Source organism: Pseudopodoces humilis, chromosome 21 (assembly GCF_049639895.1).
Source record: "Pseudopodoces humilis isolate 2021_Gansu_Grassland_sample_001 chromosome 21, ASM4963989v1, whole genome shotgun sequence".
NCBI lineage: Eukaryota > Metazoa > Chordata > Aves > Passeriformes > Paridae > Pseudopodoces > Pseudopodoces humilis.
This window is the reverse complement of record NC_142220.1, coordinates 8,200,350-8,341,366: the sequence shown is the minus strand read 5'-3', so window position 1 is coordinate 8,341,366 and position 141,017 is coordinate 8,200,350. Positions and strand designations below refer to the sequence as shown.

Here is a 141,017-nt window from a genome sequence, read left to right as displayed (position 1 = left end):
CCAGAGCTTCAGGGAAAAAAGGTTGGGATCTCTCCACTGCTTGTTGTGGCTCCCCACTCTGCATGGAAGGGTTTTTCTGTGGTACCTGTAGCACCTTCTGTATTAACTGATGAAACATGAGATAAGGGAACAAATGTTAATGAGGATAATTTCATTTAATTCAGGCCTGAGGTCTGCCTCCCTGTTGCCTTGGAGACAACACAGCCCTTTTCTGGAGGGATGTGAATGGGATTTGCCTGAAAAGTACACTTGAGTTTGTTCTGCACCTTTCCGGCAGCTTGTGCAGCTTCTGGTTTAGAACCAGAGCAGGGGCTCTCTCTGTTCTTCCCACATCATAAATATGGACATGTTTGCCAATAACTGAGCTTTCTGTTCATGTTGGACTAAAATCTGAGGCCAAAAAGCTCAGGCTTATGGTACCCACTTAGCAGGAGAGATGGTTTAGGTTGAAAAAGTGTTTTTACCAGCACTGGGGGCAGATGGGTGCTTGGGACAGAGCCCACCTTGGTGCAGAGCACTCATACCCAAAACCACCTTGTGTCCCTGAGCAGGCTGGTGGGATCCTGCAGCCCTTCCTGGGAGGGTCAGCAGCTGCAGTGATTAACATCTGAGCAGTGGGAATTGTGGTTATTCTCTGTGTTGCTGTCAGAAGGATGACTCCGTGTGATGACAGACTCTGGCTTTTTTGTGCGTTCTGTTTGAGCACTCCTGCAGAACGCGCTGCTGGGCAGCCTGAGCACTCAAGGATTAGAAAGGATTAATTCATGTGAGCTTTCTAACCAGTATTCACCAAAATTGGCAACAGTTTCCCATCATTACCTAAAATTAATATAATTTGTTCCTCATTCCCATTGCCAGGGAATGAACTGATCATCCCTTCTGGCTGCCAGTCGCTTGATTTCCCCCATTTTTCTGATCAAGTGAAACTGCCAAGATCCAGCACCTTCCTTCTTGGCTGATTTAATAACTTTCCTTTTGCTCTTGAATGTTTGTCCCAGCTTTCCTTTTTGCTGCCCAGTACAGCTGCAAAGTCTCCCCAGGTTTCCTCCTCTGAGGAGGTTGTTGTCCTCATCTCCTATAGATGTTGGAGATGGAAGTTTTCCATTTCCCCTCTGTGCTCCAGCAGCACCAACAGCAAGTCTGCTGTTCCCAGCCCCCAGGAGCAGGTAGGAGCAGTTTCCTAATGGATGCACACTAATATCTCTCCCTTTGGAGCACAATCTCTTTTGTAACATTATGAGCTACGATTGTTCAGGCCTGTGCTTGCCATTGTACACGTTGTACTTATTGTGCTTTCAGTCTGTGCAATCAGCAGGACATGGGAAGGATTCTTTGGCACCTTTGCTTAGTGATTAGTGTTTGTACAGCACTTGAAAGCTTAAAATGCCTTAAGGGGAGTAAGTAGTATTATTAATAATGGCATGCTTTACTATGCAGAATGGAGCTAATGCATATTTGTGGTGATAATCCCCAGTCTTCTCTTTATCAAACAATGTTGTCTTTCTGATCTGCTTCCAGCTTATCTTCCTCACACCTGTCAAAGCACTTTTCAAACAGCTTTTCTTCTTCCTCTGATTAAAGGCACACACACAAGGATTCCTCTTAACACAGAATTCAGCCTTCAGGTTTCAGTGACCATGCCCAGATGTGGTGGTCTCTGAGCCGTGTTCAGAGACTTTGATATAATCAGGTTTCCACTAATCTCTCTATTGCTGACCTAAGATCTGCCATTCATTTAAACCCATTTTGTTTTCAGCAGCATTTGGGGTTTGATCTTCCTGGAGGAGTGTTTTCCTGTGTCCAGGTAACGTTTGATCTGTGCTTTTTACAAACCAATTTGTTTTTATGTCACTCCCTGCAGCTTCTTGTTGGAAAATCAGCTTTGTGGCTGAGGAGGAAATAAATAGAGACACAGAGAACATTTTCCTTAATGGCTGAGGCAGTTAAGGCAGAGTTTCCCCCTTCTATCTCAAGTTGAAAAAGTTGAATTTTATGTACTTCTCTGCTTGAATTTTGAAGAGATTAGGGCACAAAGGATGTCTGGAAGAGATCAATTTTAATAGAGATGGAGGAGTCTTTGTTTTTTACGTGACCACTGTTGTCCTTTGGCAGGGCCCCTTTCAGCCCCAAAATAACTTTGTGCTCAGTAGCGCTCTGCCATCAGCAGCCTTCAAAGTGTTTTAAAATGTACAGGAGCCAACAGAGGTTCACTGCCAGCAACTGACCTTGGGTGTTTTTGTAGAACCTGCTCAGGTTTCCAGCGCTGGTAGCAAAATATTGGTGTAATCACAACCTTTCTGCTGCTTCTCCAGGAGACAAGAAAGAAAAGAGCATTTCCTGGAGAAAGGGAGGCACAAAATATCTAATCTGGGTAGAGTTATCAGCATGACACAGAGGAAGGGTTAATTCACAGACAGCTGAGCAGAAATGAAATTACTTGGCTCCTCCTCCTCCTCCATCCTGAGTTATTCTGTGCTCGAGACCCCCAAATTTTCATGGAGCAGAGTCCTGAGCACGTGGCCTGGGAAGCAGAATGGAGATGTGGGGCTGGTGTCAGAGCTAGATCAGAAACCAGAGCTAGATCAGAAACCAGAGCTAGATCAGAAACCAGAGCTAGATCAGAAACCAGAGCTAGATCAGAAACCAGAGCTAGATCAGAAACCAGAGCCATCAGTCCTTGTTGTGGGATGGAGTTTCTACTTTTAATCACATCTTGCTTCTCTCTGTGTCCATTTTATAAATATTTTGCCCTGATGGACAGAGTTGTTGAGCATTTCTTTTTCTTCTGTACTCAAATGGATACTGAGAACATTCAGATCTTGCAAAATTTGATTTTGTGATTTTTTCTTTTGCAATTGCAAGAATTGATTGCCTCCAGTTGATTATCCAAAGTGACTTTTCAAACCCTGTGCCTCTCTCCCATTCTGACTGACATATCCTGGGGTACATACACCTGGCCTGGTGCTCTGAAACCCAGAAAACACTTTTCCCTCCTGAAATTAGAAATTTTTTTTCTTATATAATCTCATTTTTGACCTGATTCTCTTAGAACTTCCAGGATTCAGTGCATCAAAGCCCCTAGAAATGTGAAAATACCTTAATGGAATGTACTGCAGGGGAGATTTGGGCCTTCGGAGAAAATTAATTTTTTATTCTTAGAACTATGATGACCAAAATCAAATTATCAAAGCCTTGCCAATAAGAAACTCAGCAATATTGGGTTGATGCTTCTCTTTCAATTACCTGCAGCATTTTCAGAGACTTGAGAGTAAACAGCAATTCAAGCTGCCTACTGCTCAGAGGTTTTAATTAACTCTAATGATAATTGCAGAGCGTGTGTTGCCATTTTGGGCAGCAATTACACAGCTTATGTGGGGATTCTTGTGTGGGTGAAAAGTGGTGTGGGGAAAAAGCCCCTGGTATCTGAATATATATTTATAAACTTGTTGCTAAACTTGGGTTTTATTAGAGAGAGGAATCTGCTTTCAGCTCTGAGAGCACTGAACACCACGAGGTCCAGGCCAAACAGAGCCTGGTTTGGTGTTTGGTTTTATTCTGAAAAATCAGAACTGCTCTCTCTGCCCAGCATTTCAAGAATCTTTCCAAAAGGGAACAAAAATCTTGAATTTTCCTTGCAAACACGTGAGCCTAGAGCGGATATGTGTTGTTTTAAGAAGCACAGACTATTTCCAGCTAATAAAGGTGGGATTTAGGCTCCAAGATTCCTTCAGCTGTCCTGAAAAGCCCAGCTGAAACAGAGCTGGGTTTGGGAACACAAACAGCCTCATTCTGTGGATGTTCTCACACAGGCCTGTCTTTATTAGTTTTGGAAGTTTTCTTGGATGTTTAGTGAACAAACATCAATCCACTGACAACCAACCTCAAGTGACCTTAGAAGTTTTCTTTAAATGTTTAAATTTCTTCTGCCTTCCCCTCTGACTGCATCAGAATTAAAATAATTCAAGGCTTGTGGTGTGTTAATCTCACCCTAAAAATGGAGTTTCAGCTCCTTGGGGCTCCTGTTATCTCTGTTTTAGAAAAGTTCTCACAAGTTTCCTGTTCGAAAGAATCCCTTAAAAAGGGAGAATTTGTTTTATTTCAAGAGGTTGGGAATGGTTCCCCATTTCTCAGTGGGAAAACTTGCTCAGAGTTAATTTTCCTCTTGTTTTTTCTTTTCCTGAACATATTTGATAGATTTTCTTTGAGTGCTCTGTTTTTGTAGCACAGACTGTGAAATCATCTGTAAATATTGTAGGCCACATCTGCCAGCAATCAAAAGCATCAAAAAGCAGATGAAAGCTGGATTCTTTTGCTTTTGACTAGAAGAGGTTGAAAAAGAGCTAGTGCCGTGGAGACACAAAAGAACCCTCCTCATAAAGGGTTGTTGTGAAGGTAAAAACATGGATATTTTGAAAACCAAGCTAATGGCCTTATTTCAAAAGTCAAAGCAACACAACCAAAACATTTCTGTTTGGGTTTTTTTTTTTTTTCTGCTTTTTGATGTTAGAAATCATATCAGATGGGCAAAATTTTTGCCAGGGAAATTTGAGGAAATGGGATAGTTGCATTAATTATTCATAAAACCTGAGTGGCATTTCTTGCTTGGAAATGATGAAAACAAAAAAAAATTAAGATAATATTTTAAAAAAATTGCTAGAGGTTCTGTATCTGGCAGAAATATTTCATTAACCTGCAGAGACCATGAGGTGATTTAATAAATATTTTCACATCTATGCTGTTCCTGGTCTTAGATAGAATAAAGCTGATGCAAGCTGAGGGGTGAATTTTTTTTATTTCATTCATATCTCACTTTTCAGTTTAGCCTTATTCTTTCAGCCTTAGGACTCTTGCACAGGTGACTTCTATTTGAACTATGAGTATCATTTGATCTGATTCCCTTTGGGGACATCCTGATGAGCTTTTACAATAATTTGGGTGTGAGATGAGGGAGAATCAAATAGAGCAGACTCTGAACCAATTACTATGCTACCATAGCTCTCATTTTTGTCATTTCGAGTTCAAAGGAAGATAAGGACCCTTTTGGACACAGATTGCAGTTGCTGGGTGTCATTATGAATACATTTCTTGGTGACTGTTTCATGCTGAGGCTTGAAGGGTTGCTGAGTCCTATTCTGCATCAACTTCAACCAGGCACCACTTGTCCAATAAAAGGCCTGGAGATGATTCTGAGAGCATTTTCCCCCCACGTGGTGCCTGCTGAGTGTGTCCACCCAAGAGAAAACCCCCACACTCAAAGCTGTGCTTTGTCATCACCACTCATGAATTCTCCAACAGTGCCCATTTTTCTAGAGTTTTGGGAGAAAGCTCTTGCCTCTTACCATGACATAAAATCGTATCTAATCATGAAGAAGGCCAAACTTGAAAGATGAAATTAGCTTTTAAATGCTGCTGGTAGTGCTGGAGCAGTGTGTTAAAGTCGCACAGCAAGGTGAGTGTACACCAAGGTTATAATAAATGTGGGAACTTGGTAATTATTCCTGGCTATTGGATGGTAATTAGAAGTGCAGACTTGCAAATGACTGTGCCACTGCTGTGCTATAGCTATTGTTTTTCCTCTCTGGAGCTCTGCCAGGAAAAGACCATTAATTAAAGCTTCAATGCTGCAATGACCCTCCACTCCAGTCTCAGAAGTTGTATTTTCTTCTCTCTCTTTCCTTCTTTGTTCCTCTCCCTGAGTTCACTCACTTTCAGGACTGTACAATTGTCACCTTGGAGCAGTTCAGACTCCAGCAACTCCTCGAAGCTTGTGTGACCCCACAACTTCCAGGAAAGTCCCTGTTCACATGCCCTGCTGACTTTAAGTGGTAAAATATTTTCACTGCACTCTCTTTTTTTTTCACTATCAAATAACTGGGTGAAGCTTGAAGCATCAGTGGAGCTGTTACATGAATAGTTTTTGTCATGCTGAGCCTCAAAATGACGGTGGATGTTGGAGGTGTGTTCTGGATTGTGTTGCAATGGAAAGGGTTTGACTTTGGGGACTTCTTTCACATCAAATCTGAAACAAGGAATCTCTTTTTCCTGGATTTTTAGGTTGGTGGTCTTGCCAAACAACGTGTCAAAACGACATAATGAAGTTTATCAGTAAAGGAAAAATAAGGAGGAATTGTATTTCTAGTCTTAAAGCAATTAATTTTATTACACCTTTTTCCTTCTTTGTCTCAGGCTTTATCTGCCAGATCCTCAGGCCTCAGGCAGGGTGCAATATATCTATACTTATAACATTTTCTGTTTGGTATTTTTTCTTGGTGCAATAAGTCCTCTTTGGGTTACGTGTTTGTCCTCAGTTTGCCCAGGAAAACTGGATGCAAAACAGCCCAATAAATTTCCCAGAACAAGGTCCTGTGTTTGTGACATAAAAAAAAAAATAAAAATAAATACAGACTGTGAGAGAAATGAAGGGAAACAGATTGGATGGGAGTCGATTAGGAGCCTTTATTGTCAGCTGCTGATGAGCACAGGAGGAGGATGGTGTCAGATCTCTCTACAAGCCCATCAATGGGGATGCCTGGGGATAACTTGTCACTGCTCGTGCTGATGGTGAAGTATGGGCACATTCAGAGCTGGAGGGTGACTGAGAGAGCTGATGGAGAGATGGGGACTTCAGATGGCTTTTCTTTATAATTCTGTTTATTCCACAGGCTGGGTTACAGCAGTTGGGGCAGTCCTACAGCTGCTGGCTATAGACAAGCCCTGTGTCCTGAAGCCCATTTAATTCTGGTTACAATACATTATATCTCTTCTTACATAACAACCAATCAGCATCATACACAATACCTTTACATTTCCATATATCCTATCACAACTGCTAAAATTACCATACTGTGTTAGTGACTAACCAATCATCTGAGTTAGTAATTACATGTTAAACTTTGAAACTTGTTTTGCAGTGGAAAATTCTTTTTGCTTTGGTAAAAAACTTTCTCTGCCTGTGCTTTTTTTACTTGGTAGCAAACATGCTTTGTTTGAAGACCACTTAACCTGCTGGACTTTAGCTATAAAACCTCCTTCTATCTAATTAAACTTTTGTTCTAAACCTTCCAACTAGACTAAACCTTTGTTCTCTCAGCTGTTTCAGCAACAACTGGACATCTTTTTATGTATCAAAGCTTGCTTTAATTTCTAGAGAACATTCTGCTAAGCATTCACCTCTGTGAAACTTTTCTGTTAAATTCTCACCCTTCCCAACAGGTGACAGTGGCACGTCACCAGTTTAGCTGAGGAGTTTGGGGTGTGCAGGTGAGCTCTGGGACTGTTCTCCCCTGCCCTGCTGATCTGTCCTTGCTCACAGAGCCCTTCAGCACTTCCCACCCTGTCCTTGCTCCAGGGTCTTTGAGGGTTTTAATTGATGCTTCTGGCAGAGCTGGCAACCAGGTTAACCTGAGGCTTCTTTTGCCCAGCCTGGCTGTGCTGGAGTTTATCTGAGCTGCTTTTTGTGGTGCACAATGAACTCCCCAGAGCAAGCTGTTGACTGCAAGCAACTTCTGAGAAATCTCACATGGCTGCTCTGTGAGAGGGCTGTGTGATGCTAATTGCTCTGACTCAAGGGCAAAGCAAACTTTAATTTATAAATTCATTTTTGTGCTGTAGCGATGCTCTTTATTGGCTTCTCGCAGGTAATTGTACTGCTGGAAACTCCTCTGATCAGGAACAAAATTATTTATTAGCAGAGAGTCAAAACCAATGAAGCATTAACTCTGCCCATATTAGCAAGTGAATAATTCATCCAAGCTCCAAAATACTGATTTATTGGTATGGTGTCCTGTAACATCAGATATGGAGGCAGTTGTGGGTCCAGAGGGAAACAGATTGGATGCACATCTGGAAATAGGAAATATTGCCCTTTGGCAGAGGTTTCCTGGCCTGTTGTGAACCCAGACCCATCCCCATGTAGAGAATCAGAGGTTTCAGGGCTGGGAGGTTCATCCCTCTTTGCTGGCTCACTGAAAGGTTCCTGGGCTGGAACACGTGGAGTCCTCAATAACTTGATGAGTGTACTGGAACAATTGAGGGATGTCACTGGCAAGAGGTTACACTGCCCCAGCTGCCCAGCCAAGTTCTTTGGGATTTTAAATAGGGTGTAACTGAGCTACCTGGGCTATACCAATACAGAAATAACAACAGCTTCTGGTTCAGAAAGAAAAATACCGAAATTTTTTTGAGGGCTTGAGGATCTGGGACACAATTTCCTTCTGAAATTTCTGACATGATTTTGAAAGGAGTTACACTTTCCTATGAAATGCACTTTCATGTCTTTTTGACTAGCATTTATTTTACAATTATATTGTGTGAAAATCACATTTAGAGACCCTAATGAGAATTTAAGATCCCATTAGTCAGGCTGATCTAATGACAATGAGACATTTGATACTGATGAGACAGTGGAAAGAAAACATTTCTTATTAAGTAGCTAATTTATGTTTTCCAAATGATCAAAAAACCTTGAGTAAATATTCCCCTGGATCTCCTTTGAGGAAAATAATTATGGGTTAAGTACTGGGTGTTATTATTTGTCCCTTCCTGTCTGTGGGAAGAGCTCACAGGCTGACATCACAACTAATGTGATGGAGCACAACACCTAGGACTGCTTCTGTTGTTTTTGTGGAGAGGATTTACATGCAAATCTTTAATACTACAAGCAAAAAAACAAGGAAAAAGCAGGATACTTATTTTGATTAACAGTTTTAATGTCCTAGGGACAAGCAGGTTAATCAGAAAAGGGAAGTTTTAAGTTTTTGGGTAACTCCTAATGGGAAATGCGAGGGGTTGCTGAGGCACCAAGCTGACTTGAGGCCTGTTATAAATGCAAAGGCAGATTTGGGTTAAATAAAAACAATTTATTATAAAACAATTTCTATAAAAAAATAAACAATGAGGGAAAACCACAATAAAACAAACAGCGCAGCGCTGGGTGGACAGGGGTCTATACTCAAAGGTATAGGTGTTCCCAAATCCACGCAGGAGGGTAAACTGTCCGGGGTTTTTATAGGGATTTTTAGCCTTGAGGCCAAATTCCAGGCAGGCACCATTCATCAAACAGTCCTTGATTGTCGTATGAATTGATTTCCTGGCATTGGAGAATAGAGTCGACATGGACGTCCGGTCCGAGTCTCCTCATATGTAAGGAAATTCTGAGTGGCTCTTGTGGTTCAGGCCATCCGGATGGGATGGCTGGATCCGGGTTGGAGCCGATGGATATTTCGGCTGGATTTTTCCTTTTGTTTACTTGATGGCTTCCCCAACGGTAGCCCGCAAGGCGAGGTGTTCGGGTCCGGTGATGAATATCTCGTCGGTGCCTCTCCGTTTTGGCTTGATGTTTCGTGTCCTGCCTATTCTTCCCCGTTGATGGTCACCGAGCCTGTCCTTGTCAGTTTGAGGAGTTTTTTTTTTTTTTTTCCTGTCAGCTTGATGGGCCGTGTCCTGTCTATTCTTTTGTTGATGGGCGCCGGCTAGGATCGTTATCCTTTGAGTGGGAATTCGTGGCTAGATCTGGGAAGGGCTTGTGTGTCATACTGTACTTTATATTTTATTTCGTTATTGTTATATACATTTATTTAGATTTTTACGAATTTTTACAAGTTCATTTCTCACAGTCCCCGCCTAATAATTCATTACATTAAAAATTCGTGTTATTTCATCCAATTCTGCAGGGGAGGACTATAATTTTTTTACTCACATTCATCTTTTTCTCAGTCTGTTAACGAATTCTCACTATATGCTTGTGCCAGGTTATATTTATTTTCAAACTTCTTTAAGGCTTTAATCACATTTTCGTTTTCTTTTTCCTCCTCTAATTTCATTAGTTTAGAGAGAGGAGTAGGTCTCCCTTGCGCTTTCTCAGGATCAATTGGAAGTGTGGCAATCTGCATTCCTTGCACAAACAGAGTGAATTAGTCTGATGAAGCAAGGAATTAAGCAGGGAAGGAAAAAAATGATTCTGGCAACTGAACAAGTGATGAAAAATACTAGCTTCTTCCACCAAGCCCCTTGCCCGAATATCTGGTCCACCAGGAGGCTTGTAGGATTGAATTCCATTTTTGGACTGGCACATGAGCTACCTTTTTAATTTCAGCAGCCAATCTTTTTATTCTTTCTCCGTAATCGTCTATTTCTATACAAACACTCGGATTCGTTGTATCTGCCACACACTCCTCCCTCCTCGGTTAGCAAATAATCGAGAGCTAGTCTGTTTTGGTACACAAAAGCTCTCATTTGTGAATGTTGTTTGGCTAGGAGTTTCTAGGGCTTCTGAAGTGTGGTTGGAAACTATCTTTACCACGCTTGCAACTTGATAAGTCTGTTGAGGAGATAAATGGGGGTTCTGTAACCCCAGCTGCCATCATTTGCCTAAGTAGCGGCCCGTAATATTGAATGATCCTTTTGGCAGGTCATTCTTCCTCGTTCTACTTCTGGTTGCCTCCCGCTATTGGTAGTTTCCGTGTTAATTCCCTCCTTTGTTTTGTTTAATGTCTCAAAGAGAGGGGCTCAATGATTTACTCTCTGTTTTAGGTAGAGTAAAGAGAAAAAGGACCGAATTATTCCAAGTGTGCAGGATCTTTTTCCATTTTCTGGGTAGCTCGCTGTATGCCTTTTTCCACATATTCAATGTATACTATTAGGAGCTTCCAACCCTTGTTCAACTTTGCCGGATCATCTCAATATTCCTTCAATTCTATTAGCTCATGGAAGGGATTGGCCCCCAGAGTTTTTGTACCAGTAAAGTTCAATTATTTCCATCTATTCACAGTTATTCCCTCGGGAGCGACTCCAATAGCCCGCGGGTGGTTCAGGTTGCTAGGTTTTTGTTTTGCTTTCCGAATTCACCGTGAGTGTGCTTACACACGGGGTATAGGCCTACTAAATCAGTGAATTCTTTTCTCTCCGGTCTTGTTTTTGATATTTTAGAGCCTTCTCATTTTTAGAAGTTACTCTGGGGTTAGTCCCTCTCCCTTCCAAGGCCATCTTTCAGCTGATTTTAAACCGCCACAGATCTAACTGTTAGATCTGTGGCTATTTCTTGCATTAGATCTATGAAAAGATTCTGGTTGGGGTTTGGCAACCCCCAATTGCTGTATTGTTTCTCTAATTGCTCATAATGTTCACTAAGAGAGTTAAGCTTCTCCTGTTCTAACTTCTTTTTCCGAGCTTCTGCTTCTCGCCTCTTTAACTCTAGGGTTAGTTGTTTTATATTTTGTTTTCAGGGGTCCACCCCTTCCTCATCCCTGGAGAAGCAGAATACTTGGTTGAATTGCAAAACATACCCGGTCATCACTACTTTTTAACAAATCAAGGATTATCGTTCATTATTAAAAAAAAAGCCTTTTTTTTCATGTTTTAAATTTCTACTTTCCCAATATATTTTCCCTTCCCTGGTACGCATTTTCAAATTCGCTTTATTGTAACATAAAGGGTTAAACCGCATAATATGCCAAAAAGGTGGATTGTCTTTTCCCTCCTATCTAGACCGTTTTGTTACATTGACTGCAGATTGGAATTGGGGGAATCATTTCCACTTCTCTCTTATACCTGAAATGGGAATTTTCAGTCTTTCTTTTCATAGGAGTTTTAGACTGCCCGTTCTTAAGCCTTGCCCCTGAGTGGTAACACTGGACCTTCCCCTTTAATTCACAAAGATTATACTGAGTGCCGTTAGACAAACAACGTTCCGGAGGACAGTAGTTAACTATTCGTCTGTATCTGTGGCAGTCTGACACTGCTCACACTTCCCCAGGAGACGCTCCCCCGGAGGTACTTCGGGAATCATTCTCTCGGCTAAGCACACGGCTAGACTCAGGACAGTCAGGATTCCCCACCGGTGTATCCCTCTGCCTTGCCCTTCGCCCGTATAGAAATATACGGCGGGGATTACCATCTTCTCGGCAGCAAGGATATTCTTCAGGGGCCCTTGTAGTCCTTATGGCGTATCTCCTTTTAAAGGTAGCCCACCGAGACGACTTAATCGTGTCTGTCCTGCACGGTACTTTTACTGTCTTTCCGCACCCAATTTTCCAAAGCCTCTGCCTTGGAGTCTATTTCCCCTCTTATCCCCTTTTGAAAAAGTAGGAACCACTCAGGAGAGCCGAGTTCCAACATTCCCACCCTGGTGGCAAGTATTAAGAAACGGCTAGTCAGCTCCTGTTTCTTTAGTCAGACAATTGGTACACAGTCTCTTAGGTTTGTACTCTCCCTAACAGTGGGTTACTCAAATTTGTTTACAACAAGCACATTTAAAATGTATAAATGGAAAAACAATCACAGTTTGCGTTGATGTAACTTATCTGGTCTGCAGCTCTACGATTTTAGAACAATCATGTACTAATTTTTCTGAATAGAAACTGAGCAGGATTTTTTTGTGCAGTGGTTTTCAAATTCTAAACCGGGAGACCTGATTAAGATGGCTTCATATTTTAGAAGCCTGGTATCAGTCAGCCACTTCTCTGCTTTTTGCTGCAATATGTTTTTCACATCGTGGGGAGTGTTAAACTACCAGGGGAGGAAAAAGTTATTTTCCTTGCTTCTCTTATTAACAGAGCCACTGTTTACAATTGCTTGTAAAACACGTAGGCTAACCCCGACTGATTGGATCTAAGATCTTTGAAGCCTATAGGCTTTCCTTTGTCTGCCCATTCCTGAGTCAGGACTCCCTGTGTTGTTTGTTTACTCACATTCACAAACAACTGGAATTCTTTATTCGTATCTGGTAGAGTTAGTACCGGGGCAGTCATAAGAACAGTTTTTAATTTCTGGAAATTAGACTCATTCTGTTCAGTCTACTTCAGCTTGTCAGTGTTTAATCTTTCATACAAAAACTTCACTTTTTCACTGAAACTTTCAATTCACTGCCTGCAATATCTTAAGAGCCCTAGAATTTGTCTAATTTGCCTTTTTGTTTTTGGTGCAAAGGCAATGCAAGGATGCCTGCTACCCTCTCCGGGTCTAATTTTTTCTTTGAGATATCTAATGTCTGAGGTATTTTATTTTTTATTTCAGGCTCTGTGAATTGCAGCTTGGATTTTGATACTTTCAAACTTTTCTTTCTTAGAAAGTTTAACAAGGCAATCGTGCTTTTCTTCACACTCTCTTCAGTCGGTCCAGCTATTAGCAAGTCATCTACATACTGTGAAAGCTTTGTCCTGTCTTCAAGAGCAAATTGGGTTAACATTTGTTCTAAGGCTTGTCCGAAAAGGTTCGGGGACTTTACAAACTCCTGGGGGAGGACCGTTCACTTTAGCTGTTGCTTACGGTTTGTATCTGGGTCCTCCCACTGAAATGCAAAATAATCTCTACTCCTTTCATTCAGAGGGCAAGTCTAAAAAGCATCTTTCAAATTAATCACACTATACCACATATCTTCTGGTGTGAGTCTATTTAGTAAAGTATAGGGGTTGGCCACCACCGGGAATTTAGTCCGGGTCTTAGCGTTTACCGCTCGTAGGTCCTGGATTAATCGGACGCTACTATCCGTCTTTTTACAGCTAGGATGGGGGTGTTGTGTTGAGACATGCAAGGCTCTAAAGTACCCTCGTTTAGGAGGTCATTAATTATTTGTTTCAACTCCCTTCTCTCTTTGAATGCTATACTTCAGGGTTTATTTTCTCTTCATTTTTAGGAGTCAACTTAAATATTTTCACCACTAATTCAGAATTTTTAATCAAGATATTAATTCTTAAAGTAACAATCATGTCCCTTCCCAGTAAATTGTAATTTGCTTCTTCTACTAATAGCAAATTCCCTAAGCAAATTTTATTTTCAGATTCTATTTCCACATCTTTTATTATAGGTACTTCAAAGGGGTCTCCCTTTGCACTGATTACAAAAACTTTTTCTCTGCTAGCCACACATCCGTATGGCAATTTCTGCAGGGTACTTTTCTATGCCCCAGTATCTACAAGAAAACTTACTTCTTGTCGTTTAGGGGCCCACTTTTAATTTTATCAAGGGCTTCTTGGATGTTCTGGTCTCTAAATTAAAGAGCCCCTGACACTCGTATCCTTCTTGAAAGATTTTCTCATCTTTTATTCTTTGTTTTCAATTCCGCTGAACGTGACTTGCCTTATTACAGTAGCTGCACTCCGGGCTCTCACTCCGTGGGGCCGGGGCTGCCCAGTGAGAACCTCGACTTTTTCCGGGTAGTGTTTTAAACTTACCCTGCATCTGTTCTTGTTTCTGGACCTTCTTTTACCGCTGTTACTAAAATTCTAGCTTGCGATTTCTGCTTCTCATCTTCTCTTCTCATGTACACTTTTTGAGCTTCCCTTAGGAGCTCTTGAAGACTTTTATCTTGCCACCCCTCAATCTTTTCTAATTTCCTCCTAATATCTTCCTAAGATTTAGCAACAAATTGTGTTTTTAACAGAACCTCCCCCACAGGAGAGTTCGGGTCAGTCTCAGAGTAAATCTGTAAACTTCGCCGTAATCTCTCGATCTATTCAGTGGGTGGTTCCTTTTTTCCTTGACACTCTTTGAAAACTTTGCTAATGTTCTGGCCCCTAGGGACCACTTCTCTTATACCTTGTACAATCATGCTCCTTAAATCCATTATGTTCCGTCTGCCTTCCTCTGTCTGTGCATTCCAGCTCGGGCTTGCGCTAGGCCATTTCTGGTTACCTGGCATCCCCTGTGGATTGCGTCTGTCCCAGTCTCTGATCCCGGCTTGTTTAATCATTTCTCTTTCCTCCGGATTAAACAGTGATCTCAGGATTGCCATAAGATCGTCAAAGGTATAAATGTTACTCCTTAAAAATTCATCTAACTTCTCAGCCACTCCGAGAGGGTCATCTAACAACCGCCCCATCTCTTTTTTAAATGTTCTTACATTTCCAGAGTTAAGGGGGACATTCACAAAACCGATCACTCCCGGGGCCGTCGGTACTTCTTTAAGAGGGAGCAACCGGTGCCCCTCTTCACTCTCTCCCCATTCATTATCTATCATTCTCGCTCTTAAACGGGGTCTACTTGCGGGAGGGGGAATTGGTGATTGTGTGTTGCCTCCCTGGTATTAATTGTGGGGATTTTGCCGCCACCCGGTTGAAGGGAGGAGTCCCCTCCGTTGTATGGGAGGGTCCCGGTTGTGGCGGCTGGACCGCAGGGATGGATAGGGTGTTCCCCAGCCTTGCGCAGAAAAAAACTTCCGAGGAGGTTGCTGTGGTTACGGTGTTTTACAGGCGGGGAAAGGGGAAGGGCTGCCGGCATCGCTGCTGGCCCCGAGTCTCCTGCTTGAGACACACGTATCTCAGTGGGTTGGTCTCGGGGGCCCAAGGGTGCTGTGGGCATTTCTTGATCTACAGAGGAAGGTCCCGCTGGCCCTCGATACGGGGGGTGGTAAGTGATCGAGGGGTTCCCAGGACCTCAGTTTTCGACTCACGTTTTTCTTTTTGCTTTATTGGAAATAGCCCTACTCTGACATTATACCCAGAGCTTGGCGTATTCCCTCTCCTCAGGATCTGAGGGGACTTTGTTCTCCACATAGGGAGAACAACTTGTTACACGTCTATTTTTCAAATGTGCCTAACACTGGCCAAGTGAGGTGACTTCTCAACTCCTGTCCTCCCCAAACCTCTATACAATAATGTATTAATTTCCTCCTTTGATTTCCCCTTCCTCTGGGGACAATCTTCCCAGTGTTTTAGCATCCACCCAAGGGACTTTCCAGTGGGATGTCTGGTGATTCCTCCCCCTGATCGGAGGAATCTTCTCCTGTGCTTCTTCCTTGAAGCTTACTCTTTTTCTGCCCTATACTTCGCAAATATATTCTTACCTTTCTTCGACTTCTCCGTGAGTCGATATCAGTTTCTGCGTTGTGTACTTAGGAATCAAAATTTGCCGATACTCACCTTTCAGCGAGCTGAGCTGAGGTCTCTTGTAATCGGAACTTTTGATTCTTCCCTGGACCTCTCCCTGGGTCCGTTACTAAGAGGGTTTACCAGCCTCGAGCTCGACAAGACGTCCCTTCCCCTCTTAGTACCTTGCGATCAGTTCCCGAGACACCCTTTGGTCTCAGGTTTTACCAGTGTGTGTCGAGGGAAAAAAAAAAAAACTTTCACTCTGTATCGCTTCCTTCGCGGCCGGCCAATTCCCTCGCGGGAGGATGGAAACGCGACCTTGAAGTCCGCACTCGCTTCGTGATCAGATCACGTCTCACACACTCGCCCGATCGCCCGCTCAACCAGCAGTACTTACAGCTATTTTCCTGCGTGGGTGTCCCTTGTGCGCACTAGACGTTTTACGAGCAAAGTAAGCCGCGGCTCCCGAAGGCTCCGTGCCTTCCGAGCTCTCCGATCCGGATTTATCCTTTTTATTGTGGTTTTTACCTCCGCCTAAATTTGGTTCGGATATCGGAACGAACTACGGGGGTTCTCAACTCACCAGGCCGCCAAAATCAGCGGGGGTACCCGTCCTGGGGGCAGCGAGATTCCCCGCAGTTTCTCCGATCCGAGTCACGGCACCAATCTGTTATAAATGCAAAGGCAGATTTGGGTTAAATAAAAACAATTTATTATAAAACAATTTCTATAAAAAAATAAACAATGAGGGGAAAACCACAATAAAACAAACAGTCGCAGCGCTGGGTGGACAGGGGTCTATACTCAAAGGTATAGGTGTTCCCAAATCCACGCAGGAGGGTAAACTGTCCGGGGTTTTTATAGGGTTTTTTAGCCTTGAGGCCAAATTCCAGGCAGGCACCATTCATCAACAGTCCTTGATTGTCGTATGAATTGATTTCCTGGCATTGGAGAATAGAGTCGAATGGACGTCCGGACCGAGTCTCCTCATATGTAAAGAAATTCTGAGTGGCTCTTGTGGTTCAGGCCATCCGGATGGGATGGCTGGATCCGGGTTGGAGCCGATGGATATTTCGGCTGGATTTTTCCTTTTGTTTACTTGATGGCTTCCCCCAACGGTGTAGCCGCAAGGCGAGGTGTTCGGGTCCGGTGATGAATATCTCGTCGGTGCCTCTCCGTTTTGGCTTGATGTTTCGTGTCCTGCCTATTCTTCCCCGTTGATGGTCACCGAGCCTGTCCTTGTCAGTTTGAGGAGTTTTTTTTTTTTTTCCTGTCAGCTTGATGGGCCGTGTCCTGTCTATTCTTTTGTTGATGGGCGCCGGCTAGGATCGTTATCCTTTGAGTGGGAATTCGTGGCTAGATCTGGGAAGGGCTTGTGTGTCATACTGTACTTTATATTTTATTTCGTTATTGTTATATACATTTATTTAGATTTTTACGAATTTTTACAAGTTCATTTCTCACAGGCCCTTCAGTGAGGGGAGAAGAGCACACGTTTTATGGGGTAGGTGCCAGGATCAGAGGCTGAGAATCCTGCTTTTCTTGTCCCAGGAATAAGCAACTATAATGCAAATCAATAAAAACAATTGCAGAGAAAGGACACGGCTGTCCCAAGGGTCTGGGGGATGTGAACCCCAAGATGTGGATCAAATCTAATCTCAATATACAGGAAAGTGAGGATTGGCTTAAATGTTCCTCTCTTGGAGGAATTTAGAACATCCAGGCTCTTTGGAAATTCACATCCAGAACTAGAGTGCACTCCAGGAGTCACAGTTTCAGAATATTTTGGTTAGAAAACACATTGCAGATGATGCAAGTCCCTTTAATAGTGATGGTAATGTCTTGCAGTGGCCCACGGTTCCTTTCAAAATAAATTCAGGGCCAGCCTGAATCTTGGCTGGTCCTTTTCTCACTTTGAGCTGTGAACTGCTCTTTGCCCTTTAAACTAGACTTGGTCTGCAAGAAGTTATCTGGGGAAATGCTGGCAAGTGCAAGCCATTAATAAAACTGTGTTCCAAACAAACAGAAGCAAATTTCCTTTCCTTCTCTAATGAATCCCTAGAGGCAATTGTGGATTCTGCATATAAATGGGCTTTGCTCAGATTATCTGTTTTTAAGTGTTTTGTTTTGTCTCTCTCCCTGCTCAGCTCAGCAGGGTAAACTCTTTACCTGCTTCCCAAGCTTCTGTATTGTCTGTGTGACATTACCAGCCAAGCACAAGATGCTCCAAGGCATTTAAAAGTGAGCAAACAGCCCAATTAAAATCAGCTGGCCTGGGGGTCCCAGCTGTAAAATCTTCTGGCTGGATTTCACTGTGGGCAGGGGTTTGTCTGCTCCCACCAAAGTCACTCACCCACATTCAGCTTTTTTCATCCCTGTTTCATCCTCCTCTTGCTGGCACCCCAGGGCTGTGAGGTTGGGGAAGATTTTGGGGTGTCTCCTTGTCCCTTTTGGAAGGGGAGCCAGCTTCCTCAGTGTTGGGGTCAGAGGTACAGAAAATAAGCCCTTACCTGTGATGCCTGGCTCTGGCACCCAAGAGAGCACTGAATTTCACATAACACCATGCAGACAGCTTTTAAAGTGGAGAAACTGGGAATGTGAGTGTGTAGGTTAGATAGAGTTTTCTTAAGTCACTGGGTGAGAAAGTTATAGTTGAAAGTCTGAGCTATTTTAGAAAATAAGAGACAAGATGGAAAACTTAGGGCATTGTCTCCTTCTCCTTCTTCTTCCTTCATCATCTTCTAAAAGTTTTTGGGTAATAATGAGTGACTGGATAGAGAATTCTGCAGTGCAGCACACAGGTGTCAGGGCACTGGGTCACTAAGAAAAATAACATACTTGGCATTTGATTATTGGACAAATAAACATAGCTTTAAAAGCAGCATCCCATTTTCTTGAGTTCAACACCTTCAGTGTGTGACCAAGCCCTTGTGGATGCCCAGCTCCTTCATGAGTGCAGTAAAAATCATCCCAGCAGACCCCACACCGTGTGGTTCCTTCGTGCACTGGCCCTGATAATGTGCTGACAAACAGCAGGTGCAACTGGATGGAAAATCAGAGATCTGTGAAGCGTTCCTCCCACCAGCTGGACACACAAATATTTCAGTTCTTAAATGGCTTTTGCAGCGTGGTTTTCTGAACTGCAGAATGGTTCAGATGAGAGTTTGTGATACCGTCTGAGGTTAAGAAACAAGTAGGTTGTTTTTTCTTTTATTTGAGTCTGATTCACTCTTAAACTTTGGCAAAGAGCTCAGCCTGTTGATTGTATTTAGTGAATGTGTCTAGAATTTATCTGACCCAGCATGATGATTTATCTGATCCCAGTGATGACTGGCACATCAGACTGAGAGGCTGAGGTGCTGAGGCTGGAGTTTTGTGTTTTCTTTCCCCTTGAAGTGAATTATCTAAGCTCCTGTTCTGCTGGTTATTTAGCCAGGCAAGGCAGAGGCATTGAGATAATTCACTGTCCAAGCAGAGGAGGGCCATTATGTCTGATAACAGCTGCTAACACTGAGCTGCAGCAGCTTATTGCCATCTTAGTCATTTGTGGTGCTCATTCATCACCCCCACCAAGGCAAAATTAAAGAATAGAATTTATCAGTGATTGAACTCAGAAAGAGCCAGGGAGTGCATTAATGAGTCTATCATAATGGATGTTTTTACAATGCAGACACAATATGGTTTAATATTGAGAGGGGAGAAATCAAATGTCAGATATCAGTTTTGACTGCACAAATAAGAGATCTCCTGAGAAAGCTGATGTGATCTCCCAGAGCCTAAGCTGTTTTCATCTATCATCCTCCTTTACATGTGCAGCAATTCTTTTCAGGATGAGTGTCACAATCTCACTTCTGGTGTGGTGCTGTAGAGCTGGGGAAAAAAAATCACATGAAAAGAGACCCTGAGCAGCAAGCTGGTGTTGCTGAAGATCTGCCTGCAGGGAAAAGCTGGGAAGTGTTTCATTCAATATATAGTATATATTGACACTATATACAGTGTCAAACCTTGTAACATCAAGGTTTTATGTGCTGTGTTTGGGGTTTTTATGGTATGTTTTATGGTAAGATAATTTTAAGTTTGGCAGCATTAACAATAAGACAGAAGCCCTGTCCTGAGCTAGACATCATTCCCTTGCCTTCTGCACAGCCTCCTGTGCATTAGAGCCATGAAACACTGTGTGGCCATTCTGCCACACAGAAACCATGGAAGAACAAAAGATCTTTGAGTTTTGGATTGGGTCTATTTCCAGTCAGTGAGAAGTTCAATAACTCGCTTCTGCCATTTTGCTTCACTTCTGCTGAGGACCTGAGCTGGTTACATCCAATCTCAGTAAACTGTTCTAAGAGGAACTGGCATAAAATCCTGTGTGCAGAAAACTGGGCCAGTTTGACGAGGCTGGCATCCCCTCACATCTGCACAGACACTGTAAGATGTCCTCAGGCAGGTGTGTTTGTCCCAGTTTGAATGAACACAACCCTCCTGTCCTCCTTGGCACTGGGAGGTGACACTTCAGCCCTGCTCCCAGACCTTTCCCAACCCTCCAGGGCAGGGGACACCTGGCAGCTCTGGATCTGCCTCTGCAGTCCCTGTCCCTCACCAGCTTAGTTGTCCATCTCCAGCTTTCTTATTGTCCTTTGTAATTGTCTTTTCCCTAATTCCTTTGGTTATCTCTTGGAGTATGTTAAATGAGAAATGTGAAGGTGACTTGGCATAATTATTCTCTGGTGAATTAACAGGAATCTTCAACATGAACTGAGTGATTATAAACATTAAGTTCAATTAGGAACGTGGATAACTGCTCTGTAGAGAAATAGACATACATTTTCTGAGTTGTGATGGATTTCCTCTCTTGCAGAGCTCAGTGAGTTTAGTTTTTCTGTATTTGTGCACCTCCTTGGAGGAAAAAAATGCTCATAAATACTGGGAACCATCCATAGTACTGAAAGGAAAAGGGTGTGTTTTGACTTTTTCAATCACTATCCCTGTGAATGGCAACAGGAGGAGGGAGGGAAATAAATCAACCTCCAGGGGAAGTGAGATGGAAAAAAAAAAAAACCCAAAAAAAGAGGAATAGAGAAACTTGCAGACCTGAAAAAGGGCAAAGGCATGAATAATGGAAGGCTCTGGAGGGGATGTAAGCAGCTGGTTCACGAGTGCAGGAGGCTGAAATTTGCTCTGAAGCAGGTCAGGTCCAGCAAATCAAGAGGAGAGGGTCACATGGGCTTTGGCTCAGGAGGTTTTGGGGAAGACACAAAACACAAAGAAGGTCAGAACAGACTTTTAAGTGCTGATGTAGTGTTAACATTCATGAGCCACCTGGATTTTGGGAGCTGCGTGGGATCTGAGCTGTATAACCTATGGATTTACTGAGGATCCCTGGAGCTGGGGAGTCACCAGGGAAAGCCCCACTGCACGGAGGGGAGGACAGAAGGGGACTCCAGCTGTGCTCCTGTGGTGGCAGATTGCTGTGCTTTGCTTGACAGTCTGTTTAATGTAGCATTTAATAACAAACCTCTTCATGCAGCCTCACAACACAGGGGCTTCTCAGGCCCTGAAAATCTCCAAGCCCCTGTTTTGGTTTTAATGGCCCCAGCCATAAAAGCCTGCTATGTATTGCTGGCTCCTGAAGTGCTTGGCATCCATGGGCAAAAAGCAGCAGACAGGAATAGACTGGAAAATCTGCTCCATACTTTATTTGCAGTGTTTGCCAAGAAATGGGCTATGAAAGTGATTATTTGCTTCAGATGGTGCAGCCTGCTATCGATGCAAAGGATGAGCTGTCAACATCAAATATTGCAAAAAGTATAAATCTCACAAACCACGAGTCTTTTAGATGTAAATGAGAAAAAAAGGTCAGGAATGGGAAGTGCACAGGGTCGTGTTCTGATAATTTTTCACAGAGCAGATGCTTCTGACAGTAAGGGAGGCAAGACAGAGCTGTAAGATGGAACTGATTTGCCTGCCAGCTGTTTGCTACCAAGGAAAATACTCATTTCTCTGCCAGGCTGCCCCTGCTGAGGACATGGCTCCAGTTATTTGGTTAAACACTCTCCTGCATAGCTGGCTTGTGACACTTGAGCAGGAAGGAGCGAGAAAGTGCTGTGAGCTGTGATGGGTCAGCTCACGGTGCTGACCACAACATTTACTAAGTGAACTGCTCAACTGAGCAGAACATGTGAAGAGGGGTCCCAAGCTGGGCTCTGGGAGGTGAAACAACAGACATCAGCTCATCTGGGCAGGGAGAATGCCAGGCTCTTAAATGGTCTGCTAGAAATACCTTCTTGGGGCAGGGATTTGCAAAAATAAGCCTGGGCTCCAAAGCAAACAGACTGAGGGAAAGGCTGAGGCTGTGCCTGCAGCTGTGGGGAGAGGCAGGAGGAAGGTGCAGGGCTCCTGCCAGAGCCCTCCCTGCTCTCCTCGGGAGGGGTGGAGGTGCTGATTGTGCTGGTGCGAGGAAGGGGTGGAATCCTGAGCAGGAAAGGGAAGGAGGAGAGGGTCTGTGGGTGTGGAGCAGCTGCTGTGGACAGGCTGTGCAGGCCAAATCCATCCAAGGCGGATGAGCATGGAAAAGTCGTGCTGGTCTGAGGCCACCCCTCTGTGACGTGGTGTTGAAGGTCAGAGGTGTACAAAGATGAAGGGTGACTCCAGGGCTGGTGAGGGATGGCTACAAACTCTCAGCTTTGATGCTGAGGACAATTCAATAGCGGCATCTCTGTGGTGAGGGCTCTTCTGTCTGCGAGGCATCGACAGAGAGCAGTGCCGTGGGGAGAGACAGGAGCAGCAGCACTAAATCTGAGCCACAGTTTGGACCCAAAGAGGCACTTGATGAGTCACTCGAAGATAAAGGAAGAGCAAGGCAAGAAGCAGAGAGCAGAAAATGTGGACAGTAACAGGTAGGTAGAAGATGGAAGCGAAATACTCAGGAAATGTTCCTTGTCAGCCTCTGTCCCTGTAGGGGATCTTCACTTGACTTCCTCACCGAAGCTACTGCAGTGAAAATGAAATTCCCTCTCCATCAATTCCCCTTGTAATTAAAAGAGGAAAGAATCCACATGAAATCCCCAAACCACATTGCTACATTCTGCCTGCTCCCCTCCTGCACTGGTGACATGTCAGAGGGGCTTTGGGAGTTGGCTGTGATTTGTCTCTGATTCATCAGACCTTGGCCAGAAGAGGCTGAGTCCGAGCCCAAACCACTAGCACTCCATTGGAGATTGGTTTGGAAGGCTGTGCTTAATCAGAGCTTGGGCACAGGTGGTTGTAGTTTAGCCAGTCTCCAGAATAATTATCTTTTATTTGTGTTGTCTTTGGTGTCAGCGCCCTGTACCTAAGTTGTTGTGCAGGAATGCAAATATGGTTTGGCTTGGCTGGAGCTTCCCTCTCCACCTGAAATGTTCTGGGTTAATGCATCCCACTCTGGTTTCCTTTTGATTTCCTGCCTTACTCTGCAGCCCACTCTGCTGTGTCCATCTCAGCCTGGAGTGTCACCTGAACGTGCTGTGCCCATGTCCTGGTGTCCCACAGCGGGGGAAGCTCTGGGTCTGCCCAGGCTCCTCCAGCACCATTTCCCTCTGCACTTTTGGGCAGTGGCTGAACTATTTCCATGGATTAGCCCTGTAACTCCACGTTCACACAAAGTGTCTACAAAACTACAGTCTGAGATGGAGGGCCCTGGCTCTGTCCTGGTTTTGAATGTGTGTGGTACAGGAAAAGGACAAGGCTTTTCTGCCCTGAGGAAAACCCATCATTAATTTCAGATGTGATTCATTTCCCAGCATGATAAATCCCCTGTGGGGTTTGCACTGTAATCACAGAGCTGAGAAGATACCTGGGATCTGGTCCAATGTCACATTTTATCTTTGCACTCTGTCTCCTTGTTTTCTGGGAATGCTCCCTCTGCTGAGACAGAAGAGGCTGTGGCTGCCAGCCTGGGGCTGTGCAGTCTCAGGGGTGGTGAGCACAGGCTGCTCTTCCCTGGCACCTCCAGCCTGTGTCACATCAGGGCTTGTTAGAGAAGAGGTTTAATTTGAGCTTGCAGGGAGCTAATTCTGTCCTGTCTGGAGTTTTGGTTATGTCATGAGTTATGGCACTGTTCATCCCCACTCTTCAAAGTGCCACCAAAGTGTTTTTCAGCCTTTTCTATTTTTTCATCTGGCTAGTCTTAAATGGTTTTACTTTGTTTTTTTTACACCACTTCCCAGGCTGGTTTGATTCCTTGGATCTTGGTGATGTTACATCAGGGCACAGAATAGCAACTGTGTTCAGAGTAACCAAAATAAAAGTGACAGAGGCTGTTAATCAAGAGAAGTCAGCTGGGGTCAGGAAGAGTTTCCAGCCATTTTGCATGAGCCAGAGGTGAGGTTTGAATCGTGCTGCTAAACAAGATGAAATGTGCCTGTGGCCTCCTCCACCGTTCCTGTGTGAAAATGTTGAAAAGCTGGGGCTTTTTTTATCTGAACTTTGTGAAATGTGGCTGCCAGAGTCACTGAGCAGAAGGTGCTGGATCCATTTTACCTGGGATCCAAGTGCCCACGGCAGCCTGGGCTTACTCTGTGTAGTTCCAGCATCTGAAACTCCTGCTTGGTGTCTGGGCAAGGAAAGGAGAGACAAGCCCTTTCAGATGATAAATCACCCTAGGGTTTGACTTGTCCCTGATCAGCACTGAATTTCTTGAGTCCCAGTGGCTGTGATCCAAAGCTCAGTGCTGTAGCTTGGATCTCAGAGCTGGCCAGGGTGAATGCAGACCTGCTCAGCACACAGGCAGAACCCAGAACTGAGGTGTAGTAACTAAAATAGTGGGTTTTAACTCATCTAGAACTGGAGCTTCAGCCTGAGCTATCATGTCCCTTCAGACAGAAATTCAAGGGGAAAAATATTGGAGGAAATGAGAAAAAAAAAAAAGGATTTTTAAAATGTTAGATATTGCCTCGTGTTGTGCACATCCACCCAGTGAAAGGAAAATGAAGATGCTCTGTAGGCTCTTTGGAAAACTGGATTTTGAAAATGGGCAGTTGTGTCAGCCAGAAGTGGTGTCTTGGTGGCAAAACACCAGCAGCACCTGTGCTGTGTGTGGGAGTGTGGGCCTGGCTGTAAAACATGGAGAACTGAGTGCTTTCCTTGGTGACAGAGAAGTGTCAAAGGGATAGAGCTGCTAGGGAATGCTGTTGGTGTTTACGGGGAGGTGAGGGGAAAAAGATGTCATTGGGAAACAAAAATGTAATTTCCTGACTCAGCTACAGAGCTCATGGGAGAACACGGTTCCCTGAAATATTTATATTTATATTTATATTTATATTTATATTTATATTTATATTTATATTTATATTTATATTTATATTTATATTTATATTTATATTTATATTTTTTAAATTAGAAAAGCTTTACTGAGCAATGGCTGAAGAGACTTTGGTGTGTTTCTTCAGTGCAGAGGGAGACTGGTTTTATGGGATAGCAAGGAAAGAGCAGACTGTGATGCAGGAAGCCCCACCAAGGGCTGACCAGCCAGAATGGCTTTGGGAAAACCCCAATGGCAATGAAATTTCCTGGGCCTGAAGCCCTGCTTTGTGCTGTGGCCTGGATGTGGGGTCACATACCCTAAATTATTGCGTTTCCTCCTGGCCTTTGGGGCCACTGGGCTGGGCCAGGGCACTTCACTGGATGTGTCTTTGTTTCTCCAGAGCTCCCAGAGCTCTGCACATCTCTGAGCACATTCAGACCTCTCTCCCCTCCTCCAGTGTTTCCCTTGGCACTTCTGCTACTGATCACAGCCGTATCTTGTTTGACTGAATTGTTCCTTCTCTGCTTCCCTCAGCTCTCCTCTCTCCGCCAAGTCATAAATCTGGGTTTGTAGCTGATGTTGTTCCCAGGGAAGCAAACAGGGAAAGTGCAGACAGAAGGTTATGACTTCCCTGAGGGATGTGACTGAGTGGAAGAATTGGTCTATCAGGTGGAATGGATCCAAAGTAGTAGTCTGAAAAATGGGACTAGTGACCCAATTTGGAAGGAAACCACCCCTGTTCTAAGAACTGTCTTCAGGAGAAAGCTTTTAATCTCTGCATTCCTCCCCTCTGAGGTCTCATGCTGGTTTGGGTGTTTGTCATGTCAGTTGTTTCATCATTTGCATTGTTTGTTTTGTTTGTCTTTCATCAGATATTTTTCCTTTACCAAGTTGTTTATGAGACTGAATTACAAAAAGTGATTTCCCTGGGGCTGTCCCCACCTGAGCTCTAAGTGGCCTCACACACAGCTCAGAGAGCTCTCAGAAATCCCACAGAGCCAGGGCAGGAGACTTGTGACAAACAAAAGCAAGAACATGGATTTCTGGTGCCCCATGTGGGTTTGTTTGGGGTCAGGGATGCTGTTTGGCTCTGCTGTGCTGTTGGAGAGGAGCAGCCCGAGGGATCAGTGGGGAAGGGATTATTTCCATCCTGCTCTAGGGTTATCCTGCCCCACCTCTGTGCTTTAGAAAAGGCTGGCTTGGGGAGCTTTGGGGGGGAATTAAGGCAGTTCAATCACAGCAGGAGGCTGTTTGCACTCTTTTTAACAAACATTGAAAAAACCTTCCAACGTGGCGTATTGGAAGATCAAAATTCCTCACTGCATTTGGCTTTTCACTTGCATGTGTCATATTCATAGTGACAGTGGCATTTCATATTCAGTAGTGGAGGATCTCTAGGTTGGGGAAGTATTTCCTAGAGGCTCAGAATGGTTTGTGTTGGAAGGGACCTGAAAGAACCTCTTGTTCCAATCTCCCCTCCATGTGCAGGGCACCTTCCCCTAGACCAGGCTGCTCAAAACCCCATCCAGCCTTGCCTTGAACACTTGCAGGGGTGGGATCCTGGTCAGTCATGACAAGGGAGAATGGGAGAGCTTCACCTCTTGACCTGCCACAAAGTCCTTTGTCGCTGCAAGTGGCAGTGCTGCCCTTCCCCACCTGGGCACACCTCAGCTCCCTTTCTCCTCCTCTCGAATCAGGAATTCTCTTAGGGCAGCCACTGTCCCCATCCCAGCCTAACTGAGCAGGGCCTGAGCACAGGGACTCCTCACAACTCTGGTTGTTACACAAATGGCCACAATAAATGCTTTTATGCACAATATGGATTCCTGTGCTTGGCACAGACAAACTGCAGATCACTGGGATCCTGTACTGAGCAGTGAAGTCATGATTAGGACCAGTTTGGCTGGGCAGTATCTTCCACTGCAGGGATAAAATAGCTGGAGGAAGAGGATGGTTAGATTTGCTTAATGAATCCTTCAAAACCCTTGGGTGTGATGCTATTCAGTAAAAGGATCTTTTGACACTCCTTGCAGCTGTAGAAACATTTGTTTGCTGTTTAGGGGCTGTTCTGTCAGCAGCAGAGTGCTCAGAGTCTATGAAATAAAACCTGGCAGCACCTTTAAAGATGGTTTGGTGCTCAAGATCTCAGGGAACAGCCACAGCACACAGACTCTGAGTTAGTGTCCCAAAGGAGCAGAGAGAGGAGTCCCAGAGCTCTTTCCTGGGGAGCAGACCTGGGGTCTCCACTCTGCATCGGGTGGGCATGAGCTAAAGAATTCTATCCTGCAGCCCGGTGAGGAATTTAAGAGATTGCATGGATGGGCTGGATTTACCACAGACATAATGAAATGTCTTTTTAAATAATAAATGGCTTTTAAATAACTTTTGCTCCAGTTGTACTGAGCAATGTCTTTGTCCCTTTTCCTTCAAGTAAATGTAGATCATGACCCGTTGTCCTCAAGCAGCGAGCTGGGCTCGGGTGTGGCTGCAGGGATTCCTTCCATTGCTCCTGCCCTGATTCCTCAGGAGGTGACAGGATTTTACCTGTAAAAACCCTTCAAGCCCTGCTTCCTTAAAACTCTACAGCCTCAGGAGGGCTGGAGATGGGAATTTGTTGTGTCAGCAGCTGTGAGGTTGGAGGAGTCTCTGGGTGTATGCAAAGAGCAATCAATGCAAATTCAGAAATCCAAGCTGGCAAACTGCTCAGTAGTCACAGATCAAACCCGCTGCTGGAGTGTTGTTTATTAGCTACAGCATTTTGATAATGATTATCATCCTACACTGAAGCCTTGGCTTCATCCCAATTTTCCTCCCCACAAATTAGGAGCAGTTGCATCAAGGGCTGGCCTAGTGGCAAATAGCAGACTGGGAGGGGCGAAGGGGGTGATGTTAAATGAAGGTGGTGAGGAGCCCCAGGAAGAAAGGAGATCCAGCAAACCTCGGTACCCTGCACTGGGAGTGAGCACCAAACCCCACCAGCAGCCACTGCAAGAGACCAACAGCTCATCTTACCCTGATTTCAAGGAGGAAAGAGCTTTTCTGGTAGAAACAAATGGTTTCCAAGCTGTTGACCCCAAGTGGTTTTGGACATTGTGGAAAGGGAGCTGCAGAGCTGCCTGGTGCTTGATCTGTGACAGCTTCTGGGGGTAGTTCTCCAGCCAGAAGTGTTTGGGTGTTCACTGCCCTTCATGTTTTATATAAGAGGTTCCCATTGCTGTAGCCACAGCCAATACTATGGGTGAGGCTGGAACTAACCCAGAGTGCAAATTTGCCCCATATTTGCTAACTTTCTTCACTTCTGATATGTTAACAAAGCCATGGAAGCAATTACTTTGGCCAAACATTGATATGGTGAGTTTTTCCCAATTGCAGTGAGCAGTTTAAAGTTTGATGACACACATATATAATTTAAAGTAGTTCTGACACTTACAGAGATAATTTAAAGGAGTTCACAAAATAATTTCTGGTTTGTAAATTGCAGCGACTGGTGCAGGAGCACATATGGAAAAGCTGAGCTTGGATCCCTGCTGATTTGTGCTGGCACTGCAGACACAGCCTGTTCTTTGAGAAGTTTGGAGTGTGACCAGCTCAAACTTTTTGCAGCAGAAAGAGTTTTCTAGAGCAGCTTTAAAGTGAATGTCAAAAGATCATTAGTTGATATGCAAATAAAGAAATTATCTCTCATAGAAAGGACTTCTCCTTCCCCTCTGAGGAATTGAATCTTGTTTTGCCACTTTGAACAATCTCGTCTCCAAGCCCTGCTTGTGTTACTTGGCAAGTGCTGCCCAAATCTGATAACCTTGGCAGTGTGTGGCTTTGAGATTCTCTCTTTTGTGAGATGGCATTTGCAGAGCTGCTGCTGAAATCCCAGCTGAAGGAAGGAACAGTCTCATCACTCCACTGCCCACTAAAACATCTCAATGAGAGGAGGAAAACAGCTGCCAGACTGAGATGAAGCCTGATTACTTCAGCCCGTCCTCCTGGCCTGCAAAGCAGCTTTCCAAAGCAGGAGGGATTTTGAATGGGGTTAGTGGGAACTGGGAGCATGAGCTTTGGATGTGCCTGATGAAGATTTTCATGGCAGCTGTGTCCCATCTGGCAGGGCCACACGTGGGATGGTGGTGGCCACGAAAGCTGCAGAGAGGTACAGGAGCTGTAGGACCAGACCAGAGAGTGTTTTTTCAGCAGCCTCAGCTAAGAATGGCTTTTACTGCCTCTTCTGCAGTATTGGGTCCTTTGAGAGCCCATGGCAGAGGAAAGCAGGACTGTGTCATGCTCTGGGTGTCTCTGACCAGTTGTCTCTGGACTTGCTTGTGGCTCTCCTGTCCTTCCCAGCCACAGGGTATCAGCAGTGTCTGCTCTGCTGAGAGCTGAGGGGAGATTGTCCCCACCTAATCCAGCACTGTGAGGCCAGGGGCAGTCAGTGAGACACCTGAGCCTGAGAAGAGAGGCTGCCTTCTTTCCCTGCATTCCTAACTCAGGGCTGGGTGTCTCACACTGGAGGGGGCACTGGAGACTGCACTCCCTTTTAAGGTGGCTGAAAAATGATGACCATTACAAATGTGGCCATTGCCTCAGAGGTAGCACTCAGCCAGCACTGAGGCTGCTGTCCCCTGTTCCTGCTGTCCCCAGTTAGGGTGACCAAGCAATGTGTGCTGATGAACATTTACTGGCTCATTTCAGCCTCAATTTCTTTACAGGCAAGGCAAAAGATTTAGCCCCCAGGTTTGTTTTTGGACTCAGCCCAGGTGAAAGCCAAAGCCTTCCCTGTGCTCAGCAGTGGTTCTGTTGAAGCAGACCTGGGCACTTTGAGACCTTGCTGGCCTGTGGTTTACTCTCTGCCTTGGTTCCTCATGAGGGTTCTGCAGCTCCAGAAATGCAAACCAGCTCTACAGTCCCCTGTTCCCTGCTGAAGTGTTCATGGGGATGGAGAACCTTCTCCTGGGGGAGTGTGGGTCTGTCCTGGGGGAGACTTCACTACAATTGATATTGAGTCCAAAACCTGGTAGAAGAAACTATTGGTAAAGAAATTCTTCAGGCACCCCTCTGCTCATGCTGCTCTTGCCTGCTGTATCCCGCTGCTCAAAGTCAGCTTGAGTGGAAATTCCAGCTCTGTTGTATTTGCTTTCCACTGCTCCATGGCTGTTTATCTCCACACAGCTGCTGCTGAGGTTTAAGAACTTTGTTTAGTCCCTGAGTCTGTCCTCAGTTCTGACAATGTCATGGATTTTTTGTGCAGTTTGTGAAATTGCCCATTCATATAAATGTGTCTGAATTGTTTCCATGGGAACACCTGCTCCACACAGGGAAATGTGATTTGCCTTTATGAATAAATATGGAATCTTGATAACTTGGGGAGCTTGGGCTAGGAAAGGGGTGGCTGCTGGCTAAGAAATGAGAGGCCAGCACAAGCCCTGGGTCAACAGCAAGACCAATGCTTGGGGGAGAAAAGATTCAGAAATTAGCTCAGGCTGAACCCTCAGGTGTAGCTTGGTGCTATGAGAAGATTTGGACTTTACTGAGGGTCCCCAAGGTGTCACAGGTCTTGCTGTCCCTGCAGTGTTACCTGGGCTGGGTTTTTGGGAGCAGCACAAAGGCCTGAGGTGAAGGTTTTTCAATTATGTGGCATTTCATAAAACCAGCCTGTGACTCGAGGGAGCTGTGCTTTTACAGCAGCTCTGGAGACTGAGGGGAAAAAGGGCTGGATGTCCTTTTAGAATGGAGGGAGGCAGGTGAGGAGCTTCCCCTGGAGCTAGAGCCCGTGCTGGCAGTAAAGCAACTTTTAAATTATTTTGCTTAAGCTTTATGTTGGAGAAAATAAAACAAAGAAGTGAATGCTTCAGGAAGGTCTTGTTTTCTCCTTTAGAGGATAAAGAAGACCTCTCCTCAACCATCCCACTGGAGGGCACATGAGCATTTAAATTCAAATAATCATCATCCACGTGCCAACCAGGCTGGCTGTTCAGCTGGTCCCCTCTGCAGCCAACTGCATCTGTGACCTGGGATAGGTACAACTAGCCACAATGATAAACTGAGAGTTTAATTTTGTCAGTTCATTTCTGTTTGCAGGTGTTTAGCCATAACCTGAATGAATCACAAAGCAGCCAATAAAGGATGGGATTAACCTCAAGGTTTTGTCTGTTTGTTTGCATTTTTCCTTTTTTATTATTCTGAATATTAGCATGTTGCAGGGACTTGTCTCAGTTCAGACTGGCAGTTCAGAGCTGTGCCTGTGGAGATCTCTGCAGCAGAAGTTCAATATACAGCACAGCTGTGATCTTTAGAGTCCCCTTGGGATTAGTGGAATTAGAAAACTGGAAATATGAAGTACGAGGCAGCTGTAAATGTACAGGATCAGCTCCATTCCTGCTGTATCCCTTCAGGCAGGGCTGCAGCAGCCTCTGAGAGTTGGTCATGGGGTAAGGAACCCTTATTTTCTGGTCACTTTTGAGGGCATTTTCTTCTTTATATTTTCCTTGCCCTTTGATTGTCACGTTTTCTCCATTTTAATCTTCTTTTTCTCTCTCATCTCAGTGTTTGTGCTGTAGCTCTACCTCAGCCTCTGTGTTTGTCCTGTTATTTGTCACATCGATTCCACGGTGCTTGGCACCTTCTGAGAGAAGTCAGCTAATCCTGCTCCCAGCCCTCAGCCAGAACCCGTGAGGAGTGACATTTTTCAGACTTTACTAATTCCAGAGAGTATTAAACTTGGAGATGAGGGCAGAAAACAGAGCTGAGGACAGCAGCACATGACAATTACAGCACATTTGTTACTGAGCATCCACGTTATAGCAGGATAAATGATTACATACTGCCTGCTGCTTTTAATGAAGCCTGAATTTCCAAAGGGGATGCTCATTTGAGCAGGAGGGATGTGCAGAGGAGCACACCGTGGTAGGTCTAAGCAGCAGAGGCCAGCAGAGGGATCCCTGGACTGCTGCTTTCCTTCTTCTGGCTTTGCTGAGGAATTCCAGGTATGACAGAAGTACAAATGTGAAGTGATGGGACAGCATCTGGTGTCTGCTGGTGCATCCTGGCTCTGGGAAGCAGTCTGTGTCTGATCTCCTGTCTGGCCTCACCCCACCCTCGGTGCTCCGTGTGTTTGTGCCTGCTCACTGCTCCTAGCAGGTCAAGCTGGATGGATTTACCAGGAGGAGGGAAAGGCTCCCAAAGTCAGTGTCTGCATCCATCCTCAGCGCTGCTGGAGCTGGTGTGGTGCCCACATGCCACGGATACCGTGCAAGTATGGAGGGTGAGGATCATTCCAGAAAAATGGAGTTTTATTTTCCATCTCTTCTCAACGCAGAAGAATTACAGTAACATGAGTCCTTCCCAGTGCCAGCAGAGCCCTCTAATGTGCTTGTGGGCTGGCTACCAAGTTCCTGCTCTGGAGCTGTGGAAGGGCTGGAATTAGCGGGTGAAGGCACGGACTGTTCCCTCAGCTCTGTCTGCATCACAATTTTCACAAAGGTCAGCGCTGTGATGCCAGCCCAGCTCCCTTTCTCAGCTGCAATCACAGCTGACGGCTCAGGGGAGAGGTGCAGCGCCTCTGCCTCTCTTCCTGGAAGGTTGACTCACTGGTGTTCTTTGAAGCTGGATCCTGCTGCTTATGGATGCTGACTGTGAGCAAAAGCGGGGAGCACAGCGCCTGTGGAAAAGCAGGCCACGTAACTCTCTCAGTCTGGCCTGAGAAAGTGGCCTGGGAAATCATAAGGAGGAATTAAAACAATCCTCAGAGACAGAAGACAGCCCTGCAGGTGCTGTTTGTCTGTTCCTTGTTTTCTTACAAGAGAAGGTGGAGGGGTGGTGTACCCCACTGACCAGTGATGGTGATGTGTTAATTCACTGATCAGTAAGAGTTTTACCTTTCTGTACTTTCACATATTGGTCTATAAAAGAACTGAGGTAATAAACTTTGCTCTCCTGTTCAACTCACAAGAGAGTTTGTGTCGTGCTTCTCGCCGTTCCCAATAGAGTGACAGCTGCTTTCCTTGGAATTATCTTCCAGATGAGAACTTCCCCACGCTCCTTTCCCTTCTGTGGGTCCAGAGCGGCCACGTGTGACCACGCTGTGCCCAGGTGGGGTGACACTGGTGACACGTGGCCTGTGCACTGCCTGTCACACTTGGTGATGGCTTTCCCGTGGTGCCACCCTGGCTGTGCTGCACCTTTACACTCATGAGGGGAAAGGGTTTGATTTGGTGCCCTGAGGACCAGCTCAAAGCCACTCTCTGCTGTTTATCTCAAGGTGTGGGGATGTCCCCACTGCGCTCCTCATGGCCACATGTCCCTGAGTCCATGACACCACCTCCCTTCTCTGCTTTCCTTGCCTGAGGAGCTGGCTCTCAGCCCAGAGATGCTGAGTCTTTAATCCCAACATGCTGATTTTCACCATTATCTCCCTTTTTCACTGTGGCTCCTGCTGACATCCCTTGTCCCCGTGAGGAGAGGTCTGGGCAGCAGCTGAAGCCACCTTCTGCTTCGTGCAGCCTTTTGTTTGTAACACATTAACAACTCTGAATGTTTTACACCACTTTCCACCCTTTCCACAGCCATCTCAGAGGGAGTTTCATAAAATGGCTCCACAAACTGTGATCTCTAATAACCAAGGGCTGTTTTCCTTTTGCGGCAGGATGACTTTGTCAGGAATGGCCTGCAAACCCCCAAAATATCTCTTGAAAAGCCATCATCAACCAGCCTGTCTCACCCTGACATCCTGAAGATCACAGGCTGCTTAACATTTGATGCATTTTGGCACCCTGACTGGTTTGTGGCCATTTTTTCACGTGTTATTTAAGATGTGTTTTGGCAATGTGACTATTTTGTGGCTGGTTTTCTGTGTGTTTTTTGAACTTGGGTATGAAAATGTCTGTGATCTCTTACCAGCCAAGGCCAGAGACAGACCAATAGCATGATTTATTGTCTCCTAGAACTAGAAAACAGCTTCTATCTCTGTACAGGCTTATCTCCCATCCAGTATCTTAAATTCTTCCATCTAATAACAATTAAATAGATCTTTAAGAGTATCTTTTATCTTGAAGCTTGGTGGGGTTTAAGCCCTGGAGAATAGTTTAATACTTAAAGCTGCATAGCTCTAAAACAAAAAAAAAACAAACTCTGTGTTATTCAGAAGGGGAGATTTTTAATGTTAGAGAACATTTTCAGGTTTCTCTGTGATTAAAGCACATTCATTTGCAAGCAGAGAATTTTCTACCCATCTGAAATAGTTTTAAATTCATTTACATGAGGTAAAAAGATAATCTGGGCCATCATTATATTAGGAGGCATTTAAAATCTTGTCAGACCAACTAAAGTGAGTGTAGGTACAGCCAGTAAATGATTTGACACAGGTTTTTGCAACAGCTTTGGAATAGCCAAGGTTTTGCTGTTCCATTTTTCTTCTGTATCTCACAGAGGCTCTGAGTCACTTTATCAATGACTTGCAGCAATCTGCTCTTGGCAGGGTGAAAAAAAATAATGTCCCAGTGGAATTTCTTGGCTGTTTTTGATCCTGAGGCCAAATCTTCAAATGCAAATGCTTCTGTGCTTGCTGAACTAGGAAGGCAAAGGTGGTGGGCAGGGATGCAGCCCTGTGAAGGATGATTTACAGCGGGCCAGGGTGTGCCCTGCCACCGTATTTTGGGGGAATTTGGCTTATTTTGCCCTGCCCTGCTGGTGAAGTGCTTTCTTGACTGGAGGAATGCTTCTGTTGAGCTGCTGCTGGGATGAATAATTCACAGGGAAATCAGCCATGGAAGAAACTTGCAACATTCAATCAGATTTTATTTTATTTTTCTTTTTAGATTCAGACTGCTGCTGACCCAATTTACCTCGAGGATGAGTTTAGCTGATCTGGACAGACAGGGATTAATTTAACATCAGAAGTGGCGGGGAGTGATGTGATAATGAAATATTGAATCCTTTTGCCTCTCGATGCTCTTCCCCTCCCAGCCAGGGCACATCCTGTGCTGGCTGTTCCTGCTGCCATCTGGCATCTGCAGGGACACGTGGCTTTGTACCTGGATGTTGGACCAGAACTCAGGGCTTTGGGATTTGGTTTCAGCTTTGCCACTGCCCTGTTGAGTGTAAAGTTGCTTCCCATTCCCGTGCCACCACCTGCAGGGGATTGCTTTGGCAGTGGGAAAACACAACAAAGATTTGCTCTGGGAACACCAGAGACCTCTCCAACGTGGTTATTCCCAGGTGCTCTGGCTCTGGACACATCCTCAGTGTTGTTGGGAGCTACTGCAGCATCACTGGGGGAAAATATTTCTGCTGGTTTCATTGTTCTTTTTGCTGCCGCTGTTGTTTTCCAGCGTTTGGGTTTGTTTTCTTCCTCTGGTAGACTGGAATATGGAAAGCAGGCCTGATTTCAGAGCAGGAGGAGGGCCCTGAGGAATGAACATCAAGTCAGAGACAGCCAAAAAAAACCTGTGGTGTAGGATGACACAACACATCCTGAGACAGCAAGGCAGCCTCACTTCTGATTATTTTCAGGGTTTCCTGCAGTGTACCTTTCACTAGGTACTGTGTGATTAACAGCTTCAATACCACAGTATTATTTTCTTTAACTCCTCAATTGCTGCTGAATAAAACATCTCCCCTTTATAAGACATAAAAGAAGACAGTGTGTATGACTCAGGGAGCTGCTGGACCTTTTCATACTCCATAAAACCATGGAAGCATCACAAGTTCCAGCAGAAAGCTCAGCAATACCTGGAGCAATATCACACTGCCTTGTTTGTGGTGGGGGGTTGGCCTGGCAGCTTTGAAAATGAACATGCAATTTTGAATCAAGTAGAAGAAGCAGAATTACTAAAAAATATCCTTTTTTTTTTATATACAATTGGAACAAGGATTGAGATACAATCCCCTGCAGCTGGTGGTGTGATGTTTGCTGGTAATTTTAGGTCTCAAACATTAGTGCTGCTACTGATTGAGTGCAGTGGTTTGCTCAGGGGGGGCTTTCAGGCAGTGTTGACACTGCTGCTCACCCTGCTGCTGTGTGCCCTTACCTTGTGATTTGTCTGGAGGTACAGTGTATTTTCTTGCCTACTGTGGATGTCTGCTCTGCCATATCCTCCAGTGATCACTCAGGAGTCAGTGCTGGCTGTGGGAACAGCTTCACTGCCTCATCCCCTCCAAGAGGGGCGATTTGTGTGTGTCCTGCAGGTCACACACATCCTCCCTCAGAGCTTTACAGATGGTCAGAATTTTCTCAGGCTGGCACTGGTGTTTTTCCAGCCCCAGCTGTACCCAGAGTGCTGCCCTCCATCAACACTTCCCATTATCCTTGTGCTTCCCATTGTCCTGAGACACTCAGCAATTCTGTCTCCACTCATTAGGTATTCCTAAATAAGAGATGAAGTTCACAGGAGAACAAGTTCAGACTTTAGTTACCAAGACTAAAGCGTGAAGAACTTGATGCTTTTGCTGTAAACCTGGAAACAAGCAATTATAAGATCAGTCCTAGATAACTGGAGTTTTTAGTGGCTTTGCTCCATCCTCTCCAATTCAAGGCCTTCTGAGTTGTGCTGTGGGCTGGAGAGATTTTCATATGCTGTTTACCCTTGGCACAGAGCCTGGGAGCTGAGGCATTTTATTCTTCAGCGCTGTGTCTGGAGTTGAGAATGGAGTTCACATCTCCTGCCTGTAATTGTCTTTTAAATTGCTTCTGCCCTGATTTGACTGAGATGGCTTAATAGATACTCCTGAGCTCTCGAGAGAGTAACAGCTGTTTTTTTGCACAGTGTGGCAGGAAAGAAGAAGAGGTTAATTATAAATGTTTTCTGTGAAGCTTGGGAAGTGCAAGGCATTAATTACCAAAGCTCTGTGGAGACAGCCTGGGTCACCTTTTGGTCCATTATTGACACAGTTAACAAGGTGCTTTATCTGGATGTGTCTGTATGAGCAAATACACCCATCCCAGAGCCTGTGCTGGGATCCTGGGTGCTGCCAGCTCCCCAGTCCTGCAAGAACTGGCATTAAATGTGAGATGGTGTGTGCTGAAGGGTTTGGCTGGGAGCAGGAGGGCTGGGGATGGCTGCTGGGGCTGTGTCAGAGATGGCCTGGGGAGGCTGGTTATCTCCCAGTAGCTGAGAGAGAATGCAGTGGGTGAGGGAAGCAGGGATAGGATGTGAACAGCAGGAACAGGGTGTCCATCCCTGCTGGGCCTGGGGGCAGGATTGTCTGAGCTGTGTGTGTTACCCGTGCTCCTGCCTGGAAGCATGATCCCACAGGGAGTTATTTTTACAGTGGGAACAGTGCACAAAGGGTCACAGGACATTATACCCAGCCTTGCTAAGCCAATTTTAGTCTAATGATCGCAGTCATTGGCCTCCTCCCAAAATCATGGTGATCATCACACAGGAATCCCTCCCCTCAGGATAACCTTAGCAGACCTTTACTTCCAAGGATAGGTGAAGTTTAAGTGCCAGGTGAAGCCTCAGGTACCCAGTGCACCCTGAGGGAGTTTCCCAAGGCCTGCTGTGGCATTTGGGTGCTGTGGGGGAGCAGGGGCTGGCCCAGAGGTTCTGAGTGCTGCAGGCTGAGAAATGGGGGGTCCCAGGCTGTCCTGGCCAGGGACCCTGCTCAGGGGGCAGGCAGGAGGAGTTCCAGCCCACACTGTGTCTCCTCTGGGGTGGTCATGGTGAGAGTGAGAGTGGGTGTAACTCAGGGTAAGCTCCTGAGCCACCTCGCCTTTTTAATGAATTAGTTTGAGAATCCTTTCCCAGTTAGAAACCAGAATTAGCAGTAGAGATAACATTTGGCTCATGTCTCTCGCCATGTCAGAGGAGGAGGAAGACAAATACATGTGAGAAAATGCCTTGAGCTTTCATTTAAGTGACTTTGATTGTTCCATTGAGCTGACATCTCACTCTGATGCATTCCTACATTTGCACATTTGAGTCATGTTATGGCAGTTAATCAAAACTACCTCTACTACTAATGCTGTTCCCCTGAACAGGCTGATAAAATCTATGAGAAGCCCTAAGGCTGCTTATTTTACAGCACAAATTATTACTGTGCTCAGTTTTTATGACCTGTGCTGCTGTCTTGCTTTATTTTTGTGCTCCTTGCTGCTCAGTGCAACGCAGCTGCCAACTGAAGTACACCCCAAATCCCAGGAATTTAGCATGAATAGGGTTATGCCGAGTATAGCTGGACTCTTGGTGTGGAGCTACAGCATCCCAAAGCCTTCTGAAACCAATTTGGCTTCTCCTGATGCTGCTCTAATCCCATCTCTGCTCCCACACCTCACCCCAGCCCCTCTCCCTTTGCAGTCCTCAGCTGGGGGCTGGGAAGACCAATGGAGTCTGGGGAGAAAAACACTGAGGACATGCTCAAAAGCACCCTCGTGTTTTGTAATTCCTCCTTCTCCTTGGGGAGCTTTGGTGACACACTAGAGCTGCAACCAGACCTCTCTTCCACCGTGTGCAGCTGAGAACTTCTGCTCTGTGGAAGAACTCGAGCCTGTCCACAATTTGAGATGTCATTTTTTTATGCAAGTGTTACAAGCCAGGCTTGTTTCTGTGCTTTGGGGTTTCATTTCAATGAGGGATATTAAAAGTTAATTTCTGCAATGTCCTGGGAGTGGTAGTTGATGTCTTTTGGAGTGACCACAGCCAGATAAGACACCACAGAGTGGTTTTTTTTTAAAGCTTTTGGCACCAGAGCCCTGTGAATTGAACATATTCCTGTATGATCTGCCCAAGAAGTCTGTTTTGTTTTGTACTTTATCTTTTCTACATATCTACACATAGATGAGTGCAATTATTTATATAGAGGAGATCAAGCTTCTATTGCAGTTTTCCTAAAAAAGCTGTGAGCAACTCCTGTGCACTTCTGGTCAGTCATAAACTTTCCAGCTGAAATCCATCTTTGGTCACATCATTAAAATCCTTTTTAGTGGGTTACAACCTCCAGCTCAGCTGGAGGCAATTATTATCTGATATGTACCCTGGGTAGGACATAATTATACTTGTCACTAAGTGGCACTGTGTAAATTAGTCTTTAATTGCTGCACATCAAATGGGCAGCAACCCAGACATTTTTCTGTGAGATAAAGAGTTCCAGCATTAGCTTTATCACTCTGGCTTCTGCCTTCACCCAGTTTCTTATTTGCTCTCTTTGGTGCCTAAGATGCAATTTCATGTGATGAGACCTTCTTAACATATTTGGCTTTTGCCCTGTAAACCCTCTTTGGTCTTAAATATGGTGGTGGAGAGTTTGACACTAAAAACACAGGAGTAATGGAGAAGATGTGTCCTTCTAGTACTGCTGTTAAGATACAACTATTGCACATCATTTGCGACCAGAAGTCCCTTTCTGGCTGGTTTGTTGATAAAATGGGAGCCATCACATGAGGAATGTGACCTTTTAGCATGATTTAGTTGGGCTGTGCTTTGGGGGTTTTTGCTTTAATATGGGGTGGATGACTCTGAACCTCATTAATACGTGTGAACTTTACCCTCTCGATAAGATAGGAGTTAACAGAGGGGAGGGAAATCTGATTGCTGCGCTGCAAAGCTGTTTATCTTATCTGGGAACATCTGGACCTTGGAGCAGACTGCTCCCCTTGGCTGCATTCCCACGCCCTGGCTGCGTTTGGGATGGATTGACACGTATCCTGCTCGCTCCTGGGGCTGGGGTTGGGACGGGCACACTCGTGGTACACACACTGCCCTGCCCTCAGCTGCTGGAAAACCTTCCCCAAACCACCCAGAGTGGCACTTCTGAGCATTTCTCACCCAAAAAACTCCTCTCTTGCTTTCCACACCAGTGCTGGAGGATCAAGGAGCCGTTTCAAGCTGCTCAGTTCTACGGTATTGGGGCAAAATCCAGATGTGGGTGGAAACCTGAGGGGAGTGTAATTGCTGCAGGATGTGTTTTGTCCATGTGCTGGTTTTGGCTGCTGACAGTCCAAAATGTGGCTTCTATTCTCCCCTCTCTTGTGGCACAAAGCAAACAGTGCTGGTTAGCAGGATGGATGGCTGCTGGAGCCAGGTGTTTGCTTTTTTATGCTTCTGTCCCTCCTGCTGACACCAGAAACCCTTTGGCAGAGCGGCCTGGAGGAGCAGCCAGGGCACACAGCCAGCCCAGCCTGGGTTTACATTCCAGGCTGTAATTTCTAAAGCAGTTTATGCCATGAAGGGTGGACAGAGTGTTCAGAATAACAGAAGGAAGGTTTCCAGTCAGAGAAAACCTCAGCACTGTGCTGACGTGAAGCCATTCCTGTCCTCTGCCTCAGCGAGCAGGGTCTGTGGCCAGAGTGAGCCTTCCTGTCCTGGGAAGGGGCTGCTGCACTCAATTCAAAGAGTTTTTCATTCAAACATTTCTACAAATATGTCATCATCAACATATAAGTGCAGTCAAAAGCCAACTTCCCAAATTCCTCACAGCCTGTGAGCCTCCCATCTCAAGGTGTTGCTTTGGGTCCTTTCTCTAGAAACTCTGAGGATATGCTGCATCAGGAAGAACCCAAAAAGCCTTTTTAGTTTGTTCTTCTTCACTGCCTTTGTCCTGCCCTTGTCTGTGGCACAAGACTTTCCCAGGATGTGTGTGCCAGGTCAGGGCAGGGAACCCAGGGGTGCTGGGCAGCAGGAGCCCAGCCTTGAGCTGAGCCAGAATTCCAGCTGGGGCTGACTCAGGTAGCACAGGGCAGTATGAAAAAATCAGCCTGGGTTTCTCTTCATCTTCTTTGTCACACCTGTGAGCTAACCTGAGGGGCTAGAAAGTGAATTGTATGTATTTTTCTAAAGTAAGGCGATGTTTTCCAACAATCCAGGGATTTCAGGGACCAGAGTGTTTAAAAAAAAATCACTTTACATCTGGGACTTAATAGAAGAGCTGGTGGCACAATGTCCTTTTGTAAGCTTGATAGGGCAATGACAAATCTGGTTTGATTTTCATCTCTGTAGAGTCATCATTTCTGCCTTGTATGTGCACTGTAAAACATAGATGGGCTTGGAGATTTATTTTTCATATATTTGGTTCATTGAAATCTCATTCAGGGTGCCATTTAAGTGATGAATTTACTGTTACACAACACTGGGGAAATTCAGGGCTGTGGCAAAGACTCTTGTGGTTTAGACCTGTAGGTATTTACTCGAGACACCCTACCCCTAAATGAGACCTCAACACTCTGACTTTAGCACATTCCAGCCCTGAAAGTCTGACCACAGAGCTGAGCACCGCTAGTGAGAAGTGCTGGCACACCCAGTGCCCTCGATAATGAGCTGCTTCTCTCTGCCCCATGGAAATAAATCAAAATGTGGCTGCTGGATCCCAGCTCCAATGGCTTTTCCTGCTCACCAGGGTGGTTTGCTGCAGCGAGGCTCTTCTGCCACCTCTGTCTCCTCCAAGGGAGGCATTGCTGTGTTCCATCCTAACCAAACACTTTATTTACCCCGTGGGTGTTGATCCCACAATCTCCACCCAAAGACAATGTTACATTTATTTTTTTTTTTTTTTTGAGTGCTGAGATCCCCAGGATACAGTGAAACTTCTAGAACTGTAGCAGACATAAATCTCTTTAATTACATAAACCAATTTTCTCAGACTACCCTTTGAGAGGTTTCTCACTGTCATCTGTGACGAGTAAATCTGTGAGCTCCCTCAGCCTGGTGCCTTTCAAAACCTGCCCTGCTCTCCCTTCAGGCTCCTGCCAGGGACTTACTGATGGGTCAACATTTATTAAACACAGATTTCTGTAGCCTACAGCTGGCAAAATTTGTCCTTAAAGCCTGCCTGGGAGTTTGGCAGGGCTTTGGGCGGCTGGTTGCATAAGCTAGGTTTTACTCAAGGTAAATTTAGTTTCCCCCAAAGAATACTGATGATTTCCTTTCATTCAGGCTTTCTAAATTAAACAGGCAGTATAATTTCTGTGGGATGGCTGCCACAGGGGCTGGGTGCTGGGGTTTTTTTGGTAAATATTTGTCAAATTAAATGTTGCATTTGCTTCTGCTGGTTTTTGTACCCTTGTTTGTGGTGAAATCCCCAAATACCTGAGCTAATGCATTTGCTGGCAGGATTGCCTTTGGGAAAAGTCACTGTTAGGGATTTGCAGGAAGAAAGTGCATCAATTTGCAAGTGTGAAAATTTTCATCAGAAATCCAGGTCTGTAAGTCTGTTGAAATCTCATCTGACACTGGTGTCCAATCCAAACTGAGCAAAAATCAGAGCATTCTCTGAAGAAATACGTGCTGGAAATGAATCCAGATGAGTAAATGATAATGGGCTCATTTTTAAATCATGAGAGGAGAAGAAGGAAAATATAAGAAATTATTGTTTTTGCTTCATTCTGAGACATGGCTCTGACCTCCTTGCACTTGCAGATTACAGTTCTGTGGGCATCAAAGGAGTGTAAAGTGTCTCTTTCTACGAGATGCAAAGAAGCAAAGTCACAGGATGCACAACTGGGCTCAGGAACCATTTAATGGCATCAGGACAGGTACTTTCATGCTCTGTTTTATTATGGCAGATGAGGACCATCTCCATTGCATGAACCCTTGGAATTGTCACTTCTAATACACTGTTAATGCATCAGTTGTCCAGAGCATGAGGGTGATTGCTGTATCCCTAGTGGTGCCTGCAAACTGTTCCCATATTTGCCCTTTTCTTCTTCCCCATGCTCATTAACTGAGGGGCAAAAAGTTATGTGGGGCAAATACATTATGCTGGTAGTTTAATGAGTTTTTGGCTTCTGTTCCACAGTGCAGAAAACTGATTTAGAGAAGGCCATGAGAGGGAAAAGTGTACCTGTGGCTTTAGTGCTTCTGCATAAAGTACAATTCCTTTCATCTATCCAAGGGAAGTAAATCCTAAAGCCAGGCAGCTGAGATTATAGTGAGAAATACAGCTGCTGATTTCTGTTTTGATTATCTCCAGAGTTACTCATTCCTGTGAAACTGTTTGATCTGTTTCAACTGTGACCAGCAGAGGAAAAGCTGATCTTTAATAAATACCTGGGTAATAAATAAATATTAATAGAGAAAAACTGGATGAAAGAATATAGATGCTCCAGGTTGTATTTATGTACTGCATCTTGGGGGATGGTGTGTGTCCTTTCCAAGTCCTTCACACACATGGAGGGAATTACTTTGGAATGACCAAATGTCTGGGTTTGGCTGGGGCAGCCACAGAATATGGATCCCTGTCTTCCTGCCAAGGGTTTCTGAAGTATCTCTCATGATTTTGGTTTTGGCCACAGGATTTTCCCTGTTCCCCCTTCAGGTTTATCACTTTAGCAATTTATCTATTCCAAAACTGTGGCACTAGACTGACACCAGTGGCACACACTTTTAGGAAACCTGGCATGAGGTGTGTGCCTGTTGAATATCCCAGGACAAGTCACGGGCAGGATGGTGCAGAGCCCTGTCACCCTGAAAAATAAAACCTTCTGTTAATGTTTTCATAGTTTTAGTTACTTTCCCATGGAAGTTCTATTAACATAAGTTGTTTATCACATTCCTTCTAAGAAATGTCTTTTGGTGGACATTTCTCATGACCAGCGTGCTTGGGAAGGTGGTAACTTAATTATCCAATCCCTGGTCACTGTTGAGAATCTATAAATACTGGAGTCAGAGGATAAAGGGAGTTCTTTCCTGTTCTAACACTGAGAAGTGTTTATGTGAATCATTTTGTGTCCTTTAGTGACAGAGCCCTTTGCTCCAGGTTTAGTTTGCTCCACTTGCAGATGTGAATTTGTGATTCAGGTGCCTTTTCCCTGCTGTCAGCACAGGTTGAGTTTTACCTGCTGAGAATAACAAGGCTTATGCACTGGTAAAGCTGTAGAATAGCAGGAGTAGGAGTGCTCTTATCCTGCAGGATGCTCTCTCCCAGCACTCCCAGCCCTGTCAGAGGTCCCACTCCAATTAAAAGCAGCTTTCGTGGTGGAGAAAAGCAAAGGCAGGCTCTGCAGTGTGCCATCCTGCTGCAGCAGCAGTTCTGGCAGTGCTTTGTGCCAGGGCAGCGTGGTGCCTGTGTGCCCCATGGGCAGGGCTCCAGGCTGAGCTCCTGGCCCTGCTGGGGATCCTGCTCTGGACACCAGCCCTTCCCACAGCGGGAATTCTGCTGGGACTGCTCCTGCCCAGCTGCACTGGGCACTGCACGGGCTCAGGATGGGGTAATGACAGATGTCATGGCTCAGGATGGGGTAATGACTGATGTCATGGCTCAGGATGGGGTAATGACTGATGTCATGGCTCAGGATGGGGTAATGACTGATGTCATGGCTCAGGATGGGGTAATGACTGATGTCATGGCTCAGGATGGGGTAATGACTGATGTCATGGCTCAGGATGGGGTAATGACTGATGTCATGGCTCAAGACTGGTGTAGCCAGGTCCCTGCTGCCCAAGGGACGCCTGGCTCCATCCCTGATCTCTGCAGTGTATCCCTAATTCTGCTGGGGTGGGTTCTGACCCGTGAAGGTGAGGTAGGGACAGCATCTCCTAGTGCCACTTACTTCTGCCTTTTGATATTGTCATTTTCTGCTGGGCTTGGAGCACATCCCTGGCCTTCACTGGGGAGCTCAGACTTGCCAGCACCTCAGTGCTGACCATGCCCCTGAGGAAGGAGGGAACCTGAGTGAGCCCAAACCTCTGCAGAGACACAGAGGGTCCCATTCAGTGCCACCCCATGAAGTCCTGCCCCTCGATTCAGGTCATCCTCTGGGGAGGGGGACTGCCACATTCGAGCCAGTAAAGATGATTTTTAAATTGCCATAAAACAGCTGGGCCCCAGAAGTCGTGGGGGCTTTAACCATCCTGACCCTGAACCGTGAGATACAAACCAGAGTTTGTTCTACTTGTTGGGCACCTAGAGATCAGAATTCCTGGATGCAAATCATGCTGGAGTGTTTTGGATAGCTGCTGCTTCTGGGAGCAAATGATACTGAGACATTAAATTCTTTCAAAATGTCCATTCAGCGTGACATCAGTGCTGGCACAAAGATGTCTGTGTGTTCTCTCTCCCACCACTGTCTGCTTTTTCACTCTGCTTTTTGCAGTCCAAAAGCCACTAGAATTGCTGCTGAATGGAATAAACAAAATGCAGAGTCCCATCAGAGACTTAGGATTACTTAGAGGAAAAAGAGAAAAAAAAAAAAAAGAGAAAGAAAACAAAAACCTGGAATAAATTTCAATGCTTGTGGGAGATGAAACCGTGAGCCCTCTCCAGAGCAGGCACTGTGTGAGTATGGATTTCTCCCAGTCTCAGGGCTGGGCCAAGACCTCCTCCTCACACAGATTTCAGTCTGTGCTCTCTCTTGGACACAGAGAGAAATTAAAAACCCTGGTGATTTCATAAGGTGGAAAAGTGTCCACTTGTGAGAAAGTTTACACCACCAAGCCCTTCTGAAAAGGCCCCACATTGGATGGCAAGGTCACGTTTCTGTGGAATGTGGCATTGCAGGATGACTCCTAGCTAAAAAATCAGTGATAACATCCATTCCTCTCGGGAAGGATACAGATTCCTTCCTTGCCTGATGTGTATGGTCTTGATTTCTAAACATGTCTGCTTCATTTCTTGTCATTGCTGTAGTAGCACCAACAGCCAAAGCATTTGCTGTCCATCTCTTGATACCACACCTTGAAAGGGTCATTTGTTCCTCAGGCCTCAAAAAAGGCAGGAGCTGGATGCTTTCCTCATCCCAGTGTCCTGGACAGCCAGTCCTGCTGGCAGCAGGGAGGACTTCATCCCTCCTGTGTCCAGTGCTTTGGTGGGTACCTGAGCCTGCTGTCACAGCCCCAGCTCTGCAGGAAGGCTTTCCTCAAAGCCATTATAGAGTTTAACTGATTGGTGATAATTTTTAAGGTCACTCTTCAAGTCAGTGCAACTGCTCAAGGAAGTGGGAACAAATTCCCTTTCTTTCCCTTTGGGCCACGCTGGAAAAATTTGGAATTATCTTGCAGTTTGTAAAATTAGAAGTTGACTTCTCAGACTTGGGATGTGCTTCCATATCCTGAGCATGAAGTAGTTCTTTTTGCTATGCTTTGAGCCAAACTTGTGCAGGTAAATTTGCCCCAAGGTAATTTACCCCAAGGTTCAGTGAGAAGAGCAAAGGGCTGGGAATTAGGCAGGTGAGTGGATGTGTGTGGGGCTGCAAATAAAGAAGCACATTTATGGTGATGTACCCAGAATTTTTGCCCAAACTGAGGAAGAGGAAGAGGGTGGATAATGGGGTAAATACCTCTGCATCAAAATCCTCAGAAAAATGTGTTTTGCACCCAGCATGGCTAAAACCAAATATTTCTGTTGTGCCTGTGTGAGCAGAAAAGACTCTGTCAGTCCTGCCACTATTTATGTGCCATTATCTAAGTAGCTTCAGATACAGCATTGCTGTCTAATAATTGACTTTAAAGTCCTTATTTGAAAGCTTTGCACACCTGCTGTTTCTCCCTATAGCAGCTTCTTTAATTTCTCATGTACTGAATGCCACGAGGATGGTAACAGAAAACACCAGTAGTGAGGAGAGGGGAGAAGAAAAAGGAAAAATAAAGATTTTCTCCCTCCTGTGTGCTGTCTCCTGCTTTCCCTGCCTGTATCTGTGCCAGAACAGGCAGCATTCATTTCACCCCGTTGAGGTGGGGCTCTGAGAGAAGCATCCCTGTGCTGCAGGAGGTGGGCAAGGGCTGCAGGCAGCAGTGCTCAGCCCCAGGGGAGGTCAGCAGGGTGCTCGTGCCCCTCTGCAGCAGCTTTGAACTGCTGCTGTGTTTGTAGAACTTTAAATAACAGTGATTTGCTCTGGGGCCTCGGAGCACTCAGCTGCAGAGCTGTGTGAAGCTCTTTGATCCAGGTTTGGTCCAGCAAGGTACCATTTTCTGCAGGGTAACCACGTGCCTTACAATGCCAATTACACTGATTTTCTGCTGCTGTCACACATCCAGACCCCACCAGCTCCAGAGGGTGTGGGAGCTCCTGCAGTGCTGGTCTGCAGAGCCAGCCTCATCTTCTGGGGCTCCTGTGCCAGCCACAAAATTATGGATCAAGTGGAAGGCTCAGGTGTGCTGATGTTCAGGTGTGATGCAGATCTAGCCCAGAGCTCTGTGTGGGGATTCCCATTAGGCCCAGCTCTGCTGAGAGGGAAATCCTCCAGGATGGAGAGGCATGTGGAGGCTGTGGGAGGGGATGGACACTGAGATCACCTGCTTGAAGCTGGGATGGAGTGTCTGCTGTTAAGAGATTGAGCTTCTGGGCCACATTGGATCTGTCTTTATGTCCATTTGTGCATTTTAAAGGTGTAATAAAGTGCTTACAAGTGCTGCTTTCCCCCCTTGGTGTGTGCAGAACCCAGGCCTTGTCCCCTTCTTGCTCAAGCTGAGTTTGCTGGCTGTAATGTGCTCCTGACAAACTGCTGCTGTTGAGGTTTTTCCAATCAAATGGGAGCCAAGAAAATAGAAATTCACTGTAGCCCAATACATCTTTCTGTTTCAGGGGGGATGAAGGGCAAATTGTTCCTCCCTGTTTCAGGGCTGTTATTACCAGGCTCTTGTGCTCCCCTGGCTTGGCTGAGCTGGTTTGGTACAGGAGGTGCTTAGAGGTGTGGAGATGATGCTAAGCTGATGTGATACAGATCTCTGGGAAAGTCTTGGAAAATTCTATGAGTGAAAAGTCAGGGCTGGTGGGTTTTGAATGTCTCCAGTAACCCTTTACCCAAAGAATACACTTTGCAGGAGTGGAGGCAGCTCTGTTGTCTGAGTGGCTGATCCATCAGGAGTGCTAACACCGTGGCTTAGGAGGGACATGGTGCTTTTGCTCACATGCACAGCCATGAGCACCCCACTCAGCTCCCTCTGTCAAGCACAAAAGGACCATCCAGTTGCTCTTCCAAGCACTTCCATGCTGACATGACCACATTCATATGCCCACAGCCCTGCATCTGCTTTCCCAAGGGGTTACTCTGCTGTTCACAGACAGTTTTGGATTCCCCCTCAATGGGCACTGTGAGCCCTTTCACCCTGTGCCATGCCAAGCCCTGAATGAGAGCTGCACATTCACAAGAAGTACATAAATAATGGAATGGAGACAGACAAACCTCCACAAGAGTGGAGCTGCCTTGGATGGTGCCAGAACAATCCTGTTCCACATCCCCTGCCAAACTTCACTCTAAAGAAATGTCTGCCATTTAATTCAGCTGGGGTATATTTTAATTCCATTTAAAAGAGCACCCTTATAAACATCACTCCAGCTCGGGGGAGACGTGCCAAGGATAACTCAGCACTGTCGGGAGCAGCAGAGGGCTGAGCAGTGTTCCCATTTCAGCAGTGTTCCCATTTCAGCAGCATTCCCATTTCTGCAGCATTCCCATTTCAGCAGTGTTCCCATTTCTGCAGCATTCCCATTTCAGCAGTGTTCCCATTTCAGCAGTGTTCCCATTTCAGCAGAATTCCCATTTCAGCAGTGTTCCCATTTCTGCATTGTTCCCATTTCAGCAGTGTTCCCATTTCAGCAGCATTCCCATTTCAGCAGTGTTCCCATTTCTGCACTGTTCCCATTTCTGCACTGTTCCCATTTCAGCAGCATTCCCATTTCTGCAGCATTCCCATTTCTGCAGCATTCCCATTTCTGCATCATTCCCATTTCTGCATCATTCCCATTTCAGCAGTGTTCCCATTTCAGCAGTGTTCCCATTTCAGCAGCATTCCCATTTCAGCAGCATTCCCATTTCTGCAGCATTCCCATTCCAGCAGCTTTCCCATTTCTGCTCTCCTTCCAGGACAGGCTTTTCCCCAGCCTCATCCAGGCCCCACAGCCAGGAGAAGCCAAACCTCTGGGGGATGAAGCTGTCATGTGCTTTGCCAGGCAGATGATTTTGGCTCACATGGCTTTGGGCAGAGCTCTGAGGTCTCCCTGCTTGCACCCAAAAATTTCTTGCTCCCTTTCCCAATCAACCTGGCAGATCCTCTCTCTTCTTGGAAATTATTTTGCTCAGAAATAACACACAGAGCTGTGTGTTAGTTTGTGCCACAGAGAAGCTCTTAGAGGTATAGGGCATACTGTTGTTTCATGCACTGATCTCAAAGGACTTCAGGATGGAAACCAAACTTTTTTTGAGCTTTTCTTTGTCACCAGGAATGCAGCAGTCCTGGTTCAAGGCCAGACCTGGGAATGGAGCTCACCTTCCCTCAGGAGAGGCAGAGGGGACACCCTGCCACACAGCTCCTGTTTGGATTTGAGAGAGGAGCTATTCTGGAGGAGCTTGCCAAGCCCCAGAGGACACATCCTCATCCTTGTCCATCCTGGTCTGGCAGACTGTCACCCCAAGGTGCAAAACCCCTTTCCCCTGTGCACACCCACTTGTGGCTCTGTTCTCAGGTGTGTGGGGAGATTTGGTTGCCTTGAGGCTCTCAGGTATTTTGCCATTTTCAGAGCTTCAGCACAGCACACCCAGGAGCTCACAGGCTTGTGTGGAGAACCCAGAAAAGACAATTTCCACATTTTTTTAATCCTACAAAGCCAGTTTTCAGGGTGGGTGTGTGGGTGTCAGTGCAGCTCTGGGAAGTGCTGTGCATAACCCAAGCTCCCAAAGCTGCAAATTCAGCAGCTTCTCTAAGGAGAAACAACTGCACTTAACTAATCCTGGGTCATCTGAGTAGCTTGCTTTCCTGACTTATGCCTTTCCTGCGAGCTGATAGCTGATCCCTTTGGGCAGCATTTTTAAATGTCACTGATGGATTTACCTGTCCAGTCAGAGAAGCTCTAAATATGCCAGTGCAGCTCTTCCATAAGCACATATCCAGAGATATCCATTATTTTCACAGCAGGGCAGAAAAGCTGCTTTATTACTCAATGAAAAAAAAAATAAAAAAAGGAAAAAAAGGAGAGAAAGAATTAGGATATTTGCTGCAATGACTCTGGAGGCAGCTGCATAACCTGGCTCAGGAAGGGCAGAGCCATCTCACAGAGGTGGTAACAAGCCCAGGGTGAGGTCTGTTCTTGCTCAGGCCACCAGCTTTGTACAGGATTAAAGCCTCTCTCCAGTAAACACCTTTGCTTTTACCATTAGCAGCTGAAATCTGTTTGTGTCACCCTGCTTTTGAAGTCACTGGTTACATTTGTGGCCCCTCTGTGCTGAGCACCTGCACAGGCTTTGCAAGTACTCAGTGTCCTGGGGAATTTGTGTCCTAAACAGGGGAGAGGGACCAAACTGGAGGAAAGAAAAGGCAGGTTAATGATGAGAATCTCAAATACAGAGAAGTTGATTGACTGGCCTGGGTTCACATAAAAGGCTGTGCTGGGGCCAATTTCACCAAAATTTCCTTCAGTTTCAGCCAAGTGTCCTCAGCACATCTCCATTTCTCCCCTCCTTGCCATGGGCATGTGGATTTCTTCATGTGGGAAGGGTACAATAACCACCTCCTGCTCCTGAGAAGGATGTTTTGTTCTTCAGGTGTTGGGATATAAGTTAGGTTTTTGCTTTTCATCACCTTTGCAAAGGTTCTTTTCCTCCAAGGAAATGTTTAAAGAATTTGTGATTCTTAAGCTATGCAAGTTCATCCTCAATCACTGAAAAACTGGGTTTGGGAGCCTGTGGGTTTCTCATTTTGGTCAATATTTTAATTTAATTGGTCAAAATTTTAATATTTTAACCAGATTTTAATGTTCTGGTGTTCCTGCAGAGTGGGAGAAAGAGCTTTCAGGTCTCTGCTGGCTGAGAACAGCTGCTCCATGCACTGTGTTGTTTTTTCCTTTAAAAAGTCAGTTTTTCCTTTAACCTGGACAGGGAGTCTGGGGGTGGGAGCTCCATGGGTGGGATGGAGCCCAGCTGGGCACAGACGTGTCACCTCCCTGGGCAAGACAACCATCAAGAACAACTTCACTGGGCTCTGTGTGAGCGTCCAAAATCCTGCTGGTTCTTTTCTCTTGGGGGTAATAAAGTTTCAGCTCCATCCATTGATCAGGGATGGCACAAATTAAAGCTCATCCCTTGCTGCAGTGCAGGAGTGTGGCAGCATTTGGTGTTTGCCTCGGGGTTTGTTCTGCTGCAGGTTGGCCCAACAGCAGATTTTTCAGACATAGGTTTCAAAGCAAGGAAGAAGTTTTAGGCAGCAGAAAGCAAATTAAGCCCCAGCAACTTACAAAGATGTTTTCTTCCTTAATTAGCTAAACTAAATCTTAATCAACCCACCAGTTAGCTTGATAAATGCCAAAAGGGAAAGTGCTTTTACTATTTTTGGTCCATCACAAAGAAGCCAGGGATGGTGTTCTAATGAAGCCAGATGGCCAAAGCTGCTGTACTGAAACCCAGCCATGGAGGAGGAGGAGGCTGGAACAGCACAGGCTGCCCTTAAAGAGAGGAAATTTACCTTTCTCTGATACTCCAAGGACTGGGAAACTTTGGAAATTCCCCCTCACTTCACATGGTTTTGCACAGATTCTGGTGTCATGGGGTAGGTCTCACTTTTAAATGCTTCAAGTCCTGGTAAATGGAGTATCTTGTCATTCATGAGATCACTCGATATCTTCACTGTTACCCAGCTGAAATGCAGGTTTCCTGGACTCAGAGGGTCAAAAATGCTTGGGCTGGTTTTGGTTTTGAGTTCAGGGTTTGTTTTTAGTATAAACTGGTACAACTGCATTGACTCCAGTGAAAACCAACCTTCTTTTTTTTGTTTAGAGACTTGTAGCTTTCCCCTGGAAAGCTTATTTGCATGAAATAAGAAATTAATAGCCTCAGCTGAAAACTTAGGGTAGGCAGGCTCTGTGCAAAATTAAACACGCATTTCTTAAAGAAATCTCAGCCTGAACATGACAGTCCTGGGCTCCCTGGGTGGTTTGGCCCATGTTCCTCACATTCAGATTTCCTTTTCCTTGGGCTACCTGCACATTTCAGCCAGTGCCAGCTGGGCCTCACCTGCTGCTCTGCTCCTGCCTTGCTCCTCTCCAGGTTTTGCAAAGTGTTGCCAAACTACCTGGGAATTTTTTCCTCCCTAGACTTGAGTGGAGATGCTCCCTGAGGAGGTGGGATCCAGCCTCTCCCAGGTGGAGTGGCTGGAATGGAGAATCTCTGACCCCTGGGGGGCAGCTGGGTCAGAGGCACCCTGTGCCTTGTGCTCAGAACTGAGCTCTCTGCAGTCCCTGCTCTGGATCATGAAGGAAATTCTCCCCTGAGGATACCAGAGAGGACCAGTGACTCACAGATTCACATAAACATTTAGCAGTTCACATAAACATGGAGCAATTCCGCTTGTGGAACGTTTGCAGTTAATGAATTAATTATGTTACACTCTCCTTTGAGCAGCAGGCCATAAACTCAACTAAGCAATCAGCAGGAGGCTTTGCTGCTTGTGTTTCCTGTTGTGTTTCAAATAAACACAAGCACAGAAAAAGCCAAAGTGCACTTCTGCTGCCCAGTGTGCTCAGATTTGGGCACCAAATTCAGTATGGAAAGCAAAGCCTTGCAAGGAGTGTTACTACTCTAATTCCCATGTGGGTACCTGTTGCCACTGGGGTGTGGATGAAATCTCCCTCCTTTTACGATATTTTGTCCCTTTGAGAAATAGTGATGAAGAATTAGAAACCTTTGTCATAATATTTGATTCTCACATTCATAGGGCTCAAAGAATTTCCTTGCTCATGTTCACACCTCACTCCTGGCATTGCCTTTCTTTCCCACAAAGATTAATTTCTTTTGAGGGTCTGTCCATTGGTGGGTGCACCCCTTGTGCTGCCTTTGGCACATCTGAAACAAAAAATAAATAAATAAAATAGGATTTTTTGTGGCTGGAACTGCAGTTGATGCCAATGAATTAACTCTGTGATGGCACTTCCAGGATATCTGTGAAAGGGAGATGCCAGAATTGGCCAGGGATGGTTGTGACAGTCAGAGCTGGTGTGGCAAATCCTGTTCCACTCTGTCACTGAGGCAGTTTGTTTCACTGATTTTTGTCATATGTTTGCTCTTATTGTGCTATTTTATCATTTTTCTAGACAGCTTTAATAACAGCAGCTACTTGACATGTAATTAAAGCTAATAACAGTTGAAATTATTCATGCTTGAGTGGTTTGGTCTTTGAAACAAAAATTGTGATATTTACACTTTCTCTTTTGGCAAAAACATGTGTTTTCCTTGCAGACAGATGGTTCCACAGGTGAGAGATGTTTGGGAAGATGTTTGGGAAGGGTGGATTTAGCAGCAAGCATTCAGTGGGCAGAGAACACTGACTTTTTGAGAGGTGGATTCCCTGATCTTTGAGTACATTGGTGGGATGTTTGTTCCTGGGAAACCAGAATAAAAGTGAGCTGCTTTGTTACTACCAAAAATGGATTTATCTGCTGCTCAGCTTTCACTCAGAGATGTGGGATATTTTTTTTCTGCAATGTTTGTAGTGAATTTTCATTTTTACTGCATTGGAAAACTGGGAGTCAGCAACAAATCACCTGATTTTGCTCTGCCTTGCCATTTCCAGCCCACTTTCAAATGCCCCTCTATGTTCTGGCAGCATAATTCATCCTCTGCTCTTGCTCTGTCTCCTTGATTACCTTGATTCCACCACGCTTCTGATATGCCTGGATCAGCATCCTCAACTGAAAATCAGGTCTAAGCAGGACTTTCAGATAAGATATTGATTTTGGAGGTGCAAAAGTGGTCAGAATCATTTAGAACTGGGCCTGGATTTTCCAGGATATGGCAGCTTGTGCAAGAAATAGTTGCCCTGGGTCCAGGGGTACACAGGACAATATTCAGTGTGCCCAGATGTCACTTTAAAGCAAAGCTGCCAAGCACAAGACAGGGTCTGATATTTCTCCTTCAATGAATTCTTCCCTGTTGCAGTGGGGAGAGACAGCTGGAGTTTGATCTGGAGGAGGAGCAGTGGCTGTGTGGAGGTGGCAGGATTTAACTGTGCATCTTGGGAAAGAAAAACCCCAAAGCAGCCAGTCTGAGTGTGCTGGGGCAGGTGATTTCAGTGGAGACATCCTGGTGTGGCAGCCACAGCAGGTGCCAGTGGGGCAGCACTGGCAAGAGGAATGTTTTTCCTAGGCAGCTCTGCCAAGGGGTGGATTTGCTCTCCAAGCTCTGCTCAGCCTTTGGCCTCTCCTTCAATGGCTTGAAGCAAACACTGAATTGAGAAGTTTCTGAGCACACACCCCAGAGGAATGAAAGGAATGACCTGACAAGCTGGAAATTGTCACACATGCCAGCCCTCACCCCTGGCCCTGTGGGGCAATCACTGAGCTGGTGGCCAAGAGTTAAAGTGCTCCTTAAATCCCAAATCCCACCTTCTCACCCAGCCAGCCTGGCCTATTGTGAGCTCTAAGTGAATCGAAATGTGCATAATATTGCCCAGATCCTCTCTGGGAGCTCGTGCTGAGGTTTTCCTGGGTGTTTGGAGCTGTGTCCCAGCAGGTGAGGTGGGACATTCCCAGGAGGAGAGGGTGGCCTTGCAGTCACTGGGCTCAAACTGGGGCTGGGTTTGAGCTGAAGCCAGGCTCCATCAGCACTGAGGAGGGAGGTTTGTGCCTGTGATTGCTGTAGCAGTTTGGTGGGTACCACCCTGTCCAGGCAGGGTTTGGACAGAGGGATGCACAACTGCTCTCTGCTTTCCTACTTGGACCACAGGACTTTTACCAAAGTCCTGTGGCTCAAACAAAATGGCTTTTTAAAAGTAAGTGTAAGAAAACTGATGTGTAAAGCTTCATCTTGGAGTGAGAAATTGTGCTGTTTTGCCTCCTAAAGGCTGAAATGAGACAATTCAGAACTTGGAAAAAGAATTTCCAGAAGGGTTCTTAAATTTCTGGGTGGATTTGCAAATCATTTGGGTAAACACAGACGTCATCCTTTTCTGGCAAAGACCATATCCAGCCTGGCCCCAGCTGTACTTTGCTGCCTGTTTCAGCCACCAGAGTGGGTACCTGGCCTTTCCTAGCTGTAGGAGCTAGGAAACATCCTAGCTCTGGCCCTTTTGGAAAACTCTGGAGTATTTACAACTGTACTTTCTATGAGTTTTGAGACATTGTTAATGCTTCCTGGCTTAAATGGGCAAAAAAATTGGTGTTTTGGCTTCTACTATCTGGAGTTCAGCTGGTGATTCCAGTCTGTGGGGCATCAAACAGCTCAAGGGGGACTTAAGGATTTAGGATCATGAACGAACTCCTGGCCTTACCCCACAGGGGAAAGCTAACAAATAGAGTCAGGTCTGAGCTATGCAAGCCCACAGCCACACGTATACACACTTCTGTTTCTCACCAATTTCAGAATTTATTTATGCAAAGGGCTGCTCTTGGCTCTTTGACTGATGATAGGGTTGTGCAAGAAGGAATAAATAGGGCACAATAGTTCTGTAGCTATCATTAAACACACAATTAATCTGTGTCTTGGAGGAGGCAGTTCCTTCTTTAGCTCTCACTGCTGCTCCTGCTCCCCTGTTAATATTCAGCAGGCTCTCAGGGCTGAGCTGCTCTTTGGTTTCAGGCACAGAACAGCTCCCTGATGCTATCTGAGCGTGGCTGCTGCCCTGTAAAGTTAGTTTAGGATGCAGGGCTGGGACTCAGCTGCTTGGGAAGTGTTCAGAGCCTTGCTTGTACCTGCAGGCTTGGAATAATATTCCTTTATTGTTGCCTGAGCTGAGTGCTGAAGGATGTGAGTGTTTGAAGGAGCAAAAACCAACTCCAGCCTGGGGTGGGAAGGAAAAGGCTTGAATGAAGCATCTCATCATTCAGAGGTGACCCAGTAGTGACAGAAGCATCACCCACAGCCAGCCCCTGACCTGGGGTGCCTTTTCTTGGCTTTGTTGTGCTGATTTCACAAACACATCCCAAGCCCCTACTGAGACAGCACAAGCTCCAAAGGAGAGGGTGACTGTGCAGCCCGGGGCTGTGTGTCCTTCCAGGGAAACAGGGAATCCCAGCTCCTTTCCCTGGACATTTGGCATGGCCTTGTGCCTGCAGCACACTGCTCATGCTGCTTTCAGGGTGCTCCCTGCACTGACAGAGCCATGAAAGGCATTTTGCAATGCTTTTCTGTGAGATGGATTGCCTGGGCAGGGTTTGGAGAAGACAATCAGAGCAGAGCTGCTGAGGGTGAAGGGGTCAGACTGAATAATTGAAGGCAGATCTGCTCCAATATCTTTCAGTAGATTCTGCACTGTCTGCAGGGGTGTGTGACACCTGGATGAGCTGAGATTTGCAAACCCCCTGTCACTTTGACTGTCTGATTTTAGGCAGGATGGATGGTGCTTCCTAAAGGCTCAGGCTGCAGAAGCTTTCCTTCACAACCATGGGAACTGCTCATCCTGAGCTTGTCTGGCCCTCCCTGAGAAAGGAGAAGCTGAAACTGCCATTTGAAAGAAAAAAAGGAAGAAGCTAAACTTTACATTCTGTCTCATGATAAACACCTGAGTTTATAAGTGGAAAACTGGTTCAGGAAATTAGATTGGATATTAGGAAAAATTCTTCCATGAAGGGGCTGTCAGGCATTGGAAACAGGCTGCCCAAGGAGGTGTGGAATCACCATCCTTGGATCCTTGGAAGTGTTCAAAATGTGTGTGTATGTGGCACTGGGGGACAGGTGGTGAATGAGGAGGTGCTGGGGTAACGGCTGGACTCGGTCTTGAAGGTCTCTTCCAATCTTTGTGATTCCATAAAAACTTCTTCACCCCCATCCATGGCTCCCACTCCCTCACAGAGAGTGGAAGGTGCTTTACTCTCTCTAATGGGCTTTCACTAACGTGTCTCTGAGCTGAGAGGGTCTGAAAGCTGACAGGTGCTGTCAGCACAGGAAATGGCCAAATCCGTGGTATTCCTGCCCCTCTGGAGTCAGGGAGGGGCTGATCCTGAGGTGGGACTTGCTGGGACACTGCGCTGCAAGCAGGGTGCAGGTAAAGCCCCCTGGCCCCAGGACCACTGCTGATGGGGTGTGTGGAGGGGGCTGGGAACACAGCAGGGCCCCTCCAGCTCCTGCACCACTCCAGGATGCACCAGAGCCCTCTCTCATGGCCTGAACTCATAATAATAATTATAATTATAATAATTCCCCCATTCATAACAAACTTCAAGCCCATGCATGGAAGAGACATCGACTTGTCCAAGTGCATTCCCCAGGGAGGCTGCATGCAGATCTTGCCCTGTCCCCATCAGCAGTGACCATTTAAATGCCTTGAAGGGGAATAGATGGTTAAATCCTGAATCCAGGCTCTGTCTAAGCAAACAGAGCTCACTGAAATGCCAGAGGGATTTCACACTGCAGTTCTGAGTTTGCTGCTCAGCATTAATTTGGTTCTAATTCTGGGCCTTGGTTGTGTTGGCACTGCATCCTCGTACCCCTGCTAAGGAGGTGGCAGGGCTCTGCAAGCAGAGGACTCCTGTAGGGATGTTGGCAGCAGCCCAGAGAAGGTACTTTTAGACTCACTGGGGAAGTGCCAGACATCACAGATTATATATTTATACTAATGATGCCTTATCATTGGTGTAAGCCAGGTCAGGCAATGTATTCTTGGTGTAGGTAGGACCATGTTTTTGTAGCAGAAAGGAAAAAAACACTTCCAGTAAGGGGAACAAGTTGTCTCCCCAAGCAAGAACCAGCCCTTTTATAATTGGGAGTATTAAGCACTTCAGAGAACAGTGCTTTGCCTGGGGAAAATCACATCTCCTCGACCCCCTCCTCTCCCTCTGTCCTTTCCTCCTGGACTTGGTGGTGGAGGTCTGGTGCTTCAGGCTGCATGTTGCAGTTTGCCAGGGGATGCCCTGAGGACAGCAACCTCAGAGGTTCTCAGCTCCTCCTTGGAGGGGGGCAGAGGGTGGATGTGCTTGCCCAGGAGAGATGATGCTGCTCCACACGGGTGTTTGGGGTCAGTGCAGAAGGGGATGCTGAGTGTTCCCTGCCTGTGGCACTGCCATGGGAAGCCTGTGCTGCCGACAAGGACCACGGTGGAACTCCACTGCACACACCTGTGTGACTGGAGAATCCAGTCAGGAGAATGGAATATATTATATAGAATATAGAATAGAATAGAATATAGAATATTCAGGAGAGCAGAATAAATGTCAATATGACCCAAACCAGGACAAGCAACCCTGGATACGCCTCATCCACATTGTCCAGTCCTACCCCAAATGCAAACTGCATGGCGTGTCACAAACATCAGCTGCTTTTCTTTATTTCATTGTCTTCAGTCCTCATACAACTACAAATTTAGCACTTCTGCTAAAGAAAAAAAAAAAAGAGCAAACCACAGCCATTCTTGGGGTAACATAATTTTAAATGTTGTGAGACAGCTGATACTATTAAAAATCATGGCCCTGTTATAGGCTTTCATTATTGATGGCTACTTGAGGAGACAGACACTACGAAATATAAAGATAAAAAGTGAAAGGCTATTTAGATAGATGTTCAGCTGAGTGCTGCTAGCATCAAATCAGTGGCACTGGAGAAATGAGAACAGACACACGGCACAGCCTCTGGACTAAATGTGTGCACATTCCAGGTCTGCCAAGGCTTCGCCTGTACAACGTACACTTTAAATCAAACCAACATTGAAGTCAACACTGATTGTTCTTGGAGATATATTTTACCTTCAGGCACTGCTGTTTCCCAAAGGAGCGTGAGCTAGGACGTAAGTCTCTGTGCAGTGCTGGCTGCTCGTGGACAGGGATCTCCCTGAAATTCTCTGGAAACGATTCCTCCTCTGGAAGTACCCGCTGCTGCTGCTGAGGGACCGCTGCCTGTTCTTCAGGTACTCCCGGTAGTTTTTGGTGAGCAGGGTGTAGAGGAAGGGGTTGATGCAGCTGTTGCTGTAGGTCAGGCAGGTTGTCAAGTAATTAATGTTCTTCATCACCTTGGGAGATAAAGGGAAGGATTCATAATACTGGAAGAGGAGCTGCCAAATCCAGAAAGGCAAGAAGCAAGCCCAGAAGACCAGCACTATGGTGAAGATTAAATAGAGCACCTTCTGGTTGGGCAGCCTCTTGGTCTGCTTGAAGGACGCAGTCTGTGACACCCAGTAGATCTTAGCCAGGCGGATGTAAAGGTAGCCAATGACCACCCCTGGGCCCACGATGCTGGTGCCAAACAGGATGGTGAGATAGACTTTGTAGGACAGCTTGCTCCAGGTGGGCAGGCAGATGTTCTTGTTGTCCCTTTGCACCAGCTGGATCATGATGAGCATGGGGAGGGTGAGCAGCAGTGACACCAGCCAGATCACCATAGCAATGGCCTTGCGGTAGCTCTTGGACCTCTTCACCGTGTCCAGGGGCTTCAGCACGGCGAGGTAGCGCTCCGTGCTCATGACTGTGAGGGTGAAGATGCTGGCGTGCATGGTGAGGAAGTCCAGGCTGAACAGGATGCGACAGCCAACGTCCCCAAAGTACCACTTCTGAATGAAGTAGGTGCCGACGATGAAGGGGATGGTGAGGAGGTAGAGCAGGTCGGCCAGCGCCAGGTTGATGATGTAAATGTACATGGAGGCAGAGGATCGCAGGTAGTGGCACATCACCAGCAGGGTGTAGACGTTGCCTGTCACCCCGATCACGCACATGAGCGACAGGACGGCCCCGATGGCGCAGATGGCGATCATGTCCTCCATGGAGCCGGCGGCCCACGCGCCATCCCCGGTGCCGTTGGCCGAGACGTTGGGTCTGATTCTGAACACGCTGTCCTCACTCGTGTCTGTCACTGTGTAGGGGGTGGCAGAGAAGTGGCTCTCCAGCTCATCAGCTAGGGACATCCTGCTGGGTTCAAATGCCAGCAGCTTTGCTCATGTCACAGGGCTCCGAGGGGGCTCTTCCTGCCGAGAAACTCGGCTGCTGGGAGATGTAGAACCATTTCCTAGCAGTGTCTCATCCAAGGACCAGCTGCATTCTCCACTAGAGGAAAGACATCAAAAACAATGTATTAGAAATCTGCCAGAGCAACACAAAAGATCATTTAGAAGTTACCTGTCCCTGAGCACGTATCTGCACTGCCTGAATGTACCAAAGCTCTTCAGCACCAAGGCCACTCTTGTAGGGCTCGTGCTCTCATTACAAGAGCCCAGCTGTGAAGTGTGTCCATGGAAAAGAGACAAAAAAGGTTGTGTGGATCACTGGAACCACTTACTACAGACTTTAGTTTGGAGTTTGAGGAAAAGAACATCTTTCCTAATTCAGAACAATGATTTACAGAGCTATCAACATGATTGCCCAAACCTCTTTGCAGAAGACCCCTAGAAAGGGAAAACACTCTTCAGATTTATTATTTGCAGCCAAATTGTCTGTTCTGTGTCAGTGATGCGTTCAAAGTCCTGTCCAGCATTCCTGCAGTGTTTTCACAGAGCAGCTGCCCTTGAATGAGAAGCTCCTCCTCAGTCCTGCAGTTTCAAACAGTATTTGAGTGATGGAGAAAAAGGCACTTCATGAAGCAAAGTGTAGTTTCCCTGTGGGATTTCTGTGTCTGTAAACACAGGGGTTTTCACTCTCTCTGTCCAGTGTGATACCAGGGATGTCCATGTGTCTGTAAAGCAGATCTATTTCAGCCAGAGCTGGGTGTGAACCTGCTTGGACAGCCTTGAGCAGCGAGGTGTGAGGCAACGTGTGAGGCAACTGTGTACGTGGGAGCTCAGACTCAGTGCTGCACAAATCAGTGTTGCTTTGAATTCATTCTGGGTGTAGGCAAAAGGAGAGCAAACCTACCTCACAGAAATGCTGAAGGAGTAGCTAAAATCCCCCGATTTTAAGGCATACCAAAAGCCTGTGCCTTCCTAAAGGTCACTGCATCCAGAAGTGCATTTGCACTGTGTGTTTTACAGCACTTAGACTGTCTCTTTTTCCTTGGAAAATGCTGAGGGGGAGGGGTGCAGGACTGCCTTGTCCTGGTAGGGCTCAGCAGGCAAAGACTCCCCTCTGCCTTGTTCCACTGGGCAGGTTGGATGTGGTTGACCCTGGGAATTGGCAGCTTTTCCCAGTGAGTTAGGTGCCCCTTTCTATCCTCACCAGCTCTGACTCCTTTGCCTCTTTCCTCCCACTGTCTCCTTGGCAGGAGGATTACAGTCCCAGGCCCCCCCTGCTGCCCTTGTGCCACCCTGTCAGTGACCCCCGTGGCACTCAAGGATGGACCATTTTCATCCTCTTTATCAGGATGTCCTCCTTGTCCCCCTTACCACCTGCTGAGGATGACGGTGCTACAGAGATGTCACAGAAAACTCTGTATCAGAGACAGCAATCCAGTGCAGTTTCCCTCACTTAGCAATTGGGATAGAAGTGCAAAAAAACCCAGAGGAACACACAGAGCCCATCTCCCACCCCAATCCCTCGAGTACAGGTGAGAGATGAGCGTGGCTCAGTGCTCCTTCAGGACAGTTCTGCTCTGGGCTGGTCCCCAGCAGCTTCACCAGCATCAAATCCATTTCTTGGACCTTGCAACCCCAAATCTGCCCCGTCCTGCTCCTGCTGTGCAGTGCAGTGCCCTTGGCTGTAGGGCAGGTGTAGCCAGTCTGTCCTGCTCCCTCATTGTCCCTTTTACCGATGTTGGTGTCTGAGCAGTGAGAGTGACTCCCATGCAGGAGACACAGCTGCTCCAGGAGCTGGGGCTGCTCCTCTCCTCACAATCAGCAGCAGCCTTGGGCAGAAATGAACAGCTCTGCATGGGATGCTCCAGCTGAGCCCAGAGCTGGTCCCACTCTCAGCTCTAGGCTCGCTGTGCTGGTGATAGCTCATTTTCAGGAGCATCTTTCCATGGCTCAGGTGCTGCCTCCTTGCAGCTGCCTCACTTGGTGTCCCAAGGACTTACAGCAGCTTTGTGCCATGCTGTGCAGTTCCTCAGAGTGACAGCTCCTGCCAGAGAGAGCCAAGCCCACTGCATCTCCCTGCTCTGCTCCTCTTCTGCTCAACCTGCCTTTTGCTCCATTCATAAAATTCCTACAGCACTAATCCCATTCAGACACTTTGCCCATCTCCAGACAGAGCTAGAACAGGAAAATGAAGCCATATGGGGAGCCCTTGAATGATTTTAAAGTTCCCATCGCTGCTGCTCTGGTACACAAACACACACTCGCACACATGCACACACAATAGAGAGCTTGTTATTCCAAGCAGCCATTCAAGCATCTTACGGTCCAGGCGATTTTCCCAGCCAATCTTGCCTTTCCCTCCAGGGTATCATCCCACAGGAGTGCCATGCATATTTACAGCTGTAAACAGAAATGAATTTTTCCTGCTCAAACCTTGCTTTTATATCCGGCAGATGAAGTTTCCCACAAGAAAGGAAAAAAAAAAATTTAAAAAAAAAATAAGATCTATCTAGTAGTATCAAAGCTGAAACTTAAAGAAAGAAAAACAAAAAAAAGAGGGGAAAAAAAAAATGATAAAGAAGAGAATCCTTCTTCCTGGGCAGAGAGGGAGAGATCCCGGTGCTCTGTCGCATCTGGAGCGGCAGGGGCAGGAAGGGAGCGCTCTGCCGAGCCAAGTATGTTTGAAATCTGGGCGCTCTTAATACTCACATTCCCCTCCCTCCACTCGTGCCGGCTATTTTCGCTCCCCGGTGACGTTCGGCATAGCGTGGCTTTGGCTGCAGCCAGCCGAGAGCCTGTTTAAAGAAGCAGGGTGTGATAAGCACGGCTTGTTCCGTGCCTCCCCCCGCCCTGGGCATCAGACAGCTTCGGGCTGTTTCATCCCAGCACCCGTGAAAGGCAAAGCACCCTCGGGACCGCACGGAAAAAGGAGAATTCCTGAATTCCTATGGCTGCCTGAGCAAAGCCGGCAGGGCTGGGGAAGGAGAGTGGGCCAGGGAGGGTTAAAATCCTGCGGGAGGGTCAAATTCCTGCCGGAGGGTGCGGGCTGCCCGGGGAAACAGCACAGCTCCTTCATCTGGAGATCAAGTCCAAAGCCAAGCTGAAGTTTATTTGGGTTGGATGGCGTATGAGCAGATGAATCTGTGCAGTGGGATCACGCACCACAGCGTCTGAGACATTCCAGGCTGGCAGGAACAAAATATTACCTGAGTTGTTTGGGGGTTGGGTGCGTCCCTTTGCCCAGAGATACTCAAAGACGGAGTGAGATCCACTCAGCACCTTGAAACAGAGCAGTGTTTGATGGGGCTGGTGCTGGAACATGCTGGAGTTGAGCTCTGGGCTGTTCTGTGAGCAGCTGAACGTTGTGCTTGCACACGATGGGATTGCTTTTGCTCCCAGTGTCCTGCTTTGTCCCTGTGGACCGCAGGGAATCGCTCCTGATGTGTGCCAGGGGACGTGAGGAGCCCTCACCTGTCCCAGGTGACTCCTGCAGGACACAGGGGTGTGGGGGATGCCTCCAGGCCCGCTGCCTGCTTCACTGCACCCACAGCGGGCAGGTGATGCTTCCCAGCTCTGGGAGAAACCAGCACCTGGCACATCCATCCTGACTGCTGTTCCTGACTGCTGTTCCCTCCTCTGCTTCTTTCCCTGGATGCTCATATCACTGTTCCTGTGTTCTCAGCCCCTGCACTCTGCAGGCTGGGTGCCTAAAGGGCTTATCCTCCTGCAGGGGAGCCCAGTTTGGCTCCAGCTGCCCAGGGTGGCTGTGGTAGCACCAGGGTGGATGTGGAGAGCTCTGGCTGTGCCTGTGCCCAGCTGGTGGGCAAAGCAAGGCCCTGCTCAGGGACAGGTTTTTCAATGGGGTGAGGGTTTGGCTTAAGAGCAAATCCATGTGGAAGCTGGATTTTACAGTAAAAATAGATCTTATGCTAGCAGCTCTAACGAGGGTTGGCTGAGAAACCCAGCCTGAACACCCTCAAATGTACATGTTTTGCTCTGACTTTCCATTTTGTGTTTGGCCCTCAGAGATCTTTGGAGAAGCATGGGATGGGAGCTGCTCAGGCTGTTTTCTGAGGAAAATCCAATTTTCCATTGCCTGTGTGACTCCAGGGAGCAGGAACAGTCCCTGGGTGAGCACTGGAGTGAAGGCAAAGTGCTTTATTTGCTGCCCCTGGGAGTGAGAAGATCATTGATGGGGCAGTGTCCTCCTCCCAGGCAGAGCAGGAACAAGCTGCTGCTGTCCTTGAATCCCTTTCCTGCTGCCTGCATGTGGCCTGAAGGGCTGGGGAGTGCAGGGATGCTGCTGGGGACGTGGCTGCCTCTGCTCAGCATCTCCAGCACGTGGTAGGTGTGTGCAGGTGTGTGTCCAGGCACTGCCACACTCCTGTCACTCCTCTGTCCCCACAGGGTCACCCAGGTTGGCGTTGACCCATCCCAGGGAAAGGAAGGAGCAGTGGGATGGAGACAGGGTAATCCATCAAGGTAACCCATCACTTTTCCGGGCCTGTGGATCCCAACTTGATATTTCCTTTTGTGGCACTTAAATCTTTCAAACAACATTAAACCTGTGATTTCATTTATCAGGAAATCTCTGTGCCCACGGGGCTGCTGTTAGGGGGAGCTGGGCTCCCATTTGTCTGCTGCAGTCATTAGAGGAGAAGTGGCTGGGAGCAGTGTGGGCAGTGTCAGCTTCACCCTGGGGCAAAAGGGCTCTTGGTGGTCGTAGTTTTGCTTCTTCTCTTCCCTTATTTCCTCATCTCTAAAGCAGGGATGGCTGTCCTCATCTCCCAGTGCTCTGAGTTTCAGGGGTTTTAACGTTTGTCTGATGCTGTCAGAGCTCCAGGCAGGGGTGATCTTGTGTAACAGGAGTAGGAGCTTCACAGTCAATCCTGGGTGAAGGAGTCATCTAAAATATGAAACAGGTCTGTTTAATCATTCAGACAACATCCACTGCTACAGGGCTGAAGTTCTGCACAGGAGCCTTCTGAAGTTACTGCACAGGCAACAACCATAATTATTCTATTAAACACAGGGCAAAAGAGACTCTTTCTCCCCTTTGATGTGAGGATTTATGCCAGTGCTACGTGGATTTGTGTTTGGTTACTCATTCAAAGCTCATGGAAACAGTACAATTTCTAGTGTGTCTTGAACTGAGCTGTGCCCCCATCTGCTGCCTTCTCAGGTCTCTGCAGGGCCTTTTGGCATATTCCACTTTTGCTGGGGCAGTTTGGAGTCCAAATTTGGTCCAAGCAGCCAAGGGCTTCCTTCTGCTCCAAGCTAGACGTCCAAGTTTGTCTTGGTATCACATTTTAAAAATCTACCCAGGGCTGATCCTTCCTTCTGTGAAAAAATCTGTACAAATGCAGCCAAAATTGATAAAAGAGCCTGCTGGTGGAAGAGCCATCAAAACTCAGCCAAGGCATTTGGAGACCTCACTGAGGTTTTTTGGAATTTTGGTCTCCTTTCTTCCTGTTTTTTGGTTTTTTTTTTTGTTGGATTTTGTTTGGGGTTTTTTGTTTGTTTTGGGGGTTTTTGTTTGTTTTGTTTTGTTTTTTGTTATTTTTTTCAGTGTGAGACTCCAGTTGTCCTTCTGGAGTCTGGATGGCTTTGCACTTGGCTGCTTTGTGTGGAAGTGAAACCTGGGGGCTGAAATCTCCACTTTGCTTTTCCTCATCCAGGATTCCTTTACACAAATCTGGCATTTAGAGCTGCTCTGCTTTCCCTCTGCACAGTGGGAATTCCACAGACAATTCAAGAGGTGCTGCTGAAATAGGATGGAGAGGGCCAGTCCCAGGGTGGTTTTCCAGCTTCTGTCAGTCTCCAGGGAAGGGGAAGCAGCCCAGATATTCCCACCTTGTTATTACAGGGATGCTCTGAAGAACCCCACAGATCACCTCTGCTCTTACAAAAAATTTCTGGACTCCTTTGAGATCCAAATCTTGCTGTAGGGTGCTGGGAGGTGTTTTGGGGTCCATGTGGGACTGTGGTGGGGCACAGGGGGCCAAACTGCACCCCCAGACTGGTGTGCTGAGGGGCTGGTCCCCCCGATGCGGTGGGGCTCCCCTTGGGCTGAGCAGCCTGCATTCCCAGGGAGGTGAGTGATGGGGGCTCATTCCATGCCCAGCAGGGATGGGGTGAGGAGCTGGGCACTTTTTGAGGCGATGGTGGGACAGGGAGCAGCGAGGCTGAGCTGCCTCAGTGCCCCCCAAGGGCCTGCAGAGCTGGGAGTGGGGAGGGACCACGGCTCATTCCTGGGGAGGGCAGGCACAGGGGCAGCTCAGGGAGCTGCTGCCCTGCTTGTCCCCTGTGCCCTGATTGTCCCGTCCCACCCAGAGGGCTCCAGGCTGGTTAGGCTGGACACTCCTGACAGACAAACCAAATTAGGAGTGGATGTTATTCCATCTCCCCAGCTGATCTGCCTCCAGCCCCGAGCTCTGCACAGCAGAGATGATGGCATTTGTTTTCCTGTGTGACATGCATGAGTGGGCTCACTTGGCCCCTGTTTGGGCAGCCTCAACATTTGCAGATGGGTCTGAGGCTCTGCAGATCTCCTGGTGCTGGCCTTGGGGCCAGGAGCACTCCCAGGGCTCTCAGGGACTCCAAGAGTTTGTGTTTTCAGAAACTTTCCCCCAAACTGATGACATTTCTGTGCAAAATTTAGAACTCCTTCATTCTGCTCTTTTTATTTTTTTTTCCTCCTGACCAGGTCTTCCACCACCACTAAAAATTCTCACACAACTGCTCAAGTCCTGGATCTGAGATGTCAGGAAAAGACCAAACATCCAGGAGCTGCCAAAGAGGAGTTTCCCTCACTTCTCCACTGCTGTAGGATTGTTCTTTGGGGCACAGAAAACTGCAGAGGCCAGAGACAAGGATGCTCAAATCTTTGCTAATGAACCTTATAATGAGTTTTATACAGGTACAGAGAGCCACGACTAGCAGTGAGTGGTTTTGTATCTCCCAGCAGTGATTAATACCTCTGCTCATGGATTTGTCACAGGCAAACACATCCCCAGCCAGGTGCTGTTGTCTGTGGTGGCACAGTGGGTCCAGCCTGTGATGACTGTGCTGTCACAAGCCTGCCTTAGCCTCAGGTGGTTTTAGGAGAGATTTGAGCAGGGCTAAAGCTCTTTGGGCAGTGCTTATAGCTGGGTGCTGCTAATTCACACACACTACTGGCTTCCTGGCAGCCTTTTGCAGTGTGGCCAACGTGGCACAGCTGCCCAATTAAACTTTACATCAAGCCATCCTCTGGGAGCTCCACATTTTGTGGAGACAGTTGTCCTTTCAGTCTGCACAGCCCCATTTACACTTTTATTTGCAGGGTCTGAGATGTGCTGTTTGATCTTCTTCATCACTTGCCCTCCTCACCTTCCCTTCAGCTCCTGGAAGAGCTGCAGTGAGTGTAATCATCAGGGGGAAGGCAGGCAGGCTGTGGAAGGCAGAAGAGGTCATTGCTTCCCTCCACATGCTGAGAAAAGCTTCCCTCTCACAAATGTCTGTTGAGGAACCTCTTCTGGGACAGGATTTGGCCTGGGTAATATGTCACATTTTCCTCTCTGCCAGTTAAAATCTTATCATCTCTTTGGCAACAGTTTTTTGAGTGCTGGGCTAAGGATCACAGACAAATGTTACTGAATTCTCTTTGCAAAGAATTTGAGATCAACAACAACAACAACAAAAATTGCAGCAGAATTCTCCTGGAAATCCATCAAAACATCATCAGAAAGGCATGGGGAGTAAAGACAAACTGAGACACACCTTTATGGGCCAGAAGCTGTTGCTAAACTAGAGACAAAAGCCTCTCTGCCATTATTTTCTGTCCCAAATATCCTGAGCAGCACCTGTGTGCTCTGCTCTGCCTGGTGCTGACCATTCCTTTGCAGCTTGGTTCCACGTCCTCAGCCTCTCCTGTTCAGCTGAACAGCTGCCCTGTTCCCTCCTGGGACTGTTCTGTATTTCTCAGCCTGGTTCCTCATAGCTGGGAATTAGAAGGTTTAGGAAAGTGCTCTGGGGCCAGAAGACTGCGAGGAAAAAGTCAGGCCCCATCATCTCCAGCTGAAGCTCCTGCTGCTGACCCCAGGTGTTTTCTGAGCACGGAGAGCAGCACACATCCTCAGCCTGGCAGCAAAGATTTCTGCTGCAGCTCTGGAAGCCTCTCACAGGAGGCAAGAGATGAAGTGTGGAAAGCTGTCTGGCAGTGCATAAAGAGCAGCAAATGTCACCACACCGAGTTGGTGCCGCTGTGGACTCGGTGGTGGCATTTGCCATCCTGCACACAGTGGGGATGGGGAGCAGCTGGGGATGGTGGCTGCTGTGGGTCACCTCTCTGGAGCAGCAGATGCTGATTCAAATGCTCCTTTGAAAATCTGCTTTTCTGCAATAGGTCACCCTCCCACAGAATACGTGTCCTTGCTTACTCTGCTGGGTGACTTCCATTCCCAGTGGTGGTGGCTCAGTGCTGACTTCCAGTGCCTGTCTTCACTTCCCTGAGGAGACAGTAAAAGAGACAATAAAGTCCATTTTCCCCCTTGTGGCAGCATCACCAAACGGAGCCAAAGCCCTCCAGATGCTGTTCCAGCCCCTCTGGGGCTGCAGCCCCTCTCTGCTCTCCACTGTGTGCCCTCCAGTCTCTCGGGGCTCAGCACCAGCCCCTGCCAGCACGTGGTGGAGTTTGGGGTCACTGAGCAGGGCTGGGGCTGTGCCCCCCTCCCAAAGCCATCCCAGAGTGGCTGGGCTGTACAGAGGGGGTGCCCCAGGCCATGAGCAGCCCCAGCTGATCCAGCTGCTTGTCCCCTGGCCAGGGCTTTGTCCCGATGGCTCAATGTGTGGCATGTGGAGCCATCACATCACAGAGGTAGGTCAGGCTGGAAGGAAGCACCCCAGCTCAGCTGGTGCCACCTCCCTGCTCCAGCAGGGCCATCCCAGAGCTCAGGGCACAGGATTGTGTCCAGGTTCTGGAATTTCTCTGGTGAGGGAGACTCCACAGCTTCTCTGGGCGATGCAGTGCTCAGTCACTGCACAGGGAAGTTCTTCCTCATGTCCAAGTGAGGTTTTTCCGCCCATTCCTCTTGTGCCATTGCTGGGACCCATGGAGCAGAGCCTGGTTCCTGCTCTGAGCCCTCCCTGCAGACACTGACAGGCAGGAATGAGGCCCCAGGTTCCCTCTCAGGGATGGAGGTGTTGCTGCCATCCAGTGATGGTGGTGGCACTGGGTACCAGTCTGTGCTCAGAGAGGGCTGCAGCACAGGCTGGGTGATTTGAGTAACATAAACTCTTTCCTCTTCTCAAAATCCATCAGCTGAGTCTCTCTCCTCAGGGATTTGTGCATGAACCTCCTGTGCCCAGTGCACTGCTGTGAGCTCCCTGCCGAGGCAGGGGGGAACAGCTCTGTGCAGGGGCTTTGAAAAAGAAAGACTTGGGGCTAAAAACACTGCCAGAAACGACAGGTGCTAGTTAAAAGACTCAAAAGTATGTGCCAGATTTAAATAAAGTATTTTGCCCTCCATGGGTTGCTTTCTGGGACGAAGAACAGGGAGCAGATGCCTCCTCTGTGCCGGTCCCTCTCTGCAGGGACAGCTGTGTCACCAGCACAGGGTCAGGCAGCAGCAGAGGACCCCTCTGCAGGGCACAGGGGAGGTGGCTGTGCAGTGTTTGTTCCTCTCTTGGCACTTTTGATGTAGGAAGAGGCTGGAGGATGTTGGCTGAAGTGAGCAGTGGATGTGGCACTCCACCTGTGCCACACTCTCTTGTGGTTCCTTCTTTCATTTCCCTTCTCTCAGGGTGCAGCCCTCCCCTGCCCACTGTCCCTTCCCACCATTGTTTGCTCCTGCATTTTGAAAACCCTCCTTCAGAGGGAAGTGGCCGCTGGCATTTTGTGTCAGAGGGAAATTCCTCTGGAAATGGCTCTAATGTAGACTAAGTGGCTTAATTCCCTGGTGAAAAGCAGTGGGAAGACTGAGCAGGTGGCTGGTTCCACAGCTGGAGAGCGTGTTTGATTGGCTCAAAATGCTTCTCTTTGCCTTGGTTTGGTCCAAAGTAACACTTTGCTGGATGGAGGCTGTTTTGTTTCCAGGTGCTGCCCCCTCAAAGGGAAAGGGCTGAGGGTGGGTTTGGGGCTCCTGAGGGCTCACCCCAGCACTGGTGTGAGAAGGGGGTGCAGACAAGCCCATAGAACTGCCCATTTGCAGCCCAGGCAATGCCCTTCTGCCCCTGTTAGACTGCTCTGGTGCAACTCAGTTTATTTTGAGTTTGCATCACTGTGGTGGCAGAGGGAAATGCCCAACCTGCCCCAGCTGTGCTGCTCCCACCCTGCCTCCCTTCCTGCCCTCAGCCACACTGAGCTGCTCTGACAGTGCCCTCTTGGCACCCTGAGATCATTTCCCTCTTGTCCCTCGAGCGCTTGGTATCGTTCAAAGCTCCTCTCACCTCACTCCACCTTGCCTGGGTTGGACTCACTGCAAATATTTTATTCTCTCTTCTGATTTCCCAGCCATACCAAAAAACCTGTGGCAGCAGCCACAAAAAAAACCCCACAAAGACATTGCATGAAAGTGCCACGAAGCTGCAGCACAAAATACCCTGGTGGTACATTTTTATTGTGCCAGTGCTTCACAATTGGAGGTCTTTAAATTTAAAGCAGATTTTTCCCAGTGGGCTGGGAACTGCCTTTGCAGTGTGCCATGGCCTTTGGGTGCTTCATATGGCTGAAGATCAGGAGGGGTTTGGGGTTTTGGGTTTTGGGTTTTGAGTTTTGGGGTTTGGGTTTTGGGTGGGGTGTCAAAGCTGTTTTATTGGAGAGACAAAGGGAAGAGCATCCCTCATTTTTCAGACTGGTCAAAATGTACAAACACCTGTATTAATGAAAAAACATCCCAAAGGATAAAAGAAACCCCACTGAGTGCAGAAATCAGCAGTAGTTTGAAATTCTCTTCTGTGTCCCCAGACCCTGAGCACGTCACCTCTCCGTTCCCTTCAGTGGGATGCAGTTTTTGCCCCCATGACTGAGCTGGTGTCTCTGGAAGTGGCTGCTCCAGCTGTCCTGGCTTTCTGCTGCTCAATCCTCCTGTTTTGTATCCTGTCTCACGCTGCAGCACCCCAGGGCTGTGCAGCTGAAGAGATTCAGGTGACACAAAGTGAATCATTTCCCTCGCTCACACAGCATGGCTGTGCTCAAAGCCACCCTGACTCCACGGTGAGGCTGCTCCATGTGTGAACAGGGAGGGAATATTGCCCCTGAAGGGTGTGCTCAGCGCTGCAGGGAGGTTTCTCATTGTCAGGAAAATGAATCCCCAAACACCAGAGGTTCATGTCCAAAAAGGAGACAGAGGAGTCCTGGAACTTTATTCAAATAAACAGAGAGGCCATGGGCCATTCCCCTGGGGTCTCTCCAGTTTTTGGAGGATGCAGCCTCCTTTTTATCCCAATTTCCCGGCCATGTCCCTCTCTCTTTCCCCACTGGCTGAGGAACTTGAGAGGTACAGACTTCCCAGAGTGCCTGATACCTGAGATTCCCCTCTAATGTACAACTCACCCTCTTCATTTTTAATCCTTATGGAATTGATGGTTTTCCCCCCTTGTTTCTTTTATCATCAAACCTACAGTTTGTAAAGGCAAATATCTTTTTCTCCATTCATCAATCAGCAGAATCCTCCCCATTGTTTCTTCTATCTCTCAGTGTTTATTTTAATTACCAGCAGACCCACAGCTTGTTTGGAAAGACAAATCCCTCATTCCTCTCACCATGCATCTTCTGGGCTCAGATCACTTCAGGCTGGTCTGGTCCCCTCCTGAGCCCCTGGCAGAGGGGAGCCTGTCCCATCCCTGCCACCCAAATCTCCACAGTTCCTTGCTAGCCCACACCCTGCCTATTCCCATGCTGCCAGCACTGTTTTCAGCAGGGTTTTTGGAATAAGATGATTCTCCAGGCTGGGGCACTGCAGGTGAGAAACACAGCCAGGCTCAGGGGCTGGGGCTGGCAGGGCACCTCTGAGCACTTCCCACTCTGCAAGTTTGCTGTGTTCAACACAAATGAGAGAGGCTGGGCACCTGCTGCACGGGAGGATGGATGCTGAGAGCCTTTAAACACCTCCAGTGTTAAGTGCAAGCAAAACATTCAAGGGTTTTTGTGGCTTGCAGCTCTTTTTGGCAGCCTGCATTAGCGGTGTGTGACTCAATTTGGTGATGACTGCCATCAGATATCCCCCAGATTCTTGCAGAGAGGCTCTGGGTGACCTGTGCTGACCTTGGCTGAGTTCCTGTCCCCTTGGGACATTGTCCAAGTGATGGTCTGGGACTCTGTGCCAGTGCAACATCCTCACAGCACAGCCAACAGAAATCCCTCAGCTGTGCATAGAAAGCATGTTTGATTGTCTCAAAATGCTTTTCTTGTTCTCTTTCTGCTTTTCTGACAGTGGGAGCTGACAGAACTTCACTGTGAGAGGAATGAGGGATTTGTCTTTACAAACAAGCTGTGGGTCTGCTGGTGAATAAAATTAACACTGAGAGATAAAAGAAACAATGGGGAGGATTCTGCTGATCAATGAATGGAGAAAAAGATATTTGCCTTTACAAACTGTAGGTTTGCTGATAAATGAAACTGGATATTGAGATAAAAGAAATAAGGGGGGAAAACCATAAATTCCATAAGAATTAAAAATGAAGAGGGAGGGTTGTACATTAGAGGGGAATCTCGGGTATCAGGCACTCTGGGAAGTCTGTACCTCTCAAGTTCCTCAGCCAGTGGGGAAAGAGAGAGGGACATGGCCGGGAAATTGGGATAAAAAGGAGGCTGCATCCTCCAAAAACTGGAGAGACCCCAGGGGAATGGCCCATGGCCCCTCCCTTTATTTGAATAAAGTTCCAGGACTCCTCTGTCTCCTTTTTGGACATGAACCTCTGGTGTTTGTGGCTTCATTTTCCTGACAACTGGGGCAGTACTGTGCCTGTGCCACCTCTGCCCAGCAGTTTGAAGCATTTTCCCTTTAAACTTTGATGGCCAGAGCTGCTCCTGGTGTGGCTGTGCCTTGGCAGCCCCACAGCCGTGCCCAGGGTACACTGCAGGGACCCACCTGGCTGTTTCATGGCCATAGATGACATTGCCAGGGTTTGCCATGGCCTTTGTGAGCACACCAATTTGCTGCTGGAGCCCTGCAGACATTATCAGGATCAAGAAGCAAACAAGTTTAATGTTTCAGCTGGACTTTACTCTCCAGCATCTCTGTGCATCATCAGCAAACTTTGTCATTTTCCTCTTCACTTTGTCATTTCCCCCTTCACTCCTTTTTCCCCTGCTCACTTAGGAAGGTGCTGGATCATCACAAGTGATTGTCTCCTCAGAAAATTGGCCATTTATCCCCACCCTCTGGCTCTTAACTTTTGACTGATTATATATTTGTCTGATGACCTCTGCTCTTGGCTTGTGGAAGATCTGCTGTTGGAGGACCTTGCTGGCTGCTTTCTGATAATCCAAAAAAACTGCTGGAATTGTATTCCTATACCCTCACTCTCTCCTTGAGAGAGCTCCAATCTATTCCTGAGGCAGAGCTTCTCTATCAAGAGCCAGAGCTGTCTTTTCCCCACTCTGCTTATTCAGGTGCCTGCTCACTCTCTTCACTCCAGTTTTCCTTCTCCACCATCCTTACTCCTCCACAGTCCCTCTACTCATCACTGAAACCTTCTTTGGAAAGCTGGCATCACGTTCAGCACCTTCTGGTTATTCACTACACAGAACTTGAAGCAAGAAGCAACACTCCAGACTTAAAGCTGAAGCTGTTTCATCCCTGGGCTTCCTCATAGCTTTTGGGTGAACACAGTTCTGGCACCCTTGAAATGAGTTCATACAGCAGGGGACATCATGGTCAGGTGGATTTATTTTATTTCATTGATTTTCTGGCTTTTAACTCACTGTAGAAAAAGAAATCTATGTTTTAAGGCATGTGGTGCTTACACTGAGTTAAGAATACTTGGACTGAAAATATAGCTTTATAAAAACCATTTGAAGCTATCAAGTCTGAACTGCTGACCCCATGTCCTTTCAGAAGTGATAAAGAAGCTGTTAAATGCACCAGAGAGCATTCTTTGACATCTGCAGCCCTTAATGCAAAACCCCTGGTGTTTTCTGGAGGGATTTAGAAAGAAAAGGAACAATGATCAGGAAGAAAAATAACAATAAAAATCATCTTTCTGCAGTACAGAACAAATCCTTCCATGCAAGGGCTGGTTGTGTCCAGGCTCTCACTGTTCCAGGCTGCCTTCACAGCTCCCTCTGATCACAGATCTTGCCATGAATCTGAGTGTTTCAGTGTTTTTACACATCCCTAGAGGCATTTTCTGTCAATTTTGCACGCATGAGTCTGGAAAATAAGTCCCCACAGGGTATATTTATGCAGATTGGTGTGTTTAAGCTGAGGGAGCTTGGGGAGCTGTTTGCTCAGACCTAAGGACATCCAGTGTCCCACCAGGGTGGCCAAGCTGCCCCTTCTTAGCAGTATCCAGCATCCAGCTGGGTCTGCAGCTCCAGCCTGGTCCTTCCCTGTGCTGGGAAATCCTTTCTTCTTTGTGTCCCTGCAGGGAAGTTCAGTTTTGCACCAAGAAGAAATCCTCTTTTTCCTTGCAGGTGATTATGTGCAGCCTCCTGAATGCTGAAGTGCTTCAGTCTCTCCCTTCTGACCCTGTGCTTTAGATTTTCTGCATTTGTCACTTCTGCTCATCAGTATTTTCTCATTCTCTTCTTTCCACTGTAAGATAAAGTTGACCCCATGTTTGTTGTTTTTTTTTCTTTTGATCTATCTCATGTAAAAGCTCAGCCCTTCATCTCCTGCTGCCTTGGCTCAGACTGTGACAAAGCAGATCAAAATGCAGGGGGTGCTGGTTGTGTCAGGGGTGCCTGGATTTGGGATTTAGAGCTGGCAGGCTGTCCATGCCCTTGGTCTGACAGCAAACCTGCTGTGCCTCAGCTTCCTCCAGCTCTGGGAGATGGGGAAGGCTCCTGTGACTCCTCCTGAGTGGAGTGGGTGAAAGAACTTGGTGAAAACCCATCCCTCCCAAACCAGAGCTGATGCTCTCTCCTTCCTCCAGCCAGATGGGGCTGCAACAAGAGACGTGCACAGACTATTTCCCTTCCCCACAAGAGCATCCTGTGTGAATCTGCCAAAGGAACAAGCAAACTTCACTCTTGGAGCCTTTCCCAAGGGTTGCACTGGATGTTCCCTGGAGCTGGAATCACTGCTGAACAACACAGACCTTTTCCATCAGGATAATTTTTTAAGACTTTAGAATATGTAGTGGGAGAAGCGTAAGGAAATGGGTTTTTCTCCCATTCTGACAAGAGCTCCTCCCTTCTCTCTCCAAACTGGCAGCATCTTGTGTAAAAACATCCCAGCTCTCACTGGTCAGCACTCCTTGACAAAGCTCCTTGTCAGGACACTGGAGGAGCTTTGATGTGGTTTGCTGGTGTGTGCCTGGCAGACAGCATCTCTCGAACTCTCACCCCTTTATCAGCCTTTCCTCTCCCCTGGGCCTCACCTCTCCTGTTTATCTCTGCTCCTGCACAGCCCTTGCCTTGTGCCAAACCTCTCCATCTCTGTCACTGCTCCTTTGCTCGTGGTGAGCAAACCCCAAATCCATCATGTGCTGGGGGCTCAGCAACTGCAGCACACGCTGAGCCTGCCAGGCCACCCCTCGTGTGCAGCTTTGGGAAGCTTCCTGTGGCTTTGTGGATTGCTTGTGATGCCTTGGAGTGGCCACCTAGAAGAACCATGAAGTTTCACAGTGAGGAATGACAGGGGAAGGAGAAAATCTGGTGGGTTCTTTGGATTGTTCCAGTTCAGAGAGCTGCTCGAACACCTACTGGCTTTCCTAAGGGTTACTCAAGTTGCTCAAATGTTTATTCTTTATCTTTAAAGGTCACTAAAAGCTACTTAGACCTTGGTGAAACCTTGAAATGTTCTGCTCACACAGCTGAGGGGAAGTTGGACAGGCATGGGGACCCTGGGGAGCCTGGTGCTGGGGTTACAGACCCACCTTGTGCTCCCAGCTTTTGGGGAGAAGAGACCCTTGTGTGAACCAGCTGGGCCAGTTAGTGTCTGTCCTGGGCTGTTCCTGCAGGGGGGTGGAAGGGAGAGAAATTCTGTGCTGTTTCTTCCACAAGTGTCCATGGGATGCACCTCTGGCCCTGGCTCCAGGGCGTGAGGAGCAGCAGCAGGGAGCTCTGAGCTGTGCCTGACTCTGCTGGGCTCCAGTCCCCAGGCAGGGCAGGCACAGCAGCTCTGTGTGGTGCCAATTAGCCCTGCAGCTCCCCACAGCTGCTTCATTTGAGTGCAGCCTGTGCTGATGTGATTATTCTGCTTCTGGTCCCCAGGCTGGCTCTTGTGCTCAGCGTGGCATCGCAGCCGTTCCTGCAGAGCCCTGAGCAGGGAGGGGTCTGGGGGCTTTGAAACGAGAGGGGATCTGCAGCAGGAGGGGAGATGGAAAGGAAAGGACCCCCTGGAGCAATCCCTTGGGGTGAGGAGTGGTTGGGTTTGATGCTCTGTGTGTGGAGAGATGAAACAGCATTGAACAGACACATCCCAGAGCTGGGCTGGAGCTGCTCAGAGCACGGTGCTGTGTGCTGGGATGGGCAGGCTCCCCACGGAGGGAAAAACAGACAGGCTGGACAGTGTGATACCTTGGCAATAACAGCCTGTGCACTGTAAATGAGGAGCTGGCCTGTCCCTTCATCCCACAGCTCAGAGCTGCTCCACTCTGTGTTATCAGTCCTGCTCCCAGCTGTGGGAAGCATAATTCACCCAGATCCTCCTGCCACTTCTCCTTCGGCCACGCTGTGGCAGTGACAGCTGTGCTGACATCCCACACCCCATTCTCCCATTGCTCAGGTTAATGAATCCAGGTCTCAGCCCTGTGTGAATAACAGAATAACCACAGAATAATGCTCTGTAGACAGTTCTCTTGCATTGTTTATAGGTGAGGAGTAACACTGCCCATGAGGGGAACATTTGGACACTTGGCTGTCAGCAGGTCATACAACTTTTGTCTGGCAGCAGCCTGTACCCAGGTATCTCTTTTTTCCATCTCCTCTTTCCAGTGAAGTCAGCCAAAAAAAAAACCCATAAAACAACCTACAAAAAATGATGAGCTAAAAATGTAGCTAACAAGACTTGGACTTCAGAAAGACGAGCCCTTGTCCCACTGGTATTGACTTAGCAACTCACAGCTGTCCCTCCTGTGCTTACACTGAAATCCCTTCAGCTGAGCAGTCCACACATCTCAGCTTGTCCTCTTGCTGTAATTCCTGCCTGCAGATGATGTAAAAATGACACAAATGCCCTGCTGAAATGCTGCTCTCCAGCCCTGAGACTTCACAGCTCGGAGCTTTCCTGCGGAGTTAATCAGTAATTCATAAACCTCCTCCAAAATCCCAGCCTTCTCCAAAGCCTCTTAAAACCACAGATGAGTAATGTTAGAGAAAAGAGACTTCTGTAATTAAAAAATGTGCTTCCACTGATATTTTCCATAGTAAATATTCATTGAGACAAGAACTTTTACAAGATTTTTTTCCTATTGCTTCACCTCAAGCCTAAGGGTGTTAATATTTAGCAAAATACTGTGATTCTGTTGAAAAGAAATATTTAATTTCAAACTTTCTCATTCAGGGCTCCCTAATGTCTCATTTTCCAGCTCACAAGAGACCTCAACATTCCAGTTTCCCATTCTTGTTTGGAACTGAAAGTAATTTCAAATGGCTAAACTCCTGGTTTAAATTCCTTTTTGGGGCTAAGTGATGATTTTCCTCATAAAAGTTTTCTATTCTTCTTTTCTGCTTGGTTTTTACTGATGAATGTGTGCAAGCATTTCCCTAATCTAAAGAGAATCAGCATCTACAAGAAAATTAATGCTCTTCCTTTTACTCTGTGCAGCTTTAATTTCACCCAGCACCAGCTTCTGCCTCGTGCTTCCCAGTGGGAATTGTGTTGGTGAGGCTTGTGGTTTTCTCAGCATTAGCTCTAACCAGGGAAACAATCCCATATAAACAAATTGGTTTCTTTAATAGCCTTAATCATATTTTTATGTGGAGAGAGACAAATGCTGTCAAACACAGCTTTCCTCTTCCCCCTGCTCCTGGAGCCTGGCTGATCGATGGTACCTGAAATGCTGGGAAATAGCTGTGGTCTGCAGTCAGAGCCTGGCTGTGGCAGCACTGACAGCAATCCAGTCCCCTGAACTGAATTCAGATCCCTTTTCCCTCCAGGAATTCTCTCTTCCCAGCTGTCAGTGTGTACAGCTTTTAATTCCTGGAGGCATCACCTGCCTGTAAAGCAAACCAGGACTGTGGGGACCTCACTTCTGGGATCAGCTCCCCAAATCCAGGTGCTCTGAGCCTCTGCTTTGCTCTGAGTATCTGTTGGGTGACTTTTTTCTGGCAGCTGGATGGGCTCTCTGCCCTCTCTGCTGTGTTGGGTGGGCTCTGTCCAGCTTCTTTTCCCCTTGAAGCAGAGATCAGACTGTGACTAAGTGAGGTGTTTTTTTTGGCTCCTGTAAGGAAAACATCTCTGCACTGATCCATATCCAAGGGAACGTGGAGAGATGACAAAAGTTTGTGCTCTCCAGGCTCCTACTAGCAGAGAAAGGAGGAAAAAAACAGGACTTAAAAATCCTCCCACTATAATTTTCTGCTTTAGGGAATTAATAGCTGTTGGACCTTTCTCTTGCTCAGAGCAGTTCACAAAGAATTGTTGTCTGACAAAGGTTTTAAGCTTCTGGGTTTTTCAGCTTCTCCAGATCCTGTCTCTGTGTCCATACTTTGGAAACTTCAACTGCTTTGAACAGCCAAGACTTTTATCTGTGCTCACTCTGTGGGTGAAGCATTTTGTCTTTCCCTTCTGGAGGTGTTTCCCTGCTTGCCCAGGGGCTGGGAGGGCAGGAGATCTGCGGGGCTGTGCTCCTGCAGCCTGGGCCAGCTGCTGACAGTGCCCTGGAGAGCAGCCCTGGGAGCTTCCCAAAGGCTTTTCCCTGGAGTCAGTGCAGGAGGCAATATCAGAGGGCAGTCAGGGAATGGCACTGAGGGATGGCTGTCCTCTCTGCCTCACAGCAAGCAGTCCAGAAATCTAATTTTATCATCTCTCTCAACAATCTTTCAAACAGAGTCGTTGCCAACTTGCACCAGTCCAACAGCAGCACATGGGCAAATTTCAAATTTCACTCTCATGAGGCAAATTTGTCCTCTCCAAAAAGGCCACACTGCAATCAAGGGCACTGCTCTTTCCTCACAGGCCCCTTGCAGACCTGTCAGCTTTGGTACCAGCTCCTGGGATATGAGTTTGTTGTTCTAAAGGGAATAACCATGGAAGAGGAAGATGAGCTTTGCCTTAGTTTATTTTTTTCTGATTTTATTCTGATTTTCCCCTCAGTTTCTCATGACACTTGGGCTGGCAGAGCGAGGAGCAGCTGGGGAGAGGCTGAGCATCATGTGTGGCAGCTGTTGCTGCTGCTGAGGTGGCTGCAAGGCTGGCTCAGGAGCCAGGCACAGGTGAGGATGCTCAGACTCCCTCCTTTCCAATTTCACAGTTCATTTGGATGCACAGACAGGAGAGGAGATTACTGCAAAGCCAGCCCTTGTCTCTCCTGACTGCGAAATCAGACTGGAAATGGAAATCTCTGAACCCTGAACTGGCTCACTGAAACCTTCTCAGGGTGAAGGACCTGGAAGTATTCCCTGTTCTGCCTCTTCTGGGAAAGCTCTTGAATAGAGGATGTCTCTTTTACTTGGGAAAGAGAAGGATTTTTGAATACTATGCTGGGGTTTAGCTGCAGCTGTGTCTTAAATGATTTTGGGAATAAGAGCTGGCTATTTAGAGTGAGAATCTGCAATGTGAGCAGGTGGAGGGAGGGTGAAGCGTGGCCATCTCCCTTGAGTGGATTAGAGAAGCTTCCCTGTGTTTATCCTGCCTGTGGAGCAGAGACTGGAGGAGGACTGGGAGCTGCTGATACAGATTGCAGGGAGGTGAAGGCAAGGTGTGGAGAAATATGAACAGACAGAGTGTGCTAGTTGATAAATGCATGTTTAAAGCCAGTTTAAGGGTCCCTGGGCCATTGCTGCCCCCCAGAGCCCTGCCCAGAGGAGGCTGTAGGGACCAAGCTGTGCCCATGGCTGGGGTTGATGGATTTACAGCAGCAGCTGAGTGCTTGGTGCTCCCACTGCAGCAGTGCCCAGACCTTGCTGGGCAGGGGTGCCACCAAGGGGCTTTGTCTTGGCCAGAGGTGTCTGCCAGGTCCTTGCAGGTGTGTCAAATGCTGTGTCCTGGCTCACCAGCAGCTGAGCAGGGGCTGTGACATCCTTATCTCTGCAGGCAGCAGCTGGGTTAGGGTGCTGCACTGTCAGTAACTTCTGGAGAAGTTCTGCTGTTTCCTGCTGCAGATCCCAGGAGTGTTTTGGATCAGGGAGCGCTGGGAGGAACCAGAGGGCTGCAAATGAGAGCAGCCTGAGGCTGGTACCTCTGTTTCACACCACAGATCACTTCCCTGCCCTGCAATTGCCATCCCAAGAGGATCAGCAGTGCCCAGAGCCAGACCCAGCACTGGGTGTAACATCTGTGACTGCTCCTTCCTCATAGTCCAAAAGTGTTTGGAGATATCTCCTCATCTGGAACTCATCTCTGGCTCTGAATCTTGGCACATTTCACTGAGTAATTCCCGTCCTAAACTGGAAAACTTTAATCCAGCAGGGCAGAGGAGTGTGGTAGGGAGAGGAATGTGGGGGTGGGGGGTTTTGGGGTTTGTTTGGTGGCCTGGGTTTTTTTGTTTGGTTTTTTCCCCCCAGGTTTTCTGTGTTATCAGCACATGCCCAGCAGTAGTACCTGCTTGAGCAGCTATAATTTCCTCATTCCTTCCAGTGTAAACCTGCCCAGCATCTCAATGCTGTCATTAGATGTTTACTCTGAAGTATGAGAGGCAGCAGCAATGAGAAAAATCATCCCTTGTATTGGTGGACCTGGTAGTCAGGATTATGGTATAATCAATTCTTTATTTATCTCTGCCACCCATTCCAAGGCCAGGACTTACTCTAATTTATTTTTTTCCTTCATTTCCCCTCTTTGGTAGATCTGTCTCTGCCTTAAAAAGCCTTGCCAGCATGTTATAGCCAGTTTCACTCTGGAAGGTGCTGAATTTGAAGCAGCAGGCTGAAGGCACCAAGATATGAATTCTCCTATTTCCATGCAGTTATGCACTGGTTGTCAGCAACCTCAAGAAATGCAAATCAGGCTGCTTTTAAAAAATGCTGGTGAGCATCAAGAGACAAAGGTGCTGTGCTGCCAGCCTAGAACCATCCCCCAGCTGCTGGAATACTGGGCACAGAGAATTTCATGTTTTCTGTGCTGACAGGCACAGATCCACAAGAGAATGCTGTGTTTGATGTGAGGCCAGGGAAAAGGCTTCCAAAATTAATAGACAGAACTGAAACTGTGAGTGTGTAGTTTAAACAGAAGTGTGTTATATCACTTGGTGGAAAATTTAAGGTTTTAGAATATGGTAATAAGTATGCAACAAGATGGAGGTTTTAGGGCCTTGTTCTTTCACCTTCTTCTTCATGGATTTTAGTAATATTGTGTGATTGGATAGAAAAATCTGCACCTGGAACACGGGTGTTTGGTTATTGGGTTATAAGTAAAAATAAGTTAGTTGGTGTTTTATAATTAGGTAGCTGACACTTAAAAAGCCCTGGAAAGAGATACCTGGGGCTCCATTAACTCAGTGTGCAGATAAACTCACTGTGGGAATGTAATACAGATAAGAAAAAATAAACAACTGAGTCTGAATACAAAACTGTCTCTCTCTCTTGCACATTAATTCCAACCTTAAGGAAAAAGAACCCAGAGACTTTTCACACCTGGGCAGCATCCCAGGGAATAGGCTGTGGTACTTCATCTCACCTGGGCAAATGTTTTTGGGATAAAGGCAAAGCCCCCCATGGGGCTGTTTGTGCTCCAAGCCACCCTTGGCATGCTGCACTGTTGGCCAAGGCTCTGTGACTTTGACCAGCCAAGGATTGTAAGGAAGGATCGAAATGGATCCCCAGTTTTTGAAGGGTTTCCTTTATTTTGATGTTTTTTTTTAGTGCTTTGCAGTGGCTTCTGCTCACAGAGCTTTGTAGGGCCCTGCAGGGGCAGCTGGTTCTAAGGTGGGGGATTTGAGGGTTGGAGGAGAAGGGCAGGGCTGTCCCTGCCTCCTGCACATCTGCTGGGGCATGGGGCAGGTTTGGGTGCCACGGTTTTTGTTGGAATCTGAAGCTGGTGCCCTGAAATGTTTCTGTGTGAATACAGGTTCAGGTGATTGGGATTTACCTCAACAGCAACTCTGTGTGCTGTGACAACAATCATCATCTGTCAATGGGATATTGGGAAAGAACTCTTCCCTGTGAGGATGGGGAGGCCCTGGCACAGGTTCCCACAGAAACTTTGGCTGCCCCATCCCTGAAAGTGTCCAAGGCCAGGCTGGAAGGGGTTTGGAGCAACCTGGGACAGTGTGAGGTGTCCCTGCCCATGGCCACTGGATGAGATTTAAGGTCCCTTCTGATCCAAGCTCTTCTGTGATTCCATGATATTCCTAAACCGACAGAGATGACGATAATGGATTTGATGAATGGCTCTGCCAATTTTGGTTCACTCCATCCAGCAGCCCTACCCAGCTCCAGCTCAGTTTCTTTGCTCCTGGTCTCAATGATGCTCTGTTACTCTAACTCTGTCTCTCTGCAGTCTCTTCTATCAATTAACCCAGCATCCTGGAGGGAGGGGAAATTGTAAAACTGAATTATATTCTTTTATTATCTTTTGTTAATATAGAAAACACTTGTTCAGGAGGGACTGGTTTTTCTCTTGCAGAGGGCAAGTTGTTCTCTGTGCAGTGGTGAAATAAAACCTCAAATTCAATGTTTCCCATGCAATATTGCTAATTGCTTCCATCTGCTAAAATGGGTTTAATTTGATTGACAAAAAATTCTTAACTGTTGTTAGACAGTGAGTTGACAATGGCAAAGTAATCCATAACTAAATCCTTGTGGATTAGTTCTGCATTCAGGATTCACTCTTGGTATTACTATTTTTACAATTTTTTTATGAAGATTCTTCTTGCTGCAGAGAACTCAAGAGACTGACGTTGTGAATGAGGCACTGGGGAAGTCTGTGTTGAGCTTCCAGCTCAGTTAATCCTTCTGTAAGCCTTATTGAAAAGGATTCAACTCCTTTAAATTGCCTTTGCAAAAGCTCCAAGTGGAGCTGGAGCTTTCAGGCTTTATCCGTGAGCTGATGGGCAGAGGGAGGAGAGTTTAACACCTAATTGGGGAAAGTAGGGAGCTCTGTTTTGAAAGCCTGAGGCTGCAAACAAGCAGCCAAGTGTGAAAAACGAGGTTCAGTCGCTAGATAAATTATAAAAGGTGTCATATAAACAAAAAGACAATTAGGAGGCAAAGATAATAAAGCAAAGGGTTAAAACGGCCGGGTGCCTGGCTCTCTGCCAAGAGCACACCTGAGATCTCTGGAACACTCTTTTATCTCATTTTGCTGTAGGGTTTTAACGCATATTCAAACTTTTCCAAGAACTACTTTGTGTAGCCACTCCCCAGGTCTGCCTTTTTAGAGCATGTGCATTTGTTTTTAATTTCTTGTTTATCTTCTTTTTATTTGGGCTGGGGTTCCTTCTTCTACAGGTGGTCAGTGTCGATAGCAGCCTGGGCCCCATCATCTGTTTCCTGGAGGTTATCTGGCTTTGTACAGACAGGACATTGCCCTAAGGTCCAAAATTCTTCTTGACCTGTGCCTAAAACTTTTTAGGTGCTAGCAGGAGAAAAAAGAAGACATAGCAAAATCATATAACATATAACATTCACCTTAATACTTGCAAAAAGCTAATATCACAATATGGATTTATAACACAAGCATTCCATGAGGAATGGTGGGACTGGCCTCTCCCTAGGAAATGGGTCACTCTGGGCTGGTGATTCACGCCTCAGTCCTGACATAGCTGTTCCTGTACCTGCAGCCCCCCAAAAGCTCTGTCTGACCCACATGGTGATGATTTCTGTTTTGGGGGTGTAGCTTGAAGGGGTGGCTGCTTTGTCCGGCAGCTGAGCTGGGGCAGAGTCACCGGGAGCTGGGTGGGAGCTTAAACAGGAGATTGTGAGGTTCAGTAGGAAAGTTGCAGCAATAAATAGAATCTCATCAAAAATGGAGTGTTCACCTTCTCAGCAAGGAGAAATCCAGTCTGCTCAGTGAATAAACTTTACAGGTTTGCATTTCCTTTTCCCACAAGGGTGAGGGTTACTTAGATGCCTCCTCCCTGGCAAAGTCCTTGGCTGTTCACTGGGGCTGTGCAGGATTTTGGGCACTTGGAGTTTCCCCCAGCCCAAGGAATCCCCAGGGCAGCACTGCTCATCCTGAGGAGAAAGGAGGAGCAGCTTGAATGCCCTCTCTGCAGCTCTCACTGTGAAGCAGGGATGTGAAAAATGAGGTTCACATATTTTTATATTGAATTTAAAAGTTTAATAGAAAGACAATTAGGAGATAAAAATAAAGTATACAGATACAGCCGGGTGTCTCTGCATTCAGCCAAGAGAGCACACCTCACTAACAAAGGATTGTCCCTTAAAAACAGAACCTTACTGCATATTCATAAATTCTCATACATATTTATACATTCTTCTTAAATTTTTTGATCATCTTTTGTTTAGTTTTTACCTTGCCCCCTTCCCAATAGATCATTCTTCTTGGCATCACTGGGTTTTATATCCTCCAATAAGGATGCAATAAATCCTTCTCTTAGAGGTCTTGGAGGACAAGATAATCTAAGAATGCAGGGGGGGTCTCTGACTATCTTTTCAATCTCTGGGTTATATAAACAAAAAGTAGTTTGAGCTTTAATATCATGTTATAACCTAACATATGTATGTATTATACCACTATTTCTAAATTTCATCAATAACAGAAATAAAAGAAACTATATAGTACAACAAAATTTTTAACCTTATACATATAACATTCATTATAAGATTTGTGAAAAGCCAATAATAATAATAATAATATAATATGCATTTATAACAAGGGACAAGAGCTCTGAGACCAAGGCTGAGGCTGCAGTGAGCCAAATGGGCTGTCAGTCTTCCCAAGAGCTGCCAGAGGGAAAGGGAAGGAAGGTCCAGATTGTGTGAGGATGCTGTCTGAGGCTCTTCCTGCATCTGCTGGTTCCTGGAGGAAGGAAGTGGGTCTCTGCCAGGGTTTGAGTCATCTCCTTATCTCAGCTGTGGTGGTGCTGCTCTGGGCTGCACTCTGCCTGTGGGTGATCTCCAGTGAGATGGAGACCCCTGGAATCCTGTCCCAGCAGGAATCATCGGATTCTGATCAGCCATGGCTGCCCTGAGGAGGAAGGCAGAGAGCAGCAAGGAGGAGAAGGCACAGCCTGCAGTGTGGAGGCACTGATGGGATAACTGGCAATGGGGAGTCTTTCTTTAGACACTGGTAAGGCTACAAATAAATCTGTCCTTTCCTTCCCTGGTTTCCAACCAGACCTTCCCCTGCTAGGTCCTGTCTCCCTTTGGTTTCTGTGGCACTGCAGGAGTACAGGGAGGGCTGGAGGGATGTCCCTAAAGGACCACATCTGTCCCTGCTCCTTGTGTGACAGCTCTGAGTTTTCTGTTTGCTGCTGGATCATGATGAGCTGGGCTGTGGGGACAGGTCTGGCATCACTGGTGACTCAGCATCCCACTGAGTCACAGCATTAATACTCCAGAGTGAATTAGCACATGGGTAGGAGAGTGTGCACGGGCCAGGAGAAAGTTATTCAGCAGTGATATTGTAAAGGAAGTGCTGTCATTAGCAGTCATTAGCATTAAACATCATTTTCACATTTGGGGAACTACTGAAGTATTTCTGTAGGCCTGAAGGAAAAGTCTGCTGGAGAATAAAAATACAAAATTAATTGCAAGGCATTTGAGTCTTCTACCATGAAGTACAGCAATCCTGATCTGTGATTGTAATGATTATGAGTGCAAGTTATTAAAATAGTTTTAATGTAAAAATAAATTGCATTTATCATGGAGGGAACACTACACTTTGCTGGAGAAGATAAAAATGTCCGTGTTCAATATACATCAACTGCAATTCTTGAAACATTTTTGAGGACCACTCAAGATTTAGGGTGCTTGAAATGCTGCTCCTCCATTACAAATATTTCTACAAAGGCTTGTGCAGCTGTGAGTTGGTGTGTGTGAAATCCTTTGGTGGTTTTGTGCCCCTGTGACTCACATTTGAGTCATCAACCTGAGCACCTGCTTGAGTTTTAGGAGAGATCAGGTGAATTCTTGCCTTTTAGAGAAACCCTGGTGGCCTGATGAAGTGAGGTCATCACTGAGAAAGTGCTCGATCCTGAGAGGATGTCTTGACCTTGTTATCCTTTTGGGTTCATTATTCTATCCTTAGAGCATGTCACCCTATTTTTTCCAGCTGAATGTCCTTCTTATTAAATTCAGTCTCCTTTAAAGTGTTTGCTTTGTGTTCCTGCCCCTCACAGGGGTGTTGCATTGTGCCATTTGTGCTTTTGCTAATTTGCTGACCCATCCTTAATCTCTCTTTTTCCTCAGCCTCTGAATTTAGGATAAAACAAGTCTTTCAGATACTACATGGTTAAGAAAATGAATTGGTCTCCCCAGATTCAGCTGTTCTTGTAAAGCCACAGCTTTGCTCCAGAGGACACATTCTGCTGATAAATAACTGCCTGTGGCACCCCAGGGATGGTCTGAGCAGGTCTCAGCTGCTGTCACCTCCTCACTGGCTGTGATTTTGATCTGAGGGCTCTGGGACAGCTGCCACCTGTGTTCAGGTCCTCACTTTATTTGTGTCCATGCTGGTGTATTGACTGAGCTGGGCCATGGCTCGTTCTGTGGGTACAGCCATGGAAGCGTAGGGACAGGTTTGGGCTCTGGCAGGATGTGTCACTGTGGAGAGCTGATCTCGTTGGGAAGCACCAAACAGGGGGAAGTCTCCTGGAAGAGTCTCTGCCCTGTCATTGGACATGGTTGAACAAAAACCTACCAGAAAATGGGAGCAGGTTCTGGGAAGTGAAGTTATTGTTCTGCCTGCATTGTTTGTGTTTGCTATTGTCATGCCCTTTATCCTGTTTGCTTATTGAGGACTGAAGTCATGATTCTTCTATTTTCATGCTTTTGAAAGTGATCTGATGGACAGTAATTTTTCCTTTAGAGTAATAATCACCTCATTTCTTGCAGATTTGCAGATTAATACTTACAAAGTCATAATGTGAGGAAGTGATTTTGTTCACTAGTGACTAATGTGCTGAATAATTTTTGTATTTTTTCCTTTACATGAGTCAGTACAGACATGATGATGCTCTGCTATAAAAAATTGCAAATGCAGGTGGTTCCCCTGCATTTCAGGGTAATTGTATGATTAATATTAGAAAGATTTGGGTTGGAAGTGAGAGGAATGAGGGATTTGTCATTACAAACAAGCTGTGGGTGTACTGGTAAATAAAACTAGCACTGAGAGATAAAAGAAACAATGGGATGGACTCCACTGATTGATGAATGAACAAAAGATATTTGTCTTTACAAACAAACTGTATGTTTGCTGATAAATGAAATTGGATATTGAAAAATGAAAGAGACAATGGGGAAGCACCATAAATTCCATAAGAATTAAAAATGAAGAGGGAGGGTGATACATTAGAGGGGAATCTCAGGTATCAGGCACTCTGGGAAGTCTGTACCTCTCAAGTTCCTCAGCCAGTGGGGAAAGAGAGAGGGACATGGCCAGGAAATTGGGATAAAAAGGAGGCTGCATCCTCCAAAAACTGGAGAGACCCCAGGGGAATGGCCCATGGCCTCTCTGTTTATTTGAATAAAGTTCCAGGACTCCTCTGTCTCCTTTTTGGACATGAACCTCTGGTGTTTGGGGATTCATTTTCCTGACAGAAGGGACATTACAGCCCATCCTGTTCCACCCCCTCTTGTGGGCAGGGACACCTTCCACTATCCCAGGTTGCTGCAAGCCCTGTCCAACCTGGCCTTGGGCACTGCCAGGGATCCAGGGGCAGCCACAGCTTCTGGGCTCACTTCCCCAGAGAAGCATTGTCCTGGTCATCCCCATGGTCCTTGGCAGGTCCCTCCTGGTGGCATTTACCTTGTCCTGCCTTGGCACAGGAAAGAGCAAACTCTTCTTTCACTGCCCTTCTCGTGTGCTGTGCCCAGCAGAGCAGCTGTTTGCAGGCATGAGAGCTGCCCCCTTGGCCAGTTCTTTGGGAATTCTCTTTGACTTGGAAGTGCTGTGTTTGGGAATCAGCAGAGTGGATTTTCCCTCTCCTTCCTGGCTCAGAGCCGTTAAAAGATGAGAACTCTGAATCTGATTCTGCCATGACATTCTGTAGTGACCTAGGGCAAAAATGTTATTTACACTCATCTGATGGCAGCCAGCAGGAGCTGGGGCTTGAGCTGCCCATGGGGAGGACACCTCTCGAGGGAGGAGTTTCTTGAGGCTGGGGGTCTTTGTGCTGAGCTGACAAATGCTGATGGGATGTCTTTAGTGCACTGAGGTTGTGCTGCTCCTCCAGGAGCCGAGCAGTGTGCTTGGTCTGTGTGTGAGGTCTCCAGGGACCTCACTGAAGGGTTTAACACACACTCCTCTCATAGCGAGGTCAGGAGCTGCAACTGGCAACAGACACATTGTCCTGGACTGTGCTGATGAAAGGGAACTGCAATAAATGCTGGGGGAGGCTGCTAAGGCCAAGAAACCTCTCTGAATCCCCCAGCCAGGATCCTCCCAGTTGAGCCCAGCTCCTGCAAACTGGAGATGCTCCCCAGGGGCTCTGCTGTCCCAGCTGCCAGCAGCACTGCCACAGAAATGAGTGGCATCTTCCCTGGCTGAGGCAGACAGCTCGATGGAAACAAGCATTCCTTTTATGTTACATCCCTGCTCGGGTGTGGGTGTTCTACCTGTGACTGCCAAAATGTTGAGGGGAACAGAGGAAGTGAGGGAAATGGAAATGACTGAAGCTTTCAAAGCCCACAGCAGTACATATTAAATCCCATTCAGCTCTGCTGGGAAGTGTTTACCTGGAAAGCCTTTAGAAAGCACAAGAAAGCAACAAAACATTTGCACAAACACAAACTGTTTTCTTCCCAGCAATAATCTAATCGTCAAAAAGGGGACTTTCAGCTCTGTGACTCCTCAGGCTTGGGAAGAGCAGATAAAGCCAAAGCTGGTTAGAACAGCAGGACTCATGTTTCCTCCAACAGCCACTTCTAATTTCACCTCCTGTTTTCCCTGGAAAGCAAGGAGAGTCTTGTCTCTTTTGGACATAATAGGTTTGAGGGATGCCAAACCATTTTCATTTTTCAGTTTTCTGTCATGTTTAAATGTGGAAGCAGCGCTGTTGCATGGTGGGAGATGCTTCACCATCACAGTTGGTGACTGAAACACGTGGGACTGGATGTCCTTTGGCAAAATTTTTGGCTGAGTTGTTGGACCAGGAGAGAGCTGTGGAGCTGGAGGGGTATTTGGTTTTGGTCTGTAGTGCACAAACTGTCATGGGCTGTGCTTTCACAGGTGTTGATGTGCTCCTCCTGAACCAAAAGCCAGCAGTTTAAAGACAATCCCTCAAAGCTCTCTCAGAGGCAGCCTCCCTGTGTTATAGGGCCATGGTGTCTGGAAGTGGTTCTGGGGTTTTCTCTCTGGTTGAAGCTGCAGCCTCTCTCACACACCTGGCCTGTGCTGCTGGCATCTCTGCAGGTCACTGGGAATAAGAGGCACAAGACAAACTCTGAAGGAGCTGGAGGGCTTTGGCCTGTCCTTTGCAGGATGTCTGAGGTGGAGGTGAGTCCCATGAGCAGATACCCCCATTGCCCTTGCTGGAGAGCAGAGCCCGTGGTGTTGGAGTCTGAGACACAGAGAGAGTGCCCTTGTCTCTGATACCTGGCTCTGACATCCAAGAAAACACTGAATTTCATATAACACAATAAAAACCACTGTTAAAGTTAAATAGAAAACCTAAAAGCTGGAGTGTGTAGATTAGAGTTTTTTTAAGTCACTGGGTAATAAGTTAAAATTTAGAGTTTAAACTAGTTTAGAGAGCAGAAGACGAGATGGAGCATTTAGGGTCTTGTCTCTTTTCCTTCTTCTTTCTTCTTCATCTTCTTCTTCTAGAGGTTTTTGGGTAGCAGTAGGTGATTGGATAGAGAATGCTGCAGTGCAGCACACAGGTGATGGGTCATTGGGTCACTAAGAAAAATAATTTATGTGTCTATTGTTAATTGGGTAAGAATAAGTATAAAGATAAAAGAGCTGCGTATTTCAGGGCCATTTTGTGCCTTTTGAGTCAATTTGAGCCAGGCCATGGTGGGTTGAACTTGAGTGAAAAGTCCAGGGAGGACTGCCAAGTCTTTTGATTATATATTAATAAACAGGAGAAACAAGAGGCTAACGAGCCTTTGGAGTATTCTTCCTGACACAGAACTGAGATAAAGGAGACTCCCTGTGAGGGAGAGAATCCCAAGGGAAAACAGCCATGAAGAAACCAAAATTCACAGCAACACATGGAGATACAAAGGTGATGGTTCTGGTGGTCAGCAGAGGTGGCAATTCCTCCTCCCTGGAGCCCATTGATTTGGGACCATGCTCCTACTTTAAATTGCTGTTTCCTGTGGAAAACAGCTGCCAAAGGAGCGATTGTATCACGTGAACCTCTGCTGTGGAGTGAGGAAATGTTCCAGTTCCCCCTGATCTTCTCACACTCACTGCACAAAGTGGGAGAGCAGCTTTAGCTGGGTGAGTGCTCTGTGTTAGCCCCTCACAGCAATGTTAGACACACCTGCTGCAGAAGATGTTTAAACAAACATAAGTGGCTCTGCAAGAAACCTGACACAGCCAGGCCGCTGAGGTTTAGCTGTATCAACACCAGGATAAAAAGGAAAGTTAAATAACAACAAAGGATGTATCTGAAATTCCTTCATAGATGGGTTGTGGCCCAGTTAGCTGGAGCTTTGTGGAAAATGAGTTGTGCAGCAGAAAGCCATGGGATGAAGTGTTGTGGTTTTAGGATCAAGTTGCAGGAAGTCTTTAAGAAGATGAAGCTGCTTTGATGGTGCCTTTCCAGGGAGGAGGTGTTCTCCAGCCTCCATCGGAGTCTCTATCCCTTCTTCATGCTGAATTACTGGCCTTTTGGTTTTTTAGTCCCCTTTTCTCCTCTCACTATCCTGTACACACAGGGGTGAAAGCGTGGCTGGGCTTTATTCAGCTGCTCTCAGCTTGTCCTGAGAAACCTGAAAAAGATTCATTGCACCATGAGGAACCTGGAGACCACAAACTATGGATGAGTAGTTAAAAAACTCAAACTGTGAAACAAAACTTCATTTTTCCCTTTTTTTTTCCTTCTTTTTAGTGAGACAGCCTATACCTGTAAGGAGAACTTCTGTCCCTCCCAAAATTCATGGCTTTTCAAAATCTGTATTTTCATGAGGAGTGGATATTTTTATACAGAATGTGAGTGAATATTTCACCTTGACTCCTCAGCAGCTGCTGGTGGCCACTTGCCCTTCATTCCTCTGCTTCACCCAGCTGCAATCTCCTCTCTGAGTGTTTCACACTCTAGGCAAGGGGAGCAGCCATCCTTAGTACAGGAACTCTCAGGAGTTTAACATCTCTAATATGCTATATCACTCAACATGCTGCCCAGGTTTTTAATTACATCATGGTGATTAGCAGTCCAGAAAATCACTTGAAACCAATTAAATAACGTGCACCTAACTGAAGACTGCTGCAAGCTCTAGGGGACTGCTTCAGAGCAGTCACTGTTGACTGGGTTTTAAACAGGCTCTCTGCCCCTCCCTGTGAATTATTTACCTACTCCGTTATTTTCCAACTCCAAACAGTAATTGTTTTTTATGGGATTAGTAAAGCTGCTATCATCAGTGGTAGCAGTAAAATTTTCTCCTGTATGTACCCCCCGTCCATGTCTAGGTCGAGACCCTAAAGTGAGCTGTGGCTTTTCTGACCCCTGAATCACTGCCTGTGATTTTAATGCTCTCATGCAGAGGTATCAGAGGTTCTGCTGCCCAACCTCTCCCAGAGTAAATCAGCCCTACAGCCCAATCTGGCCTTGGAATAGAGAAGCAGTTGATGATGCACTTGAGGTCATCACTATAAAATATCCAAACCTCTCCAGGAGCAGGCGATGGGATTGAGAAGGGCTGAGAGCAAAAGGTGCTCTCCTCCAATTTTTTTTTCAATATGTAAATACTTGTGCATGAAAGAAGGTCCCTGCAGGGGCAGCTGTCCCTGACCAAGGGGGCTGAGAGCAGCTGTGATGCCCAAGGAGAATCTTTCCTCCCACCCTGCAGCTCCCCATGAACTGGGTTAGCTGCTCCTGCAGCCTTGGGAACCCCCAACTCAGAGCAGCCAGAAAACCCTCCTGGTCACCTCCCTGTGCAGAACCACCTGGAACTGTAGCTTGTCCCAGGGCCTGGATTTATTCTGCCACACATTGGTGTCCTGACCCATTTGCTGTCCAGCTATTCCACTCTTGAGGTAAGAACAAGGTCCCTCCAGCCAGGCCATGTCCCCATCCCTGCACACCAGCACTGGCTGCAGCTCTGAGGTGCCTTCATGGCCAGCCTGGGCTCCACCACAGCTTTTGAGGTTCCACCACAGCTTTGGAGGCTCCCCCACAGCTTTGGAGGCTCCCCCACAGCTTTTGAGGCTCCACCAGCCCCTGCACTGAGGGGTTAGAGGGCAGCTTCAGGGGTCCTAGGGGGCTTGGAGACAGAGTGCCTCCATCACCAAGAATGCCTCAGGAGGAGACAGGAGGGATCCTGAGAAGGCTCTGGGACATAACCAAAAACTCGGGGATTGCTGAGGGGAATAAAGTGTTTTGTAGAGTCCAGTGTTGCCTGACCCCCAGCCAGGGACATTTCTGCAGGGGGCAGGGGTGCACTGAAGGCCTCAGGAGGTGTCCATGTGTGATCAACAGGAAGAGTTTCTTTATGGAAACACTTGTCAGGCTTTGGACAGGAGTCCCTGGAGGCATTCAAGAAACGACTGGCTGTGGCACTCAGTGCTCTGGTTTAATCAACAAGGTGGTGATTGGTCAAAGGTTGGACTTGATAATCTTTGGGATCTTTTCCAAACTTAATGATTCTATGATTTTGTGATCTAGAGTGATCTGAAGACACCTACTGGGCAGATGGAAGAGTCCTGTGGTTGGACTGTGCCTGAGGGACCTCTCCTGACCCAGGAAAGGGCTTCTGTGTACCGTGAGGGTAAGGAAAGGCTCCTGAGGGTGCAAGGAGGCTGATGGAGGGGTCTGGGGCCAGTTTCCCCTCCAGTACCCCAGTGCACCTTTTGATGGGCCCTAGAGGCCCCAGTTTGTCCCAGTCCCCACAGCACCTGCACCAGCTGTGGCTGCTCAGCTGGGCTGGAGCAGAGGACAACAGCTCCCAGCATGATGGGGACCATGGCCCTTGGAGCTTTATCCTGGTGGCTGCCACCCTCCCTCGTCCCTCCTACAGAGACTGGGCTCTGCAGGGTCCTGAAGGAAGGGGATGTCCTGAAGGCACGAGAGAGCGTCTGAACACGGGCTCTGGGATGCACTGCAGGGCACCAGGGATGTCCCAAGGGGACATGAGGGTAAAATGGGGTCTGGAGACACCCTGAGAGAGCCCAGGTGCCCAGGGCTATGCCAGGCCTGTGCCCTGGGGGACACCCTGCCCTTCCCTGCCTAGGTGGTGGGTCACTGGGACCCGTTGCTGGGGACAGGTCCCAGGTCAACAAGCACTGGGATCCATTGCTAGAGGCAGGTGCTGTGTCACAGAGGGGCCCTTTGTGACACCCCAGTGCAGCACGTGGGGTCAGCATGGCTGCTGCCCACAGTGGATGGTGACAGGCAGGAGCCTGGAACTGACAAGCAGCCCCCGAGTGCAGCCCATGTCTTGCCCCACCATCCCTGGCAGCCCTGTGGGGCTGAAGTGTTTTGCTAAAGCTTCCCACGACACCACCCCAACACCCACCCCAGGATCCCCCATATTGTCTATCCCACAGAATGGAGAAGAGACCCCCTGCCACCCCCAGGGAGGCCTGGGAGGAGGACAGCTCTTCCCAGGGGAGCAACTCTTCACAGCTCTTCTCCGTCTACGACACAACCACGATGCAGCCACTGCAGCTTGGTGAGCGAGGGGCCCCGTGGGGCTGGGCAGGGCTGGGCCCCACCAGCACACCCTGCACCATGCCAGGATCATGTTTTCCTGGAGGATGACAACAGCAGTCCTGGGGGACAGGCAGGATGTCACCTGGAATGCCAGGGCAGCTGGAATCACAGAATTACTCCAGCCCCAGCACAGCCTCTCCCAAGAAAAAAACACAGCAGAGGGGCTCAGGGCATGGGCAGTGAGGAGCAGTGGGACTCTGGAGCTTTCCTGCCCACATCCCAGCATGTTCCTCAGCCCAGGGCACTGGGGCCTTCCTGGCTCCAGCAGAGCAGCTCCTCTGCCCGTCACCTCCAGGCATGAGCTGCTCAGGACAGAGGCTGTGCCAGGGCTGTGGGCACGGGGCTGGGTGGAGGACAGGTCTCCTGGGCTCTCTCCTGTGCCCAGAGCCTCTGCAGCCCTCCCCACTCTTCCCCTCCGGCAGATGCCAGCTGGTTGCCGATATACGAAGAATCAGAGGAAGCTGTGGATTTCATCATGGCCTTTGTCAGCAGCCTTGACAAGGTAGCTGTGGCCAGCGGGGCAGTGGCTGTGCTGGCATTTGCTGGCAGGGGCTTTGCCAGGCTGTGGAGGGGTGCTGGCTGGGCAGAGCTGCCTTTCTCACAGGGCACTGCACCCCTGGTGCTCCAGACCCTGTGTCCATCCTCCCACACTCCCTGTTTGTGTCTCTGTCCCCTGGCTGCCAGGACACCCACAAATTCACATTTCTGAAGAGCACCTATGTCCTGTGCAAAACTGCCTTGAAACGTGGCTTGACTCAGGGCCTGGATTTATTCTGCCAAGCATGTGAAGTGGTAGAGAATATCAAGGTGAGGGGACGGGCACATCCCATCTGGTGTTGTGGGGATGGGCACAAGCACCCTTGGCACTGGCACCTGTCTGGACAGTGCGTGGGTGGGTCAGGGACTGGAGGCACTGGTTGTGTTCTGCAGGACCTCCTGGAAAAGGAGCCAAGGGACCGTCTGTCCTCACAGATCCGGTATCTCGCCATGATCACCATCGACGAGTTATGGTGGGCCCCCTGCCCCAGAGCTCTGAGACCACCTGCACAAGGCCTTGGGGGCTGCTCCCAGCACCTGTGTCCAACTGCCCCTCCTCTGTCCTTGCAGCTTGGTGGAGAATGTGCTGGAGGGCAAAACCAAAAGCCTCCTCTCTGCGTGTTTCTCGAGTGTCTTATTGCTCCCCTCGGAAAGAGAAATGCCACACCAGAGCGCTTCCCTCTTCACCAAGGTCAGTGCTGGCTGAGCTCCAGGAGCCTCCAGCCCCTCTGGGCTGCTCCCTGGTCTCCCTGTGCTGCCCCATGAGCAGAGATCTGAGGCAGGCTGAGGTCCTGGTGTTGCTTTCCCAGACTCATGGCTCTGTCCCCTTCCTATGGGCCTGGCTGCTCTGTCCCCAGCAGTTGGTGCATCCCTGTGTCTGTCCTGGGCAGTTCAGGTATCCTCCTCAGGCACTGAGAGTTCAGATCAGTCTCCAGGGTGTGGGGGAAAGAACAGCAGAATGGCAGGCACTGCTGTCTGTTGTGTTTGCAGACCCTGAAAGCCATGGACACAATGCTGAGGACGGTGGTGCTCAGCTTTCCTGCCTCCAGTGTCTGCAAGGAGCTGCAGGACATCTTTGAGGTGCGGCACAAGCAGAGTGGGGGTCCCAGGGCTGTTCCCCACCCTGGAGGGGAGGAGCTGCCCAGTCTGGTGCTGAGCAGGCAGAGCATGGTGTGGGGAGGGTGTTCAGCTCCCGAAAGGAAGCGGGGGCTGGCACCAGGCTCCTCTGAAGCACAGTGGCTGCAGAGGGTGGCACCTGCCTGGCCACAAGGATTTCCTGGGACCTTTGCTCAGCCCTGTGAGGACCCCAGGGACAGGCACCCCACTGCAGGCTCTGTGTGAGGTCAGAGGAAGCCGTGAGGGATGGTACAAGTCTGGCCCAGGAGCAGAGCTGTGTTTGCTCCTGGTGCTCACCAGTGGCTTCTCTCGTCCCAGATGCTGCTGGACTTCACCAGATCCGAGAGAGAAGTTGTGCGGGAGAGGGCTGTGGGGAGGATTGGTGTCCTGACCAGTTTGCTGTCTAGCTATTCCACTCTGAAGGTAAGGGTCAGGCACCCTCCAGCCAGGCCAGGCTCCCCTCCCAGCCCCTCTCCATGCCAGGGCTTCTGCTGAGTTGGTTCCTCCAAGAGATTGGGCCATAGAGCCCTGCAAAGCCCAGATCCACTGGGAATCCTGCCCTGGGTATAGGTGTTTGGCACAAGATTCCTTCCCTCAGCCCTTCTTCTCATGCCTCCCTCAACCAGGCCTCTGTCAGCTTTGGAAGAGACAGTTTTGGACCTGTCTGCCCTGAAGACATCTCAGTCCCAGTCATGGGAAGGCTGGTGGGACGTCTCATTCTTTTCCGATATTCCGAGGAACAAACAAGTTATACAGCTTTCCACGCTCTTTTTTCCCTTGCTGAATTCCTCTGTAAGTAAAAAAACAAGAGCAGCTGTGGCCTTCATCCCTGTGCACACAGAGCTCTCTTGACAGATCTGCTTCCTTTGCTCCTCCCAGCGGCTTCCCGTAGCATCCCAGCTGTCACTTCACTGCAGAAGCTGAGTGCTCACCTCAAGTCCAGGATTTGTTACTGTTCTCCTTCCCCTCCTTCCTTTCAGGACCTTGAACTCTGCTGGTTTGTGCCCCCCACAGCCAAAGGTCCAGTTGACTCCCAGGTCCCAAAGCTGAGTCTTCCCTGTTGGAGAAGAGCAGATCCACCATCCTGGCTGGTGCCTCTTGCCTATAGCAAGAATCTGTTCCTGACACCCTCCAGAAATCTCGACTGATTCTGTCCTGCTGTCTTGCAAGCAGATCTCAGGGTGGTTTGACGACCCTGCTGGCAAAGCAGCTCTGTCTTACCGACTCTTCTGTGTTTGCTCTGCTGTTTAGACAAGTCAAGGCCAAGGGATGGGCCAGACCAATTTGCTTGGGAAGCTGTGACCACCTCCTCACTGTGTTACCTGAGCATCAGAGACTGTACCCAGGTAATGATCCCCCTCCTTGCTGGGACTCTTGTCCGTGGCATCAGCAGGGTACTTGTGTGAGCAAAGGGACCAGAATCAGTGGGGCTGGTGGGGCCTCACTGCCCTGGCAAGAAGGTTCCTGCCATCCCTGAGCAGGGACATGGGCTACACTGGTGTCCTGGCAGCATCACCAGCCCCAGCAGGAGCTCCAGTCCTCTTGCCATCCAGCAAACCCCTAGTTCTCTGTAGGGCCAGACATGAGCCCTTCTCCCCAATGTGGAGGGCCCTCTCTCCTCACCCTCTCCCAGCAGGGACTGCAGGCACTGCTGCCAGCTTTCCTGTGGGGTCTGCTGCCAGCACTGCCAGGAACCTCTGTCCAGCCAAGCAGCACCATCAGGACACTCAGTGGCACATGTTTCCCTTCCCTTCCCTCCCGTAGGCCTTTGGAAAATACCTCCACTCTAGAGAGAGGACAGATGTCATCCTGGAGGCCATTCAGGCGATGAGAGATGCCAGCATCCTTGACAAGCAAGTGCCCAGCAGCATGCTGGATGTGGCCATGGAAGACCCAAAATTCTGGCTGACAGATGTAAGTGCCCTGAGGCTGGATTGCCCAGATCTTCAGCCCTGTCAGGCCTTGTTCCTCCCTCCATCCTTTCCTCACAAATCCAGGTGACTTGAGCACCTGAAGCCATCTGAAGGTGGCAGAGAGGAATGGGAAGGGCAGCTGAGGACATGGCTGCACTCCAGTGGCAGTGCCATCCTCAGCTGTAAACTCTCCAGGTGCCCAAGATAGTGAGCTGCATTCTTGAAAACCTGCTATCCATCACCACAGAGTCAGGCTGTAGGAAAGTGGAGTCACTGTTTCTCCTGATGACCAACGAGAACCGCTCAGCAGTGGTCATCAGCCTGTGTGAGATGACTCTGCAAGGAGACAGGTACTGGCCCTGACAATCTGAAGGGCTTGCTCCATGTGGGGAGAGGGACCCCGATACTCTGTGGCTGCCAGATCCAGGGAATGCTGCAGGACATCCCATGGAGCCAGGCTCTCCATCCCACAAGCCCTTCCAGCTCCAGTGCATTGGCTGGGCCTGCAGCTGCCAAAGCCAGCCAGGCCAGTCCAGAGCCAGCTCGGTGCTCCCAGCCCTGCAGAGAACTCCTCCTCAGCTCTGTCCTACCTCCTGCAGGGCCCCTGGGGACCCCCAGCACGGGCTCTGCTCTGTGGGGCTGCTCCTGGCCACGGCGCTGTGGCTGAGGCAGCCCCCTGGCTTCCAGCGCTGTGCAGGAGCTGTGTGACACTCTGTCCTCCATGCCTGAGATTTTGGACAAGGTCCTCACGGAATTTGCTGCCTTGCTCCGGAACCACTGGTGCAGCTCTTCCAGAGAAAGCACCTGGAACTCTCACAGAGCTGTGAGTTACCAGAAAAGGCCTCGATCCCTTTCCATGAGCCCTCTGCCAGCACCTCATGGCTGTGTTTGTTCCTCCAGCCATCCTCGGGGCACAGTGACTTGGAGGAGCTGGGTAACAAGCCCAGCATCTGGAGCGATGAGGGCCATCCCGATGTGGTGACGGCCTTCCTGATGCTGGAGATCCTCACTGGGCTGTCAGAGAGAGCTGAGATGGTGAGCAGGGTGGCATTGGGGCAGCCACGCTGGCAGCCAGGGCCTGGGCCAGAGTGCAAGGCGGTGGCTTGGCCTGGGCTGCGAGTCAGGATGTCAGGATGGGGTGACTGCTCCAAAAACCCTCCCTGCAGTGGTGGGGCCTGGGGTGGCTGCCCTGGGAGGTCTCCAGACATAGTCTTTACAGAAAATGGAAATTCTCTTCTTCATAAAGGCAAAAAAAATCGAAGTCTTTCTGCCAAGCATGATGAAGATACTGGAAGCTGGCAGTGAAGATGAGAAGCTGAAGGTCATTGTGGTCTTCCACAATCTCCTGCGTCAGCTGAAAAAGTCAAAGGCCAGCTCCATCACTGTGGCACTGGTGGGGAAGATCATACCCCTCTTTGACTCGGTGAGCCCCAAGCCCTGCCCTGAAAGCTGTGCTCGGAGCAGGCTCAGCACTCCTGGAATGGATTCTGGGCTTTGCAGCCCAAAGCTGCTTGTGCCCACTCTGGAACTGACCCCGGAGCATCGCCCTCACCGCAGCCACAGGCAGGGAGCCGCTGTTTCCAAAGCTCATCTTTCTTCCTTCCTAGCATGAGTGTGGCCAGCTGCGAGAGCTCTCCCTCTGGCTCCTCAGAGACCTGCTGAGGTCTGTGGTGAGAAGGGATGAGAAGAAGATGGGGAGGGAGATGCAGAATGCACTGATCCCGCTCCTCTTCCGCTTGAACGACCATCTCCCCAGCGTGGCCAAGGTGTGGATTTGAAGGCTGAGCACTGCAGTGGGGGGCACTGACACCTCCCAGGCACTGGGGCAAGGGCTGCTCGCCTCGGGCAGGGCTCCCCCAGCGCAGGCCCTGGGAAGGGTCCCTGTGGAACCAGCACGAGCAGGGGTGGACAAGGTGGCTTGGCCATTTTCAGCACCTGTCCTGCCCGCTCCAGCAGGGCTCGACAGCAGCCCAGGACACTGAGGCAGCACCTGAGGCCTGAACATGTGTGCTCCAGAAGCCCAGAGGCTTCTCAGCTTCCCCACAAGTGTCGGGGGCCATGGCTTCAAGCTTCAGTCAGTCCCCCAGAGACTCCAAGACATTTGGGCTAGGACAAGTCACAGCTTCCTAAGGGTGGGATCACTGCAGGAATAAAGCCAAGAGGTCTCTTTCCCCAGGCCCTGGTGCCACCTCTGAGCTAATGCTGTTCTGCAGGCTGCCAGGGAAGCCCTTTTTGCTGCTGCAGAGCTTCTCAAATGGAAGCAGCTCAAGCACCTGCTGCAGAGAGAGCGGATGTGGGAGCTTGGAGAATGCTTGGTAAGGACAAGCCACAGGGCCCAGGCTGGGTGAGGGCTGTCCCTGCCCTGTGGCTGTCCCCATGAGAGCCCAGGGGATCAGAGGCTGCCCCAAGTGCTGCTTGCAGGGCAGGGCAGGACTTGGAGGACCTTGTTCGTGTCCTCAAGAACAGAGTTCTGGGAGTTCCTCTCCAGGCCCCTCTCCCCTTGCTGGATCAGGGCTCAGCAATGAGGGGTACTGGCAGGGGGGACTGCTCCAGCCAGCTGGGGGGCTCCGTGGCAAGCCTGGAGACATCCCTCTGGTGCTCCCTGCAGTTGATGAGGAGGGGGAGCAGGGTTGAAGAGTACATGAAGCAGAGCCTGCCCTACCTGAAGGACCCTCAGTCCTCCGTGCGCCTGGCGGCCGTCAGGTTCATCAGTGAGTCACAGCCCCAGGTCCCTTTTGGGCCAGCCTGGCCACGTCCTGCCCTGCTCTGGCAACCCTGTGCCTACCCCAACCCACCCCGTGCAGAGCCTCAGCCTCCTTCTGCCCCCTGCCACAAGCTGGGCTTGGTGGCCACCTCGCTCAGTCCCACTGCCCGAGGCTGCTGGTGGCCCCTGGGTCAGCTCTGAGGGCCGGGGTGACCGTGCTGGGAGCAGGGAGTGACAGAGCTCTGTGCCCAGGGATCGCCACGAGGCACGTGAGGAACCAGGACCTGGAGACTCAGACTCATATCCTCACTGGTGAGTGCTCTGTGGGGAGCCCGGGGGGGCTCTGCAGACACGCGGCTTCATCTTGGCTCTGTTTCCTTTGCTCGCAGCCCTTCAGCCCCTGGAGAAAGACAGGGATATCTCAGTCAGCTCCCTGGCAGCCCACACGCGCTTGATCCTCAGAGCTCCGAGGGTGCAGCGAAGATCGTCGGTGATTCTACAAATGCTGTGCTGCTGGTGCCGGTGAGCTCAGCAGGGCTGCAGCTTTCTCTGGATTAATAAAGGTGGAAAAAACACTTCCAAGCCCATAGTATCCTTCAGATGTGTAGTGCCCTGAGTGTGCTGAGCAGATTGTGTCCTCCTTAGCCTGTCCCACAGGCAGTGGGATGCTTCCTCCTCACATCCCTGCCATCCCCAAATTCCCCACTTGGCCCCAAATTGCAGGCGCAGGGCCCCAGATTTTGTACAGAGGGCTTTAGATTTCATCCCTGGTACCCCCAAATGTTCCCATGGACCTTGAATTGTATCTGCAGAGCCCCACAGTGTCCTTGAAAGACTCTAAATTCCATTCCATGTATTTCAAAATGCCCCCCTGAGTGCTGGAGTGCAGCTGTGGGACCCCAAATTGTCTCTGGCAGCCCCACCAGGTACGGGATCGTGAGGGGATGCTCAGCCCAGAGCTCACCTCAGTGGGTCCCAGAGCTCCCAGGGGTGTGCCAGGGACTTGAAGCTGGAAATGAGTGAAGCACTCTGTTTGAAATGTGCCATCTCTTTGTTTTCCACCAAAACAAACCTCCACACACTGTGGGGAAAGGCTCCAGCTCCCCAGCACTCATCCCAAACACTGAGGAGGTGATGCCATCCCCAGGCGCTGGCAACAGCAGCAGAGGGTTTGAGGAGCGAGGAGTGGGCAGCCTGGGGGAGGAACCAGCGTGCCCCTGCCCTGGTTTTGGTTAGGGGGCAGAACATGGCCAGGCTGCAGGGTCTGGGGTCTCTTCACCAGCGCTGATGTTACCAAGAACCTCCAAAATCCTCAGGATAAAGACTCGCTCTAACACTGAGTGTTAGAGAGTAAGGTGGTTGGTGCTTTAGGCCAGCAGTGGTGGCTGACAAATTCTGGCCACCACACTGATGCCAGTACAGAACTTTTCCACTTATACAATTTTTTAGCAAATAAATTAATGTTTGTTGGTTCCAAGCCACATCATTCGTCTAATTAATTAGTATTCTATCCTTTACTGGTTATTGATTTCTCACTCTTTGTGCTAATTTGCAACCCATTTTTTCATCCTTTTCTCCTCTTTTTCTTGGATGGGGGGTCTCCAACTCTCCAGGCTTCATTTCCTCTGTATCTTCTCGTTGATTGTTTTCCCTTGCTGTGCCTCAGCTGTCCTGGAAGTAGCAGAGTTGTCATGCTTTCATGCCTAATATTCAATCTGACTTTAGCTCATACCCTTGGCAGTGATATTTTAAGTGATCTCAACTCTCTCATTCGTAGCACCCAGGTGAGGAGCAGCTGCTCAGGGGACCCCTCTGCTCCCGGCTGCTCAGCTCAGGGGTCCCTGGCAGGTCCCCAGCCCCGGGGCTGTGCTGTGTCCCCGGTGTCCCTCTCCTGCAGAGCAGGATGGCCATCAAGTGGCTGCTGCTGGGACTGGCACAGGAGCTTTTTATCCCAGGCTGCTCCAGGAGAGCGGGCAAAATCCCAGTTCTGTTCTGCAGGGAGAGGCAGGAGTGCAAGGACAGCAAAGGGCTGCTCCTCTCCCAATCACCGGGCCAAACTCCAGTCAGTAGCTGAGCATTCATCTGGTTTTTCCTCTCCTGTGCTTGCCCAGGAAAGCTGCTGCTCCAGGAGTAAAGCAAAGGGAGAACAATCCCTGCCCTGAGCATATTGCCTGCTCTGGAGATCAGCTGTGCTGGAGTTGAGCTGCTAAGGACTCAGCTCAAATAATTGACTCATACATGCATATATATGTAATATACATATATAATTAGAAAAAAAACAAAAACCAAATATTTGCTTGATATTATTAGCTTCTTTCAGTGCTCTGTCCCATGTTGTTCTGTTGGGATCTGTGCCTTGGCACTGTTTGGGCAGTGGCCTAATCAGTGATCCTTGTCTGTTTGCCTGCATTTCCCTTCTGTTTGCCTGCAATTTTTAATTTTAGTGACACTTTAAAGTTAAGCCTTGTTCACCATGCTCTGCAACAAGAACAGAATGTCTTGTGTAAAGCTCTTATCCTGGACAGGTTTATTCTCCTGATATTTTCACCAGAACAATATAATTATATTTTTTTCTTTTCTTTTTTTTTTAAGCATTGCTGTTTTTTCAGGCCAACCACAAGCAGAACAGGAAGAAAGCTTCAAGAAGAGCCTTCCTAAGGCAATCATGGCTCCAAGAGCAGCCCACAAACACATCTGAGAGAGGCTTTGGAGCAGATGCTGGGCTGCTACATGGAGCAGGCTGATGGCTGATTCCTTTCCAGGGAAGGAATGTGCTTTGAGTACGCTGTTTACACATGGTAGTAACATTACCTACAAACCTTGCTTCCATCTTCAAGCCAAGGATCTCCTCCAGGAGAAGAGAATTCTTATGCCACTGGTTGAAGGGGTGTGAGAGGAGTGACAGATTTATCTTTCCAAACAAGCTGTGGGTCTGCTGGTAAATAAAACTAGCACTGAGAGCTAAAAGAAACAATGGGATGGACTCCACTGGTTGATGAATGAAAAAAAGATATTTGCCTTTACAAACAAACAAATTGTATGTTTGCTGATAAATGAAACTGGATATTGAAAGATGAAAGAAACAATGGGGAAGAACCATAAATTCCATAAGAATTAAAAATGAAGAGGGAGGGTGATACATTAGAGGGGAATCTCAGGTATCAGGCACTCTGGGAAGTCTGTACCTCTCAAGTTCCTCAGCCAGTGGGGAAAGAGAGAGGGACATGGCCGGGAAATTGGGATAAAAAGGAGGCTGCATCCTCCAAAAACTGGAGAGACCCCAGGGGAATGGCCCATGGCCTCTCTGTTTATTTGAATAAAGTTCCAGGACTCCTCTGTCTCCTTTTTGGACATGAACCTCTGGTGTTTGTGGATTCATTTTCCTGACAGGTGGAAGGTACAAAGCCACTGGGCAAGATGCTGGCTGAAATTTGGATTGTATGGACACAGGGAAGCTGCAGCTCAGGCTCCTCGGAGCCTGGTGTAACCCTCTGGACTGTGAAACATCTCAGTGAGTGCAGCAGGGGAATGCAAGGCTGTTGGGGAGTGGGGAAAGGCTGCAAACCAGCAGCTGGAGGAAGGAAACCCACTTGTGGCACAATTTGGGGAACACAGCTTCTCTCTGTTCCCTCCTGGCCAAGGAGGGAGAGCCCAGGCTGGGGCTGTGTCTGCTCTGTGCCTTGGAGGCTGAGCACTGAAGTGGCACAGATGCATTGCAGGGACAAGGGTGAGGCTGGGAGGTGGGAGATGAGCTCAGGGAGAAGCCTTCAGGTGGGTTTGTAGCAGATAGCTGCCACTGAGGAGACACTGGGTATTAGTCCAATTAATACCTCAAATTAGTGTGTGCATTTACTGGAAATGCTGCACAGCAGAAGTGCTGGGGCAGTGCATGATTCGAGGCAGAAGAAGCCTTAATGGACAACTTCTGTGATTTCTTTTGTATTGACACTTGTTATCTGCTGAGAATTTATCCTCTCTCCCTGAGGAAATGTGTGGCTTCCCCAGGGACCAGCATCTCTGGTTCTGGTAGGATTGGTTCCTCATTTGAGGTTCAGAGGATATTGTCCCTTTCTACTGCTTTTGGTTTATTTTAAGTTAGTTGTAGTGATTTCAGGGCTACTAAATACAGAAAAAAAAGCCTGACCAAAGTTTACATTAAAACAAAACCTCCTGTTATGCCAAAAACATTGTGAAGGGCACTTACACCTTGGGAAGGAAGACAAAAGCTTTGCCTGTTCTTTCTCTAAAACAATCAATTTACAGACTCTCTCTGGGAATGTCAGGCATTGTACAGACACCCTGGGCTCTTGATGAAAGTTGTTTTTTATGAATTATGTTATTTTACTCTGCAGTAAACAGACATTTGTCTATTTAATTTTGTTCCAGAAAAAAAGAAATTAGTGAGAAAATAGAAACAATGTGGGTCCTGTTTTTCTCTGCTGGATGGACGTACCTGCTTTGCTTATCCTTTTCCTGTTGTCACCTCATGAAATCACTCACCAAGGCAAATCTGAAGGGGTCTCACACTTGGTGAGTAAATTATCCCTGTGGTTGTCTGGGGGTGAGGGTACCCAAAAGCTGCACACAGCCACAGGCATTCTGCTGGTCCTGAAGAGGTGTTTGCTCCACACTGGTGGTAATGAAACCTTTTGGTGCTAATCTGGCCTCAGCATTGTTTCCTGCCAGGATGAGGAACACAGAGCCACAGGTTCTGAAGGCATTGTAAGGCTGCAGATGGTTCTAATTCCCACAGATTTTTCAATATGTGGATTTATTCTCTTGCCAGCCCCTGGGAATATTCATGTCCTGACTCTCTGGCCAAGGCTATGTGAACAATAAATGATCTCTGTGAGGTGCCAGAGCACCAGGCACACAGGGAGGGGTGGTTGCAGGTCACAGTCCCAGGCTCAGCCTCTCTCTGTGACAGTGACACATGGGCTCACACCCTGCCAGGACCCCTCTGGGGCTCTGGCACACACAGGGAGGCTGTTGAGCTGCTGAAGTTTTCTTGCTCTGCTGGAATTACTGCTGGAATTCAGGGGCAGAGATACCCACATTGGGGATTGCTTTTAGAAGACAACCTCTCAGACTTAAAAAGCTTCAGTGCATGAGCTGTTAGGGTTGTTAATGAGTTTTTTCTCAGAGCAGGAGCTTGTGCTTGGTTATAAACATAATTTTAAAATAATAAACAAAATACAGGAAGTATAAATTTTTGCAGGGTATATCAGTTCTGCAGCAGGATGTTAATTGTAGATTATTTTGGACTCTCTGATAATAAACATCCACTGTAGAGCCTTTGTCTGCCCAGGGGTCAGCAATAGAAGGAAATGGAAGTTTAAGAAGTGTGAACTAAATGGCTGGAGATTGAGGAGGCAAATTGAATACCCTAAACATGTATGAGAGAAATCTGAAACTCAACTCTGTATGGACAGCAATGACTTCTCCCTCAGCTGTCCTGGGAGCTTCATCCTGCACAATCAACCTCTTCCCCTCATTCCTCTTCTTGTCCATGGGCTCAGGCTCTGGAAGGTCACTGGGAGCAGATCCTGCCCTGGAGCTTTGACTCCAGTTTCTCCTCCTGGGGCTTCAGTCGTTGAGGGGTCAAAGCTCCAGGCTTTTTACAGGAAATCAGACTAATTCCCTAACATAACAGAACAAAAGAAAGGCGTCTCCTGGAAATTCGGGGAGCTGTGTTCTCACATGCAGTTTTAGAGATCTTATCACATCGTGTCAAAAATGTCTTCCCACTATTTTATGATGATATTTTCTCTCTGCTTTTACTATTTGAACATTATTGGCATCAACAAACTGTGTTGATGCTGAGTTTATGTCATCTATATCTCTCTCTCTCTCTCTCTCTCTCTCTCTCTCTATCTGTTTATCTGTCTGTCTAATCTATCTATCTCATCTATTCCATGGGTTTGTTATTTCATTGCTTGAACAACAATCAGCTTCCTCAGCAGGGACCAGAGCTCTCCCAGGTGAAGCTATGTGCCTGAAAACAGGCACTGAACATTTTGGAGCTGATGGGGCTTTTTGGCTGCTTGATTTTTATTTTTTTTTCCTCTTCCAGCCCTACAATAAAAATGGAAATCTTTCAGACAAAGAAAACAATGATATTTCTTTGTTGCAATGTCCAGTTTGAGCTGTTGCAGAACAGTTCTGTGGCCATCTACAGTCACATGTAACATGCAAGTAGGTGGTGGCTGAGCCTGGGTGCTTTTCATGCTGGGAGCTTTAATTCTTTGCAACTGTGCTCCAGTTTGTGGTGCTCACCTCTGGACTGGTTCTCAGCAATTGTGAAGGGATGATTTCCTGATCCCCTGAAGGCACTGCTTGGTGCCACTGTCCATCCCTCCAGGTCTTCATGAGCTTGGTTACCTTTGCAAGGGGCAGTAGGTCACAAACTGGTGAGAAAATGTGGTATTATTCCTGGGTAGAGTAGGGGAGTGTTTAGCATAGAAAAGGATGAGAATGTCTTGTTATTAAGTGATTTCCTAGATCTTTCCTTCCTTGGAGCACCTGTGTAAAAGCAGATGTTTGGGAATGTCTGCAGCAAGTCAGAGCTGTGCAAATGGAAGGGATGGTGTAAAGAAAACCTGAGGAGAACTGAGTGTGATATAAAACTGATATAAAAAGTCATAACCTTTCTGGGAATTAATCTAAAGGAATTGTGGGGTGTGAGGTCCTGATGTGGCTCCTGCCTGAATGACTCTTGCCAGTGTTTTTATGCAGTTTTGTGTTACAAGTTTCAATGATTTGAATTTGTACCAGCATTGTGTTGAAATAAATGTACATCATGAATTCATGTGATTTGGATGTTTCACAAGTGTTTTTAATTATTCAATTATGTTTATGTGTGCTTATGGATGGAAAATTAAACACAGTGCCTCTTGGTTAACCCTGTTCTGTTCCATCCATAATCCTTTAAAAACTCAGAGCTGTTTGGATTCGGTGCCTGCTGCCTCACCTGTTTCATCCATGTTCCCTCATGCTCTTCAGAGCAGAAAAAGGAACCAAGATAAAACTCCAGGCCCATTTATACTTGTGTTTATTTCAGAGGCAAAGAACATCTTGACTTGGCACTTGTGGAGGGCAAAGCAGCTCTGCTGGGCTGGATCCCAACATCCTCTCTAAGGATGACTTGTTAGTAGCTGGTATTCCCTTGGGATGGACCTGCTGAGCAGGAAAGTGCTGGAGATTCCTGAGCTGGAGTTCACATCAGAACCAAAGTGCTGAAGAGCCCTTGTTGCTGCACCTTCCTCCCATGCATCTGTCTAATCCCAAATGTACTGAGAATTTCTGGGCTGGCACCTGGTCCCGCAGCAAAGGGCCCTTCTCTCAATTGTTTTAAGCACAGAGCACAGTGATGGCTTTTGTGAACCCCACTTTCTTGTTCTGCAAGGACAGGGGAGGTGACATTCTTCATTTTTCAGGGTCATTTACATCTTCATGGCCATCTCTTGAACATTTGTTGTCTCCTGTGCCCCTGCCCCTGCAGCCCATATTGCCTCATTGCCCATTTCCTGCATTCATGTGTTTTTCAGATCTAGTTTATATTATTGGAGTAGGAGCTAATGGGATGTAGATATGCTGTGGGTTTATTTCTGATCTGTGTTTCCTTCCTAATACTTTCTTTCTGTTTCACTTTGACCAAAGAGGAAATTGCCTCAAGCTGTACCAGGGGATGTTTACTTTGGACATCTGGAAGAAATTAATCACTGAAAGAATTGTCAGGCTTTGGGAAGTGGTGGAGTCCCATCTCTGGAGGTGTCCAAGGAATTCAGTGCTCTGGACAAGGTGGGCATTGAGCACAGGTTGGACTCGATGATCCAACCGAAATGATTCCGGGATTCCATGATAATTTCAGGTAGTACTGAGCTACTTTTGGCACATGTGCCATCATCCTGATAATGGTGACTTGAAGAGTTGATTGTGAGTTCACTGCTGTGGTGGTCAGACACTGAGCTGATTGACCACTCTTCCTCAATTCAGTTCCCTTAAGGCAAAACTCCCTTCCTGCTTATGCCTTCACATCTGGATAATGAATTTACTGTCATGCTAATGGAAGGAAATGGAAAGAAAAACCCCAGTAAAGACTTCCCCAAATGTCAGTCAATGCAAAAGCAGCACAAGACTGCTGCATTTCTATGTCTGTTTCTAAAGGGTAATGAAAATGTAAAAGGCTTCATTTGTCCCCCAATTTAGTTTGTACAGTCCCTGCTGGATAAGCAGTCTTGGGGAATAATGAAGCTGTGAGTTGCCAGGGTTGTACTGCCTGAAGTCATGTTTTTCTCTGAAACAGATCTTTTCTGTGTTGCACAACTGACAGGGCTTCAACTGCAAAATGTTAGCAGTAATGAGGAATATCTGTGGAACATCAATAAATGAGTATTCTGCAGGACTGGTCAGTAGCCTGCCAGCATCTGGCTGTGCCTCATGGAATTAAAACACCTCTAGAGAATACTGAAACCAGTGTTGGAGTCAGTATTATCTGGTGTGAGTCATCAGAGAGCACCAGTTACATCAAATGGAGCTGGAAAATTTAATGGAACTGTGCCCCAGGCCTTGACTCTTAGTCAGACTTTGGTATGAAAAAGTCAGTTGAGAACAACTAGAATTTGTCTGGATAAATAGCTTCAAGTCATCTTTGTGCTGGGTGGGAAGGAGAAGCTATGCTCAGATAAGGAACCCCTTGGTTGCAAACCAAAAAAACCCACTGATGTTTCAGAAATGGTGTTGCCATCTGCAAGATCCTTTGTAGCTTTGGCTTCTGAGCTGATGCTGGGAAGTCTGTACTGCTGGGACTGGGACTGAATGTCAGGGACAACAGGATTAAAACTCTCTATGGGGTCTTCAGCTGGTTTTCCTGGTTTGCTGTTTGAGCAGCACTCCCTCCCCTCAGCGAGCAATCTGCTCCCTAGATTTTACCAGATGTGTCTGGGAAAGATGTCTCCCACCGTGTTTGTTGCCTTTTGGATGTTGTTATTCTCTGGGCAACACCTGGATTTAAATTCCTCAGAAGGTGTATGAGCTGCCCTGAGACACCAAGGAACGTGTCAGGCAGGTCAGTGTCTTTTGTGTTTTCATTTGTGCTCTTTGCTTTAGGGCAATAGCACAACTGTTTGTGTCTGCATAAGTAGACATACTCTGCAATTCCTTTGGTTCCATTTTGAGACAGGAATGCCCAAATCCATAGAATCTGCATCCTATAGATGGAGACATGAATGTGAACAAGTTGGTTTCTAGAAAGAAGGTGACTGAGGAGGCAGGGAAATGCCTGTCAGGCACGCTGACCTAGGAGCAAGTTGGAGCACTTATTAACTATCCTGGTGGCAGCTTTCCCTCTGAATCCAGAGGTGGTGTAAAGAAAACCTGAGGAGAACTGAGTGTGATATAAAACTGATATAGCAGAGAAAACTGATTTAGCAGAGGATAAATTGGAACACAGGAAGGGCAGGATGCTCCAGATCACACTGAGTGACCACCTGGGCACTGGGATGTGCCATTGGGTGATCCTGGTTTTTAGGCTTGCAGACCTTTTGGGTGTTGGACACTCTAAAAATGAACACACAACCATAAGCAAATATACAAATTTTCCAGGCTGCTGAGCCTTCACTGTCTAAAAAACGGTCCCAAGGGAAGTTGTAGCTGATTCTTACCAGTGTTTGGACTGGTGGAAGGAAATAAGATTGAAATATGTGGCCTGGGCTGGTGTTCCCAAGTCTGGAGCGCAGCAGAGCTGTTGCTGCCATTCCTCTTTTGAGCCGTGTTCTTTGTCTGAAGAAAGACAGACGGGGAAAGCTTGAAAGCTTAAAACTGATTTTGCCCTTCTTGAGCATTTCCTCTTGCAAAAGGAAGATCCCATCCTGCTGCTGCAGGCAGCACAGCATTTGCTTGGCCTCTGGGATGTGCAGAAAAGCAGCGATCTTTAGCTGGCAGAAGGGGAATGAAACCTTTTGTGCTGGGGTTGAAAGGATTGCAGCACTATTTTCTCATACCTGTGAAACTTTTGGTGAGATCCAGACTCCCACAGAAACCAGGTGATGGGGTTCTAAAAACGAAATCTGAAGTTGGGGTATCAGTCATTCGGAGCTGCCCCATCCTGTCTCATATTGTAGAGGCTCTGTTTTGGGAACTGAAATGATTTGCTCATTGCCCTTTCTCCCACAAACAGCTGCTTGTGACTCACTTCAAGCTGGAAGTGCTTTCAATTATGGTCCGAAATGTGCCACCCCAGCTTTCCCAGAGATTGAAAAATTACCTCTAGGCTATTTTCGTGTGAGACATCACCACATTAGCAGTTTTTATGAGCTGGGGCAGGTCATGGCAGCAATATACATGTATTTGGATAATTTCTGCATTACTTGGCTGGAGTTCAGCTTTGTTGTTGCAGAAGGTATCAGATCCTGGGACAGTGGTAAAGCAAAGAGACTTTGCTTTAAAAGCAAAACTTTGATTTAAAACTTTGTTTTTAAAAAAAACACATGCTCTGCACTAAACCTTGTCTAAGTAGTTCAGAATACAACAAATAGATGAAAGAGGATGAGGCTGGTTGCAAATATTCCTCAGTAGTGACTTTTCCAAGGACTACTCAAATTAGGCTCTAACAACAGGCTCTAACAAAAAGTAGAGAGATTAAATTTTCCTCTTCTCAGAGCGAGCAGGTTGGTGGAAGTAGGAACAAAGCTGGGTTTGGAAATAAAATCACAGAACTGAGTGGGCAATGTGTGTTGGAAAGGGGTTATTCAGGATGGCCAAGACACAGCTCCTGGTGCTGGGCACGAGGAGGGAGCTGTGTCATCACAATCGATGTGGTGGCAATGACTCGGGCTGTAAATCAACCTTGCAAAAATGAACTCCAAGATAAACTTGTGCTTATGTTGAAACAGAAAGCAAACACTGAGAAGAAAAACAGCTGGACTTGTTGAAGAGGAAGGGAAAATTAATTGTTTTTTCTGGAGCTCCTTGGCCCTGAGGGAATCAGAGGAGCCATGGGATTGTGCTGGAGCCCTGTGGTGTTTGGTACCTGGTTAGCAGAGCTCGGTGCCATTTCTGGCGTGGTGTCAGTTCTGGCTCTGGCCTTGGACTGTGAGCTGGGATTTCCACCTCTAGGGCAAGGTGCAGTGTGTGAGCTCAGGCCATGAGCCCGTGGGTAGGCTGCCTCTCTGTCTGTGTGTCTGTCCGTGAGTCCGTCTGACTGCACTGCAGGATGGCTGCTCTGGGCCCCAGTGCACAAACCCTTGTTTATAAACAGATTTATTAGGCCCTCTCTATACACCCCTGTGTCTAAGGACAGCAGGGCCAGGGAAATATCAAATTTCTTTACATGATTTTGAACGAAGCTGTGTGTGTCCTTTTCCAGGCTGCTCAGAGGACACACTTTTTAAAGTCTTAAGATGATTAGTTAATGCAAGACAAGGCATGTCGTGCTGTTATAAAGAAGTCAGAGTGCTGGCAGTCAAAAAACTTAATACAACACCAGTTTTTCAGCTGAGGAGGTGTTTTACAGCCCACTGTATATCTCAATATGCCACTGGGGCTATAAGATGTTAAACCATGGCTTTTTAGAGGTGAGGGGAAAGGGCAGGAAAATGATCCATTAAAACTTATAAATTTATGCCACCACTGAAGAACATTTTTAGGGCCAGACATTTGTGTGTCAGTCAGAAACCCTGGGTACCAGGTCTGCCACAAAGTGGGGGTCCCTGGCAGGAGAGGGCTGGGGAAGGATGCAGTGTGCTCTGCCTATCCATGGGATGCTGCTGGCTGCCCTAAAAATTTATAATTATCCAGCAGCCATTTGCAGAAGGCAGTTTCCTCCACCTGCCTTTGGGTCCTGCTCAGCTGATTTTTGATCTGGAGGGAGAGGGGATGGGGTAGGAAATCGAAAAGCCTGAACCAAAACCTCGAGGATTGTTGGAAAGAAGGCAGCACCTGGAGTAAAGCTCAGGGTAGGTGGGGGTGAGTAGATGTAAGAATGCACTAGGGAGTGATGTTAATTCAACTCTGAGTGTGATTATTACCTGGGGTCTGAACCACTCTGTTTTTGATGCCCTGAGCCTGGCACATGAGTGTAATGGCAGCCAAATGTCCTGGTGCTGCCTGGAGCATCTAAGAGAGAAGCTGCAGCCCTGAACTCTGCAGCCAAATTGCTGATCTGGTGATATGGAAACCTCAGGGAACTGCATCTGGGAAAACCACACCTGACAACAGCTTCTTTGTGTAGAGCAGCTGTCTGGTGGCACACAGATATTAGACTGGTGAATTATCAGATCAGTTGAACTATAAAAATTACTTTTGTGATACTGCCAATCATTTCCATAAAAATGTATTGCCCTCATTATATTTCAGCCATAAATTACTCCATGTGCTCTTTTAATCACGCACCAGATTAGCAAACATGAAAGTGGAGGTTCTGCAGATGGGTGAGATTTGGAAACCAAACACTTTACACAAAACTTGTATGCTTTGTCTCATGGGCTCAGACACCTGGGATTTCAGGAAAATGAAATTTCCTTATGTCCTCTTTAGGTGTTGAGAAACAAAGATTTGTTAAGGTGACTGCAGTTTTTTTCCCCCGGGATTAATCAAACAAAATGTGGGCCCCATCCTGGATTTAATTTGCAGCCTTCTTTTTGTGATCCTTCTTTTCTTTTATTGAAGGAACAGTTGTAACAGCCAGTTTTGATATTATGCAGGAAGTAAACAACTTAACTCTGATAAGTTGTTTCAGTTTCCTTTCATAGAAGGCTTTGAATCTTGTTTTAGACTGTGATGGAACTGCTTTGTCCAAAATATTGTTGAATCACAGAATGATCTGATTTGGAAGGGACCCAAAAGGATCATCAAGTGCAGCTTGAAAGTAAATGGCCCATTTGGGACCAAACCCAAAACCTTGGCATTATTAGCACCTGCTCTGACAACTCAGTTGATCTCAGATCATATCTCTGCAAAACCAGAGGGATTTTGGGTCTCTGCTTCTGTGTATTCTGATCTCTGGGATGCTGTTGGGTCCTAACTCTGCCAGAGCAGCCAAACCCAGCTCCCTTGGGCATGCAAGTGGCTGCACAAATGCTTGGAAAAGGGTGCTGCTTCTCCTGAAAAGACATCATAGCATTTTGAGGCCAGAGTATCACAACAGCGGATTCGATTCTGGTTTGGCACTCTGGGAAGAGAGTGTTCTAGGAAATGGTCTGCCTTTTAGAGGAAGCTCTTGCTTTTGCAGAGGCTTTGGAGCATTGCCACAGACACTGGAGCTGCCAATGTGTATTTCTTGCAAGACAATGCTTGGTTGCATTCCACACAGTGATTTTCCAAACTCTGGTATTGGCAACAATACAAAACCAAGACGCAGCTATGAAAGAGAGGTGTTTTATTCACACTTGCTATTCAGGGTGATTTAGCCAATATCTGCACCTCCAAACAGGTCAACAGTGAAATGGAGCACAAGCACAAATAGTGCATGATCTTGTCTTGTAGGGAGAGCATTTCTTGGCAGGTTTCAAAATAACTCTTGCATCACTTAAATAAATTTAAAAAAACATAAGAGAAGCTGCCTAATACTTGGGAAGGTGACTGGATCATCCTGCAGTGAATGAATGGGGGAGTTTTGGGTGGCTACACATCTGCTGGGCCTGGCACAAGCTCCTGGGGGAGCTCTGTGTGCCACAGCACAAGCCTGGTGGGCAGCTCCTGGCTTGGGCCTTGGTGCCTTGTGATGTTCAAGATCACCTTAATTTGTTCCATCCATCCATCCATCCATCCATCATCCATCCATCCATCCATCATCCATCATCCATCATCCATCCATCATCCATCCATCATCCATCCATCATCCATCATCCATCCATCATCCATCATCCATCCATCCATCCATCATCCATCCATCATCCATCCATCATCCATCATCCATCCATCATCCATCCATCCATCCATCCATCCATCCATCCATCCATCCATCCATCCATCCATCATCCATCCATCATCCATCATCCATCAATCCATCCATCATCCATCCATCCATCCATCATCCATCCATCCATCATCCATCATCCATCCATCATCCATCCATCATCCATCCATCCATCCATCATCCATCCATCCATCCATCCATCCATCCATCCATCCATCCATCCATCCATCCATCCATCCATCATCCATCATCCATCCATCCATCCATCCATCCATCCATCCATCCATCCATCCATCCATCCATCATCCATCCATCCATCCATCATCCCTCCATCATCCATCCATCCATCCACCATCCATCCCTCATCCACCCATCATCCATCCATCCATCATCCATCCATCCATCCATCCAGCATCCATCCATCCATCCATCCATCCATCCATCCATCATCCATCCATCCATTCATCATCCATCCATCATCCATCATCCATCCATCCCTCCATCATCCATCCATCCATCCATCCATCCATCATCCATCCACCATCCCATCCATCCATCCATCCATCCATCCATCATCCATCCATCCATCATCCATCCCATCCGTCCATCCATCCATCCATCCATCCATCCATCCATCATCCATCCATCCATCATCCATCCATCCATCCATCCATCCGTCCTTCCATCCATCCATCCATCCATCCATCCATCCATCATCCATCCATCCATCCATCCATCCATCCATCATCCATCCATCCATCCATCCATCCATCCATCCATCCATCCCATCCATCCATCCATCCATCCCATCCATCATCCATCCATCCATCCATCCATCATCCATCATCCATCCATCCATCCATCCATCCATCCATCATCCATCATCCATCCATCCATCCATCCATCCATCCATCCATCATCCATCCATCCATCCATCCATCCATCCATCCATCCATCATCCATCATCCATCCATCCATCCATCCATCCATCCATCATCCATCCATCATCCATCCATCCATCATCCATCATCCATCCAATTGTGCTGGCAGACAGTTTTGCTGGAGCAAGCGTTATAGTATCAAGATGATGATGACTCATGCAGCACTCTGAGGATTTCTGGAGCAGGGTACAGCACATGGGGGATATCAGATCATTTCCATGTTCATCAGAAGAAAAGCTGGTGAAATGTCTGTGCCCTGGCAATGGGGTCCAGCCCAGCACAGCTGCCCTGCGTGGCCCTGCAGCCCTGGGAGCTAACGAGGCTGAGGATTCCAGACCTAAAGGGAGCCCACAAGGGAGATGGAGAGGGACCTTTTACAAGCATATGCAGTGACAGGGCAAGGGGGAATGGCTCCAGACTCATGGAAGAGCTTTAGATGAGAGATTAGGAGGAAGTTGTTTTGCTCTGAGGGTGGTGAGTCCCTGGTACAGGTTTCCCTGAGAATCTGTGTCTGCCCCATCCCTGGAAGTGTCCAAGGCCAGGCTGGATGGGATTCTGGACAACCTGGTCTAGTCCCTAGGGGGTGGGACTAGATCTTTAGGTACACCTCTAAGCTCCCTTCCAACCCAAGCCACTCTGTGATTCTATGATTTACATTGTGCCCAGAGCATGAAGGGATCCCTGAGCTGTGCTACCCCATGGGACACTGAAGAGCAGCTCCTGTAGCAAAGGAGGCTCTCACCCCTGTGGCTGCATCTCCCTTACTGACCATGGCCTTGAAGTCAAAGAAGTTTGGTCAAATGCTGGACTTCATAATTTTGGAGGGCTTTTCCAACCTTAGTGATTCTATGATTCTAAGCAAAAGATCAAAATTGTCTGCAGTCCATCTATCCTTGGGTTAAGGAGTTCATCTCTTCTCATTCCTGCTCTTGGTCGCTCTCCTGCCTCCAGGACAGCTCCTGGAAGTAGAGACCTAGCACAAGCTTTTTCTGCCCACAACATCTCGGGTAGCTGCTGATTCCTTCTGCAGTAATTCACTGGTGCCAAGATAAAAGAGATGTGTTTTTTCACAGCAGCCTCTCTTCTCACTCTTCTGAGCAAAGCTGAATGTGCATGCTCAAATTTGTAGGGTAAGTTTTTAACGGAAGCCAGAAAGCAGCTTTGGTTTTTCTTGTGGCACCTGAGTTATCCTTTTTATGTCCCAGCCATAATCTCATGCTTTATTTTCTTAATGTATCAGGATAGCAGGGGAATTCCTCACTGACATGAAAGGGGAGGCTCTGTAGATAAGTGAGATTTGGAAGCCAACAGTTATAAATCACACTGAGACCAACAGTCTAAAGGGACAAAGGCCCTTAATGATGAGACCTGTGCTGCCTTATCACTTTAATTTCCCCAGAACAGGAAGTAAGATAGATGAGACATTACAGTTGCTTGAAACAAAAAGTAATAGAAGCCCAAAACACTTCTTGTAATCATGCATATAGCTAAGAAAAATGGATGTTCTTCTATGTTCATAGTATTTGACTTTCAAATCTTCTGGTTCATTTATCATGTGGAGTTTCTGGGTAAAATTCTGGTTAAAGTCAACATTGGCATTCTGAGCTGATAATTCTGAATTCAGCTAGAAGGGATTTTGTGCTGTCAGGATGGATCAAAATATAATATTCCTTAGCCATAGGAGAAAGTTCATGTTGGAGGTTCTCTCTCTTGAAAGTCGGAAGCCTTGTTCAGGAGTAGAGTTTCTGGGATTATTGCAATATAAATACAATTTAATTAGTGAGAAGGAGAAACTCCTTACTGAAGACATGAATTATTAATTATTTTTTTCCAATTTATCACACAGTTTCTAGTCAAAGGCTGCAGTGCAAATTCTGTACAAACTAGAACTTCTCCAAAAAGTTTTTTTGGTACAGAAGATCTTTGCCTGTTCCTGGTAATTGTAAATTAGTCAGCATATGTTACCCTGAATTTCTGCCCTATGCTTGCAGAAAGCAGATGTTTGAAAAATTGGTATCACTAAGAGAGAACATTGAAATGGAAAAATCACATTATGGCAGGGCCAGGGGAACTCAATGCTGTCTCTTTGAGGAAGAGGTGAATCTGAAACAACTCTTGTGTGTTTTGGTGTTACCAAATCCTGTTCTTGGAGACTAACCCTTTCTGTGGAAAATGAATCAAGGAAAATGAATATTTGGAGTCACATTCCCAGAATATCGATATCTTTAGTGCTGCCCTAGCTTGCACAAGAACAGCTGCTATTTAGGTTGGCTGGGTTTGAGTGAAGGGCTCTGTTATAAATAAAATAAGAATTTTGACAACTAGGTCCCTTGGGTTAATGACAGTTTAATAAAAAATGAATACAATTTAGTGAATTGAATAGTAATTTGGTATAAAAGAATACAATTTAGTAAAAGAATACAATTTAATAAAAAAAATACAATTTATATATGTAATTTGCCAGTAATTAAGGATGATTAAAGCATAAGCAAAACTGACTGGGGTATGGGGAGGGCTTCCCACCCTGCCTCACATACAAAACAAAGCACTTCAAACTAAACTTATATACTGTATGCTTATACATATTCATTAATGTTTCTTGTAAGTTTCCTCCTATTTCTGATTTTTCTGACTTTGTGTCACTTTTCTTCACGGCACTTGCCTCACTTGTTGTTAGGGGATCTCCAGTCTTCTTTTCGTGGTCTTTTGGTGAAGGTTTCTTCTCTTCCTCGTTGTCCTCTGGATAACCTCACAGGTTTGTGTGTGCGTACTAAGTGTTGTGTTGTCTAAGTCCACTAACTAGTCTGATATTTAATGATTTTTAGGCCCAATGCTTAAAGTTGTTCTAATTTTGTCCATCTCAAGGCCGTTTTCATCTTGGGACATCACTAATCTTCCAAACTACATCCTGTACGTCAATTTTAACATGTAACATCTGTAAAGTGGTACATCTGCCTTGTAACACTGATTCTTTTGATTGCTTCTAATATTAACTTTAATAACAGTCACAATTTAGTTAGCACGAATCAATTCCATTTATTACAGTTCAGTCCTGTTAGCAATTCCTCAAACCAAGTAATCTTCTGGGATCCCCAAAAGTGCATTTTTTCTGCTACATTCTGTAAGTGCAGCTGGTTTCCTTGTGCTAATTGCCATCACTGTCCCAGCCTGTTGAGGCAGTCGTGGCTGAGCAGCTCAGCCCAGCCCATGGCACAGGTGAGGCTCTGCTGCCAGGGGGTGTTGTGGGGTGTGAATTCCGTGTCAGGTGGCACTGGGGAGTGCTGGGGACTGGCACACACCTTTGTTTGGAGCATAACCCCGCTGTGAAGTCATTGCCACACAGACTGTGCCGACACCCAGGGCGGGGGACACAAGGGAAAACCCAACCTGGGGCTTGGGCTGACTGCAGGAGTCTACATCACCTTGTGCTTCATTCCTGGAAATGATTACCCACCTCATGCCTTACTGCTGTCAACGTTCAACTCCTCTAGAGATGTAGAAACCTTATTTTCATGCTGGAGGTGATCCCTCACCTTCAGGACCACCTTCCTGCCTGAAGGAAGGGCACAGGATAAGGGAAACAAAGGGGTTTTGTTGTTGGCTTGTTTGGTTTTGGCTGTGTTTGTTGTTGTGGTGGTTCAGGTTTCTTTTTGAGGAAAAGTCTCCAATTTACTGTCCTGAGCCTGAAATATGAGAGTGAAATGGTAGACAAATGTCCCAGTTTTGGAGCATTTTTCTAACACACAGCTGCTGCCCTGAGCTGGGGCCACCCTCATTCCCTGGAGGGGCACAGGGTGTGCAGCACAGGGATTAAATTGAAGGCTGATCAGTTCTGTATGATGTCTGCTGAATAAACTGAGTTTCCCTAAGGGTCAGCCTCCACATCTTCCACTGCAAGGGCACAGGTGCTGCAGTGCTCAGCATAAACCAACCATGTGAATCCTTCCAGAATACTCTTTTTTTTTTTTTTTCCCAGAGCAAAATTTGCAAGCAGAAACTCCTTGTTTGGACAATCTGGGCTGTGGATTGTGTGATAAAAATAGAGAGGAAAAGGGTGAACTGCAGACTGGGAGAAAGCATGGCTATTCTAAAATCCAGCTACAGTTTATGGCAGCCCAGGGCTGGGACTGCTGCTTGTGACTGGCTGGGGGACAGCTTGCACAGGGTGACAAAAAAAATAGATTATTCTGTGTGTCAAAGGCAGGGGGGGCCAAGTCAAGGTAAAAAAATCTTATGGCTCTGTGGAGAGCTCTGGAGTTGCAGGGAAGAGGGGAAAGGAGAGGGTCAGGCACTCTCAGGTCACTTCACTGCTGTAATTTTTTGCTGCATTTGCTGAGAGTTAAAACCTGCTTTGATAGTTCGATTTGCCTCCTTGCCACCCCATAAAAAACCCACCCAAAAAAAGAGAGAAGAAAGCAGCAGATCTTACCCTCATTCTGTGCCCTGTGCTTACTGGCCCTGAATTTAAAGCAGACCCTGGGAGCCCTTGCATGGCCAGGCTGGGGAGCAGATCTCAAATCCAGTCACTTCACATCGCTGCTGCAGAGCCTGGGGGGACAGGGAGACTGCCCAGGTACTTCTGAACAGCTCCTGGCAAGTTTTTGGGCATGCCATTGTTTTTTATCATGTTTTCCAACTGCAGTTCCTGCAGTTACAGCAGCACAGAATTGTGTTCTGTGACTGCTGATCCAGAAATGAAAGTGAAAATGCAGCTGCTTATGGGACTCATTTAAAATGGGAGGGGCCAGTCAAAAAAGAGCTTTTTTCTGCCCTCCCGCTGATTTCTTCATTCCCTCTGGAAGGGGAGCTGGATGAATTGGGATTTGGAAGGGCTGTACAGGCACTTGGAGAAGGGAAGGGACGAGACATGAAGGCTTCCCTGGACACAAAGAGATTCTGAGGTACTTCTGAGTCTTCTTCTTTAGAAGGTCCTGTCTTCCACTCTGTTCTCTTACAAATCCTTGCTTTCTTGTTTTGAAATAGACATTCAGAAACAGGCATTGAAAAAATCTGTGGCAGGAAGGGAATTATCAGTGTGCTGCACATTTTCTCCATAGGGAAGAACACCTGGTGCTGGTGATTTTTGTAACTAAATAACATCACTTCTGTAGCCCAGACTGAGAACTTCCAGAGAGCTCTGTGTGAACTCACAGTGTTCATGGGAATGCAGAAACCAAACAGCTTCCTCAAGTGGTGCATTTATATAAAAGTGTGAGTGACCTCAGAAATAACAGAATAAATGTATTAACAGCATTTTCCTGTTCATGTGATTTCTGAATAATTTTTCCCATATCCATTAACCTTCTTTTTTTTCCTCATAGCTCCTTAGCATGTCTTGCTAATATTTTCTTTTCCAAAAGTGCCATCCTGTCATGTTTGTAAATCAGGGAGAATTTGTCAGAAGGGTTGCAGGAGAAATCCCTTTTCCTTTGCTTTCCAGGGAGAAGCTTCCACACAAGCTGGAGCTGACCTTGCCTTTCCCCAGGTCCAGCTTGATTAATGAACAATCCAACCTTGTGGCTCTGAGTTCAGAATGAAACAAAACAGAACCAAATGCTGAGTTTAGACAGTGATTTTAAAATAGAAGAAGTTAAACCAGTAAAACACTTCATTCTACTTAATGTGCTGTAGGCAGTAAAAAAAAAAATGTTACCAATTTTAAATTTAAATTAAATATTAATTAATTAATTAAAATTAAATTTAAATAACCTATATAAAACCATGTCTTATAATGGTTGCTGTGGAAATGATTTTTTTCAGAGCAGGTGGAGGAAAGCCAGAGTGTGCTTTACATTCAGGATTTTTTGCAGAGATTTCTCAGCTCAACCACAACGTCCTGCTGGTTGCTGTCTCTGCAGTGGCTTGTTGGAGCTGTGGATACAAACTGCAGTTATAACCTCACTCAGGAAAGAGCTGCTTTATCCCCTCACATGATTTTTGTTTTGCTTTGTTTATCTGTTTTTATCGCATAGGCTTATTGATAGTGGTATACAGCGAGGGCAAAGTGACAAAGAAAGTGATACCAAAATCATCTTACGTAAATACTTCTCATTTTCTGGGAAAGGACTTAGAGTAGAAAATAAAACCTGTAGGATCTTCTGAAGTCCCTTGAGTTTTATTCTGTTACTGCCTTTCTTCCTTCAGTAGTGTTTTCTCCAAACTGACTGCAACTTGAACCTTCTCCATGAGACCCTTAGGGTGCCAGATAAATCTTTCAGAAATTGTTTAGAAATTGTTTCCACCCAGCTGGTTTTGACCACAAAAGCCACAGACTAAAATGACCCTAAAGCTACAGAGCCCAGGGTGTGTGGCTGGAAGAGGGACAAAGGGTGAGAAAATGCAGAGTTTACAGCTGGGGAGCAGCACTGGATTTTGTGTGTCTGTGACTGTGCTTAGGGAGAACGTTCAAACCCTGGGGCAGCAGCTCTGCTCTGCTCTGCTGGCTCCTGGGGGGTGTTGGGGGGACTCTGCTTTGGTCACTTTGGGGTCCCCACTGGACCTGTGCCAGAGGCAGAAAGCCTGAGGACACATGCTGGGAAGGCAGTGAGCTGGTTAACCTGTGCTGGAGTAGGAAACATGGGTCAGGTTATTCCAGATCATTTGATTTTAACTTTGAGAGAGAACCTTTGCTCTGATGCCATTTCATTGGAGACCAAATTTCCTTCTTCTCTTGGTAAACAATGGAGATATTGTCTTCTGTTTGTTATGATGCAATGGGGGAAGGAAAAGTCTGAGAGTTTCAGGTACTGATGTTTCCTCCAACAGATCCTTTCAAAAGCAAAGCCAAAGGACCTTGTTATGGCTCTGCAGATTTCCTGTCAAATCCATTTTCCCCTGCTGGTCATCTCAGGTGGGCTGGTTTGTGGGTCAGGTCTGACCTGGGGGAAGCTGAGTGTGAGTGGCTGGTGTTTGCTGAAGGAGCTCCAGCTCTTCCTGTTTGTTCCTTTATTCACCTACTGCTTGTTCCTGATCTGCTTTTAGGGTCTGGCTTTGCTCTGTTACAGCTCTGCAGAAAACTTCAGAAGCTGTGACAAGTGAAAGTTTGTATTACTTTGAAAAAGAAAGGGAAGTAGACAAAAAAACTGGATGGAAAATATCTTCTGTCCAAAGAATGTGTTTCACTTTAGATTTGAGTGTTCTATTGAAGTAAGTTTAAACTGATGGCAGGAGCTGGCTAAGACAGCTGGAGAGTCTTTTAGACTTTTAGAGAGAGAGATTTTAAGACAGGTCAGTGGGGGAAAAGGGAGTTTGGTAGACGGTGTTCTGGCTGCTGAAACTGAAGAGGAGAGAGGGAGGAGGAAAGAGAAGAGGGAGGAAGATCTCTCCTCTCCTCTCCTCTCCTCTCCTCTCCTCTCCTCTCCTCTCCTCTCCTCTCCTCTCCTCTCCTCTCCTCTCCTCTCCTCTCCTCTCCTCTCCTCTCCTCTCCTCTCCTCTCCTCTCTCTCTCCTCTCCTCTCCTCTCCTCTCCTCTCCTCTCCTCTCCTCTCCTCTCCTCTCCTCTCCTCTCCTCTCCTCTCCTCTCCTCTCCTCTCCTCTCCTCTCCTCTCCTCTCCTCTCCTCTCCTCTCCTCTCCTCTCCTCTCTCTCCTCTCCTCTCCTCTCCTCTCCTCTCCTCTCCTCTCCTCTCCTCTCCTCTCCTCTCCTCTCCTCTCCTCTCCTCTCCTCTCCTCTCCTCTCCTCTCCTCTCCTCTCCTCTCCTCTCCTCTCCTCTCCTCTCCTCTCCTCTCCTCTCCTCTCTCCTCTCCTCTCCTCTCCTCTCCTCTCCTCTCCTCCCTCTCCTCTCCTCTCCTCTCCTCTCCTCTCCTCTCCTCTCCTCTCCTCTCCTCTCCTCTCCTCTCCTCTCCTCTCCTCTCCTCTCCTCTCCTCTCCTCTCCTCTCCTCTCCTCTCCTCTCCTCTCCTCTCCTCTCCTCTCCTCTCCTCTCCTCTCCTCTCCTCTCCTCTCCTCTCCTCTCCTCTCCTCTCCTCTCCTCTCCTCTCCTCTCCTCTCCTCTCCTCTCCTCTCCTCTCCTCTCCTCTCCTCTCCTCTCCTCTCCTCTCCTCTCCTCTCCTCTCCTCTCCTCTCCTCTCCTCTCCTCTCCTCCAGTTCCAGGGGCCCAGCTCTGTCCAGCATTCCCTGGATTTTCATCCTGCACAGGGCTGTCCAGAGCCTGAGGTGTCCCAGGTTTTATTCCACAGGAAATTTTACAGCTGGTCTCAAGAACTGGGTCTGCAGCTGCTGGCAGGTGGAACTGGCATGTCCTGTGGGTTGTTTCTCCTGGATCACCTGTTCCTGGGAAATGGGGTGCAACTCCCAGCAAATCTAGAGAGATTAGCATTTATTAACTTCTGTCAGATGTATAATTAGGAATTAGTGTATAACTAATTTGGAAATTTCCTCAAGGTACTTCTCAGGTAGTGACAGCAAAAAAGTTGTTTTAATGAAAGTTTTGATGAAAAGCTCCCAGGAGCAAAGCAGTTTGTGTTTTCCAGAGCTAGTCTGGTGAAGAAAGTTAGGTGAATTTTCTATATTTTTTTTTCTTATTTGTGATGCATGTTTTAGTAAAATACTTGCCAAGTATTTTTAAATACTTGCTAAGTTAATTTTGAGCCATTTAAATAAAACCGTCACAACTTTGTGATATATGTTTTAGTAAAATACTTGCCAAAGTCGTGACGGTTTTATTTAAATGGTTTAAAATGAACTTCTAACTAAATCCAACGTTTTGAAAATAAATACCAAGTTATTGTTTGTTTGCTCATTTGACTTGAACAGATATTTCCCATCAGATCTCCTAAACTAAAAATAGAATTTCATTTGACAATATTTCATTTTAGGCCAAGAAAAACATTCATTCAGCAAAATCCATCTTCCTTAATTAGTGTGTTTTGGAAGTGACAGCAAATCAAGCTGTTATTTGCTGCTCCTCCTGCGGGGTCCATCAGGGCCGCTGCGGAAATCCTCAGGAGGGATTTTCCTCTCCCTGCAGAAGGACCTCGTGTCTCCAACTGCTGTGGTTGAGCCAGAGGTGGAAAGGGCCGAGTTTGGTCCTTGCAAGGCCCTTGTGGAGTGCAGTAGAAGCTGAGGAGTGTGAGGGTTCCTCTGCCTCGCTCCCATCGCTGTCACCTCTGCGAGCTGTTATCTTTTTGTCTGGACAAAGAGAACAGAGATGCTGGGTGCTAAACACTGCCTTTAATTCCCAACAGGGAGAAGACTGAGGCCTGCTGAGCCTGTCCTGGCACTCTGGAGGGTCTGGGAGAGCTCCAGCCCCGCTGCAGCTGAGCCCCCCGGGCAGCCCCATGGACTCTCCCCACCTCCTGCACTTGGGTTTCCTGCTCCTGGCTCTTGCTGCTCTCTGTCCAAGTGAGTCTGGTGGTTCCCAGAAACTTTCTGGTTCACCTCACTGCTTCTCCTGCACTTCCATAGCTCAAAACCTCTGAACTGTTAGGAGAAAGCTCAGCTGTGCTTAAAACCAAGACCATAAAACCTCTAAGGTGAGAAGAGAAATTAAGGTTGATGTGTTTGAGCTGTCACAATCACCTCTTTTGGGAGCCATGACTGTTTGGGTCTGTCAGATGCAGTGAGTCCTTTCCCAAAGGACTGACTCTTTCCCAGGAGAGTCTGAGGGAGGAAACCTGGGATGCTACACCCAGAGTGGGCAGTCTGGCAGCTCAGCTCTGAACTTCAGTGGCCTTGGGATCTGGCAGTGTGTTGGAGGCACACCTGGTGGGATTGTGCCAAGGAGCTAGGGAAAGAAAGAGGACAAGAACAGATAAGCTCAGCAAGTGAAACATCTTTCAACTTACTTCCCAAACTGCCAGTTTCCCAGTTAAAAAAACAGTGGAAGCAATGGAGGAATTCTATCCTGTTTCTACTCCAAAAATTATCCTGGGAACTGGCCCCAGTACTGTATAAAATTTGCCCATTGGCAGACAATGCTTCCAGAGCCATTATTGAACTTGTCCACCAAAACCCATCCTCTTCCCTAACACTGAACATCCAGGGAGAAAACCTGTGGACATGTTTTTTCTTTGTTTTTTTCTGATTTAGGTATTGCCATGCCCACTGTTGGCCCTGCTGAAGGGAGCACAACTGTGACAGTCTACCACTGTAAGGACTACAAGAGCTGCACATGCAAGTCTAGGGAAAATAATTTTAAAAACTTTACAATAATCGCTGAAACACAAAACAAGACGTTTTCAGACGTACTAATTGAGCTGGTGACCAACGAAACACACATGACTGTTTGCTTTGAGCAAGAAAATTCCTGTCTTGAAGGAATTTATGGCGTCTTCTGGCAGAAAGCTGGGGGAGCAGGACTCTCCTGTGGCATTCTGAATTATGGAGGTATGCAGTGCTGGGAGCCTGGTTATTAACTGATGGAAAACCTGTTTCTGGGTAGGAAACTGAACTTATTTGGGCAGACAGCAAAGCTTTTGAGTTAATAAACTGGAATGAATGGGTTTCTTCTGTGAAAAAAGTCATAAAGTAATTCACAAAAGTAAATTCAGTTCTTTCAAGTCAAACACTGCTTAAAACTACACTAGGAGAGATCTAGATAAACACATTACTCTGATTTATAAAAACATTATTTTATTTTAGGGTTTTTTTTTGGCAACAGCTATTCCCATGGTGAAATTCTGTGCCATGTTGCAATGTGTGAATCCCACCTGCTTCAGCCAGGGCACACCCAGACCCAGGTCCAGCCTCGAGAGATGCTCTGTGCTGCTCTTCTGTCCAATTCAATAAACACCCAGGAGCATCTTTCCAGCTTCCTCACAAAACTGCCAAAGTCAGGGATTCAAACCCCTGTCAGTGCATGGGGCAACTGGTTCCATGAGGGTAAAACGTCATGGTGGCTCAATTTGCACAGGTGTGGCTTAGTTGAGCTCCATCCAAGTCAGTGACATTTCTGTCTGTAGTTGGTTCTCTGAGAGCAGCTTTTATCACCTCTCCTGTTAGAGTTAGAACATCCTTTCTCATTTTCTTGCTGACAGAAGAAAACAAAGAGTTCTCCCCTTTGTGTGCCTTTATTTAGCCCAACAATTCTGTATTTAATTTCTGGCCCCCACAAACCATTTCTCTCCTGCATGTATGCTCACCACTGCAAAATATCTACATGCTACTGTGTAAAACGTTGGTGACACTAAAACACTCACAGTGAAATGTGGAAATTGCTGTGGACAGGGATTCCTGTATCCCTTGAGAGGGGAAAGGGTGGATGTATAGGTGAAGGTAAGAGGGAATTTTCCAGATTCTCTTAGGAGAAGAATAAGCTCTATAATGGCACAGTGGCATACAGGGTTGGTAGGAGATGAACTCCAGGGTCTTAGAGATTTACTCAGCTACTGGATTTGCTTGTTCTCTTCTTTGGTTCCTGTGGGTAAGAGGCAGCTGCAAAATTTTTGAATAGATTTTTATTGCATTAAGGTAATGATAAGTTTTTTAGATATGTTTTGTTATTCTTAATTGCATGTGAAAACTTTCCTACCCTCTTCAAATATTTAACTTCATTTAACTTCAACTCATCAGCTTTAATGAGAAGGAAATCTAATGACAATGGTTGGTTTGGACTGTTAGGGAATGAAACATCTCCAATTCATAGCAATCATAGCAATCTCCAACTCTTTGTACAACATAATCCTCTTTTTAAATCTATTAACCTCTTCAACATTTTTAGCCCTTCACTGAAGATCTTCTCCATGATCCATACTTCTAATCAAAACTTTTTGCCTTTCATATTTCTCAGAAAATGGAAGAGGTAACATCAATACTGAGGAGAAGAATATTTGCTGTGAAGCAGAGACAAATATCTGGAGACACAACCCTACCCTGAGATGCTACACTCAAAAGTCACATTCAAAACCCATCACACTGCCAGTTGAGTCTCCTGGTGAGGGAATTCTAGGTTAAAAACTTCTTGTGCTTGTTTGCCTTTGGTTTTGAGAGGGGTTTGTCCAGACAGCTTTATGTGAACAGAGTTTGGGTGGGGAGATGTCCTGTACATCCTTAACTTGAGTCCACACATGCTGCAGCCATCCAGTCTCAGAGACTTTGCCTTGGCAAATGGACATGCCCAGTCCTGGACAGAGATGTCCCCAGGCTCAGGCTCCTGTAATTACACAGGGACAGACACAGGGATGCTGAGGGAAGGGGGTACGTGATGGGCGTGTAACAAGTCCCCAAGAACTGACCATATCTGTAAGTGCTAAATGAGACTGTGCCTCCAGACTAAGAGAATATTTGTCAACTAAATGTGACAGTTATATACTCAAATTTCTTTCATGCTAGAAACACCTGTCGTCTTCCTTAGTTCATGGACAAAAATGGTTTTTAGAAACCAGTCAAAGTAGATTTCATTATCTGAACACTTCATCAAGGATGGGTCTCACACCACTTGTTGTTGGTTATTTTGGATAAGATTGATGTTCAAAGGTATCTGTTGTGGTGGGGTGACAAGAATTTGCTTTGAGTGTTGATAAAGTGAGCATTGTGGCAGGTACCTTCTGTAAGAGGTGATGCACCAGAGGCTCTTGGTTCTCTCATTCATCTCAGTTCCTTCTCTCTTTATCAGAGGGGGCCAGTTCCTTTGTGTGGTGCTTACGAGGCAGCTCATGGCTTGGCAAGCCTGCTTGCTTCACTTGGATGCTCTGTTTTCTTCTACTCTGCAGGTAATCCTGAACTTCTCACCAGCAGCAAAAAGACCAGCATTGGCATCTTGCTCTCATTCCTGTTTGTTGGGGTTTGTGCAGGATGTGCCGCCACGTATTACTTCCTGTGGCGGCGGCGTGGCCAAGGTACAGTCTGACAAATTCTGTGTCTCCCACACCTGAAAGTGGAAAAAGCATAAGGGGTTTTCCTCCTGGATCTCATCCCCATTGTGTTGCTCATGGAGTTCTTAATGATCTTCACTGGGCTGACAGCTGGAATGAGCTCTCCTCCCGTGACAGGGCCCATCCGGAGGCTTTGTTAGGAAAAACAAGCACAGAAGTGTTGGAGTCACAGACACAGAAAATATTCCTTTATCTGTGCTGACAGGCTCAGACACTCAAGAGAACACTGAGTTTTATCTGAGACCATGGAGAAAGCTCCTAAAACTAAGTGGAGAAACTGGAAATGTGAGTAAGTTAGATAGAATTACATTAAGTCACTGGATGAGAAAGTTTGAGTTTAGGGTTTAAGCTGTATTAGTGAATGAGAGACAACATGGAGGAGTTAGGGCGTTGTCCCTTTCTCCTTATTCTTCTTCCTCATCTTCTTTTGCTAGGGTTTTTGGGCTATATTAGGTGATAGGATAGAAGAATTTTTGTGGGACAGCTGTTTGGTTATTGGGTTATAAGTGAAAATAACTTGGCATTTCATTATTGGGTGGGTTGACACTTAAAAGACCTTGGAGAGGTTTTTTTGTCCCTCCATTTTGTAGTTCTTTTAGCCCAGTGTACAGCTCCTCACTGTCTGTAAATATGGAATATAGACAAGGAAGAACAAACAATGAAAGCAGTTTCTCTTTCGTTAGTCTTGCTCCTGAGGTAAGGAACTGAGCTATCAGTGTTGCACCCTGACAAGAAGGAATTTCCTCACTGCTTCCTCCTGAAACAAGGGGTAAGCACTGGCAGGGCCAAGGAATCACAGGGCTCAGCCTTCCCTCCATGGGATCCTGGTCCTTGGAGCAGTCCCAGACTGCAGCATTGCTGTGCAGCTCCCCTGGCAGAGATGTGTCCCAGCCAGGACACTGATGGACATCCAGCCTTGGGCTCAGAGTGGATCCCTCTCTCAGCCCTGCCCACTACAGAGCCAGCTTTCATTTAAGAACAAATATTTCCCTAAATTCATCCAAGAGGGAAGTTTATTTTGCAAACCAAGATGCATGGAGAGAGGTAGGATGGGTTCTGAGGAGGTTTCTACAGACACTTCCTACCCTGCCATACAGCTTTCCCCCTCATCCCGTGTCCACTTGGCTCCAGGGATTTTGGCACCTTGTGTATGCCTGAGGCTGAGACTCCTCTCAGGTACCCAACTAGTCCATCCCTTTGGAAACTGATGCTGGTTGTTTCTTTCTGAGAGTCAAAGGATTAAATTTCCAAGTGTGATTTTGTTTCAGGAGGAGTTGCACAAGTGCTTGCAAAGCCCAGCAAAGGGAGCACAAAGCCACTCTCACTGTTGTTGTTACATCAATAGATTAATGAGTAGATTGGTGTGAGGAGTAAAAAATTTACCAGTAATGACTGCCCTGAGGTCCTGGCCTGGGGTGCAACGTCCAGTGATGTCTCAGGTCTGCCCTAGAGCCCCACTAAGGCAGAGGCTGATGGGTCACAGCACCAGGGCAGGGTCACAGCAGAGCCCTAAACCCCTGTTCATGGCATGAAGCTGCCCCCTTTGTGGAGCAAGGCCCAGTAGCAGATGGGAGAGGGGAGGTGCCTGGAGAACTTCACAAATACAGGCATTTTGTTTATAATTCTAACTGGAATCTACCAGTTTATTTGATGGCCTCACAGATTTTGTTGGTTTTTTTTTTCCAATTCTGCAGCTCTTAGTCAATACAGACAGACTTCTAATGAAGGAAACCTCGAACATCTTTGATAACCATCTGCACGGGAGAAAACCTCTTTGCCAGCAGCATCCTCCTCCTTTCTTACAACGTCCAGCAACCAGCTGAACACAGACTGATTTTCCATGAGAACTCCTGCTCATGTATTCACAAAAACTCCCTTTTTCACAAACGTACCTTCACCACATCCACGCCTTCCCCGAGCACTGTGACTCTCGTCCAGCTCCAGGCCTTTGGGAGCAGCACAGGCAGCAGCAGGAGCCCCCATCCTCTCCTGGTGTTGGCTGCAGACAGCAGGAGCCCCAGGGAGTGTGGCTGACTCAGCAGCACAGGCTGGAACCAGCTGAATTCTCTGTGCCACTGTGTTGTGAGGTGCCTCAGGGAGGCAAAGACTTCGTTTCAGAAATGCATTTGTCTACGTGAGACGCGTGGCTGGAAGGCCACTGTGAATTTTGACCTCCTGCTTTGGAGGATGGGCAGTGTGAGCCCTGGATGAAGTTACAACACCCCTGACCTCTTGGGAGGAGTGGCCCAGGAGTTCTGATTGGGTTTGAGTCCCTGGGGGTTTCTCCCTTGTGTTTCTAGTGGTCCCTAACCCTAAACTCCACCCTCAAAGGTGGAAATCCTCAATAGTTCTGTCCCTCAAAACCCCTCACCCTGCTTTTGTTCAGGGCTCTCTGTCTCTGAATGACAGTTTGTTCCCATGCTGAAAAAATGGTTTCATGAACAGTGGCCTGTCTCTGCTGGTTCCCTGAAACTGTGGCTTCCCTGGCCATGATCCTGCAGTTGTGGACTGCAACACCACTCAAAGTGTGAACTGCTGTGGAACAACGTCTTTCACTTGGTAATGCCACAGCAGCACGCAGGTGTCTGTATGTTTTTTAATTCTCAGGTCATCTCTGGATTCACCAAAGCCTTTTGCACAATTGGCTGCTTGGTTGAGCTGGGGCAGTTTGGGTTTTTGAATAGATGTTTGATTTTTGCCCCCACCCGCAGGCTGAGGACATGTGTGTGTGTTTGTTGCTGTGCAGGGCTGGGTGGGAGGCCGTGTCCAGCTCTCCCAGCAATGGCATTGAGTCACTGAGGCTTTGTTCTCCCCCCAGGATGAAGGTTGGTATCAATCTTCTGACAAATTAGGCAAGTTTAGACAGCATGATTGCCCTCAGCAATCCCACTGGGTACTTGGTGTCTTTAAATCATTCCCCATTCCCGCCTGACTTGAATAAATCCTCACCTTTTGCATTGGATCTAATTTAGAATCAGGACTGTTTAGCAAAAATCAGTGGCAGCACAAGTGGAAAAGCAAATCTCTGAAGCAATGCGAATGTTTGCCATTTTTTCATGGTTTAGTTGCCCATAAACCTGGAGCTGAAACTTCCAGCAGGAAATCCCAAATGATATAGGACATTGTGCTACAATCCAATCTAAAAGGAAAATTTCTTAATGTAAAAGATCCAAATAATTTTAATAACTAATTTTTAGAAAAATAGAAGGGCCTCTGTGCTTAAATTTACCTCTTTTTTTGGCAAATGCTTTTTTGGGTTGGAGGGGATTTTTTCCCCAGTCAGGGTTTTACACTCACACTTTTAACTCAGATCTCAGCTGATATGATGCAAATTTTCAATTTTAATGTGGTGGAATTCAGTCATATGTTCCTGAAGGGTTGACAATCCAAGTATTCCAATGCTGCTAGTATTTACTGAGTTTGTGGTCTTGATTTAGTTGTCAGCTGTGTTTTATCATGAGGAATGTTATGTTAGCTCAATAAATCAAAAAACTAAGGTTGCCTGTAAAAAGGCCAGACTGTGGATGAACTAAGAAATAGGAGGAAAAATACTTTTCCACTTTATGTAGCATCTTATCACAATTGCACTTCCATTTTTGTCCCCTCAACAAAACTGCTGGAAGCTTTTGACAGAGCAGAGCTGTGTAAAAGGAGTGAGGAAGGTTTTCTTTGGAAATTGCACTGACTTGAGGTGTTCATGAGGTTAATGATGTGCAGATTTAATTTCTACTCTGTAACAGCAGTTGAGGCCAGAGAGCTGGACGTGTTTTGAGAGGAAAAGTTATATGGGCACCTCAGTGAGAACAGTCAGGAAACACAAGTCCCAGACTGAGCTTTATGTCTCACTCACACACTCTGTCCTTCACATCTCTTCTTCCTACGGGTGATTATACAGATTGTGATTATTGGGGATATCCCTACCAGCTGTTCCACTTTGCCCCTTTGGGGCTGTGTTGTGCTGGTGCACACCAAAGGTGCTACAGCTCAGGAAAAGTAGTGAGAACTTGCTTTAAAAATTGACAGTTCTTGTCCTCAGCAAGTGCATTTTGCTCTTGAATGTACACATGGAGGTGGGTGTTTTTAATCATAGGATCATGGAATGGTTTGTGTTAGAAGGGCCCTGAACAATCATCTTACTTTTCTTATGGAATAAAACCATGACAGACAGTACTAAGAGACCTGACTCACCAAAAGCCATAATTTGATAGCTGTTATTTCATTTGAGGTGTGATATTGTGAATAATCACAATAAAACTTTGTCTTAAACACCGTCTGTTCATGGTGTGTTGGTGCATCCTCCCTGTTCCAGGCCACACTTGGATCTAAGAAATGCTCGGCCTTGATGAGCAGCCCCTGGCTCGGCTCCTCTGGGGTTTATCACAAGCACTGTCTGCTCCCAGGCACTGCTGCTGCCCAACGAGCTCCTGCTTTCTTTAGGAGCAGCCTTGGGAATGATTTTTCTTGTCTGAATGGCACAACATCTCTGTTCTCACACGTCCAAAGAAGGCTGGTCCAAAGTGGGGCCAGGGTGAAACTGTTGAGATTAAAGCCCATCTCTTGTGACCCCATAAACAGCGGTGACAAACGGGACCCTTGGAGCTCTCCTGGACCAACAACCTTCCTCTGAATGGGGCCTCTCCGAGCTGGGATCTCTCCCATTTTCTTCTTTTGGTGGATCCCCAAATAACAGTGGGTCCTGGGCTGATCCCCCAATGCTCAATCCTCCCCTTGGGGAGACACAAAAGCATCTGGAGTGAGCATTTCCCTGCCCTCCAGGGGAATTGCTCACAGGTGCCTTGCACTGACTTTTTGTGTCTGTGTGCAGGTGCTGTGGCTTGGGAGAAATGCCAACAAGGTGCTCACACTGCCTTCTTTAAGTGCTCCTGTCTTAGAGCCAATCTCTTCACTTAGAAATTGTTGCTCTTTCTACCTGTTAGGTAGACATGTAGAATATAATTGGCTTTCTGGGTTGCAAGTTTAATTCTCACTTTGAGAGAAGTGGCAGAAAAGGCTTTATTGTCTTGGTAAAGATTGGAATTATTTATTGTCTTGGCTTTGCAATGAAGTTAAGGGAGATGGAAAAGCCTGAAAGTTTCAGGTAATGCTTTCTCAAATAGATCCTTTTAGCAACAAGATCAAAAGACTTTGTTAGGGTTCTACAGATTTCCTGTCAAATCCTCTTTCTCCTGCTGGTGATGTCAGGTGGGCTGGTTTGTGGGTCAGGTCTGCCCTGGGGGCAGCTGGGTTTAAGTGGCTGGTGTTTGCTGAAGGAACTCCAGCTCCTCCTGCTTGGGAATTATTCACATCTGCCAAGATGCAGATCAAATCTGCAGTGCTGGTATAATAACTGAGGGTTTTCCTGAAGTAGTGGAGCATCACTCATCTCCTTTCTCTTTATGAAGACAAGACTTTTGCATCTGCAGCCACCAATCTAAGCCCGTGGGAGTCTTGACAAACTGAACTGATTGTACCAAGCCTCTGAATTTCCAGGGGAACCACAAATGGGGGACAACTGCCTGACTGTGTCACTGTGAGGAGCAAATTTGAGCCTCCCTTTTCTCAGATGTCTTCAGAGGGCAGGTAGACAGACAAAGTTGTCTCCCCATAGACAACTTTCTGCTGGGGGCTGGGGGTTGCTCAGGAGCAGGAAACCAGGGCTGGTTTAAGTGTGAAGAACCCCAAGATGCCCCTCCCAAAGAAATGGCTCTTCCCCTTCTATCACAATCATTGTGATACAAAGGCAGAAGCAAAGCTCTGTTTCAGCAGATAGCTCAAGTAGCTGGCAGGCAACAGCCACGTAAGAACAGCTTATGACTCTTTCCTCGGGACTTTAACTCATTGGTCTGATTGAGGGAACAACTAAAAAGACCTTTGAAAATGCTGTGGATGTCGTGTCTCCCAAATGCATTCCTCTTTCTTCTGCTCCTCCCGTGCTTCCCTGCCCAGAACGGTACGTACAACATCCATGCTCTTACATTTCTTACATTTCAATATTTCCTTTCCTTTTTTCCAACCTTTTCTAGGCTATATTTTTCTTAGACAATGCAATGCTCTCTATTTAATTTTTCATCCCTTGCTTTTGGTGTAGTTTCTTTCAGGTGTTTCCCATCTGATCTCTCTATTCCTCGCTATTCATTGCACAAGTACTCCCCGTTCAATTTCTTTGGATATTGGGGCCATTCCAGAACTCCAAGGGTCTCATTCTACTTTTGCATGCCTTTGTTTCTTAAAAAAGATTGAACTTACACCTTCTGCAACCCTCTTCCTGTGCTGAATTGGAGAATCTGTATTATCCAGTTCCCTGATGTTGTTAAATGCCACTTTAAAAACAAAAGTGTGTTTTCTTCCCTTTTCTGCCACTTTTTCTTACTTTTAAATTCCTGATTTAGACCTGAAACCAATTATCAGGGTAGTTTTAGTGAAGTTTGTATTTTGAGAACTAATAGGATTTTCCTGGGAATCTACAGAAAGAACTACATTTTCTGTGTGTGTGACAGCAGCCACTTTTTGGCCAAGGCCTCTGGAGCTTGGGAAGGTGCTGAGTTGCTCAGGTCAGTGGGCATGAAAGGCACTACAGGTGCCAAGAAATGACATGTCCAGCACAGGGAGACTGAGGTCCAGTCTCACAGAGCAGTTCTGCTGATGGAGGAATTGGTTTTGAAAAGTTCTTTGATGTGAACAGACCGAGGGGAACTCTGATATTACAATTTCAATTGCATTTCTTATTTTTAGGTGGAGAAAATGAACAGTCAACAGACGTTATCAGTGCTTGGGAAGGAGACTCCGTCAGCATAACTTGCCCAATGAATGGTTCACAAAATCAAGTGGGGATGCACTTGACAGCTATCAGACAGAATCTCAATGTGATATATTTTCCCAAGGAGAAACCTCCAAATATCAATCCTGACTTTGCTAATCGCATCGAATACTCAAAAGAAGGGGAGAATCTCAGGATAACCCTGCGCAGGTTACAGGAATCCGATTCCAAAATTTACCTGTGCTCTGAGATTGTTAAAATCAGTGACCATCACAAAGACCTATATGGGAAGACAACCATTGTAGTGGTCAAAGGTATTGCAATTCCACCTTTTATGTCACGAATTAGTAAATACAGATCTGTATTTTAAATCAAAGATTGGAAGAAGACACAATGGGAGGGCGAGTCTGACAAAATGTTTTCTGTGTCTGCTCAGGTCATGTACAGATTTGAAGGAATGTGTGGGTTTTCTCCCTGAAACAAGGAAGAAATGAGATAGTATGGTACCAAAAATCCCCCAAACCATCCTAAAAGATTAATTTGTGACTCATTAACTCCAACTTCAGATTTTCACATGAGTCATAGTTTGCTGCAGCAGTTTGGAAACAGTGAGGTCCCACAGCTCTTTCCAAAACAACCTGTCACCTTTTTAAACAATTAGCAGAGCAAAGAGGGTTTTTTTTTTGTAGCAGTTGTTTTTTCAAATCTCTTTTGTTTTTATTAATTCATCTTAAATGACAAATTGGTACTAATTGGGAAGCTGCTGTTAGAGTCTGCAAGTTGGGCCTGAGTGACTAAAGGTTTTTTTCTCTTGTTAGTGAGGAGTTGTTGAATGGGCAGAAGTGCTTCTTTTGGCAGGTGTTTCTGGTTGGGGGAACAATTTTTGTGTCTTTATTTTTATTTTCTTTTCCATTACCATAAGGTTGATTCCAGACTATTATTTGGCAGTTTATTCCTCCATGTACCTGTCCTTCCAATGAGACCCTCTAAACTTAAGCATCTTTCCCAAAGCTTTCAGGGTTTCCTTCCTTCCCTGTCCCCAAGGCATGTGAAACCAAATTAATTGCTGATCAGCAATAGTTATTTATATCCATGAAGCATTATCAGCTCCTCCCTTGTGCTTCTCCTTTCAAACTTCTTGGCAGTGTTTTCTCAAATGTATCACATCTTGTTTATTGTGTATTGTCTCTCTAAATTATTTTATTAAATTGCTTTATATCTCTGCTTGATCCTGATCCTCTTCTCTGAAATGCTTACAGACTTCCCTTTACAAGCATGATAAGTTCTGTCCTCATTCTCTTATCCACTTTAATAATAATGTGAAAAGGAACAAGTCCTGTCCTCAGAGGAACTCAGTGGAATGTGTTCCTGGCTGGACAGTGAATTATTAATAACCACTCCATTCTCACAGTCCATTTTCAACACTGATGGGACACACACTGTGTGATTTGATCCAGAGCAATAGTCCCCAGATCCCTCTGTGGTTTCATCTCACTTGAGAAAGCAGGCAATGATACATGGCTCCAGGCTGTGCTGATCAGGCTGTATTCCCTTTGAGGAGGTCAGTATTTATAATTTTTTAGGTCGATGCAGGCCCTTTACAAGCAGCTAAACCTGTTGGTCAGTCCTATGTTCAGATCCTGAGGCAGGAAGATGTGCCAGGGTGTACTAAAATATACCCTTCTTCCCAAAGCCTGTGGAAAGCGTGCTTAAAAATTCATTTTATCCACATTCCTGTGGTCTGCTCTTTCTGCCTGCTCTGTGCCCTTGCTCCCCAGTTAAAATGCACTGTGTTAAGATGTGGTAACCACTAATGTCTCTGTTTTCAGCTAGATCCAGCAGATATATACTGGAGCAGTCACCGCTCTACGCCAACCCTGAGCAAGGGCAGTCTGTCAGCATCACCTGTGTGCTGAGAAGCTCACCTGGAGAGGAGGAGTTCTACCTGCTCAGGATTCACGTGCAGCCTGCCACTGTTCTGTCTGTGGCAAATCTGAACGGCTCAGAGGTCTCTCCTGCCTTTGGGAACCGCTTGGAGTACTCAAGGGAAGGGAACAGAATTGTGATAACTCTACACAACCTACAGGAAAAGGACAGTGATAATTACATCTGTGCTGAGGGGCCCAAGGATTCCCCTCTGCTCTCAGCCAGTGGCACCATGCTGCTGGTTAAAGGTACGACCCTTGGGCTTGTTTAATCAGAAATATCTCTTGTTATGTTGTGGACAGAAAGCTTTGGGAACTTCAGTCAGGACAGGCAAACCGAGGGAAGTTTGGAGAGTGAGCTCAGGCTCCTTTGTGCCCTGCTGAGCTTGGACACAGAAACAGAGTCTGTGCTTCCACCTGCCTTGTACAACCAGAGGGGAATTCAGACCTTGCCATAATCCTGCAGCTTAGAAAGAGAAAAAAAGGTCAAAACAAGGTAACAAACTCTTCACTGTGTGCAATCAGTCAGTTTTAGAATATGAATAAGTATCTTCAGCACCAATTCTTTGACCTTAGCGTGACATAAACGGCTTTTAGAAATCATTCCCTCTAGCAAGTCTTGTGTTTAAAAACAGATCACACTGGGGAGCACAAACCAAGCCCTTGGGCATTTGCTTCAAGCACTACAGAACACAGCAGAGATGTTCTCACATACCCTTGTTACACACTGAGCACTCTGTGAGCATGTGCTGCAAAGAGGGGATTTGATTTTCCTATGTCCCAAAGAGGGGATTTGATTTTCCTGTGTCCCAAAGAGGGGATTTGATTTTCCTGTGTCCCAAAGGGGGGGTTTGATTTTCCTGTGTTCCAAAGATGAGTTTTTACCCTTCTGTGCTCCAAAGATGAGGTTTTTATTTTTCTGCAGGATGGTGCTGTACCCACTTGCTAAGCTCAAGTCAGAACCAGCAAGAGAGTGTTTGATCTTGGTCTTGTTGGTGTAATTTAACCCCGTGCACTGAGCTTTGCTGAGGCCTTTGTAAAATAAGGTTTACAAAGGCTCTAAAAGATGCAAAGGATTTTCCTGAAATCTGCAAAGGCAACTGTGGTCCTGTTCTGTGCCACCACCCACAAATGGGGCCAGGACTCAGTAAAGTGAGGTGGGGGAAGTAACAGTAGCCCAGCAAAGCAGAGGTGTGATTATTAATTTATTATCATTTATTGTTATAATTATTATCATAATTATAATTAATAAATAATTATAATTATTAGTGTGTTATTCATATATGGATTAATTGAGGTTTTAGAGAGTTGAGACCCTTTCCACCAGCATTATTCTGCTCAGTGCATTTCATACCACAGCATCCTCCTGCTTCTGTCTGTACCTCCCACCAGGCTGGCTCTTGGATAATTCAGAGCCCTCAGGGTTGCAGCAACACTGCAGGAAAACTTTTCTTCTCCCAATAGGAGGGTGTGGTTCCTATCAGTGGTGTTGAAGCTGCCTTTGCTCCTTGCTGACCCAGCTACAACCAAAGGGAGCAAAGGGAATGCCAGTGGGAACACTGGTGGACGATAAACGTGGCTCTGTAGCTGTTGGTACCTGAATTTTTGGTTACCCTGTGAAGTTTGGTTTTTTTTTTCAGAATAAAAGCTCTGTCTGTTCGTATTTATAATGATACTGCTGTAATTTTCATTGCAGGAGTGGAGCAGGCATGTGAGAAGAGCTCCTGGGATATGTATGCTCTTCTCATCGTGGTGGCTCTGCTGTTCTGTGCCCTGGTGTGCTGCACCTTGTACTGTGTGGATGTGAGTACTGGGCCAGGAGGAGCAAACTGATACCATTTTTAATAAGGCTGAGTCAAGCAAACATCTGATAAACCTAAGGAATTGTGGCTTCCTATTGCTCTCCTATTTGCCCTTGTTTAATATCTTCCAGCTGTTGACTTTTGGCAGCTAACAGTGTCCTATATTTCTGTGACCCTTTGTAAATGAGATATTGTTTGTCTTCTGATAACAAACCTCGAGTGAGCTGTGTGCTTGACACAGCCATGTGTTGTGTGTGTATATCCCTGAACAAAGCCCCTCTTTGTTCTGCTTTGCTTGCTTTTTAAATTTTTTTTTGTGAATTGGGACTGGAGCTGTACATAGCAAGTTTGTAAGAGATGTAAGAAAATGTCTGGAGGGGAACACAAGAGCAACAAAAACTCCTAATATAGCCTGATGTCTGAAAGTAGTGCTGGGAGAAAATACTTTGCCCCTTTCCAGAAAAAAAAAAATAAATTTTTTCCTTCACTGGGATTATTTATATATATACTGCAGAAAGTACCCAGAAATTGTCTCTGATAGATCCTTCTGCTCCATAAAGATTACTGATAATTAAGTGTATGATTCACAGGCTCCTGTCTCATCCCTCCAAATGTGGATCCAGCACTGCTAAAAACCAGTAGTGTAACATCATTCTGTCAAAGCCCAGTGGGACCTGGTGTCCTGTGCTACCAGTAACAGTGCAAGAAAGAGCCTTATTTATTATTATTGTCATTTATTATTTATGTCAAAGCTACAGTTACATCCAACTCTTGAAGGCACTTTTTGTGAAATTGCATCAGACTCATAAAAGAAAGTTAAATAAATAAACTGATCATTTCCATTTGGTTCTCTAAGACCTCACTGGGTCGTGAGAGGAATTTTAAAAGTATGTTTCCTCTTCCAACAGATGATGTAGATGGATTCCTAAGATGGAAAATGACTCCTTGTTGGGGTCTTTCCAGGCTGTTTGAATGGCTGTTTGCTTTGCAGGTGAAGAAATATTTCCAGAAGAAAAAGGTCAATGTGGTGTATGAAGACATGTCCTACAACTCCAGATGGAGCACACTGGTCAGAACCAGCACCTATTCCAGAGGTGAATAAACTTCTGCCAGCTGGGACCATGTGTGCATCAACCATGCCCTCACAGGCAGCTCTGAGAGCTGCTTTAACCACCTGAACTGAAATTCCTACCACCTACCTTCTTCAGTGGAAAGAAAACCTCATTTCCAAGGCTGTTTCTACCTTTTTTATATTTTTTTTTTTATTTTTTGTAATGTACAGAAAATGTAGCAAAATGCAGGTACCCTGGACATGTGTGTGCAGTTCAGGGTGAAAAAGCAGAATTTTGGGGCTAAATGAAATTTATGAGCTTGTTTCTTTGCTAAATAACCCTTTCTGGGAAGGTGGGATGGATGGGGAGGTCTGGTTCTCAGCTTTGCTAAGTGCTCAGGAAGAGCACCCAGGTCTGTTCAATGGTTGGCAATGGATCCACACAGACATGGATTCCAAATCTCTCAGGGGTCCCTGGGGTCTGCCCAAGAGCTCAGGCAGCTCAAACTACTCAAGAGTTACAGCAGGGAAATCTATTTTGATGAAACCTCAGGGTTGTGGCGGGGTGAAATGCTGGATCCACATGGGCTCAGCTGCTCCAAGGTCATGACAGACCCAGGAAAACAGCATTGGCTCTGGATTTTAGTTTACTGCCTCTGTCAGAGCTGCTCACAGGACTGATGGAGATGTGGCTGACCAGCAAAGTGACTCAAGCTGGGTTCTGGTGGCTCCCAGGGACGGCAGAGGTGTTTGTGATGTGGCAGTGTTGTCCCAGCAGGACGTGTTCCTCCAACACAGTGACTCAACACAAGGTGAAATAATCCAGGGTAAAGCCAACGCCTGCATTCCACTCTGGGTGGGGCTGATCTAAAACCCCTCCTTATCAAAGGTGTGGGAATTCCAAGCACAGAAAATTCTCAAAATCTTGTGAGTGCAGGCCCAAACACAGAAATTAATAAAAAGTTCAACTTCAGACCTTAGAAAACACTTTGGGATTTAGAGACCATAGGCAAGAATGTAAGTTTGTAGTTTAAATAGAAGGACATTGAGCTAGGTAACAAAAAGTTTTAAAGTTTTAAAGTTAAGGTTTAGGAGTAGGTATAAAAGTAATAAGAACTTTAAGATTTAGTGAGTAATTTTGTGTATCATCATATGATTAGTTAAGAATCTCCTCACTGCAGCAAAGACATCTAAAACAAAATTATTAACCAGTAGTGTGACACTCTTTTGTAGCAGTAATTTTTTAGCTAATTAACCTTTAAAAGACCTTATAACCAGTGGTCTTGTGACCATTGACCACAAAAATCTAGCAAACACAGTAAAAACATTCTCACTCCTTCATGAAACTGTAAAAAAAGAGTAATAAACCATGCTTTAAGATGTCTCCCAGTAGTCCCATCTCTCTTAAAATCCCAATAAAATGGATTTATCAAAACTCACATCAGGCAAGAAGAGGCTAAATTTGGTTTAGTAACAGCTTCTAGAACAGGTGGGGAGCTGGGCCAAGGAA

At 46.9% G+C, this 141,017-nt stretch overlaps 3 protein-coding genes across 13 annotated transcripts; 2 read left to right on the top strand and 1 right to left on the bottom strand.

Moving 5' to 3' along the window:
- Positions 1-49,820: 49,820 nt before the first annotated feature.
- Positions 49,821-62,780, bottom strand: LOC102110153 (urotensin-2 receptor-like). Of its 6 annotated transcripts, none has more exons than XM_014255788.2 (3): positions 62,217-62,437; positions 58,594-59,883; positions 49,821-49,857 (listed from the first exon to the last, which is right to left on the bottom strand). In XM_014255788.2, exon 2 carries the CDS (start codon positions 59,742-59,744, stop codon positions 58,596-58,598), a length of 1,149 nt encoding a protein of 382 aa, XP_014111263.1. In that variant the 5' UTR covers positions 59,745-59,883; positions 62,217-62,437; the 3' UTR covers positions 49,821-49,857; positions 58,594-58,595. The 6 variants fall into 6 exon arrangements, with proteins under 6 accessions (XP_014111263.1, XP_005526867.1, XP_014111265.1 ...); XM_005526810.3 differs by lacking the exon at positions 49,821-49,857 and adding an exon at positions 52,654-52,765; XM_014255790.2 differs by lacking the exon at positions 49,821-49,857 and having other exon boundaries at positions 58,122-58,856; positions 58,968-59,883.
- Positions 62,781-81,767: 18,987 nt separating this feature from the next.
- LOC148182708 (uncharacterized) lies at positions 81,768-117,862 on the top strand. Of its 6 annotated transcripts, XR_015774324.1 has the most exons (28): positions 81,768-81,827; positions 85,149-85,285; positions 92,991-93,093; positions 93,872-93,996; positions 94,460-94,539; positions 94,722-94,844; positions 94,968-95,047; positions 95,145-95,265; positions 95,565-95,654; positions 96,009-96,113; positions 96,317-96,482; positions 96,942-97,036; positions 97,455-97,604; positions 97,799-97,953; positions 98,291-98,426; positions 98,504-98,638; positions 98,850-99,026; positions 99,211-99,369; positions 99,817-99,918; positions 100,212-100,314; positions 100,560-100,619; positions 100,697-100,829; positions 102,917-103,245; positions 103,698-103,818; positions 104,694-104,837; positions 107,368-107,453; positions 107,967-108,107; positions 117,841-117,862. XR_015774324.1 is itself a non-coding variant. In XM_088065449.1 (22 exons), the coding sequence occupies exons 3-22, from the start codon at positions 93,873-93,875 to the stop codon at positions 102,963-102,965; spliced, it is 2,343 nt and encodes a 780-aa protein (XP_087921575.1). In that variant the 5' UTR covers positions 85,091-85,285; positions 92,991-93,093; position 93,872; the 3' UTR covers positions 102,966-103,420. The 6 variants fall into 6 exon arrangements, 3 of the variants coding, with proteins under 3 accessions (XP_087921575.1, XP_087921577.1, XP_087921576.1); XR_015774323.1 differs by lacking the exon at positions 81,768-81,827 and having other exon boundaries at positions 85,091-85,285; XR_015774325.1 differs by lacking the exons at positions 81,768-81,827; positions 107,368-107,453 and having other exon boundaries at positions 85,091-85,285.
- Positions 117,863-119,939: 2,077 nt separating this feature from the next.
- Positions 119,940-139,578, top strand: CD7 (CD7 molecule). Its single transcript, XM_014255804.2, has 11 exons — positions 119,940-120,064; positions 124,346-124,502; positions 125,190-125,486; positions 126,889-127,032; positions 127,811-127,936; positions 129,667-129,718; positions 133,825-133,922; positions 134,705-135,043; positions 136,559-136,903; positions 138,351-138,457; positions 139,448-139,578. The coding sequence occupies exons 2-11, from the start codon at positions 124,439-124,441 to the stop codon at positions 139,556-139,558; spliced, it is 1,683 nt and encodes a 560-aa protein (XP_014111279.2). The 5' UTR covers positions 119,940-120,064; positions 124,346-124,438; the 3' UTR covers positions 139,559-139,578.
- The last annotated feature ends 1,439 nt before the right edge of the window (positions 139,579-141,017 follow it).

Bases quoted from the DNA above. Each gene is read 5' to 3' on its own strand.
- LOC148182708 (XM_088065449.1), top strand. From the start codon at position 93,873: ATGGAGAAGAGACCCCCTGCCACCCCCAGGGAGGCCTGGGAGGAGGAC. The intron at 98,639-98,849 runs GTGAGCAGGGTG...TTCTTCATAAAG, and splicing joins TGTCAGAGAGAGCTGAGATG to GCAAAAAAAATCGAAGTCTT. The intron at 99,370-99,816 runs GTGTGGATTTGA...GCTGTTCTGCAG, and splicing joins ATCTCCCCAGCGTGGCCAAG to GCTGCCAGGGAAGCCCTTTT.
- LOC102110153 (XM_014255787.2), bottom strand. From the start codon at position 59,744: ATGTCCCTAGCTGATGAGCTGGAGAGCCACTTCTCTGCCACCCCCTAC.
- CD7 (XM_014255804.2), top strand. From the start codon at position 124,439: ATGGACTCTCCCCACCTCCTGCACTTGGGTTTCCTGCTCCTGGCTCTT. The intron at 125,487-126,888 runs GTATGCAGTGCT...CATATTTCTCAG, and splicing joins TGGCATTCTGAATTATGGAG to AAAATGGAAGAGGTAACATC. The intron at 127,937-129,666 runs GTACAGTCTGAC...CCAATTCTGCAG, and splicing joins GTGGCGGCGGCGTGGCCAAG to CTCTTAGTCAATACAGACAG.